At 51.9% G+C, this 128801-nt stretch overlaps 8 protein-coding genes across 18 annotated transcripts; 4 read left to right on the plus strand and 4 right to left on the minus strand.

Annotated features, from left to right (window-relative positions):
* Nucleotides 1-1844: 1844 nt before the first annotated feature.
* Nucleotides 1845-20116, plus strand: LOC132359223 (cytochrome c oxidase subunit 5A, mitochondrial). The gene is made up of 5 exons (XM_059912750.1): nucleotides 1845-2039; nucleotides 6271-6387; nucleotides 8156-8277; nucleotides 10564-10686; nucleotides 19951-20116. Exons 1-4 carry the CDS (start codon nucleotides 1934-1936, stop codon nucleotides 10675-10677), a joined length of 459 nt encoding a protein of 152 aa, XP_059768733.1. The 5' UTR covers nucleotides 1845-1933; the 3' UTR covers nucleotides 10678-10686; nucleotides 19951-20116.
* A 7466-nt stretch (nucleotides 20117-27582) lies between these two features.
* FAM219B (family with sequence similarity 219 member B) lies at nucleotides 27583-33114 on the plus strand. 2 transcript variants are annotated; one of them, XM_059912759.1, is made up of 5 exons: nucleotides 27583-27812; nucleotides 28016-28103; nucleotides 28814-28891; nucleotides 29332-29380; nucleotides 30865-33114. In XM_059912759.1, the coding sequence occupies exons 1-5, from the start codon at nucleotides 27614-27616 to the stop codon at nucleotides 31027-31029; spliced, it is 579 nt and encodes a 192-aa protein (XP_059768742.1). In that variant the 5' UTR covers nucleotides 27583-27613; the 3' UTR covers nucleotides 31030-33114. The 2 variants fall into 2 exon arrangements, with proteins under 2 accessions (XP_059768742.1, XP_059768741.1); XM_059912758.1 differs by having other exon boundaries at nucleotides 27584-27812; nucleotides 30862-33114.
* Nucleotides 33115-34270: 1156 nt separating this feature from the next.
* On the minus strand, nucleotides 34271-41607 carry MPI (mannose phosphate isomerase). 6 transcript variants are annotated; one of them, XM_059912751.1, is made up of 8 exons: nucleotides 41546-41607; nucleotides 40934-41061; nucleotides 39790-39990; nucleotides 38593-38734; nucleotides 38075-38257; nucleotides 36193-36366; nucleotides 35295-35503; nucleotides 34271-34986 (listed from the first exon to the last, which is right to left on the minus strand). In XM_059912751.1, exons 1-8 carry the CDS (start codon nucleotides 41559-41561, stop codon nucleotides 34768-34770), a joined length of 1272 nt encoding a protein of 423 aa, XP_059768734.1. In that variant the 5' UTR covers nucleotides 41562-41607; the 3' UTR covers nucleotides 34271-34767. The 6 variants fall into 6 exon arrangements, with proteins under 6 accessions (XP_059768734.1, XP_059768735.1, XP_059768736.1 ...); XM_059912752.1 differs by having other exon boundaries at nucleotides 41470-41554; XM_059912753.1 differs by having other exon boundaries at nucleotides 39790-40006; nucleotides 41470-41554.
* Nucleotides 41608-46115: 4508 nt separating this feature from the next.
* On the plus strand, nucleotides 46116-68188 carry SCAMP2 (secretory carrier membrane protein 2). 2 transcript variants are annotated; one of them, XM_059912761.1, is made up of 10 exons: nucleotides 46116-46277; nucleotides 57949-58017; nucleotides 58456-58554; nucleotides 59098-59226; nucleotides 60515-60632; nucleotides 61159-61287; nucleotides 61984-62143; nucleotides 63267-63368; nucleotides 66281-66398; nucleotides 66655-68188. In XM_059912761.1, exons 1-10 carry the CDS (start codon nucleotides 46221-46223, stop codon nucleotides 66787-66789), a joined length of 1116 nt encoding a protein of 371 aa, XP_059768744.1. In that variant the 5' UTR covers nucleotides 46116-46220; the 3' UTR covers nucleotides 66790-68188. The 2 variants fall into 2 exon arrangements, with proteins under 2 accessions (XP_059768744.1, XP_059768743.1); XM_059912760.1 differs by lacking the exon at nucleotides 59098-59226.
* Nucleotides 68189-69116: 928 nt separating this feature from the next.
* ULK3 (unc-51 like kinase 3) lies at nucleotides 69117-76130 on the plus strand. Of its 4 annotated transcripts, none has more exons than XM_059912763.1 (16): nucleotides 69117-69302; nucleotides 69987-70127; nucleotides 70212-70332; nucleotides 70896-71002; nucleotides 71801-71944; nucleotides 72099-72206; nucleotides 72749-72904; nucleotides 73076-73181; nucleotides 73367-73407; nucleotides 73625-73727; nucleotides 73864-73928; nucleotides 74015-74093; nucleotides 74169-74209; nucleotides 74576-74623; nucleotides 74800-74866; nucleotides 74987-76130. In XM_059912763.1, the coding sequence occupies exons 1-16, from the start codon at nucleotides 69201-69203 to the stop codon at nucleotides 75001-75003; spliced, it is 1446 nt and encodes a 481-aa protein (XP_059768746.1). In that variant the 5' UTR covers nucleotides 69117-69200; the 3' UTR covers nucleotides 75004-76130. The 4 variants fall into 4 exon arrangements, with proteins under 4 accessions (XP_059768746.1, XP_059768748.1, XP_059768745.1 ...); XM_059912765.1 differs by having other exon boundaries at nucleotides 72141-72206; XM_059912764.1 differs by having other exon boundaries at nucleotides 69118-69302; nucleotides 70896-71000; nucleotides 72124-72206.
* A 4142-nt stretch (nucleotides 76131-80272) lies between these two features.
* On the minus strand, nucleotides 80273-83637 carry CPLX3 (complexin 3). The gene is made up of 3 exons (XM_059915444.1): nucleotides 83474-83637; nucleotides 82216-82303; nucleotides 80273-80497 (listed from the first exon to the last, which is right to left on the minus strand). The coding sequence occupies exons 1-3, from the start codon at nucleotides 83635-83637 to the stop codon at nucleotides 80273-80275; spliced, it is 477 nt and encodes a 158-aa protein (XP_059771427.1).
* Nucleotides 83638-84684: 1047 nt separating this feature from the next.
* Nucleotides 84685-93366, minus strand: LMAN1L (lectin, mannose binding 1 like). The gene is made up of 13 exons (XM_059915447.1): nucleotides 93229-93366; nucleotides 93008-93115; nucleotides 92858-92916; nucleotides 91306-91405; nucleotides 90817-90937; nucleotides 90189-90244; nucleotides 89428-89560; nucleotides 88971-89122; nucleotides 88225-88290; nucleotides 87796-87863; nucleotides 86713-86836; nucleotides 85927-86054; nucleotides 84685-84860 (listed from the first exon to the last, which is right to left on the minus strand). Exons 1-13 carry the CDS (start codon nucleotides 93340-93342, stop codon nucleotides 84713-84715), a joined length of 1377 nt encoding a protein of 458 aa, XP_059771430.1. The 5' UTR covers nucleotides 93343-93366; the 3' UTR covers nucleotides 84685-84712.
* A 7617-nt stretch (nucleotides 93367-100983) lies between these two features.
* CSK (C-terminal Src kinase) lies at nucleotides 100984-118928 on the minus strand. Its single transcript, XM_059912766.1, has 13 exons — nucleotides 118282-118928; nucleotides 105904-105983; nucleotides 105438-105551; nucleotides 105222-105334; nucleotides 104653-104872; nucleotides 103749-103842; nucleotides 103489-103554; nucleotides 103306-103405; nucleotides 103126-103216; nucleotides 102561-102634; nucleotides 102280-102475; nucleotides 102085-102171; nucleotides 100984-101836 (listed from the first exon to the last, which is right to left on the minus strand). Exons 2-13 carry the CDS (start codon nucleotides 105916-105918, stop codon nucleotides 101654-101656), a joined length of 1353 nt encoding a protein of 450 aa, XP_059768749.1. The 5' UTR covers nucleotides 105919-105983; nucleotides 118282-118928; the 3' UTR covers nucleotides 100984-101653.
* Nucleotides 118929-128801: the final 9873 nt, after the last annotated feature.

Here is a 128801-nt window from a genome sequence, read left to right on the forward strand (position 1 = left end):
GAAACTGGGAAATAATAAATGGATATTGTTTTAAGCTGCTTAGTTTGTGGTAAATTGGTATGCAGCAATAAAAAAAAACCTAAAACAGGTGATGAGAGCTTAGAAATGCCCTCAAAGTAGCAGGGGATTCAGAATTTGCTGGGAAGCCAGCAAAGCCTACCTTTATGGGTGGTGGGGAAAGAAAATTTCTGGAGTCAGACAAAACTGGCCTCAAATCTAAGCACTACTATTTATCAGCTGTGTGATTCTTGGGCAATGTCCTTTGAGTCTATTTCTTCATCCATAAAATAGGGATAAATACTTATCTCACAACAATGTTATAAGGCTTAGATGGGATAATAAATAGTTTGTAGCATGCAGTGGCACATAATAAATTATGGTCATAATTGTTTCTGAAAACAACAACAACAAAAACACGCAACACTCCTGTAGCCAATCTAAGGTCCTGTAGGCCAAGTGGAGAGACTGACAGCAAAGACCAGTTGGGATTCAGTTGCCATATACCCCAGTGGGTTTTTTGTTTTGTTTTGTTTTTTTGGCTGCGCAAGGCTTCAGGGATCTTAGTTCCCCCACCAGGGACTGAACCCAGGCCATGGCAGTGAAAGCGCCGAGTCCTAACCACTGGACTGCTATGGAACTCCCAGCCCAGTGCTTTCTTTCTTTCTTTTTCAAGTTTTTATAGTTTTTTGTTTTTTTAAATCCTTATTGGAGTACAGTTGATTTACAGTGTTGTGTTAGCTTCTGCTGCACAGCAAAGTGAATCAGTAACACATATACATATACCCACTTCTTTCTAGATTATTTTCCCAGTGATTTCTTAATTATGGGAGCCCTGATCTCATCCTGAGCTTCCAGCTCTTGGAGATTTGATGAATATTAATTTAAATCAAAGAGGTGAAACCTTCCCCAGGTGTCCTTTCGTTAGGTTGGTGGGAGAAGTTGAGGACAGGTGCTTTGAAAAAAAGTTTTTTTATAATTTTCCCAGCCAGGTTCATACCCCCTAAAGCACTGCTAGGTAGGAAACAGAGAAGGGCCAATACTGACACCCTGGAGACAGGGCCTAGAGTCCGGAAGTGGAGACTGAATGTCCATCTTTTCTTTCCTCAGATCCAGCGATAGAGAATGAGGGATAACAAGAGAAGATGAGACTTGTCTCATTAACTCCTTGTGGCACCGAGATAATTCAGGCCTGGGGAATGTGGTCTCACTGCCCAGGAGCTCAAGGTCAGAATGCAGTTAGTGAAGCCAGATTAGACGTTTAAGAGTCTTGGAACTTAATCAACCCCCTCCTGTAGGGAATGGGGGAGGGCCTTTCACCAGAAATATCCAGGTGAGTCCTGGAACTGGGGATTAGGTGAAAAGAGCCTCGATTGCCGGCAAGGAATCTAATTTCTGAGCCCGTTTCCTTCTCTGTAACGTCAAGTGGTTGGACTCATTTTTTGAATGCTTGCGGGTTTGTGGTACAAGAATAGTTACTAATTGGGTCCCTTATAGGTAAGCAGTCGTTCTGTCCCACTCGTTCTCTTATTTTAGGCTCAAACAGGGGGGTAAAGCAAAGAAGGTATTTTTATAATAATTTGTCGTTGTTATTGTTCCCATGTTGAGGTGCTAGAGTCGCCTCCCGAGCCAGACTTGAACCACGCTACGGTCCACTGACGGCTCTTCGCCTTCTTCCTTCCATCCTCGCTCCACGATCGCCGCTGCAGTCCACGGGACCAGCGAGCCGGCGGAGAGCGGCGCCGAAATAAATTGTCCTGAGCGCGCCGCCGTAGCCCGCCCGAGGCCGCGTGGTGCCCCCTTCCGCAGTGGGCGGGCCCTCACGCTCCGCCCGCCGTGCGTCGGTGCGTGAGTCCGGCCCCCACGAGCTCGCGAGCGGTCTTGAGCTCACACCCGGCTTCTCCTCAGCCTTATCCTGCGCGCCGCCATCACCGTCATGCTAGGCGCCGCTGTCCGCCGCTGCTCGGTAGCAGCAGCCGCAGTCGCCCGGACCAGCCCTCGAGGCCTCCTGCACCCCACTCCGGCCCCCGGCCCCGCCGCCGGTAAGGCCCCCGCCTGCCACTGTCCGCGCCCGCGTGTCCTTGCGGTGACCTGGGCCCCCGCCGCCACGCGAGGGCAGGCTCGCCCAGAGGCCTAGCTCCTGCCCTGCGGGCCGGCGGCCGAACCTGGTGACCGCTGGCCGTTCTCTCCGCCGCCTCGAGTTGTGGAGGACTCGAGGGCGCGCCCCCGGGGCCTCCCTCGGCGTGACTTCCTGGTGCGGGCACCGCGGACGGGTCAAGTGTGGACCTGCTGTGGGCGCAACGGAGGGGGCGCAGCGCACCTCCAGCGCCCACCGAACCCCTTCGGTCCCCGGGCCGTGACCTTGCCCCGGCGCTGACCCCGCGGCCACATGACTGGGAGTGGCCACCGCCGGCCTGCAGCGCTTCGGCGAAGGTGACATTGAGCTCAGGGTAGGGGCGGGGGGGGATGGTCCCTCCGGGGACCCCGGCACCGCCGCCCCCAGCTTCTTCCGAGAATGCGTTATAGTTCCGTGTGGAACGCAGTACAGTCGTTTCATCCGACATTTCTCGGTTAGCGTTTTGTCACTTTCTCAGACCATTCTATTTTTAGAGACTGCTGTACCACGTTCTAATTCTTCCATTTTCACGATAGATCGACGTGTGTGGTTGTTTCCTGAGGTCTGGAAGAAAGCCTGACTGTTGATAGGTCTTATGATAAGAATATTACTCTTTCGAAAATTGGGTACCACAGACCTAGGAATAGTGGCTTCTACAAACATGGGGAAGCATTATTTTTGGCTTCCGGTTAGAAGCCTGATTGTTGGAGTATGAGATGGTCTGCTGATTGCTGTCTCTTATTTTGCCTTCCCCTTATATGTGTTCCGGGAAACTTTGTGTCCAGCACGGAACTTTTAATTATTGTAACTGCACTTTGATTTTGGTCCATGGTGGTAGTATATGCGACATTATGAAATTTGGCCCCTAAGCATGCGTATTTAAACACGTGAACTCAAACTGTTAGTAAGTTTGGACATAGTGATTTATCTTCTAGGCACTCTAGTCACCCTCTTCAGTATAATTCATAAAAAGCTTTATTTTAGGTGTTGTCCTATAAACCTAAATATTTGCCACAAGGAGGCAGTCTTGGCTACATTTGTGTCAGCTACTTTCTAGCTGTGTGACCATGGACTTATTAACTAAACCTTAAGACTCAGTTGCCTCATCTGTAAAATTGGGATAATATTTAGTAGTTGTGAGGTTTAACTGAGATAATGTAACTCTTAGCACCTTTCCTGGCACAAATGCTTAATACATATTTGCTTTTTTATAGTGCATTTCATTTTTGCATATTATAGGTCAGGTTTGTTATCAATATGAGATGAAGAGGTTTTATGCAATTAAAAGTCAGAAAGGACTAAGATTCTTGGATGAGGCTATCCAAGGTCAAGTGAAAGAGCTCTGGAGGGGTTACCTGAGGGGCCTCAAGTTTGCTGTAGGTAAGTAGCAACCCAAATTCCATATTTGGTCCCAGGAGAAGTCTCCAACTTGTAACAGAATTGTTTTCCAATAACTGCTGAATTAGATAATTAAATGTTTTGAATAATGGTTAGATTCTCTAGTGAACCGTTAAAAGTTACACAATCCTGGCACCTGTCCTTACCCTGATAGCTCTGAAAAGGTGGGAGGAGTTTCCGCTTTTCCTTTCTTGGTGCAGGGCTACATTTAAGTAGCACTTTTTATTACCTTCCAACCTTTTCTGCACCACTCCCACATTTATAGATTTCCAGCCTTAGGATCCCAAGGTTCATGACTGCTCTTAAGCCTTACACCTCTGTAACCCTGCCTTTGAGCTTGTTCATGTACCCTCTACATTGTTCACTTCTTTCCATTACTCCTAGAATCACCACCACCAAAATGTCCATTCTCTGAGCCTTGTCTGAGCTGATTAGTTATTGAAGGGGATTAATGTGCCTCTTAATTTTTCTAAATATATTGTTAGCCTTTTTTTAAAAAAAGATTGCTTAACTGAATGCCAGAAAGCAGTGTTAGAAATAGATTTTTAGATTATAGCCCTAGAAATGTCCCAATTTTTTACAGCTGCTTCCCTTTTCCTAGTCTGGAATCTTTAGTTTATATAAAAGCACTGAGTAATTGTTTTCCAAAATAATTTACCATACAAGCCTCAAAACTAGGTGGAAATGCTGTACTTAAGTAGGGGTGGTGTGGGGGAGGGAAAAGATGCCTGTATAGTTTACCTAAACAAAATTTTAAGCATGTCCATAATAACTACAAGAATAGATCCTGCTCTACCCATTACTGGAATTAGGAATATAATTTAAACCATGTGGGAGGTATGTTTTTCCCAACCTGGAAGCTATGTGTGTTCCCAGTGCTTGCTTGGTATTCTAAATACTTGTCTCATACAGGGTTTTTGTTTTTTGTTTTTGAATACAACCAGTTTGTAATTTGGGACTCTCAGAAGGAAAGTGAACAAATTGTCGAAGGTGATCCATTAATCTCCCTGTCTAGGATTTGTAGTTGCTAGCCATCTTTTTCATAGTTAGAAAACAAAACAAAGCCACAGTCATCCAGTGAAATCCATGCCCATGCCCAGCAGTGAGCAAAAGAAATTTGTTATCATGAAATGCTTTTCTGGGTGGTTGGAGAGAATTATATACTTCATTTTTCTTGGGTAAATACTAAGAAGTGAGATTACTGGGTATGGTAGGTGTGTATTTAACTTGATAAGGAACTGGTAAGCAGTTTATACTTCGATTATATACTTGCACTTTATTCTGCTAGGGATAACTTTAGTTTTTAAAAACAGTAGTTTACAAATTTTTGGTAACAGTGGGCTAAAGTGTTATTTTTGGTATGTTAAGCCTTTAAAAATAACTAGAAATTATACCAAGCTTGTCTAATTCATATAACAAGAAATGCAACTTGAAGAATGTTTTATTTCTATAAGTTAGGATTTCCATAAACAGAAGATCAATTAAGACATTTCTAGATAAGGATTAATTTAAAACTACCATTCATTGAGTACCTACGTACAAGGTACTAAACCCTGGGCAAAGTGTTACCTTGCTTTCATTTTTAATCATCATACTCTGCTAAGGTAGTGGTATCCTCATTTTATACATAAGGAATATAAAACTTTAGTTAATTTTACCAGGGCCAAACAGTGGGAGAGTGAAGAGCCTAGAAGCATCTGACCACTAGGCTCCGCTGCCTCCTAAAACCCAAAGGTAAAAATGCCTTCTCCCACCTCCTGCTCCATTCAGAGGCTGTTTAGATAGAATTCAGATTTCTTAACTCCCAATTCACTGTCCATTTGATAGGCAGAAACTAAAAATGGGAAGGCTTTTCATATGGTACTAGAAAGGGTATATTGATTGAGAGCAGAATACTGTTTCCTATTTTCTTGATAGTGTTATATTAATAAATCTCACTTCTTAGAAATCTAGTAAAACTTTTTTCCATTAGGTGTAAGTCACTTTTTTAATTAGAATTTTCAAGGAGGGGGCTGTAGTTTGATAAAACAATTTTTAAATTACCATTGCTTTGTCAGGATGTATAATTTATTTTGGGATATAATTTAATGGAGAGCATAAGTTTTTTTTTTAATTTATCAAGAAAGTGTATCTTATAAATTTGGTTAAGAACTAGAATGGACATTGTTTTATTTTATTTTTGGCCACACTGAGTGGCTTGTGGGATCTTCGTTCCCCGACCAGGGATTGAACCCGGGCCCTCGACAGTGAAAGCGCAGAGTCCTAAGCACTGGACCGCCAGGGAATTCCCAAGAATGGACATTATTTTAAATTAAGAATTAATAATTGCTTATCATAAAAATAAATGTATAAAGAAATAAAGTTTTTCCTTCCAAAGATAACTGCTCTTAACAATTACATGCCAACATTCCACATTAGTGGGATAAAAGCATAAACGTACATACATAGTACTTTTTGTTCTACTTGCTTTTCTGTGCTTAATTTTTAAGATTTTTTTCAAATCAGTACATAAGATTTGTTTCATTTGACCTGCTGAATAATTTTCCTACCATGACATACATAGCTGATTCAAAACTTCATGCACTGAGTGTATTTAATACCACTGAACTGTACATTTAGAAATGGTTAAGATGGTAAATTTTATGTTATGTGTATTTTAAGACACCAAAAAAAGAAAAAAACAAAAAACTTTATGTATTGGCAAGATATGTCAAGTACTACTTCTATACATTGAAGTTTTTGCTCTCTCTCCCCTATAGCTATCCAGTCAATTCGCTGCTACTCCCATGGGTCACATGAGACAGATGAGGAGTTTGATGCTCGCTGGGTGACATACTTCAATAAGCCAGATATTGATGCTTGGGAATTGCGTAAAGGTAATTGGAACATAGGCATATGTGTCTGTTTTAGTATAGAGTTATGAACTGCTGTGTAGTCTTCCACTACTTTGTTGAAAGTAACTACAGTTAATCCTTGAAAAATTTGGGGGGTTAGGGACACCGACACACACCCCCACATAGAAAATCCACATATAACTTTACAGTTGGTCCTCTTTATCTGCAGTTCTGTGTCCAAGGTTCTCCATCTACGGATTCAACCAACTTCGGATCGTGTAGCACTGTAGTATTTATTGAAAAAAATCCACGTGTAAGTGGGCCTGTACAGTTCAAACCCATGTTGTTCAAGGGTCAACTGTATTTTGAAAACATGTATCATGCAAACTGAGTATTGTCATGCATCTTGCAATTAGGAAAGTTTATAGTTTCCAGAGTATTTCCTGTAAAGCAGGGTTTTAAAGGAGGCACAGTTGACATTTTGGGCCAGACAGTTCTTTGTTGCAAGGGCTGTCTTTTGCATTGTAGGATATTTAACAGCATCCTTGGTTTCTACACGCTAGATGCCAACACCCTCACACACCCCCAGTTGTGACAACTAAAAATGTCTCCTGGGGGACAAAATCATCACTGCTATAATGATAGGCCAGGGTGAGCAAGATTTAACAGTTGTGTAATTTTTAGATAATTTACGCAAGTAGTCATTTGGTTCTCTTCCCCTCTTGGTAATAGTTTGGGATTTTTGCTATTTTTATTCTCAGTTATGATTTGTCTTGCCCTGAATAAGTGTCCGATCTGAATAAGCTAGAACTTGTTTATCCTAAATTTGTAAGTACACATTTAACATAAGTAAGTAGCATTAATAATAACCAGGCTAGTAGACTGGTAGATAACTAATTTTAAGTGTAAGAAGTTTATCTCAGACCAAGAGTTCATTCTCTATGACTATATTCTAGCATTGCAGTCACTGGTGTCCTTTCTTTTAAATATTTTAAAATAAATAAAAGCAAGAAATCTAAGTGCTTCATACTTCTCTGCAGGAATGTAATGACACCATTTTGCTGCAGCTGGGGAAATTCTTATTGGATAATCTTAAGCAGAAGTATTGAAAAGAACAGCAGTTTTGCATTCCCATTAAGAGAATCTTAAATTTTATGATGTATCATTTTGTGCCAAGCCAAAAGTAATCATGCCCAGTCATTTTCTGGTTGAATGTTTGTGACTGTGTGCTAATGGCTCTCTGTATCTCCTTAATGTCCTCATTTGGGCTTCATTACCTCTTCTTAAGCATTTCTCTGGTTGTTTTTAGATTATTTTCCAATCAGATCTATTTTAAAGCAATCAAAGTACATACATTGTACTAAGAGTTAAAGATATAAGTTGAAAATGGCACTCTTGTTTGAAAAGAAACCAGCTACTTTTGAAAATAGGGTTTGCATTTAAGAAAACTCTTGAGGTTTTTTTCCTTCCGTCTGCATGCTACTGCATAGTTCTTTTCACTGACTCACTGTGGAAGATCCACTATGATCTCATTATCTAGAATATTTTATTTTTGGCTGCGCCATGCAGCTTACAGGATCTTAGTTCCCCGACCAGGGATCGAACCCAGGACCCTGGCAGTGGACCCGCTGAGTCCTAACCAGTCCTCCCTAGCCAGGAAATTCCCAATTATCTCATTTTAGAGATAAGAGAATAGAGGCTCAAACAGACAAGATCACATGTCTATGGTTCAATAAAAATACAAATAACTAAATCATAGTTTAAGTGAGGATATTCCAGGTTGATATGACCCCTCTTTTTAATTTGACAGGGATGAACACCCTTGTTGGCTATGACCTGGTTCCAGAACCCAAAATCATTGATGCTGCTTTGAGGGCATGCAGACGCTTAAATGATTTTGCTAGTGCAGTTCGCATCCTAGAGGTTGTTAAGGTCAGTAAAATAACAATGCTAAAGTTGTTTTGGAAATAGGTGGACTATTGATTAGGTATTAGCATAGTCTGTGTTTCTGAATTTGTTAAAATACCTAAAATTAGTTCTTACATAGCTAGAGGGAATATACATTGCAATTACAGTCTTTTTGGAGGGTGGTTTGGTAGAATTTATTCAGAGACTTAAAAATTATGCTTGGGGCTTCCCTGGTGGCGCAGTGGTTGAGAATCTGCCTGCCAATGCAGGGGACACGGGTTCGAGCCCTGGTCTGGGAAGATCCCACATGCCGCGGAGCAACTGGGCCCGTGAGCCACAATTACTGAGCCTGCGCGTCTGGAGCCTGTGCTCCGCAACAAGAGGGGCCGCGATAGTGAGAGGCCCGCGCACCGCGATGAAGAGTGGCCCCCGCTTGCCACAACTAGAGAAAGCCCTCACACAGAAACAAAGACCCAACACAGTCATAAATAAATAAAAATAAATTTTTTTTTAAAAAGTACCAATTTTTAAAAAAAAGTTATGCTTGATACCCATTTGTTCAGCAATCCCATTTGAGAATTTACCTTAAGGAATAATTAAGAATGTACGCTTTATCTTTGTGCTGTTTGTGATATGAAATTAAATGTTGCTAGTGGTTTCTTAAGGTGGGACTTCCCAGAAGAGGTTATTATTAATGTTGTAGAAATGTGTTTAACATTAAAGATATTCATAGTATATTAACTGAAGGAAATTATGAAATACTTTTGCGGTGTATGACCCCATTTTATTAAAAAGTATAGAGAGAATGATCAAAATGTAAGAGGATATATACTTATTCTCCTCCCTCTTATTTGATTATAGTTTCTAATTTTTCTGTAATGAACAAATTAGTGCATGGAATTTTAAATAAGAATTTTATTTAGCAAATACAGCTAAGGAGACCTAGAATTTGTTAAAGACAGAAGAGTAATATTTTGGCACTGTCTTAGTCCATTTGACTTTTTTAATATTTGTCCCTGAGGAACAAATATTATGACAATATGGGTGTGATTGTATGTTATGGTGAGTATTCATCAAAACTCTCTTGCCTTGGAAATAAGTATTCTCTCTAAGTGTGGCTCTCCGTGAAAAGACATTGTGTTCTATAAGAAAGAAATTCAAGGTCTGTAAGAGGGTAAGTATGATATTACTTTATCTAAAATGGGTAAGATAATTAAGGGTTCTGTAGGCTATCAATCCATTCAGCACCAGTAGTTAATTCAGTTAGGGTCTCAAATTGAGGCAAATCAAAAAACTTTTTTCTGTGATAATTTAATTATTACTGTTGCCTGCTAGGCATGTTTAATTGCCTTCACAAAATTCTGTCATCACCACCTTCTTTTCCAGTAACTCAAGGCTTTAAAATGTTTTTTCCCTTGGGTTTAGTCCAGTTGTCTTAGTTAGTCTCCAGGTGTCTTAAAAACCTACCTTGAGGGCTTCCCTGGTGGCGCAGTGGTTGAGAGTCTGCCTGCCAATGCAGGGGACACGGGTTCGAGCCCTCGTCTGGGAAGATCCCACGTGCCGTGGAGCAACTGGGCCCGTGAGCCACAATTACTGAGCCTGCGCATCTGGAGCCTGTGCTCCGCAACAAGAGAGGCCGCGATAGTGAGAGGCCCGCGCACCGCGATGAAGAGTGGCCCCCGCTTGCCACAGCTGGAGAAAACCCTGGCACAGAAACGAAGACCCAACACAGCCATAAATAAAATAAATAAATAAAATTAAAAAAAAAAAACCTACCTTGAATAGTGCCTATATAAGTTGCTGTCTTGTTTTGTTTTGTTTTTTATTTTTGGCTGCGTCAGGTCTTTGTTGCTGCGCGCGGGCTTTCTCTAGTTGCGGCAAGTGGGGACTACTCTTCGTCGAGATGCACGGGCTTCTCATTGCAGTGGCTTCTATCGTTACGGAGCACAGGCTCTAGGCGCGCGGGCTTCAGTAGTTGTGACACTCAGGCTCATTAGTTGTGGCTCGCGGGCTCTAGGGCGCAGCCTCAGTTGTTGTGGCGTACGGGCTTAGTTGCTCCATGGCATGTGGAATCTTCCTGGACCAGGGCTCAAACCCGTGTCCCCTGCATTAGCAGGCAGATTCTTAACCACTGCACCACCAGGGAAGTCCCAAGTTGCTCTTTTTTGAACAAATATGTTAACTTAAAAGTAGGTGACTTGTATTCTCTGCTACTAGCCTCTGCATATGTGATGAAAAGCATTTTCAAGTTCATTTTGTTAATAGAGACAGCTTTTGAGAGCTAAATGTGACTATTTTCTTTGCCATCAGGACAAAGCAGGACCTCATAAGGAAATCTACCCCTATGTCATCCAGGAACTTAGACCAACTTTAAATGAACTGGGAATCTCCACTCCAGAGGAACTGGGCCTTGACAAAGTGTAAACCCCATGGGTAAGCTACATACCTGAAAAAGGCAGGAAAGAATCCAGGGAGGGGTGAGTGAGTGGCATTGCAGTATTCTCAGAGTAAGACCTTTTTGTGGCCTTGTTAGAGGCTATGAGCTTAGAGATTGAGAGAGTACCTATGATGATTAATTTAAGGAGCTAGAATTGTTGTTTCTAGTTGTCATAATTATTCTTTTACTGGCATAAAGGCAAGTAAAAGCCTTATTTTAAAATCTATATAAAATATTTCAAGCATAAAGAATAGCATAGGGAATAAGTGTAACCACACCCAGATTTTGAGATATTATTATTTTTGCCATGTGTGCTTTAGTTTCCCCCCTCCCCCAAGAAATGACAGGTTTCACATTAGAGTTGAAGCCCTCTCTGTACCTCTTCCCTAATTCCAGGCCTTTAACCTCCCCCAACTAAAGGTAATCTACTACATACAAGGTGTTCATCATGCATGCTTTTTTTTTTTTTTTTTTTTTTTTAGAAATTTCATGTAATGTCTGAAACATTTATATTAACATATTTCCATACATATTTCCATACAAATACAAATATGATTTTTAGAAATTTCATGTAATGTCTGAAACATTTATATTAACATATTTCCATACATATTTCCATACAAATACAAATATGATTTTTAGAAATTTCATGTAATGTCTGAAACATTTATATTAACATATTTCCATACATATTTCCATACAAATACAAATATAAGATTTTTAGAAATTTCATGTAATGTCTGAAACATTTATATTAACATGTTTCCATACAAATAACCCAATGAAAGTTTAGTATTAGTTGTTTTGTTTGTTTTTTTATACTGCAGGTTCTTATTAGGCATCAGTTTTATACACATCAGTGTATACATGTCAATCCCAATCGCCCAATTCAGCACACCACCATCCCCACCCCACCGCAGTTTTCCCCCCTTGGTGTCCATATGTCCATTCTCTACATCTGTGTCTCAACTTCTGCCCTGCAAACTGGCTCATCTGTACCATTTTTCTAGGTTCCGCATACATGCATTAATATACGATATTTGTTTTTCTCTTTCTGACTTACTTCACTCTGTATGACAGTCTCTAGATCCATCCACGTCTCAACAAATGACTCAATTTCGTTCCTTTTTATGGCTGAGTAATATTCCATTGTATATATGTACCACATCTTCTTTATCCATTCGTCTGTTGATGGGCATTTAGGTTGCTTCCATGACCTGGCTATTGTAAATAGTGCTGCAATGAATATTCGGGTGCATGTGTCTTTTTGAATTACGGTTTTCTCTGGGTATATGCCCAGTAGTGGGATTGCTGGGTCATATGGTAATTCTATTTTTAGTTTTTTAAGGAACCTCCATATTGTTCTCCATAGTGGCTGTATCAATTTACATTCCCACCAACAGTGCAAGAGGGTTCCCTTTTCACCACACCCTCTCCAGCATTTGTTGTTTGTAGATTTTCTGATGATGCCCATTCTAACAGGAGTGAGGTGATACCTCATTGTAGTTTTGATTTGCATTTCTCTAATAATTAGTGATGTTGAGCATCTTTTCATGTGCTTCGTGGCCATCTGTATGTCTTCTTTGGAGAAATGTCTATTTAGGTCTTCTGCCCATTTTTGGATTGGGGTGTTTGTTTCTTTGATATTGAGCTGAATGAGCTGTTTATATATTTTGGAGATTAATCCTTTGTCCGTTGATTCATTTGCAAATATTTTCTCCCATTCTGAGGGTTGTCTTTTCGTCTTGTTTATGGTTTCCTTTGCTGTGCAAAAGCTTTGAAGTTTCATTAGGTCCCATTTGTTTATTTTTGTTTTTATTTCCATTACTCTAGGAGGTGGATCAAAAAAGATCTTGCTGTGATTTATGTCAAAGAGTGTTCTTCCTATGTTTTCCTCTAAGAGTTTTATAGTGTCCAGTCTTATATTTAGGTCTCTAATCCATTTTGAGTTTATTTTTGTGTATGGTGTTAGGGAGTATTCTAATTTCATTCTTTTACATGTAGCTGTCCAGTTTTCCCAGCACCACTTATTGAAGAGACTGTCTTTTCTCCATTGTATATCTTTGCCTCCTTTGTCATAGATTAGTTGACCATAGGTGCGTGGGTTAATCTCTGGGCTTTCTATCTTGTTCCATTGATCTATGTTTCTGTTTTTGTGCCAGTACCATATTGTCTTGATTACTGTAGCTTTGTAGTATAGTCTGAAGTCAGGGAGTCTGATTCCTCCAGCTCCATTTTTTTGCCTCAAGACTGCTTTGCCTATTCGGGGTCTTTTGTGTCTCCATACAAATTTTAAGATGATTTGTTCTAGCTCCGTAAAAAATGCCATTGGTAATTTGATAGGGATTGCATTGAATCTGTAGATTGCTTTGGGTAGTATACTCATTTTCACAATGTTGATTCTTCCAATCCAAGAACATGGTATATCTCTCCATCTGTTGGTATCATCTTTAATTTCTTTCATCAGTGTCTTATAGTTTTCTGCATACAGGTCTTTTGTCTCCCTAGGTAGGTTTATTCCTAGGTATTTTATTCTTTTTGTTGCAATGGTAAATGGGAGTGTTTCCATAATTTCTCTTTCAGATTTTTCATCATTAGTGTATAAGAATGCAAGAGATTTCTGTGCATTAATTTTGTATCCTGCAACTTTACCATATTCATTAATTAGCTCTAGCAGTTTTCTGGTGGCAGTTTTAGGATTCTCTATGTATAGTATCATGTCATCCGCAAACAGTGACAGTTTTACTTCTTCTTTTCCAATTTGTATTCCTTTTATTTCTTTTTCTTCTCTGATTGCCGTGGCTAGGACTTCCAAAACTATGTTGAATAATAGTGGTGAGAGTGGACATCCTTGTCTCGTTCCTGATCTTAGAGGAAATGCTTTCAGTTTTTCACCATTGAGAATGATGTTTGCTGTGGGTTTGTCATATATGGCCTTTATTATGTTGAGGTAGGTTCCCTCTATGCCCACTTTCTGGAGAGTTTTTATCAGAAATGGGTGTTGAATTTTGTCAAAAGCTTTTTCTGCATCTATTGAGATGATCATATGGTTTTTATTCTTCAATTTGTTAATATGGTGTATCACATTGATTGATTTGCGTATATTGAAGAATCCTTGCATCCCTGGGATAAATCCCACTTGATCGTGGTGTATGATCTTTTTAAGGTGTTGTTGGATTCTGTTTGCTAGTATTTTGTTGAGGATTTTTGCATCTATATTCATCAGTGATATTGGTCTGTAATTTTCTTTTTTTGTAGTGTCTTTGTCTGGTTTTGGTATCAGGGTGATGGTGGCCTCATAGAATGAGTTTGGGAGTGTTCCTTCCTCTGCAATTTTTTGGAAGAGTTTGAGAAGGATGGGTGTTAGCTCTTCTCTAAATGTTTGATAGAATTCACCTGTGAAGCCATCTGGTCCTGGACTTTTGTTTGTTGGAAGATTTTTAATCACAGTTTCCATTTCATTACTTGTGATTGGTCTGTTCATATTTTCTATTTCTTCCTGGTTCAGTCTTGGAAGGTTATACCTTTCTAAGAATTTGTCCATTTCTTCCAGGTTGTCCATTTTATTGGCATAAAGTTGCTTGTAGTAGTCTCTTAGGATGCTTTGTATTTCTGCAGTGTCTGTTGTAACTTCTCCTTTTTCATTTCTGATTTTATTGATTTGAGTCCTCTCCCTCTTTTTCTTGATGAGTCTGGCTAATGGTTTATCAATTTTGTTTATCTTCTCAAAGAACCAACTTTTAGTTTTATTGATCTTTGCTATTGTTTTCTTTGTTTCTATTTCATTTATTTCTGCTCTGATCTTTATGATTTCTTTCCTTCTGCTAACTTTGGGTTTTGTTTGTTCTTCTTTCTCTAGTTTCTTTAAGTGTAAGGTTAGATTGTTTACTTGAGCTTTTTCTTGTTTCTTTAGGTAGGCTTGTATAGCTATAAACTTCCCTCTTAGAACTGCTTTTGCTGCATCCCATAGGTTTTGGGTCGTCGTGTTTTCATTGTCATTTGTCTCTAGGTATTTTTTGATTTCCTCTTTGATTTCTTCAGTGATCTCTTGGTTATTTAGTAACGTATTGTTTAGCCTCCATGTGTTTGTCCTTTTTACGTTTTTTTCCCTGTAATTCATTTCTAATCTCATAGCGTTGTGGTCAGAAAAGATGCTTGATATGATTTCAATTTTCTTAAATTTACTGAGGCTTGATTTGTGACCCAAGATGTGATCTATCTTGGAGAATGTTCCGTGCGCACTTGAGAAGAACGTGTAATCTGCTGTTTTTGGATGGAATGTCCGATATATATCAATTAAATCTATCTGGTCTATTGTGTCATTTAAAGCTTCTGTTTCCTTATTTATTTTCATTTTGGATGATCTGTCCATTGGTGTAAGTGAGGTGTTAAAGTCCCCCACTATTATTGTGTTACTGTCGATTTCCTCTTTTATAGCTGTTAGCAGTTGCCTTATGTATTGAGGTGCTCCTATGTTGGGTGCATATATATTTATAATTGTTATATCTTCTTCTTGGATTGATCCCTGGATCATTATGTAGTGTCCTTCCTTGTCTCTTGTAACATTCTTTAATTTAAAGTCTATTTTATCTGATATGAGTATAGCTACTCCAGCTTTCTTTTGATTTCCATTTGCATGGAATATCTTTTTCCATCCCATCACTTTCAGTCTGTATGTGTCCCTAGGTCTAAAGTGGGTCTCTTGTAGACAGCATATATATGGGTCTTGTTTTTGTATCCATTCAGCCAGTCTATGTCTTTTGGTTGGGGCATTTAATCCATTCACGTTTAAGGTAATTATCGATATGTATGTTCCTATGACCATTTTCTTAATTATTTTGTGTTTGTTTTTGTAGGTCCTTTTCTTCTCTTGTGTTTCCCACTTAGAGAAGTTCCTTTAGCATTTGTTGTAGAGCTGGTTTGGTGGTGCTGAATTCTCTTAGCTTTTGCTTGTCTGTAAAGCTTTTGATTTCTCCATCAAATCTAAATGAGAGGGCTTCCCTGGTGGCGCAGTGGTTGAGAACCTGCCTGCCGATGCAGGGGACAAGGGTTCGAGCCCTGGTCTGGGAAGATCCCACATGCCACGGAGCAACTAGGCCCGTGAGCCACAGCTACTGAGCCTGCGCGTCTGGAGCCTGTGCTCCGCAACAAGAGAGGCCACGACAGTGAGAGGCCCGCGCACCGCGATGAAGAGTGGCCCCTCTTGCCACAACTGGAGAAAGCCCTCGCACAGAAACGAAGACCCAACACAGCCAAGAATGAATAAATAAATAAATAATAATTTAAAAAAAAAAAAAAAAAAATCTAAATGAGATCCTTGCCGGGTAGAGTAATCTTGGTTGTAGGTTCTTCCCTTTCATCACTTTAAGTATATCATGCCACTCCCTTCTGGCTTGCAGAGTTTCTGCTGAGAAATCAGCTGTTAACCTTATGGGAGTTCCCTTGTATGTTATTTGTCGTTTTTCCCTTGCTGCTTTCAATAATTTTTCTTTGTCTTTAATTTTTGCCACTTTGATTACTATGTGTCTCGGCGTGTTTCTCCTTGGGTTTATCCTGTATGGGACTCTCTGCGCTTCCTGGACTTGGGTGGCTATTTCCTTTCCCATGTTAGGGAAGTTTTCGACTATAATCTCTTCAAATATTTTCTCTGGTCCTTTCTCTCTCTCTTCTCCTTCTGGGACCCCTATAATGCGAATGTTGTTGCGTTTAATGTTATCCCAGAGGTCTCTTAGGCTGTCTTCATTTCTTTTCATTCTTTTTTCTTTAGTCTGTTCCGCAGCAGTGAATTCCATCATTCTGTCTTCCAGGTCACTTATCCGTTCTTCTGCCTCAGTTATTCTGCTATTGATTCCTTCTAGTGTAGTTTTCATTTCAGTTATTGTATTGGTCATCTCTGTTTGTTTGTTCTTTAATTCTTCTAGGTCTTTGTTAATCATTTCTTGCATCTTCTCAATCTTTGCCTCCATTCTTATTCCGAGGTCCTGGATCATCTTCACTATCATTATTCTGAATTCTTTTTCTGGAAGGTTGCCTATCTCCACTTCATTTAGTTGTTTTTCTGGGGTTTTTTCTTGTTCCTTCATCTGGTACATAGCCCTCTGCCTTTTCATCTTCTCTATCTTTCTGTAACTGTGGTTTTTGGTCCACAGGCTGCAGGATTATAGTTTTTCTTGCTTCTGTTGTCTGCCCTCTGGTGGTTGAGGCTATCTAAGAGGCTTGATGGGAGGCTCTGGTGGTGGGTAGAGCTGACTGTTGCTGTGGCGGTCAGAGCTCAGTAAAACCTTAATCCACTTGACTGTTGATGGGTGGGGCTGGGTTCCCTCCCTGTTGCTGTGGCGGTCAGAGCTCAGTAAAACCTTAATCCACTTGACTGTTGATGGGTGGGGCTGGGTTCCCTCCCTGTTGGCTGTTTTGCCTGAGGCAACCCAACACTGGAGCCTACCCGTGCTCTTTGGTGGGGTTAATGGCAGACTCTGGGAGGGCTCACGCCAAGGAGAACTTCCCAGAACCTCTGCTGCCAGTGTCCTTATCCCCACGGTGAAACAGAGCCACCACTCGCCTCTGCAGGAGACCCCCCAACACCAGCAGGTAGGTCTGGTTCAGTCTCCCCCAGGCTCACTGCTCCTTCCCCTGGGTCCTGATGCACACATTACTTTGTGTGTGCCCTCCAAGAGTGGGGTCTCTGTTTCCCCCAGTCCCGTCAAAGTCCTGCAATCCAATTCCCACTAGGCTTCAAAGTCTGATTCTCTAGGAATTCCTCCTCCCGTTGCCTGACCCCCAGGTTGGGAAGCCTGACGTGGGGCTCAGAACCTTTACTCCAGTGGGTGGACTTCTGTGGTATAAGTGTTCGCCAGTCTGTGAGTCACCCACCCAGCAGTTACGGGGTTTGATTTTACTCTGCTTGCGCCCCTCCTACCGTCTCACTGTGGCTTCTCCTCTGTCCTTGGACGTGGGGTATCCTCCTTGGTGAAGTCCAGGGTCTTCCTGTCAATGATGGTCCAGCAGTCAGTTGTGATTCTGGTGCTCTCGCAAGAGGGAGTGACAGCACGTCCTTCTACTCCGCCATCTTGGTTAATCTCTTCTCCATGCATGCTTTTATACATCTGTTTATTTTTAATAGCAGGGTTTTTGTTTTTTTGTTTTTTTAATTTATTTATTTTTGACTGTGTTGGGTCTTCGTTTCTGTGCGAGGGCTTTCTCTAGTTGCGGCAAGCGGGGGCCACTCTTCATCGCGGTGCACGGGCCTCTCACTGCCGCGGCCTCTCTTGTTGCGGAGCACAGGCTCCAGACGCGCAGGCTCAGTAGTTGTGGCTCACGGGCCCAGTTGCTCCGCGGCATGTGGGATCCTCCCAGACCAGGGCCCGAACCCGTGTGCCCTGCATTGGCAGGCGGACTCTCAACCACTGCGCCACCAGGGAAGCCCTAATAGCAGGGTTTTATTGATTTGATGCTTCTGTTGTGTGCCCAAGTTGGAATATGATAGTTAAGTAATATTCATTGATAATAAAAGCTTATTTGATACCTTGTCCTGTATGACAGATTAGGTAATAAAACGAGCCACAGATTTGCCTGGGTAGTGAGCAGTATGCAGAAAATCCTTTGTAAAACAGAAAATATATAAGTAAAAAGTCATATATTTATTTTATTTAACAAACACACATAGTGTATATAACTCTTACTATGTGTCAGGTACTGTTTTATGAGCTTTATAAGTATTAATTCATTTAATCCTCAAACAGTCCTGTGAGGTACTTACTATTATTATAATTATTCCCATTTTACTATTTTACTGATGGGGAACTGAGGCACATTGTCCAAGGTCATACAACTAGTAGAGGAACCCACATTTAAACCCAGGCAGTCTGGCTCCAGAGTCCATTGCTTTTACTATGCCACACATCCTTTGCACTGCAGTACTGAGGCATTTACTAAGGCCATACTCTTACTTCACAGAGGTAAATGATGAGGTTTAAATAGAGGATTTGCTTCCTAAGAGTAAGAAGTTTATTTTTAAAAGATGGAACTAAACTATCTTATAAAAGTTTCAATAAAAGTGGACCCCAAATTATTTAAAGAGCTAATATCAGACTCCTCACAAGATAAAGAGCCGGGTTAGGATACCATTAGTGAACATCTAATTTCACACCTAATAAGCACTTGTTTAAAAATCAGGGCTTCCCTGGTGGCGCAGTGGTTAAGAATCCACCTGCCAATGCAGGGGACATGGGTTCGAGCCCTGGTTCGGGAAGATCCCGCATGCCACGGAGCAACTAAGCCCGTGCGCCACAACTACTGAGCCTGCGCTCTAGAGCCCGCGAGCCACAACTACTGAAGCCCGCGCACCTAGAGCCCATGCTCTGCAACAAGGGAAGCCACCGCAGAGAGAAGTCTGCACCATAATGAAGAGTGGCCCCTGCTCGCTGCAGCTAGAGAAAGCCCATGCACAGCAACAAAGACCCAACGCAAATGGATGAAGAAGATGTGGCACCTATATACAATGGAGTATTACTCAGTGATAAAAAGAAACGAAATTGAGTTATTTGTAGTGAGGTGGATGGACCTAGAGCTGTCATACAGAGTGAAGTAAATCAGAAAGAGAAAAACAAATACCATATGCTAACACATATATATGGAATCTAAAAAAAACAAAAAAAAACAAAGACCCAATGCAGCCAATAAATAATTAAATTAAGTTTTAAAAAAATCTTAGAAGTCAGAGAATCCCTACATTCAGTCTTCCTGCTGACAGAGTGAGCAGAAAATGCCTGAGGTTTTGTAATCCAATTTTGAGGTCTCTCTTCACAGGTTGCTTTGGAGCAGGAGTCTTAATTTTATCTTTGTCTACCCCTATACCACTACCACCTCCTCCTCCTCCCTGAAGCCAGAGAGCACATCTTTGTAAAACGTGGAAGGGCTTTCATTTATCAAGTATTATTCCAAGGAGTCCAGAAGATCTTTGTTATGTAGGATATTTTGTAGCTGCAGTAACACTGTATTCTTTTACTTAAAATTTGTTTAAGAGGGCAACTCCCCAACACTTTTCTGATTGGAAAAGACTACCCCAATAATTACCGGGTGTATGACAACAAAAAACTAGGCAGTTAGTACCTGGTGTGTTGATTGCAGGCAGGATTAAGTAAGAGCAGAAGAGACTACACAGAAGCAGTGATTTTCTTGGGCTGTTGCTCTAAAGGTTATTTTTAGTAAGATTTCTACCTTTTCTTTATTTCCTAGCTAATTTTTCATGTTTTCTCTTACAGATGGGCTTCCTAAGGATTTATTGATAATGCTACTTGATTGTAAACAATCACCTGGAAATACTGATGAAAACATATTACCTTATTTGAACAAGTTTCCCTTTGTTGAGTACCAAACCATGTAATGTAACTTGGACTTTAATAAAAGGGAAATGAGTTTGAACTGAAATTAGGTATTGTTTCATCTGTTTGCATTGAAAAGCAAAAAAAAAGAACTATTATAGGGTCGTTGGTTTCACTGGTTGCCGCGTTATATGCTGAGAGAACTGCTTCAATTCTCTGGAAACCACCCAACATGAAAGTCAGCTACATAAAGATATTTGGGTGCACTGGCTGGTAAATTAGCTAAAAATTAGAAGTCATTCATGTAGAATTTTCTTGTTGACAGGCCAGCAAGTACCATGGACTTAGTACCATGGTCCTTGGGGATAGATCAAATTGTGTACCTTCCCAAAAATGGGTGAAATAGGGCTTCCCTGGTGGCGCGGTGGTTGAGAATCTGCCTGCCGATGCAGGGGACACGGATTCGAGCCCTGGTCTGGGAAGATCCCACGTGCCACGGAGCAACTAGGCCCGTGAGCCACAGCTACTGAGCCTGCGCGTCTGGAGCCTGTGCTCCGCAACAAGAGAGGCCGCGATGGTGAGAGGCCCGCACACCGCGACGAAGAGTGGCCCCTGCTTGCCGCAACTGGAGAAAGCCCTCGCACAGAAAAACGAAGACCCAACACAGCCATAAAATAAATAAATAAATAAATTTTTAAAAAATGGGTAAAATAAAGTTTTAAAGTGGTCATTAAGATAGTCTTGAGGATGTGCTGATAATAGCCAGCCCCTTAGTGCCTCTTTTTTTCCCTACCTGTTCTTCCCTCGCAGTACAGTATTAGCCTTGGACATCGAAGACTTTGCTGGGGTAGATTTGGAGGCTTTCTGCTTAAAGAACTGAGTAAATGAGTTTCGGTTTTTTTTAAGTAATTTTATTTATTTTTTATTTTTATTTTTTTTGGCTGCATTGGGTCTTTGTTGCTGCGTGCAGGCTTTCTGTCTAGTTGCAGCCAGCGGGGGCTACTCTTCATTGCGGTGCACAGGCTTCTTATTGCTGTGGAGCGCAGGCTCTAGGCGCACTGGCTTCAGTAGTTGGAGCACGTGGGCTCAGTAGTTGTGGCTAGAGGGCTCTGGCGCACGGGCTTAGTTGCTCTGCAGCATGTGGGATCTTCCTGGATCAGGGCTCGAACCCGTGACCCCCGCGTTGGCAGGCGGATTCTTAACCACTGCGCCACCAGGGAAGTCCAAGTTTACCTGAGAGAATAAAATACACAAATCCTGTCTTACTTTAGAAGCCCCATAATAGTAGAAACCAGCTGCTGGATAAAGAGGTTTTAGGTTTGAGTGACTTATAATACAGCCAGTTCAGACTGCAGCATCAGGCGAATTGGATTAATACTAGGTTGAAATTTAGATGTCTTCTCTCCTAAAGCCATGTAAGGAAATGTTAGTAAAATCAGTTTTCGGGGACTTCCCTGGCGGTCCAGTGGTTTAGACTCCGCGCTTCCACTGCAGGGGGCATGGGTTCGATTCCTGGTCGGGAAAATAAGATCCTGCATGCCACACAGTGTGGCCAAAAAAAGAAAAGAAAAATCAGTTTTGGTAAGATTTAACACAAATGACCTTTTATAGAAGGCTGATTCCCTACCAAAACGTCCCACTTTCCCCCTTTTTAAGAAGTAGAGATGTGAAACTAACAATATGGTCTACTTTTAGGTAGAGCTAGAACACAGTCACAGCTTGATGATGGGTAGGGCTTCTACCCTAACAGGATGGGGTCTCTAGCTTTTTCTTTCCCTACTCTTTGTTTTGAAAAATTTCAAACCGATTAATGGTTTGCTACATTTGTTTCGTTCTAGTATATATACACACTTTTTTCCTCAATCAGTTGAAAGTGAGTTCAAGATGTGACACTTTACCCCTAGATACTTTTTTTAAAATAAATTTATTAATTTTATTTATTTATTTTTGGCTGCGTTGGGTCTTCGTTGCTGCACTTGGGCTTTTCTGTAGTTGCGGCGAGCGGGGGCTACTCTTCGTTGGGGTGCGCGGGCTTCTCATTGTGGTGGCTTCTTTTGTTGCAGAGCACGGGCTCTAGGCATGTGGGCTTCAGTAGTTGTGGCACGTGGGCTCAGTAGTTGTGGCTCATGGGCCCTAGAGCACAGGCTCAGTAGTTGTGGCACACGAGCTTAGTTGCTCCACAGCACATGGGATCTTCCCGGACCAGGGCTCGAACCCGTGTCCCCTGCATTGGCAGGCGGATTCTTAACCATTGCGCCACCAGGGAAGCCCCTACCCCTAAATACTTAAGCAACGTCTAAGAGAGAGGCCTTTTCCTCCTAAATAACCACAGTACCATTAACATGCTTCAAGAAGTTTGGCATAAAATATATATGATTGATTTTTCTGAAGAGGCCAGGCCAGTGGTGTAGAATGTCCTGCATCTGCATCTTCCTGACTGTTTCCTCATGTTAAAATCCAGTTAAACGTTTCTGGCAAAGATATAGTAGTCCCCTCCCTTATCTGCAGTTTTGCTTTCCGCAATTTGTTACCCATAGTAAACTGAGGTACAAAAATATTAAATGGAAAATTCCAGAAATAAACATGTTTTAAATTGAGCACTGTTCTGAGTAGCATAATGAAATCTTTTGCCTTCCCTCTCCATCCCATCCATCCCATTAGTCACTTAGTAGCTGTCTTAGTTATCAGGTTGACTATCGTGATATTACAGTGCTTGTGTTCAAATAACTTAATAATATCCCCAAAGTGCAAGACTAGTAATGCTGGCAATTTGCATATGCTAAAGAGAACCTGAAAAGTGCTTCCTTTAAGTGAAAAGGTGAAAGTTCTTGACTTAATAAGGAAAGAAAAAAAAAAGTCCTATGCTGAGGGTGCTAAGGTCTAAGAACAACTCCAGTCTGTTTTATTGTGAAGAAGGAAAAAAAAATTTGTGCTAGTTTTACTGTTGAACCTTGAACTGCAAAAGTTAACAGCCACAGTGAGATAAGCCCTTAGTTAAGATGGAAAGACATTAAATTTGTACAATAAGATATTCTGAGGGAGAGAGAGAGACCACGTTCACATAACTTTTATTACACTACATTGTTATTATTATTAATCTCTTACTGTGCCTAATTTATAAATTAAACTTTATCATAGGTATGTATAGGAAAAAACATAGTCTTTACAGGGTTCGGTACTATCCCCAGTTTCAGGCATCCACTGGGGGTCCTGGAATGTATCCCGCGTGGGTAAGGGGGTGCTCCAGTACTACACAGATGATGTGAAATTCCAATTATATTGCCTCAAGGGGACATGATGTTAGTATGTCCAGCATTTTTTTTTTTTTTACATCTACCCATCAGCCGACGGAAGGCAACACAATGTAGAAATAGGGTGAGATAATGGTTTGTATTCAGACCTATGTTCAAATCCCATTCTATATAGCAGTTATATGACTACGGATAAGTTAGCTAACCTTCCTGTGCTTCTGTTTTATGATCTGAAAATGGGAGCTACTTTGCAGGCTTATAATGAGAATGAAAGATTAATAAGATTAGGTCTTATTCATTATAATCATTTTTATAATCATGGTGCTTAGGAAAATGGTTTAAGCCTAGCCATTCTTTCCTAAGCTTTGCTAGCTGCCAATGCAGTTTCTCCTGTTTGTTCAGATGCCAGGGCGCTTGTCCTTAGCAGCACATGGAGTCCATCTTCCATGTTTTGCAAAGGCAAGTTCATTTGGCCCAATTTTGCATAATTTTCCTACGTTGGGGAAGTTTGTTCAAAACAAAGAAAAGTGGGAGGGGGAAGGGTAAGCTGGGACGAAGTGAGAGAGTGGCATGGACTTATCTATACTAACAAATGTAAAATAGATAGCAGCCACGTAGCACAGGGAGATCAGCTTGGTGCTTTGTGACCACCTAGAGGGGTGGGGTAGGGAGGGTGGGAGGGAGACGCAAGAGGGAGGAGATATGGGGATATATGTATATGTATAGCTGATTCACTTTGTTATAAAGCAGAAACTAACACACCATTGTAAAGCAATTATACTCCAATAAAGATGTTAAAAAAAAAAGTGTGGGGCTTCCCTGGTGGCGCAGTGGTTGAGAATCTGCCTGCCAATGCAGGGGACACGGGTTCGAGCCCTGGTCTGGGAAGATCCCACATGCCACGGAGCAACTAGGCCCGTGAGCCACAATTACTGAGCCTGCGCGTCTGGAGCCTGTGCCCCGCAACGGGAGGGGCCGCGATGGTGAGAGGCCCGCGCACCGCGATGAAGAGTGGCCCCCGCTTGCCACAACTAGAGAAAGCCCTCGCACAGAAACGAAGACCCAACACAGCCAAAAATAAATAAATAAAGTAAACAATGCCTTAAAAAAAAAAATTCTTTAATAAAAAAGTGTTGTCATTCTGTGGTAGCCTTGGCTCACCACAGCTGCGGTCATGCTTTTATTTATGATTAGCTTTCTGCCCAGCATTTTAATTCTAGAAGTATCATGTTAGAGCAAGTATTAAGCTCTGGAAGTAAATTCTGAAAATTTGGAGAATGTCATTTGTATTAGTGTGCTAAGGCTGCCATAACAATACCACAGGCTTAAAGAACAGAAATTTAGGAGTTCCCTGGTGGTCTAGTGGTTAGGATTCGGCACTTTCACTGCCGTGGCCCAGGTTCCATCCCTGGTTGGGAAACTGAGATCCCGAAAGCTGTGTGGCCAAAAAAAAAGAAAAAAAAAAACCACACACAAAAAACCAAATTTATTTCTCACAATTCTGGAGGCTGGAAGTCCAAGATCAAGGTGCCAGCAGGGTTGGTTTCTGATGAGACTGTCTGCCTTGCTTGCAGAGAGCTGCCTTCTCTCAGTGTCCTCACAAGGGCTTTTTCTCTGTGTGCACACATCTTTGGTGTCTTTTTTTTTTGGCCACACTGCATGGCATGCAGGATCTTAGTTCCCTGACCAGGGATTGAACCGTGTCCCCTTCAGTGGAAGTGCAGAGTCCTAACCACTGGACTGCCAGGGAATTCCCTGGTGTCTCTTTTCTTATAAGGACACCAGTCCTGTTGGATTACAGCTCCACCCTTATGACCTCATTTAACCTTAATCACCCCCTTAAAGGCTTTAGCTCTGAATAAAGGCACATTGGGGATTAGGGCTTCAACATATGAATTTGGGTGAGTGGGGGCACAATTCAGTCCATAACATTAAAGACGTACACCTGACGTATAAAAATAGGTCAGGCCTTTGAGGCAGATAAGGATTCAACTCTTACCTATACAACTTTGTGGCCTTCAGCAAATCAGTTAATCCCTGTGACTGTCACTTTCCTTATATATATGTGAAGTAGGTATGACAGTACCATATGAGGATGCTATGAGGATCAGGAAATATCTCTTCCCTAGAGGGAGATGACATGAATTAATGTGGGGATTAAGGTGGGGCTGGTGACCTGGAAACCCAGAAACACCCACAGATTCATAGGCTCCATTTGTCAGTTATCTGTGCTCTACCAATAATAGGAAAAGTCAAAAGGTAGAATCTGAAACCTGGTGAGATGGGGAAAGAGAACCTCAGAAAGAAGTAGCAGGATAAAAAATTCACCCCTGATGAACACAGATGCAAAGATCCTCAACAAAATAGTAGGAAACAGAACTCAACAATATATTTAAAGTATCATACAATATTATCAAGTGGAATTTATTCCAGGAATTCAAGGATGGTTCGATATCCACAAATCAATCAACATGATACAGTAAGTCCCCTACATACGAACCTGCAAGTTGTGAACTTTCAAAGATGCAAACGTGCGTTCGTATGTCCAATCACTTGAGTTAGTTCACGTGTCTGGCATACTTTTCAAGGTACTTACTTTTAAGATTTAAAATGTTTTCTTTATATTTGTGTTTGTTTTTTATGTATTATTTGTGTGAAAAATACTATAAACCTATTATAGTACAGTACTATATAGCCAATTGTGTTAGTTGGCTACCTAGGCTAGCTTTGTTGGACTTATGAACAAATTGGACTTACAAACACGTTCTCAAAACAGAACTTGGTTGTATGTAGGGGACTTAATGAACATCACATTAACAAAATAAAAGGATGAAAATTGTATTATCATCTCAATAGATGCAGATGTGATGAATTGGGAGATTGGGATTGACATGTATACACTAATATGTATAAAATGGATAACTAATAAGAACCTGCTGTATAAAAAAATAAATAAAATTCAAAAAAATATAAAAACATAATAAATAACAAATTCCAGGCTTACCACTTAACTGGTGAGTTTGACCAAATCTAAGCCTCATTTGCTTAATGGGAGTAACAGTGCTTCATTGGGAGGTCAGGAGGATTAAATATTAAGTTGAGCCACATGAAATTGCTGTTTCTGGAGGTCAAAAACAGCGGTGGAATCTACCAAAATAGCATTCCTTTGCGCTTCTGATTTTTCAAAAAATTTAGTCCTTTCCTCTTATGCTGTCTGCGGCATACTCCCGCTCAACTCTCTGGGTGGCCCTGGGGGTTCATAAGTTGCACACTGTTGACCTACCCTGTGGAAGCTAATAAATTCACCTTAGGACAGCCTCGTGAGATTTGGCAATTACTACAAGGATCTGGAGCTACTTTCCAGCCAGCCACAAGCACATCCTTGGGGTCCAGAAACGTCAAGAGCCATAACAGCTCCATGCCCCGACGCACACAAACGCAGCGCACTTTCTTTCTTTCTGAATAGTTATTATTTATTTGGCTGCGCCGGATCGTCGTTGCTGCCTGTGGGATCTTAAGTTGCCTGGCACGCATCGGGGATCTAGTTCCCTGACCAGGGATGGAACCCGGTCCCTTGCATTGGGAGCGTGGAGTCTTAACCACTGGACCACTAGGGAAGTCCCAAACACAACGCACTTTTGCTCTTCTATCCAAGTCCTATTTTGTCCTTGTTTATCACTGTAAGACAGGTAGAGACGTTGGTTCCATTTTAAAATGTGGAAACTGAGGCCTAGAGAAGGTCAGGTCTCATCCAAGGTCTCGGGCACAGCGTGGTGTTGGAAATAACGAAGGTTTGGCGTTACCAAGGCACTGCCTCTAGTTTGTGTGACCTCCACAAGGTCCTTGAACCTTTCTCTCTAGCCTGTTTCCTTTTGTAGAGACGGGAGCTAATACCTCCCTTTGTCATACCGCTCTTTTCGGTTCAATACAGCCTCTCCCCGCTCCGCCCTTGGGGAGCTCCGGCTGTGGCGAGAGGACCTGTGCGGAAACACTGCGGGGAGCGCGTGCGCGCCAGGGCCTAACGGGCTCTGAGTCTGAAGGCGCGCACCCGCAGCCCCTCGGAAATATCGATATTTAATTTCGACTAGAGACATAATTTGGCTTGACATCCCCAGGCTCAGGCCGACTACGAGCACCGCAGGGTGCTAGAAAGGAGGGACTGAAACAATCCAGCCCCCAGAAGGGCGGAACAATTGAGCCAACCCTGAAGCAGGCGCGACCAGAAAACTCGGGCGCTTACAGTCCACACCTGCGCGCCGCCATCTTGCTCGAGGAGGGACCGCCTCTCTCCCGGCTGACGGCTGGTTAGCCAGGAGGCGGGGCTCCGCGACTCGGCGGGGCGTGGCCAGGCGATGGCGACCGCGGAGCCCAGCGGGCCTGCGCTGAGGGCGTCTCACCCGGCACCCCGGCCCAGCGGAACCGGAGCTGCGGGGCCGCCCACCGAGCGAAGCGGCATTGGAGTCCCCTGGCTGGGGGAGCGGACCCCGGCGGCTGTGGAGAAGCGGGGGCCGTACATGGTGGCGCGCGCGCCTTCCAGTCAGGCCAAGCTGCGTGAGTGCGGCCCGATGAGGGGTCTCTGCTTGGGCGGGCTGCCGCGTCCCGGGCGGGCTCCGGAGCGCCGCTGGGGCGACCCCGGAGGGGCTCCTACAGCCCGCTCCCGCACCCGGAAGTCTGTTCGGAGAGCGGGCTCCTGGCGTTTGGGAGGCACGGCGGAGTGGGGAACAGCCCGCTGACCCGGTCCCTTTGACTTCCAGAGAAGCACCGGGACCTGGCTAAGGCAGTTCTGCGGAGAAAACGCATGCTGGGGGCCGCGCCGAACCGCCCCGACTCTTCAGGGAAAAGGTCTCAGCAGGCGCCACCTCCTCTGTGCAAGCGTTTCCAGAGAAGCCCTTAGTGTAGTCTGGGAGACAGAGTACCCACGCTTAAGGCCCAGCTAGTGATGCCCCTGAGGCCAACCTGTCCGGTTCACTGTTTTAAAAGGGGAAGAGGAACGACCTTGTCTTTCCCTTCCAGGATGTGATGGCGTCAGGGAAGGAGCTTTGGAATAAGAGTTTTCGTCAGTGCCTGGGATCATTCACTGTCTAAATTAGGGGGGAGCATAGTGGCTGGGGTCCCCAGGAGTGAGGATGGAGAGCAGTGTGGAAACAGCCAGGGCTGTATTTTTTTAACAGAACGGTAAACTCTGAGGGCTGGATGGGACCTTATCCAGGGCCTCTTTTACAAAGAGCTAAAGCAGGTGAAGGAATTTGTCTAAGGACTTTGGTTTTTCTGTTCTCTGGTTAAATAAGGTGGGGAGATGGGGCTTTTCCTGCTTCATGAAAGAGGAGGTGTGCTTTTGCTCGGGAGCAGCAGGGGGAGTGGTGTGGGGACATGCACATTCTGAGGAGCTGTGGCCAGATACATGGCAGGCAGTGGTGGCTGTCCAGACAGAAGGCAAGTCAGGAGTAGTGCAGTTTGTTTTTTTTTTTCCCATAAGGGCGAGGACTCTGGCTTTCCCTGTGAAATGCTGGCGTTTCATCTATGCTTGGTCTGTCCCCCCCATCTCCCCTCAGGTCAGTGAAGTTTAACAAGGGCTATACTGCTCTTAGTCAGAGTCCAGATGAAAACCTGGTGTCCCTCGACTCTGACAGGTGAGTGCCCTCCTTGAAAATACCCCTTGGGGAGTGACTTGGGTAAAATTTCAGATCACTTGCTTCGCTTATTCCCTGTCTCTTCCAAGACCTTTTGTGCATGTTCCAGGGCTGCTGCTTCAGAGCACTATCTCTTCCCAGGATGGCTTGCTTAGAGGACTCATAGGTGATCTTGCTGCTCTTGGATTTGAAGCACCAACCTTGTCTGGGGGAGTCATCCTGCCCTATTATGTCTGCACTGTTAGTGACAGTGACCCTGTCCATGCTGGAGCCAATGGAAGGAGCCATTTATACTCATGGCAGATTATGGGTTTGAGTTCTATGGTGTGTGGTCTTTGCTTCACAAGTCCTCCAGACCCCTTTGCATGCTGTGCACCTTGCCATTTGTAGCTGTGCTCCACGGGCATCTCCCCGAACTGACTGTCTTCCTTTTCTCCTAGTGATGGGGAGCTGGAATCCAGATACTCCTCCGGGTATTCCTCTGCAGAGGCAAGTCCAGAGCACCTTTCTGTGGTGGGGCCAGGCTGCAGGCAGTGTCACTGCCACTGCCAAATGCTTGTCTGGTTCCTGCTGTATGCATGGCACTGTGCTAGACTTCCAGTCTGTTCTCCAATCTTCTACTCTGCCCTCTTCCCCCAGCAGAAGTTTAGGTGTCTGAGGAGCGCTGTTGAAAGTCCAGGAGACCATAGACCCTTAGGGATGGAAATGACCTCACTAGTCTTCTAATCCAGGCCACCACTTAGAAAAGGAATCCTCTTGATAAATCCCAGCTAAGTGTTTACCATCCTCTGCTTGTTTGAATGCTTCTTGTAATTGGGTAGTGAGTAGTGAGTACTACCTTCAAGAAACCTTGCTGCCTATCTTCCCCCACCGGCACACACAATTCAGGTAGATCGTAGAGAAGTCTTCCTTGTTAATTGGAAGTGTCTCCTGCAGCTTGGACTTAGTGGTCCTAGTCCTGCCTCCAGTGTCACACAGTAATTCTAGTCTCCCTTCTTTTGATTGTCTTTTATCTGAGATTAGCATTCCTGTCCCTGCCCTGGCCATCCTCCTCCAAGCTTGCTTTCTTCCAGGCCAACTTCTGTTCCTTCAGTTGTTCCATCTATGGGAACTGAGACAGAGATAGATACTCCTGGGCTGGACTTCTGGACAGTTTCCAGAGTGACTGGCCCAGACAGAAACATGGGGACGTAAAGTTCTGGCATGTGCGGCTTACTGCCTTTGACAGAGATGAAGTGCTGGGGACCTGACTGTATACCACTGGTATTTCTTCCTTATTCTCCTGGAAACCCTTGGCCGCCCCCTGAGTTTCTGCCAGAGAATACAGGCAGTTTGAAAATTGTATCCTCCTTGAACATCTGGGTGCCTAAGATTGTTAAAAAAAAAAGAAAAAAAAATTAGCCAAGAACCAGAGAAAGTCCTACGCTCTGCAGTCTCATTTTCCTTCTGCTCAGTGGAATTGGTGAAGCCGGGCTGACAGGTTCCACTTTGCAAGGAATGAGCTCTGTTGGCATCAAAGGATGACATGTCTAACTGGCAGTGCAGAAAAAGCTGTTCCCCACCCCATTCAACTCTAACCCATATTCCTCTACCCTTCTACCCGATTGTTCTGGTATCATTGTTCCATATTCTTCAGCCTTCATAGGGACCAACCTGGGTTCCCAGTGGGAATGGTCAGGGCTTGACTTTCAAACATAATCTGTAATCTGATATTTATATCAGCTTTCTCAGGATTCTTTAGTAAGGGCAGCTTCCCTGGGGGCTAGTGACAATGCAGCCTGGATAGTACTGGCTCAGGCCCCTGGATGTCCCTCCCTGCTGGGTGAGGCACTTCTTCCTGTAATCCAGGGTTGTGTGGCCTTGGCCTGAGGGTGGAGCATGCATAGTAAGGAAATGTGGGTCTGCCTTTTGGGCAGCAGTTATTTCTGCCTTGTAGCCTGGCTTATAGTTCTCTCCTCTCCTGCTCTTAGCAGGTGAACCAGGATGTGAGCCGGCAGCTGCTCCAGGATGGGTACCACCTGGATGAGATTCCAGATGATGAGGACTTGGACCTCATTCCCCCCAAGCCTATGACCTCCTCAACATGCTCCTGCTGCTGGTGCTGTCTTAGGGATGCTTCCTTCTGTACCCTCCAGTAGACATAACCCCCTAAGATGGGCCCTGCTCACCATGGCTGCAGAGTCCTGTTGGCCCTTCATTGGTCACAGTGCAGTGGGAACTGCTGTCAACCCCAGAATCACTGGAGACACTGACCCTCTGGGAAAGTCAGTGACCGCAGTTACCCCACACCTGGTGCTTCTCAGGCCAGAGGCCCCCACCTGGGCCATAGGGGATAGGTGGAATTCTGCAGTTTTCCTCTGCTGTTGGAGTAGAGTTTGGAGAAACCACTTTAGTAAGGGAAGGAACAGAGGAATTCTGGTTCTTATGGTGAGTGACAAAGTTGGCTAAGAGAAAAACTTGCAGATATCTTGAGTGGTATTTGTCACCATGCCCTACAGAGGGGAAAGGAGAGCTTCTGCGCCCAGGCTATGCTGGATGGTGTTGTGTGGAGGCAGAGAACATCACTTTATGGCTTGCAGCTGGGAGTCTTTGAAAAAGAATTTAACTATTTGGGACCAATCCAGTTCAAGAAATTCCATATGCTCTTCTCCTCTTCCTAGCTCCAAGATGGGTTACCTGTTTGACCTTCAAAGGAACACAAAGCAGGGCCCTTTGGCCCTCTTCCAGTTGTTCCTGTTTGACTGTACAGCAGGTTGCTTAATGGCACAGCTTGATCAAGGCTTCCAGAATCCCTGGAAGCAGAGCATTCCCATCTGGTCCAACTGTCTGGGTGAGCTTAGTAACTTGGTCCGTCCATCCTTAGAGAAAAACTGCTCTACTGTGTAGACAAAATTTATCTGTCTTCCCTTGGTTGCCATTCTTCACCTTGGTCTTAGCTAGTATCTTCACCCAGTCCTTGAGCTAAGGTTGGGTGAAGGTTCTGGAGCTCGCTCCGGAAGCCTGCACTTTTTGCTTACCAGCAGAGGGAGCTGCAGGAGTAGTTAGGTGCCTTCCCAATTTGTTTAACTTTTTTTTTCCCCCACCCCGGCCGCACCGCGGCTTGTGGCAATGTTGGTTCCCCCACCAGGGAGGGATGAACCCCAGGCCCCTGCAGTGGAAGCGTGGAGTCCTAACCACCGGACCGCCAGGGAATTCCCCTATTTGTTTAACTTTTTACACTTGAGGAGCAGCAATGGGTGAGAAGTATACTGGTGCAGATATGTGGGCTTTGACAGAGACAGAGGCTCACAGACGGGATGAGGAGGAGGGACCTGTGAAAGCTCCCACGGCCCCCACCTGAGGAAATAATCTTGCCATTGCAGAGGGCCTCCCTTCACCTTAGGGAAAGCCATTCTGTTGCATCCAGATTCCTCTGACCACAGCATGGGCCTCACAGTGGATACTCAGGATTGGGCTTTACAGTAAACCTCTGGGTGCAATACAGCCTTTTTCAGTCCCCAGTTTGAACACACCAAAAGGCTGGCATAATCTCCCCTGTGACCCCCAGTAGATAGCATCTCTTGCTATACCAGACCTCTCTATGGAATTTAATTTTTTAGTGGTTCTCTTTTTTTTTTGGCCTTACCTAAAACCAAATGGGACTGAATGGGAGTGGACAGGGTTCCCAGCCTAAGGGGTAGGGTAGTCAGGATTGAGGTGTGGCCCCAACTTGGGAACTTGCCCAGTCTGTTGCTTCATTTGGTTAGGACAGAGTAGCCTGAGTGTTTGACAGCTGCTGGGGGTGAGGATGGCAGCAGGACCCCAAGAACAAGGCCCTCCGGTGGTTGCTGTTATAAAGCCACACTGGTGTATTTGGCTGCACCTCTCCCCGGAATGTTTCAGAGCTGGTTGACCCTGTGTGGAAGGCATTACCTTCGCAGAAAAAGTTGCAGGAACATTGTACAGCAAGGAAGGGTAGAAATGGTCGATTGCTTGGAGCTAGAAGCCACGAATGTCACGAATAAAGCCTAATGTCACGAATAAAGGCACCAAGGTGTCTAGAACCAGACTGCCTTAATTAAAAGTGCTGGGTGTTTTGCAGGTGACAGCACTCCGAGGAGACAGGGAGGTATTCAGGCTTACCTCACAGATGGGAGTAGTACTGTATGGTGTTTACAGAACTCTTGGCTTAGGCTTCTATAGCTCTGTAAGTTTGTAAGAATAAATACAATCATGCTAGTTGAGCCTGAGTCTCTGTGTTGCAATAGGATTTTTAACAAAGGCCTAGACTACGGTCATTGCCCCTTCTGAATTCTGAAATGAAGAAATAGCCTAATAGCCCCAACTGTTCTGAGGACTGCCTCTCCTTTCTCTTGTTCCCAATAGGCGTCGTTTTCAGGCCTGCTCATTGGGGACCATGGATGGAATAGGCCTTTGCATATCACTTCTCTTTAGAATGAATTCCCTTTGGCAGACCCTTTCTTCCCAGGTTTTGTTTTGCTTTTCAGGGTTTTTTTTTTTTTTCAGCTGAAGAAAATTTACTGGAAGCCAAAAAAAGCCGAACAGATTGGCTACAACTTTTTTGAAGGTAGTTTCCTGGAATTCCATTGTACAGGTCTAGTGTGGGCAGCAGCCCAGAAAGATTCTTTTGTGTGAGATTAATCCCTTACCTACAGGAAGGAGCCACTAGCCTGGGTCTCTGCTTAGTCTGGGGTGATAGCATCTAAGACTGCTAGTCAGAAACTTCAGTGGCAAAACACACAGCTGTGCAACCTCCTGGGTGTGTCCCACCTCTAGAGGGTAGGCACAGGGAGAGTAGATGCCCTCATAGATACTTCCTGCCAATGTAGAAAAAAAGTAGCTTGATTTCTCTTCACAACATTAATTAGATTGTCCTGTCCTTTAGTCCCTGTATCTACAGTGACTGAATGTGCTCTAGAGAAGTGGTTGACAACCTTTGTGAAGGGCCAGTCAGTACATTTGGCTTTGCAGGCCATACAGTTCGGTGCACCTACTCAACTTTGCCATTGTAGCCTGAATGGAGCTGGACAGTATGTACATGAAAGGGTGTGGCCAGATCCAGCCTGCTGGCCTTAGCCTGATGATCCCTGCCCTAAAGCCAACTAAAGCACTGAAGAGAAGAACCTCTGCACTGACAATGCCTTTCTTTAGACCCATCTTCCACTGTCTGCAGGGCTGGAGGGCCCAAGGTTTGCCTGCAAGCTCTGCAGCTGAGGCTACTGCAGGCTATCTCTCCCACACCTTCCTTTAAAAGGTCTCTGGAGTCTAGCCTGCCTACCTCAGGAAGCTGTCTGAAACAGGAATAAAGCAAAAACTGGACAACATCCAGGGAGGGCTCTTTCAGCCCGCTTCAGGGACTGGAATGGAAAAGGCTGAGTGCTCTTTAGCCCAAAGGCCTCAACACAGGTGATCTTTAATTGCTTTGACAGAGCAGCATTAGTCCACAGGCCTACCCTTTTCCCTCCTTCTCTGCACTGAGGAAAATGGGCAGTCCCAGGGCCAGAACGCTGTTCTTCCAAATTAATTACCTATCTTGCTGTGACTGATGCTGAGCTAATCATAGATTTCACCAGCCTGCCTAATGCTATAGGCTGGAACAGAGCTGCCGCTTCGTGCAGGAGAGCCTGGCTCAAGGGTGGCAAGAATACAAGGGGAGTATCAGCCCTCAGTTCTCACGTGGGCCCCTCCTACCAGGAAGAAGACGGTTCAGCCTAGGCCTGCTCAGGAGTCACTGACTTCAAGCTCTTCTACCCGAGCTCTTTCAGGGTGTACCCAAAGAGCCCGGAACAGGGAAGCGATTTGGGCTGGGCCTGAGGAGGTGAGGCTGGCCAGGACGTAGGGTGACTGGCAGAGAAGAGCCAGGAAGGCTGTGGCCTCTACAGCAGGCAGCAGGCACGGAACATCAGCAGGTCCTCAGGCAGCATGAGCTTCAGTGAGACACTCTCATTGGCCCCAATGAAGAGCACCCCGCCACGCTTCAGGGAGATTGTGGCCTGGGCTGTGCGGGTGCTGGCTGTCACTGTCCCCTGCACCATCAGGAGGATACTGGCAGAGTCCAGCGCCAAGACCCTGTATTCAGTGACGGAGCCAGGCACCTGGGCAGAAAGAAACAGCAAGATGGAGCAGGGTCTGAGCCGCTGTTAGCTCACAGGGGTCCCGGGACAGCCCCAAGGACAGTGAGAGGGAGAGCTCTGCCGCCTTCTCCCCCACGGCTCAGGCTTTTGTCAGCACGGAGGCCCTTGTCTGGTCCCTGGTGCAGAGAGCCACAGACAGGCCCTGTGGCCATTCTCCCACCACGTGAGCTTGGCGGAAAGGAAACCCAGCCCCAGGTATACTCCACATTGTGGCCCTTACCAGCGTTCTTCATGCCACACAAAAAACACCCACGATAGCCGTCACTCACCTCCATCTTCATAACGGTGAAGTCTGGCACGGGGGGATCATAGATAGAGAGGTAGGGGTCTTCCTGACTCCATGCTGGAGGAAAGAGCCTGTCCTGGCTGGGGCTGGGGATGTAGCTGAGCATTTCACACAGAGTTGGCACGTCGATGAACTTGGGTGTCAGGCCAGCACGCACCGTGTTGTCTGAACATGCCATGCACTCCACGCAGTCTGGGGACAGACAGTTGTCACGTGGTAAGCTAATGAAGGATGCCTTGGAATTTGGCTCTCCAGGGCGGGGCCTTCTAACTTGAGTGCCATGAGCTCCCTGTAGAATTAGGTAAAAATGTGTGAATTGCGTCTTCTGTGAGAATGGGCTAAGATAACAGATACCAAAACAGGTGACACGTCACCCACCATTGTCAAGGGGAGTCATGTTATCCCCTGGAGGAGCCCCAACCCTCTGGAGACTTTGTATTCTCCCCTTCTACCACAGAATCCTGTCCACGAGTGGATAAACGGCCAACAGTCAAAATGTGACACCATTCTGCGGCAATGTGTTTTTTAACATAAAATCTCTGCGAAGACAGGACAGACATGTGAAGGCAGGGAAGAGAACAATGGCCTTGATCCAATATAGCCTGGACTCAAACTGTGGTTCCCACACATATTGACAGGTCTTAACATGAGAGCATCATGACCTCACAGGGGTGGTGTGAGGATCCAAGCAGTGTCCAACTCAAGCTGGCATTCATCATCCCTATTGGTCACTTCCCTGCTGACCCCAGGAACCCTGGGAGGTCAGAGCTGGATGGGACTTTAAAAGTGGTCTCCTCGACCACCCCCTCCTATTTTGTCCAGGTGGGGAAACAAGGCCTGAGGCGGATGGCAGTGGGGCTCACTGCTGAAATGCGGCTCACCTCCTTTCAGGTAGGCATGGGGCACGTTGGCCTCCAGAAACATGGCCTCCCCCGGCTTCAGGGTAAGCAGGTTCAGGAAGTAGATGGCAAAGCATCCGATATCACCTGGGTACTGCTGGTGCAGCTGCAGCAAGAGTTCCCCATAGATGTCCTCCATGTTGTTTCCAGCAGCCACTGAGGGTCACAGAGCACCCCAAGGCCACTTAGGAACCCTCAGTGGTGTTCACAGCCCCACCTTGGCCAAGGAGAGTCCTGGAGAAGATCCTACCCAAGGAATCCAGAAACTGGTGGGCATATTCTCCTAGTCACATCCCCCACCCTTTGGGGACCAGCATTCCTTGATATTCCAGCCTACACAGATGGCCGTTTTCCCCATTTTGACTATCTATATGCCCACCACCCTACTAGGCACTAAAAGGGCTAGAGTGTAGTCCTTTTAGACAGTGTTTCTCAACCTCAGCATTATTGACATTTGGGGACAGGTAATTCTTTGTTGTGGGGACTGTCCTGTGCATTGCAGAATGTTCAGTAGCATCCCTGGCCTCCACCCACGAGATACCACTGGCACCCCAAACCTGGGTTTGACAACCAAAAATGTCTCCAGATTGCCAGTGTCCCCTGGTTGACAACCTCTGCTCTAGGAGTTTAAAATCTAGTTAGGAGATAACCCAAGGGTTCGATGTGGGGTGACGAACTGTCCCAGTTAGCCCAGGCCTTTCCCTTAACACTGAAAATCACTCAGTCCCAGGCAAACTGAGATGGTTGGTCACCCCAGATAGCATGAGGCAGGATGCAACCAAGGGCCAAAATGTGTCCTGGAGGCTGAGCAGGGGAGATGAGCTCAGCCTGAGCTAGAGTGGTGGAGGAAGGCTTCTTGGGAACTGGGGGGAGGAGGGGAGGGTGGTGAGCTGGGCTTCCTTGACTGTGGAGAGAAGGGGGAGGGTGTCTCTAAGTAAAAGCAGAGTGTGTCAGTGCCACAATGAAGAGACCAGTTGGTCTGGATTGGAGGGTTGTTTCGAGTCTTCATACAGAGACATGCTGAATGCCTACTCTGTGCTAAGCACTGTGGGGACACACGAAGGTCAAGGAGACGGGTCCCTGGCCTAGAGAAAACTCCAGTTTTAACAGGTGTGCATGTGATGATATCTACTCACAGGTGTTAAGGGCTATACGTGACGTATGAACGGGGTGTTATGGGAGCTCTGAGCAGAAGTAATCAGCTCTGCTGTGAGTGCAAGAAGCCCTAAAGGGAGAGGCATGCAAGCAGAGAAGACAGTAAAAAACAAAACAAAACATAGGATATGCTTGGGTAAAATAAATAGTTCCCTGTGGGTCAAAGGTAGTAGGGGAAATGGGTAGAAACAGAACCAGAAGAGCTCTGGGCTTGCCTGGAAAAGGAGCTGGGGCCTCATCACATGTGCCATATAAGCTCCTAGCAGAGAGTCCATTCTGCCTTGTTTTTCACTGCTTGTATTGACTCTCCAACCCAAAGGTGACACAACCATACCCATCACAGTCATTTCCTGAACTCTCCTTAGTTAGCACAAGGTTGGGCACAGAGCAGGTATTTAAGGAAAGATCTACTGATTGAGAGCTCTGGACTTCAGGCCTTTGGAGGAGAGAGAGGATCCCTTCATCTCCTTCCTGCTCTCTAGCCCCGAAGTATAAAACCCTCCATGGAGAGCAGCTAGAAGCAGCATTCAACCTAGGGCCTTGTTCCACAAAGACTGGGAAAGAAATGCTAAGTCACTAACAGGCCATCTAAGTCAGGCCCGTTTTGGTGTTCTACTTGAACAAAGGGGTTGAGAACCCTATCCCCACAGCCTAGTGTCTGTGCCAGGGGTCCAGGACGGGGCATTGCACCCAGGCCTGAGACACCTACCTTGCTGGGAGATCCGCTTCACCAACAGGTTGAGCTGCTCCACCACTACCTTCTTCTCACTCTTCATCAGGTGGGAGAAACAGCTCCGCAGAGCAAAGGCCACAGCCTGGGAGTCACGGCTCAGGCTCTGCTTCAGCTGTGTTGCTGCATTATCTCCAATTAGAAACTGGAACTCGGGCACCTCTGCAGGAAGGTCAGGCCAGGGCCCATATCAGGAATGGTTAAGATGGAACCGGCAAAAGTGGGAAGCTGGAGGAGGCCTCCCCATCTCATCCCTAACCAAGGAGCCAGGCAAGCTTTGCAGTGAAAAGCGACTGCTCACCACCAACCCTCAGCAATCACACCCGAGCCTGGTCTCATGGGCCTGCCCTCGGAGTGTCAAGAATTCATGAGGTCAACCAGCCCCTCAGTTCCTGTGACACTCAGCCTCTGTTCTCTGCCACTGTTCCAGCTCTGCCCTGGGCTGCCCATGCATCCTAGGCCAATATGCATGCTCTCAGCATTTTGCCCAAACTTACTTGTCAGAAAGGTCACAATCTCCTCAACTGGCCGGAAGCCACATAAGCCCTGGAAGGGGGTGAGGGCAATCGCCATCTCTGGCTTATGGTTGGCATCGGGGTAGTGCTGTGGAGCCTGGAGGTGCAGCGTCTCTGCCAGCTCCTGTGGCATAGCCAGGGAAGAGGAGAATGGTTAACGTGCAGCCATCATCTAGGAAGACACCAATCTCACCCAGACCTTGCTCTCGACACTCCCCAGTCAGCTTCCTACCTCTGGCACTGAGCCCAGTCAAGGCATAATTCAGAAACTCAGGGCTCAGCCAACCCAAGGCAGGCACGTGGACCAACTCTGGGGGAGAGGTAGGGCAGGCTTTAAGAGGACTGCGAGGGCTTCCCTGGTGGCGCAGTGGTTGAGAATCTGCCTGCCAATGCAGGGGACACGGGTTCAAGCCCTGGTCTGGGAAGATCCCACATGCCGCGGAGCAACTGGGCCCGTGAGCCACAACTACTGAGCCTGCGCATCTGGAGCCTGTGCTCCGCAACAAGAGAGGCCGTGATAGTGAGAGGCCCGCGCACCGCGATGAAGAGTGGCCCCCGCTTCCCACAACTAGAGAAAGCCCTCACACAGAAACGAAGACCCAACACAGCCATAAATAAATAAAGAAAAATTAAAAAAAAAAAAAAAAAGAGGACTGCGAATCAGGAAACCCAAACACCAAGCCAAGCTCTGACACTAACAAGCTGTGTGACTTTGGGTAAATCCCTCTCTTCTCTGGGTCTTACTTTGCTCATCTAGAAATGAGGAGTTTGGACAGACAAATGCTTAGGCTGCGACTCACGGGCTTGTGCAGAAAGACATGGGAGTGGAGCTGAGGCAATGACTAGGGTACTTGACCTGCCTTGGAAGGTAAACTCTTTGAGAGAGCCAGGTGGAAAAATGGCAGATATGAATAGTCCTGGGTTGGCTGAGGGGAGCCCAGGAACAAGCATGGAGAAGCTCCCCTGGCACAGGCTGGTCAGCTGTCCACTTAAACTTAGCTGCCACATGTGTCACCAGCAATCAGCTTGGCAGAGCTAAATTGGGAGTTGACAGGCTTGGATTTAATTTGGGGCTGGAGCCTGGCATGGGCAGGGTAAAAGCAGCAGTAAAAGTTGTGGGAGGGCCTTGACATAAGTTCTTCTCTACCCTGACCTCTGTGCCCTACCCTGATCCTGTACCTTGTTAGGGTGTGCCTGGATAGACAGGGCCGTTTCAACTGATAGCACTTTGAAGAGAAAGGGCAGCTTGCCATTAAAGGTGTCCTTGACTTTCGAACCCAAGCAGTCCTGGTTCTCAGCAATCCACTGGCCTAGGGTCTTCTGCAAGATGCTGTTGTCAAGGATCTTGGCATCTCCCCGGGGGTGGGTCCCCATCCACAGCTGTAAAAACAGGAAACTTGGGAGGGAAAAAGGAAGAAGCTGGCACCACCCACTGGCCTGCCCCAATCCGTTACTCTGTGCTCCCCACAGGGCAGCTAAGTTCTGAAATGGGACTCCCAAGACCGGGTATAAATGCTCATACCATCAGAGACATACATGAGGGCAGCAGAGCTCTGACTCTGAGGTGGCTCTGTGAGGGGTTAACATTCATTTATTCTAGTCTCAGAAGTAGAGGCTAAGCCTTCCTGTGCTTTGGCTTTTTCTCTACTAAATGGGCAGGAAAAATATATATTTTAGGTTATTAAAAATGTCAAACTTAGTCAAAGTAAAAATTTTAATTGTCAAGGAGGGCTGAATTAAAATTCAGTAAGTGCTGGGACTTCCCTGGTGGTGCAGTGGTTAAGAATCCGTCTCCAAAGCAGGGGATGTGGATTCGATCCCTGGTCTGGGAAGATCCCACATGCCACGGAGCAACTAAGCCCGTGCGCCACAACTACTGAGCCTGCGCTCTAGAGCCCGTGAGCTACAACTACTGAAGCCCGCGCGCCTAGAGCCCGTGCTCCGCAACAAGAGAAGCCACCGAAATGAGAAACCTGTGCACCGCAACGAAGAGTAGCCCCCGCTCGCCGCAACTAGAGAAAGCCCACGCAGCAACGAAGACCCAATGTAGCCATAAATAAATAAAATAAAATAAAATAAAAGTCAGTAAGTGCTGACAGTTCTTGGGAAATTCCAGTCTATGATGACAAAACCTTACTTCTTCTGGTGCTACCAAGTGGGTTCATCAACCTGCACAGATCTGAAAAGGCAAGGAGGCCTCCTCTCTCTTTTCCTGTCTTCCCTTCCCAGCTGATTCACATGACTTGCCTGGGGCCCCTTTAGTGGAGGAGTACCTTGATCCCACCTGCTGGTAAAGTAGGCTAAAATACAGCCCGGGTCTCACCTCTGCATATGGTTTGTCCTCTGAGATCTGGGCCAGTGGGTCACTGCTAGCCAGCAGCCGAGCCACTTCACTGTTGGAACCCATCTTCCCCCAGGCATACTGCTGCACCACACAGGAAAGTGGGAATACTGGGGGTACAGATAGAGCGTCAGTTTCCACTCCACTCCTGAGGCCTGACCCTCCTGTCCCAGGGAAACTACACCCTAGCTGAGGGATCTGTCTGGGGGATAGAGTCAAATAAGGAGTTTGTAGGTTGTTAGTTGAGACCCTTCTGCAGGCCTCGATGTTCCCATCTCTAAGACGGGCAGTAAAGATCTTCTGCTGACGTGAGGCAGATAGTTGCGTTAAGGTGACGGGGAGGGGGTGGGAGGAATCTATTTCCACCGCACCGGGTCTCGAAGTAACCCACGCGCAGCCCCCTCCCCTCAAGACCCTTCTTCGAGGGCTGCAATAACGGCTCAATTCCCATCGCAGGTGCCCCCTCCTCTGCCCGGCGCCCACCCATCCTTCCGCAGAGCTCCGCGGGTGGGTTCTACCTGGCATATCAGGTCGGGAAGGGTCCGAGGACGCGACCCACCCCCACGCTCGCTGGCACCCCAGCCAACAGCCCACCTCTCTGAGCGGCCATCTTCACAGCACCAGACCTGGCTTCGCCCACGTATACTTTTCCCGGCAGCACCCTCGGCCCCTCTGCCCCCAGAGCTTCATGGGAAGTGTAGTTTCTCGAGGGCCTTTTCGGAGACCCGTGCGCCCGTTGTGGCCACTCCCCGCACTCCGAATCCCTCTCCCACCCTCCAGCTCTCAGAACGAATACCCTCCAGTCCAGAGGCTTCCAGCCCACAATCTTAGGTCTCAGTATTCATTTATTTGTTCATTCACCAGGCACACATTTATTGAGAACCTGCTAAATGCCACGGACTGTTCTGAGGGCTGGAGATACATCCGAGAACGAGATGATGATTACTTTGCCTTTGTAGAGCTTACATTCTTGTGAAGGAAAAACAAAGGCCCTAAGGTGGGAACGTGGAAATGTGCCTGGCATTTTACGGAGTAAATAGCAAACAGGCCAGAGTGGCTGGAGCAGAGTGAGCAGGAAGGGTGGAAGTGAGGTGGTTAGAGAGGAAAGGCAATGGGCAGAACTCCGTAGGCTATTGTCACGACTTCAGGTTTTCATTAGCCGGTTTGAGCAAAGAATTGTTAGGATCTAATCAGGAACTCACTGATGCTTGATGATGATGGCAAATGTCACACGCAAGGCCCTTAATCTGAATTTCAGTTTCTTCCTCTGTAAAATGGGGATAATAATGCTGGACTGACAGGCTTGTTGGAGGGTGAGATGGGATGATGTGGGACTCAGGCAGGCAGGCAGTGCTTGGTGCTCCTCTGATTCTCCCTGCCCTAAGTACTGCAGGACTCAGAACCCTAGCTTCTCCTCCAGGCTGAGCTGTTCACAAGTCACACACACAGAAGTCAAGGGAAGTCACCAGGAGTCCTGCATTGTGAAGGCTGGGCTTGGCTTTGGCTGTGGAGTAATCTTGCTATATCCTGGAGAGAAAGGCTCTGACATATGGCTCTCCTCACTCAACAACCCAGGAAGAGGGCGGCCAGCTGGAGGGGCCCAGGAGCATAGCAGTCGAAGCTCCAGGGAACCTGGAGTAAGGGCCTATAATCCTGACTCTGCCTCCTCTTTCCTCCCGCACTGATTCCCATGGCGTCTACCACACATGTCCAGGGGAAAGAGGGGTACTGTTTTCTCTGCAATGTTCTGCCCAGCTATGGACATCGACCTCCCTAAGGGTCCCCTGGCTCAGATAAATCAGCCTGCATTTCAAAGGAAGCTTCACCATACACTAAGGAATAAGAAAATGAACGATACAAACAGCACATCTCACATACCTCCTAACTTTGAATACCTCTCCTTCCTCTCATCCCCACTCCTCCAGCAATATGAACCTTCTGGGAGAAGAATGAGGGATTAGTCTAGGCATAGGGAGTTCTTAGAGCACCTCCCACTATCACCATCACTAAAGTCAAGTTAGAGTCCCTTCCTCACAGCACCTCTGCATAGGGAAGGAAGAACTTAGATTGTTGGGACAGAGCCCCCACCCCTTACCACCCTCCCTACACACAGAAAAATATATCTAGAAGGGAACTAGGGTGTTTGGAGAACCTAGAACCTTTCGCCCTTAACTCTTGCTTGTCTACCTCTAATAGAACTGATCACACTTTGTTATCTAGTGATGATCTACTTTCCTCTCTCTCCATCTAGACCATACGTCTAATTCAGCTTCACATTTCTGCCAGTGCCCAGCTGATGCTCAAGCGATAATAGCAGCTAACATTTATTTGTTATGTACTAACGATTATGCTAGCCCTTTTCAAGAATTCTCAGGACAACCCTATGAGATAGGTACTGTCATTAGCCCCATTTTCGAGATGAGAAAAATGGGTCTTGGAGAGGTAACAGGTCCAAGAGCATAGAGTTCCAATTTACTATACCTCCTCTCTTGTTGAACAAGTTAATGAGTGAATAAATGTATGATGTCTCTCTCAGAGGGAAGTAGACAGATCCCAGGGGTCTTCAGAGATAGATGGGTGGAAAAGCTTCACGTTGGCGATATCAAATTCCATTCTTTCTTCAACAGTTCAGCAATGTACGAGGCTAGGCAGACAAGGAGGAGGCAGGACAGCCTCATGTTGTGTGGACTGCTCTCCTCTCAGGCTGCAGACAGCAAAGATCTCTGTGTGTTGCCTGTGATACTGTGATAGAATAACTGGCTCCTGGCGAGAGCTCCTAAAACCTTTGTAATTTCCTAAGCAGTAAGAGTACTAGGGGCATCTTTTGTTCTAATACTTGGTCTTTGACCCTGGTTCCTGACACGGAGCTCCTAAATCCCTTGGAATTTCCTGGGTGATCGGAGCATCTTTTGTCCTAATGAGGCAACTGTTGGTGGGCTCCTGGATAGCATCAGGATGGGGGCTGGTCACCAGAAAGACTAAGCCACAATTAGAAGCTTGGAACCTTCAGCCACACCTCCCATCTTACGGGGAAGGGAGAGATCGCATTAATAGTTGATCACGCCTACATGATGATGCCTCCATAAAAATACCTGAACTACTGGTTTAGAGAGCTTCTGCGTTGAACACATCTCCTTACCAGAAGGGTGGCAAACCCCAGCTCTACAAGGACAGAAGCTCCTGCGCTCAGAACCCAGACCTCACCCTATGTATCTCTTCAACTGTCCATTCATCTGAATCCTTTATCATCTCCTTTATTATATAATAAGCCAGTAAATGTGTTTCTCTGAGTTCTGGAAGCCATTCTAGCAAATTATTGAACCTAAGGAGGGGGTAGTGGGAACCCCGATTTATAGAGGTACAGGTGATGACATGACACCCGGACTTGTAATTGGCCTCTGAAGTGGAGGCAATCTTGTGGGACTGAGTGCTTACTTAACCTGTGGGATCTGACCCTAACTCCAGGTAGATAGTGTCAGAACTAAATTGAATGACACCCAGCTGGTATCAGAAAATTGATTAGTGTGGGGAAGAAAACTCCACGTCTGGTAACAGAAATGTCCTGTGTGACTAGTAAAGGGGAAACACGAGAGGTTTTCCTTATACTGCCCTAAAAGGGGTAGCCATGGGGGGGGCGGGGGGGAGGGTTACGGGTAAGTAGTTTCTAAGGCGACACAAACATAGATCCCTACCATTCCCCCACTTCAGGACATTTCCTGAAAAAATGTTGAGCTGGACCCTAAGAAAAGTGGATGAGGGAAATAGTAAAATATTTCCTAAATGCTTATCACCTGCTTGGTACTATGTTAGTGCCAGAAATACAACAGTGAGCAAAACAGATGCTACTTCTGCCCTCGTGGAGATTACAATCTGGTGGGAGGGACAGACATAAATAACCACCTTTACAAGTGTGTAATTACAACCTGCAATAGGTATTATGAGGGAAAAGCACGGGGTAATAAAAGAGCTTACGTTGTGGGGGAAGAGTGCTCTAATCTATGGTGAAGAGACCACTCCTGAGCAAGGGGCCTGTAGGCCTAGATTTGAAAGATAAGCAGGTGTTAACTAGGGGTTGAGGAGGGCATGGGCTAAGAGCATACCAGGAAGAGGGAAAGGCCAGTACAAAGGCCCTGAGGCAGGGAGGAACAAGGGAAGTTTGAGGAACTGAAAAGCCACTAGGAGGGCTAGAATGCACAGTGGTGTGGGACGTGGTGGTGGGGTAGGCACAAGAAGGAATGGGAAGGATTGATAGGTGGGGCACAGATCTTGCAGGTCCTAGAGGCCAAACGAAGAATTTGGGCCTTCATGGAAAATAACTGAAGGATTTTAAACAGAAAGTTCCGTAGTAATTTTGCCCCCTTTGAATGGATCTCTAGTTACAACATGAACAACAATAGACCAATTAGCAGCTCTGTACTTGTCCAGGGTAAGGGATGACAGTGGCTGGATTCAGGGGCCGCAGAAATATACAAAGATATGAATAAATAACGTGGGTTTGCGAAGAGTGAATCAGCCATCTCCCCCATGCTTGATGGCTCTACTGCGGAACTCCCTCATTCACTTAATAAATGCTTGATGCGCAGGTTAATCCCAGCTCAGGCCCTAAACCTGTCTGGGCTCAGGGATCCTCATCCCTAAAACGATAAAACTTGACATCCGGGAGCAAGGCCTAAGAGAGGCAGGGCTCAGCTAGTGTGGGGGACAGGTGCACGGTCGGTTCTTCCGAAAAGAACCTCTCTGCTCGGTTCCTACCACCAGAACCCTTTCCTAGCTTGGCGAAGTCCTCTCGAGTCAGGAACTCCATTCCCCGCTCCCGCCGTTGGCTCGAACTTCTGTCCCCTGCCTGAACCAGTGCGTACTTCCCAAACTTGCCCTCCAAGAAAGCAAAGGGGTTAAGTTTCCAGCTCCACTTTGGGGAGTTCCCAATACCATGTTGGAACCTATCTGACCGAGAGGTAGTTGGCAACGGCTCCAGCCCCTCCTCTGTCTCCCAAATCCCTCGGGGCCTCCCCAACCCCTGAAGCACAGGCACAGCGAAAAAGCCAATGGAAGCGGAACGCCCTCCAGCAGCTCCACAGTGGGTTGGGCAGGAGGGCGGAGCGGACTTCTGTGATGTCACATGACCACGCCCCTCTGAGAGGACGCTGCGCCTGCGCCAGAACGGCTGCCTCGCTCCCGGAAGTGGAGGGTCTACACGCAGAGTGCTGCTGGGTCTGGGTGCCCGGAGGCAGAAGCGCTCTCGGAGCTTCCCCGTCGGTCCCCGACCGCCATGTCGTCTTTCGACACCAACCCCTTCGCGGACCCAGTGGACGTAAACCCCTTCCAGGTAGAGCCCTCATCTTACAGCGCTGTCTAGTGCCAAAGGCCGCCGCCCGGGCCTCTTCGCCAGAGCCGGGAGACGTGGCGTAGGAGGGACGGGCCGTCTGCCCAATGGGAGAGCGGGCTTTGAGGGCTGGCCTATCGTAGCGTCTGGGGGGCGGGACTAGCAGCAGGTGGAATAGCGGACGGGGCGGGGTGCTGTACTCCGGGAAGAGGTGGGACTGTCGAGCTCCCGGGACGTAGCCCCTCTAACTGGACACTGCTGGGGAAGGGGACTGGCGCATACACGATCAGGGAGACCCCCAGCTTCGGGGAGAGAAGCGACTTTACCTGAAGGGGAAGTGTGGCTACCACATCCCGCAGTCTTGGAGAGACACCAGCCTTGAGTCACTTTAGGAGAGGGGGTGACAGCAACATAATGAGGAGGTGGAACCCTCTAGTGGGACGGAGAAATGTGAGAAAATCCCAAGAACACCACCCCCCCGCAACATACACACAGCCAACTAGTCTATAAGGTATAGGAGAGCCCCTGAAATTTGTCAGGAAAGGAAGGCTGGTAACCCAAGCTGAAATACGGCCTTGATAACAATTTCACACCTTGGCCATGGATCTAGTTTGGACTGGGCTTTGGCTAGATGAGAGAGCCCAGGTTAGGGAGGGAGGATAAGTGAGGAGCCTCCGAGGGTCTTGAAGTGCAAGGAATGTTGGTCTGATGGTCCTGTGCATGGTGGCAGGGTAGTTGAGATGCACTGACCTATGAGCTGGCCTGACCTTTTGAACAATCGACCGGAGGAAGAAAGAGACTTCCTATTTAAAGCCAAAACTCTTCTGCCTTTGAGCTAAGAGCACAAGGGTATTCTTTTCCATGATGAAGGATTGGAACTCCTGTTAGCTCCAAAGTTCCTATGCCTCTTGTTTCATGTCTGCTCAAAACCAGTTCTAGGGAAGCTTGCTTGTGCTGACTGGTGATTTATGAGCCCTGAGCTTTCTGCTTTGTCAGGATGTCACCAGGCACATGAACTCATCCTGCTTGTACTTTATTTTGGTCATTGGCAACTTTAAGTTTCCTGCAGGTGTAGGGGAAGTTCTTGGAGGGGTCCTTCCTGCAACTCACAGCATGAACTTTCCCACCTTGAATCCCTTCAGGGGTTAGACAAACACGAAGGAGACTAGAATGAATGTCTGAGAGTAAAAATTTTGTCTCTTTCTTGGTCTCAAGGTGACTTAGCCACTGGGAGCCCTCAAGGCAAATTTTGATAGCTTTGTAACCTCAGGAAATTCCTGACATTCCTCATGTAGCTTAATGCTTCTTGAACTGTTTGGAGGACTATATCTCTTATGTAATGCAGTCATCTCTATTTGAGTAAAGAAAGAACATTTGCATTTTTTTCTTCTGCCAGTGTCTTCAGGTAACTGTTTTGCTTTAGTTATAAAACTTCTGTTTGATACTGGAGTTTGAGTTTTAGTAAGGATCTAGTAGCCTTTTGGTATGTGTGCTGTGTAATGATGTGCCTTTTTCTTTCTTCCTTTTTTTTTTTTTTTTTTGTCCTGTCAGAATCAGAAATAAAATGTCTGCTGCCATCTGACAGAGGCAGTCAGCTGTCCAAAGATGCAGAGAGCTTGTCCTTAGTGCTAGCAGTGGGACAAATAGTTGGCCTAAACTCTGCCCTGTATAAATAGCAGCTTGAAAGTCTTAAACCATATCTCCAACCCCAGAAATGATTGTGCAAACTGTGGTAGAAGTAACTTCTGCATTCAAGCAAGACAGTCTGTCCATCAGGCAGCCCCAGGATATGGCAGGACAGGAAGCAGCTGTGGTCCTGTAAAGAGCAATAGCTGGAGGGGAAGCCTGTGTGGGAAGAAGAGAGCTGGCTGGCTGCGATTCTGCTCCTCCTGACCCTGGGCTGGGTTTTTCCTCTTGGCGCACAGCTGTGTGGGGAGAAAGAGCTTTGGGTGTGAGGCCCCAGATCTCCTTCTTCTGGAGAGCTGCTCTCCCTCTCCTTGTGATGGTAGTGTCTGCTTCCCTGACTGCCAGAGCTGGGACATTGGGAGAGTGCAGCCCTTGGGTGACTGGGTGTGAACCCAGCTTCATTTACCTAGGGTGTTGGCACAGAGCTCAGGAGAGAGCAGGTGGAGAGGAGATAGGCTCAGAAACTGTCACACCTAGCCGGCCTTCAGAGCAGAGTCTTTTTTTTTTCCTCCATGGTGGTTTACAAAAATATACTTAGTGTTCGGAGTCCATGGTTGACTTTTAGAGCTGGAACATCCTCAGAAATCTCTTCTAACCCCTTCAGTTTAGAGATGAGGAAACCAAGAACCCAGGGAGGATGGGACATACCAGAGTCACCAGCTAATTTGAAGCAGGAAGGGACTCAGATCCAGGTCTCATTCTCAGGACAGTGCTGTTTTAAAGGTTTTAAACTGCCTTGGCGTTATTGAGGCCAACAAATTAATATTAGGTAAGCTTTTTTGTTGTTGTTCAGTGGATGGCGCTGGAATAATATGGATTGTATTGTGCTTTTTTTTTTTTTTTTTTTTTTTTGTGCTTTTTAAGATGGTACTGTAATGCAGCATGTGTTCTGAGTAATACCAGTCCTGAAAGGTGCTCAGGGTTCTGTGGTCCAATAAGTTTAGGAATCATTTTTCTTGAAAGTTGACCAGGCTTTTTAGTTTGTTAAAGGCTCCGAGAAATGCTACAATAAAGATGTTTGCTCAACTTTGTTTGACCCAGCCTTTCTCAAAGTTATTCAACCACAGAATCCTTTTTCTGCTAACTCTTGTAATATCCCCTGAAGCTCCTGGTGTGCCTTTAAGTTGACTTCCTTATAAATGTTCTTTAGGTATACCCTACTCTCATCCCCATCCCGAACTGTGGGCATGGGTTTTTATGATCCCCTCCTTGTGTATAGTTATAGTGGGATTATTAGAAAACTTCCTGCACAGTAACACTGTGAGTGGAAAGTTGTCACAAGAGTGCAGAAGAGGTTTTACCAAACTCCTAGGAGGAAGCAGGAAACTGCAAGCCAAGTGTGGCTGATTTCCCAACCTCCACTGGCACTCCCTAATCCCTCTGTGAATTATGGCACATCTGCTTTGTACCATCTGGGTATGCAGGTCCTTCTTTCCAGCATGTCTGTTGCCAAAATTTTCTCAGGAAGTCTTGGGTGATGAAGAGGTTGAGGGCTACAGGTAGGCATTGTACTCCCCGTTTTCTTTTTCAGCAGTCCACTAACAAGCAGCTCACCCAGGCAAATGCCTGGGCTGCTTTCCTACTTGGCGTATCTGCCAGGTTACCCCAGGCAGTCGGCGTTGATCTCAAGGAGGGGGAGTGGACTAGCTGGTGGTGCTGAACAGAGAAAGCCTTTCAGCGTTCATGAGTTGCCAAATCACACCATATCACTTTCACACGTTGCCTCCTTGCAGTTAAAAGATAATCTCAGTGGTGTGGCTGCTTCCAAGGATTTAAAACGTTTCTCTCCTGTGGGAGGAGAAAGTGGTGGCAGAAACGTGATTTGGGTGTGAACAGAGTTACATGAAGTTCCCTGCACAGACACTGAGGGCTTTGTCACTTCCCAGAGAGGGTGGGCTCCAGCTTGACTGTACCTTTGGGAATTCTCAAAACCACCAGTTGGACCTGGTAGAACTTTGCTGTGGAACAGGAGCATTGTCTCGAGAAATTTGAAAATGGCAAGGTTCATATAGTTGAACTGATCCCAGACAGCTGCCCAGATGGGGGCAGGGGGTGAGAGAGGTGTCCTTGACTTTATGGTTGGCGCCTGGAGCCAGGCTGGGTGTTCGAAAGCACTAGGCCAGAGACACAGCTGAACTCTGACCCTACACTATTAAGTTTTCTTTGGAGCCACTTGGTGTAGGATGATCCTGGGTTCAGAGAAATGGTAATATTTAACCAGGGCAAACAAGGGGTACCTGCTGCTGCTTCAAGAAAAGAGTGCCGTGCACATTAATTAGCAAGGTGTGACCCGTCCAGCAGTGCTCCTTTGAGATGCTGACATGTTTTTGCACATAACTGAGCCACTGCTGCTCCAAGATCCTGTGCAGGTGACCAAGATAAATGGGCACATGGCCTGTCAGAGCTTGTAATCTGGCAGGAGAGCTAAGAAATGCTCACTGATCATGACAGCATGCCGTGGTGCGTAAAGGGCAGTCAAAACTTGCCAAAAGGATCTGTGAGGGATCTGAGGAGGAACGAGGCAGAGTCTCGTGGTAGGAAGGGCTTGAGCTGAGAGCAGAAAGCCTGGCATATGGTAAGAGAAGGTATCTCAGGTGAAGGAGCGCCAAGAACTTAAAGTCGCTTCCACGCACTGTCACCCCCGCAGCCCCAGGCGCCTCCTCACTCTTGGATCCTGTGGTCTCTCTGGGAGCCATGGGCCCACGATATGTCTGCTGCTTGTGATGCACAAACTCGTTTGGCCAGTCTCTCTTGAAATTATCTCTGTCCTTGGCCTCTTTACACTGGTAACTCTCACCTCCTTCCGTCTGTTTTGTCTTCCTGTCTCATACCTTTAAGGGTGTCCTGGAGTTCTGTCCTTGACTTTGTTCTCACTGTATACCTTTCCAAGTAAGTCCTCCCACTTTTATGGCTTCAGAATAGCATCTGCATACCAGTGGTCCCAGATCTATAACTCTAGCCCTCACCCTTCTCCTGAGCTTCAAACCAGTACTTCCAACTCTCACCTGGACATTTCTACCCATTCCACCCAGATGCATTTTTTTTAATTAATTAATTTTATTTATTTTTTGGCTGTGTTGGGTCTTTGTTGCTGCGTGCTGGCTTTCTCTAGTTGCGGTGAGCAGGGACTACTCTTCATTGCAGTGTGTGGGCTTCTCCTTGTGGTGGCTTCTAGGTACGTGGGCTTCAGTATTTGTGGCATGTGGGCTCAATAGTTGTGGCGCATGGGCTCAGTTGCTCCACAGCATGTGGGATCTTCCCGGACCAGGGCTCAAACCTGTGTCCCCTGCATTGGCAGGTGGATTCTTAACCACTGCGCCACCAGGGAAGTCCCGAGATACATTTTATACGTCTCTCCAGTGCGACTCAGTACTTTCTCAGATCCTCTCCCCACTCCCACACACCTGCTCCTGAAAATCCTTTTCCTCTTCTCCCATGACCGCCTTGCTCAGTGCCACCCTCCCCTCCCCTCCCCTCCCCGTTTTGTCCTGCAGTAACTCCATACTTCGACCATCCCGGGGAGTGGCTGAGCCTGTGCCATCTACCTGAGAAGGGTCTCTGGAGCCCGTACCCTCTTCTCCATCTCCAGAGTCATCCCTTAGTTCAGGCCTTATTATCACCCACATGGATTCTTGTGTCCCAGCCAGTCTTCCCACCACCCTCCTTCCCCACGCATCACACTCTCCTCACTGCTGGCAGAGGTGATCACTGCTCACAATCTCTAGTTGTCCACGTTGCCCACAGGGTGAAGTCTGAACCCCTGCAGTCCGGCCTAACCTCTTCTTCTAGGCTGGGTCCCTGGTGCTCCTCTCTCTATATACGCACTTCGCCCCACTGCCTCCAGAAACTTCTCCCTGAACACACGCAAGCTCTTTTTAAAGATGCTGTGTCTTTGCAAATGCTGTTCTTCTCTCCCTCTTTAGTGCTTGCTAAATTTCTTTCCTCTCTCAAGATCCAGCTCAGATGCCACCTCAGTGAAGCCTTCCCTGAGTCTCCAGACAGCTTCCTCACTCCCTCCTCTGCGAGCCTATTGCACTTGCCCGCACCTTGTTCAGCATTGATCACGTGCTGTCACTTCTTACCCTGGCTTCTGTTGTGTTCTCTGTGCTATTTGCTTCTTGGGGGCAGGAACCAAGGCCTTTTCTTGGTGCCCTTGCCCTGTGCTGGTGTGGAATGGTTTGTGTAGGGAGTAAACAGACTGAGGTGGAAGGAGATGGCGGGGGCTCCGTTTGATTGAGGACAGGCTGTGCCGAGAGAAGAGCTGGTGCCAGGTCAGGGAGGGCCTCGACGCCAGGCCGGGGACTTAGACTCACTTTTTTGGGTGCTTCTGTACATCACTGCTGTGGCAGGGAGGGAGGCCCCAAGGTGCGTGTTGCTTATTTGGTGGGTTCTCAGGCTCTCTCTTTTTTTTTTTTTTTAAATTAATTAATTAATTAATTTATGGCTGTGTTGGGTCTTCGTTTCTGTGCGAGGACTTTCTCTAGTTGTGGCAAGCAGGGGCCACTCTTCATAGTGGTGCGCGGGCCTCTCACTATCGCGGCCTCTCTTGTTGCGGAGCACAGGCTCCAGACGCGCAGGCTCAGTAATTGTGGCTCACGGGCCCAGTTGCTCCGCGGCATGTGGGATCTTCCCAGACCAGGGCTCGAACCCGTGTCCCCTGCATTGGCAGGCAGATTCTCAACCACTGCGCCACCAGGGAAGCCCCCCCTCAGGCTTTCTTTTTAAAAATAAGTGTGTACGTGGTGTACGTGTGTGTTTAACATAAACATAACATAATCCCATTATAGAAAATTTGTAAAACAAAGTAAATCATCCATATTTCTACCAGTCTTTTGCAACCATTGTTATTTTGATGTGTTTTCTATATGAGTACTTCTGACAGAATCGTCATTTGATATTCATATAACCAAGCCTTTTCTCTATTGCTGCCCTGTGTTCATAGCTGTGATTTTTAGTGGCTGTTTAGGCCATTGAGGGGATGTGCACCAAAATGTACTTGTGCTCGCTGTCACTGGATATTTAAGTCATTCCCTGCTTTTTTCCCCCTGTTGTAAATACTGGTGCAATGAATACATTTGCAGATACAGATTTTTACATATTTTCATCATGTTTCCTTTGGATGGCTTCTCAGGCTCTGGCTCACAGAGTGCCAAGGTTAACTGTGGCTCTTTGTACGCCTGGGACCCAGCCAGCCGATCTGGGGATGACTGCCCCTTCTTGTTCTATGACACACAGCCTTGTCGCTGAAGCAAATAGGACTTCACAGAGGTTCCAAAGTATTGGTGACTCTCTGCATCCCGGAGAAAATGGCCGAGTTTCTTTTAGTCCACGAGGTATTTATTTAATGTGTTTATTCGGAGCCTGAAATAAATCTTACATTGGGAGCCTGGGTGGAGTGTAGGGTGGGAAAGCAAGGAAGAGTCACAGTAAACTCGAGCACAGCCAGGACCTGGGAGATGCATGGAAAGGGGTTGCCAAACTAGTGAAAGCAAGTGTGTTTTTCAAGCCCCTTCCCCGGCAGAGTTGCAGCCTAGCTGTGCTGCCTCTTTTTCTCAGTCCCTCACACCCCAGCTCCACGGAGTGTTCCTTTGCCCTGCAGCTGTGGTGGCCTGAGCTTACCGACTGGGCCTTTGCTCCCCTTCCTCCCCTCCTCTTGGAACCGTGCCTTTCTCCAAGCCCGCCTGGGCCTACTTTCCCCTCCCCTCCCCTCCCCTCCTGTTTTTACTCTCGTGCTGTGTGCACGTGTCTCAGCTACCAGATTTTGGTCTCCAGAAGGGCAAGAGCTGCGTCCTTTTCCTCTTGGTGTGTCCCTCACAATGTTTGTAACTGCTTGCTGAATGAAAAGAACTGAGATCAGGAGCGTTCTGTTTGTTATAAATTCAGTAAAGGGCATTAAACAGTTTGAGTCCTTTGGGCACTGAGGGAGTGTCAGGTTACTTCTTTGTAGTTGAAACTTAGCTTTTACCATGCTTTTAAATAACTACTTGACCCACTTATGAGCCAGCTGATGCTGGGTGAGTGGGAAGGAAGGTTGCTGCTGTTGACTTCTTACTTGTGACTTGCAGTAAAATCTGAGGGTCCTCATTCAGGCCAGTTAGTGTGGTCCTTACTTGTAAGATTCTCTGCCTGCGTCCTACCAGGGGTGTTCACCAGGAAAGACTGCTCTGAAGTCCGGGAATAAAGAGCCGAGCAGAAGCAGTCGTCCCAGTCACTTACGGTGCCCTTGTCAGCATCCCTCGACCCCTCAACCCCACGTTGACTGAACACCTTCTGTTGGTCAGCCCCCAAGCCAGGCTTTGGGGACGCACTGCCCACTCAGGTTTACCACTCGTGTCTTTGGAGACAGACAGACTTGGATTCAAAATTGGGCTCAGGGACTTCCCTGGTGGCGCAGTGGTTAAGAATCCGCCTGCCAATGCAGGGGGCACGGGTTCGAGCACTGGTCCGGGAAGATCCCACATGCTGTGGAACAACTAAGCCCGTGCGCCACAACTACTGAGTCTGCGCTCTAGAGCCCTCGAGCCACAACTACTGAGCCCACGGGCCGCAACTACTGAATCCCGCGCACCCTAGAGCCCGTGCTCCACAACAAGAGAAGCCACTGCAATGAGAAGCCCGCGCACCGCAACAAAGAGTAGCCCCCGCTTGCCGCAACTAGAGAAAGCCCCAATGCGACCATAACTAACTAACTAACTAACTAACTAACTAACTAACTAACTAACTGACTAACTAACTAACAAAAACAAAATCTGGCTCAGCCACTACAGTCCCTGAGGTCTTGGATGAGCTACTTCCCCTCTCTGAGCTGGGGCTTTCTTCATCTGCATACTCCTCCCTCACAGGATGGTTGTGAGGTTGAATGAGGAGGTGCGTTGTAGCTTTTCTCAGCCAGTGCTGCTCAGCTGAGCTGTGGAACACAGAAGCTGAGTGGAGCTAGTGTTTTCTCCATTCTCCCAAGGATGGAACATAACCAGGACTGTTCTAGATGCGCAGGAGAGAAGTCAAGTCATTGCAGACAGTGGATTCCTTGGGGCAGTGGGGCTTAATTCTGTCGAGGAACCAGGTTGAAAAAGAACCTGGTAGAACCTTCTTTTCTGGTGGCTTGACACAGTGGCCAGTTCTGGGATGACTAGAATTCCACAGTAGCATCGCTGTGTGATGAGCCTGGCACATGGTAGACACTCAGTAAACGTCTGCTCCCTTGTCTGTCCCTCTTCTTCCCTCCCTTTCTCACCAGGCCTCAGCCTCTCTTGAAGCCATATACATCTTTCAGAAAGAGCCTAGGTCTCCTCAGGTGGAAAGTACCCGTGTCTCCCAGAGTGTTCCAGGCTCCTTTTCCCAGGCAAGGTGCTTCTGGGCCCCAGGGCTGCTGCTGTGATGCAAGTGGCCCTCCCCTTCTGTGTGCCCTAGCATTTGGGCAGTACCTCCCGGAGAAAGCAGAGGAGGGCCTACAGCATCTAGCACTTACTCTCAGACATTACCTGAGCTTCTGCTTGCATCAGGCTCTCTTCACCAAGCACTAGGAAGCCAGAAATATGAACTAGATCCAGAAACACCTGGCTGCAGAGTTTATAGCCTGCTAGAGGAGACAGGATTTGTTTGTGGTGAGCCTGGTGAGGGTCCAGGGCCAATTTTTTTAAGATTTTAGAGAAAGGAGGAGGGATCACTATGGATAGGGTAGTCAGTCCCCCTGCCTCCCAGAATCCTCTTCTGGCTGACCTTGGTAAAGGAAATGACATCTCTTCATGGCTCTGGAGGCTGCCTGTTAAACATGCGTACCACAGCCAGGCATGTACGCTGGCTCCTGAAACTGCTGCCAGAGCTGCCCTGCTGTCCTTGTCCTGTAGTGACAGACTCAAGTTCCTTGGACAGTGGATCTGATTTCAGTGACTTCAGCTCACTTTCTCTGCTGTGGCTTGATGTCTGCAGAGTCTGAAAGGGGAACAGATACTGAGCCCCAGTTCTTTCATGCAGGAAGGCAGCTCAGTAATTCTGGGAGAAATCTGCTAGATGTTCAGCCAACAAATAACCTCAAGGCCAGTTCCTCCAACTTCAGGTGGCCTCTCAAGCCTCACCTTGTCACTTTGTCCAAGTTGCAGGAGCCACCAGGCAGGGATGGTGTCCAGCAGAAAGGACACAGCCACACTGCCTCTTTGCAGAGGAGACTGGGTGAGGTGCAGAGGACAAGGACCATCCAGAGACGGGAAGTGAGTTGGGGCTGGGCTAGGCCCTGGGGCCCTGCAGACACAGGCTCACCTTCTAGGAGCTGATGGCCTTGGTAGGAAGTTAGTGTGTGTGAAAAAGGCACGTTTGGTGCTGACCCCTGGCTCTGTAAATGTTCAGAATAGCGAGCCAGCTCCCATTTTGAGACCTAGGACAAGTACTGCACTGTGGCGAATATCCGTTTCCACATCTAAAAATTGAGGGGTGGTTCTCTGAGGATCTGTCTATTGTTAACATTGTGTTTAAGAATCCAATCTATGGAGGCTTCCTGCTGGAGGGGAAGCTGGGCATGAAGGACAGGAGCATCCGGACCAGTAGTGAGGGACTAGGGGTGAGGTGTACAGACAGGGGAGCCTAGGTGAGGCCTTATAACGGGGACCTTGGCAGAGTCTGGTGGCAGCTGTTTCCCCCAGAGGCATCTCTGTCCAGCTGGACCTGACTCCCATACTATTTTGTATGGGGAAGGGGAGGGAGTGTACAGGAGCTCTGTTGGGTGAGGGGCAGGATGAAGACAGCCCAGCCTCAGGCCAGCACGGAAGCTGCTCTGGTGGAGAGGGTGGTGGAGATCCCTGCGTGAGGCCCTCAGCATGAAGGGTTGGCCTCGGCAGAGATCAGATGGGAAAGGGAAGATTGAAAACTCGGGAAAAGGCTGTGTTCTGAGGACATTTTTGCATTTTCTGAAAAGAATCTGGGAAAAAAAACCCCAAAACAATTTCTTGGCTTTTCATCTGAGTCCTTCATATCTGTATTCCTAGCAAATGTGCATGATTTAATAAAATTAGCACTGGCAGCCAGCAGCATGTTTTTGTTCCAGAATCTTAAACTGTCCTTTAAAAAATAAGAGGAATAAATGTTTTCTGTAAAATAATAAATAAAACAGTACAGAGAGGTTAGAAAGTGAAAAGTACGTATCCATCCCCGCCACCTCATTTACCCGCCTTGCCCACCTGCTTCCCCTCCAAAAAACAAAACAAACCCTCCCTGGAGGTGAATACTATAAACCATTTTAAATTTCTTTCTTTTCTCTTTTTTTTTTTTTTTTTTTGGATCTTCGTTTCTGTGCGAGGGCTTTCTCTAGTTGCGGCAAGCGGGGGCCACTCTTCATCGCGGTGCGTGGGCTTCTCACTATCGAAGCCTCTCTTGTTGCGGAGCACAGGCTCCAGACGCGCAGGCTCAGTAATTGTGGCTCACGGGCCCATTTGCTCCGCAGCATGTGGGAACTTCCTGCACCAAGGCTCGAACCCATGTCCCCTGCATTGGCAGGCACATTCTCAACCACTGCTCCACCAGGGAAGCCCTCTCTTTTTTTTTTTTGGCTGTGCTGCGTGGCTTGTGGGATCTTAGTTCCCCGATCTTAGTTCACTGGCTTGAACCCGGGCCCCAGCAGTGAAAGCGCCAACTCCCAACCACTGGAGCTCCAGGGAATTCTCTAACCATTTTGAATTTCTAAAGGGCACTAATAGGAACATGTGTGGTGTCTATTCGCATGCCTCAGAGTGTAGACCTTGCTCTGGGTCTCTTCCGGGAAGTCATCTGGGCTGAACTGCTCCGTTTCCAGAAAGGGAGAAGCGATTGCAGCTGTGGTGTGGCAGGGGCTGGGCACAGGAGCCTTCGGGAGAGGCTTTCCAGGGCACTAGGAAGGGCCATCAGCAACCTCACTTCAGCCAGGTGTCCCTGGGAGGGGCCGAGAGATGGTGATCTCCCCCTTCCTCACCAAGGTTCTCCCTTTTCCCTAGCGTCTAATGGCTCTTTTTCACCTTCTCAGGATCCCTCTGTGACCCAGCTGACCAGTGCGCCACAAGGAGGCCTGGCTGAATTCAACCCCTTCTCCGAGGTTGGTGAGCATGCCCTCTTTCTGAGTCCCTGGGTCCTCTGGGTGGTGCTGGCATCTCTGGGGTAAGGAGACTTGGCAGAGACAGAAACAGAAAAGCTGCAGTCCTCAAAGGGACAGTCCTAACGTGAACTCAGCGGGGTGGGGTAAGGATGAGGAACTCATCCATTCTCCCCTTGGGATCCATGATCTGGGCGCCTCCCGGAACAGGGCCAGGCAATGCTGGGGAGCTCTGGATCCAGCAAGGGTCTGGGTTAAGCATCACATCACCCAGAGCCTGAGGCTCGTTGGCCAAGAAGCTGCAGAAGGAGGCCCAGGGCAGGCCCAGAGGGAGTGCCCGTCACAGGCAGGGGCATATCACTCACCCTGCTGTGGGTTTGTCCCCACATGGCCAACTAGTGGAGGCCCACTCACCTCCCTCCTCTGATCTGCCCCATGCAGACAAATGCAGCGACAACGGTTCCTGTCACACAGCTCCCTGGGCCCTCGCAGCCGGCAGTTCTCCAGCCCTCAGTGGAGCCAACACAGCCAACCCCCCAGGTACTGTTGACAAGATCCCTCTGACCACTCCTTTCTAGAAAGGGACCAGTAGCTGAGCCCTGAGATTGAGGGGTGGGCAGAGGGCTTTCATCCCTGGCTCCCCTTTCAGGGCCCTCTGGATCATCTCTTGGAAGTTGGTCACTTGCAGATGGAGAGTCTGCTCTGCTAACCTATATCCTCTCCCCCCACCCTACTTCCACCACCCAAAATAAGCTCTACTCACCAGGCCAGGGTCCTTGGTGTCAGAGAGAGCATTTGCCTCTTTTGTGCCATTCCACATCCTCCTTGGGCCTTTGGTTTGTTCTCTCTTACGCAGGGCCCAGAATCTCTCTTCTCTCCCTCTCTCCCTCTCTCTCTCTCCTCCTTCTTTTTTTTTTAACCTCATTTATTCCTGCCCACCTTCCTGTTTTCCTTTGTCCATTCACCAAATACTGTGAATCTGTCTGCTTTGTGCCCGACACTCCCCTCCATGCCTCACTGCCCTACCCCACGCTCCTCACTGCCCCCGGTGAGCATGGCCCACAGTGGAGTTGTATGTTGCAGCTCCTGCTTAGACAGGCCAGCAAGTTCCTGCCTACCAGATTCCCGGCAGTGAGCGAGCTCTCAGAGAGGCAGATGCTACTAGGAGGAGATAGTATTCTCAGAGACAGCTACATGCGAAACCTTCCGAAGGTAGGCAAAGTATAGATGAGCAAGAGTGAGGGCAAGGCCCCTGGAGCCTGCCCAAGCTGGGCTGTGGACTCTAGTGGGCCCCAGGCTGCTCCTACCGTCTGACTGGACTTGCTCTGAACGTTCTGCCCTGCCTGGGCTCCTGAGCCCCACCCATGGCCCTAGAACCCTGTGGAGGTGAGGCAAGGCTTAGAGGCAGGGGTGACTTTCCTGTTCGGCTGGGTGGTGGGCCGTAGGGACCTGGTCCTACTCAGCTGATGTTGCAGACTTGGGAGAGGAGGCTAAGCCCCTCCACGTGGTCTCGGGTGGTCAATTCTTCCGCCCCCACTGCCTGAAGTTTACCTCCTGAAGGCAGCCTTAGCTCTTTGGAGAACGCCTTTTGGAGAGAGAGAGAGCGCGCACGGGCGCAGCTACGTATGTACAGGTATGCCTGCCTTGTTATCCTGTGAGATGACCTGTTTGATACCTACTCCCTAAAGAGGACTGTAGACTTCAGGAGGAACCAGGTTCCAACAGGAGGAGCAGGGCCCTGGGCTGGAACACCGGACCCAAGCCCAGCTGTATTCAGCCTCACGTGTAGTCTCCTAGCTGCCTCACTCAGATGCCCGGCTCTGCCTGGAGAGGGATAAAGCTTGGACTCTTCATGCCATGAAAGCCAGGCGAAGCAGGGCCAAGCCTAAAGGGCTGTCCTGGGTTATACTGGGTAACAGTTCAGGTGGACCTCTGGGCAGCTCCTGGGGGTGGGGCGGGGGGGGTGCTTAAACATAGATCCCCGAGGCTCTGGGTACCCAAGGCTGCGCTCAGGTATCTCCCTTCCCCTCGCACTGCTGGCAGGTTTGCACTGTTTCCCCTTCACATACACACACATACACACCCCCGCCTCACCCACCCACCCACCTACACTCTTCAAGTGAGGTTGGGTCTCTGGGTTTCTGGCTGTAGGTTAGTTTCTAGTGAGGTCTTTTTCCCTTTGCCATTACTCCAGAAATCACTTTAACTGAACTTTGCCTGGACTCCAATATGGGAAATAACCCTAACCCTAACTCAAGCTCAGGGATGAAGGGGAGAGAAGAGCCCTGGTAATGGCTAAGGAGCCAGAGGTGGTATAGAGGCGGTAGGGGGCAGGTCACCTTGGCCTCGCTACAGTGGTCTCAGGTACCCAAGACACCCTGGGGCTAGGACTGTGGGCTCTCCCTGCATGGGGGCAAGGCCCCTCTGACTTCTGCTCATGCTGACACTGTCTCACTGTCTCTTGTGTCTGGCCACCCGCCACCTCCTCTGTTCCCTCCAGGCTGTGGCCTCTGCAGCCCAGGCGAGCCTCCTCCGGCAGCAGGAAGAACTGGACAGGAAAGCAGCTGAGCTGGAACGCAAGGAGCGGGAGCTGCAGAACACTGTGGCCAGCTTACACAGTAAGGGAGGCTGCCGTGCTTGGCTTAGGGAGTTCCCCGAGCCCTCTTGTTCTGGGGCAGCCTCGGAGCTTTGCTGAGCTCTTGTTCATCTTAGAATGGCGTTGGCCCTGGGGAATACCAAGTAAGGTGGAGGTCAGGAGACTTGCCATGTAGTCCTAATGGATATAGATTATTTCTGCACTCCTTCCCAGCTCTAGAATTCTTAGATAGAGTGGGGGCACTGGTCCCAGGACTCCTTACTCATGATGATGACCCTTTGCGCTTATGGTCTGGTTGTTACTGAAAATAATCACTTAGGCTGTTGAGCTCTGTGTTTCCCAGTACATTTGGGGTCCATTATCTTTGAGCTCATGGGTGTTTGTGTCCCATCACCCTTTTCCCATCCCACTCCGTATCCGTAGACCCCGAGCCCCGCCTGCTGGCGCCGCTCTGGGAGCCCTGGTTTGGCCCATGAACGAGGCCAGTGTGTGCGTTCCGCCAAGCTGCTGCTGAGGCTGGGCTCACCTCCTCACCTCTTTCCACACAGTGAGAGAGAACAACTGGCCGCCCCTGCCCATGTGGTGCCCTGTCAAGCCCTGCTTCTATCAGGATTTCTCCACAGAGATCCCTGCCGACTACCAGCGGATATGCAAGATGCTCTACTATCTCTGGATGTGTGAGTCCCGCTCCTGCCCCTTTGAGCTCCAGGGTGAAATGGGCTGTGACTCGAGAGCCCTATCTCTGCTCTGGCTGCTCCTCCCTGGCGGGCTCCAGCCTTTCTCAGTGCTGGGCTGGGCTGGGGGGTGCCTTCTGCCCACATAATTGGCCTTCTACAGTCTGCTGCCTGTCCTAGGAACCTCCCCTCAAGGGCCAGTCCAGACCATGGATCAGGTAGGGTGGGACTAGCTGGAGGCTTCTGAGTTCCTGCAGAGCTCACTGCGCTAAAGGACCCTCCTTAGGTGAAGGCCTCCCCTCCCCACAGTCCCCTCAGCTCCTAAGAGTGAGGATAAAAGACTTCCTGTAGCTCCATTGTGGGCTGTGCAGGACCAGGGGAAAGAGTTGCTGAGAGAAAGACTTCATTCCCCAAGGGTCAGCCCTTGGGTCTGCATCTGCCCCTCCACTGCCACTCCTCAGATACCTAGGCTGTCCCTTCGTCTCTTAGGAACTTGGTTTGGTCCTTGGTTTTAAGGTCGCAGAAAACCAGGATTTGGGAGCTAACCCTGCCAGTGTACAGACCGAGGTCCTCTAGTATTTCTTCAGCTGCCCTCATAGCCTGGACTTCATTTCCTCTGCAGGGGGTGGTTTGCCTTGTTGGGGAAGCCTTCAGTCACCTTGGTACAAGCCTCTCTCTCTCTCCCCTCTCCTTCCCCAGTGCATTCAGTGACTCTGTTTCTGAACCTGCTTGCCTGCCTGGCCTGGTTCTTAGTCGACACCTCCAGGGGAGTAGACTTTGGCCTCTCGATCTTGTGGTTTGTGATCTTCACCCCCTGTGCCTTCCTTTGTTGGTACCGACCCATCTACAAGGCTTTTAGGTGAGTGGGGCCGGGGCAAGGGGTGAGTGTATGGCTGGCATCCCCGGTTGCAGGCCACGGGCCATAAGCCCTGGGGCCCCATCCCGGTCTTAGAGCAGAATGGATTGGTGGGGAAATTCACTTTCCCATTTCCACCCATAGTGAGAGCAGACAGGAAAGCTGTTTTCCTCAGTTGTACCTGAAGTCTGCTCTGGGCCCTGTCCTTGGACTAGACACAGGAGACCTAGAGAGGAAATCAGGAGCCTTACTTGCCATCCCCCTGCTCCCAGTTTGTCTGGTTCGGTGGGATTTTAGTCACTGGGAAGAGGGTGTGCTTCTCTGATAGAAGTGGGACTTTTCTGATAGTCAGACAGAGTCTGACAGAGTCGGATAAGCTCTCAGTGGCTTACCCCTCCATGCTCGTTTCTGCTCCTCCCCCATCTCCCCAGTGAGTCTTGAGCATCGCTGAGTGCCAGTATTTGACCGGTTGACCTAGAGTCGATTCTGTGGACATGAATGAATCCACCTCACACCCCGCTAGGGCTTTTAGAATTGTGCCTCAGAGTTGATGCTTTCAGGACACAGAGCCCAGCAGGCCCCTGGAAGAGGGGGCGGGGCAAGTGGCTGAACCCTCCCATGCACTCAGCAGGTAAAACCTGCACTCTCACTGTATTCTAGCCCTCCAGGACACCGAGATGGAAGTACTCAAAACACCAGTTTTGTCTGATATTCCCTACTCCCCAAATACCTTTTCTTCCGCCCAGGACTACAGTTTTATTATAAAAGATTTATCATTTTTATAACAGGCTTAGATTTTCTTCCCTGTTATAATGCAAATAAGTACTCCAGGAAATGGACTGTTAGGCTGTTTACATTGTCTTTGGGGTGAGCAACTTTATTAGTTCTTTGAGGAAGGAGTCAAGCACTGACCCCTTAAATTGGAAGGCAGTGGAAGGCAAGCCCTTTTTGATTACGGTGGTGAGTGCCTGTGTCCTTATGGACAGTGTGGCTGGCCCACTGGAGCTCTTTCTACTAGCATCCTACCTCGTGGCTCCTAGTGAGGAAGGTGTCATAGCAAGTGAGGAAGGCTGAGGAATGAGCCCCAAACCCTCTTGTGACTTCTCATTTCCCCCTCTCTCCACAGGTCCGACAACTCTTTCAGCTTCTTCGTGTTCTTCTTTGTATTTTTTTGTCAAATAGGGATCTACATCATCCAGTTGGTCGGCATTCCTAGCTTGGGGGACAGGTGAGAGCTGGGGCAGCACAGAGGGAGTTGTGCCCTGTTTCTCTGCTCCTAGAAAGCCCCTGCAGATGACCCATCTTCCACCATGGCAGGGAGAGGGGACGGTGGGTCAGCTGGGGTCTGCCTTCGTGCCCCCGTCCACTTCTTCACTGGTAACCTACACTCACTGTCTTGCCTTGCTCACCACTTTCTGGGGCATTGTGAGTGGATTTGGCCTGAATCCTAGGCTACCAGGGCTGTGTCCTGCCCTGGGTGGCCGCCTCTTCCTTTTCTCCTGCCACGCCCTCCTAGAAGCTGGTGCTACTCTCACAGGCCCCAGACAAGCCCTGAGGTTTGGGCAGCTGCTGATGGGTGTCCTGGCCTTTGCAACCTGTGAACTGTGACTTTTTCCAGAGGCCCTGTCATCTCAGGAGATGGAGCCCTTGCCCCTCGTGGATCGGCTCCTTCTGGCTGCTCTCCTTGAGCACAGCTGGCTTGAGTGCCCTGGCTACTGCAGTCTTCAGCTCAGAATTAGTCTCAGAAAGAAAAGCCGATGGCTGTTGTTTTCCTTTCTGCTCCAGTGCACAGGGAACATTACAGAAAGGTCAGGCTGGCACTTGGCTGAAAGCCTGAGCCTGGAAGGGCTGTACTGTTTTGGTCCCCTCCCTCCAGTGTGGAGCTGGCAAGTCCAGAGTGGTGGGGAGGGGTGACTCAGCTCGCACTAGGAGCAAGTGCACGCTGCCCTCCTCCCACCCCTCTTCCTTCTCACCTTGCTGTTTCTAATCTGGCCCCTTTTCTCTTTGACTGGTGACCCAGTTTCATTACTCATTACCCTAAGTGAGGTCCTGGTAAAAGGCTGTGATTAATAACTGCTGTTTATACCCCGGACTGGGAGCCAGAAGGCTTGAGTTCTGGTCCTGGCTCAGCCCCTCACTGCCCTGCCTGGATGAGCTCTGCAGCCTCCAGCCTCCCAGTGCCTTTCTCATCTCACCTCAGAATCCCCCCGATTGGGTGGATATAATCCCCCCTCCCTTTTCTGTTATTGATTGTAAAATACACATAACATAAAATTTATCATTTTATTTACCACTTAAACCATTTTAAAATGTACAATTCAGTGGCATTTAGTACATTCACAGTGTTGTGCAAACATCACCACTGTCTAGTTTCAGAACATTTGTTTCACCCCATAAGGAAACTCCATGCCCATTAAGCAGTCATTCCTCATTCCCTCGTTCCCTTGTTCCCTGAGCCCCTGGCAACCATTGAACTGCTTTCTGTCTCTCTGGATTTGCCTATTCTGAACATCTCATATAAACGGAATCATACAACATGTGGCTTTTTTGTGCCTGGCTTCTTTCACTTAGCATAATGTTTTCAAGGTTCATGTTATTACTTCATTCCATTTTATGGCTAAATAATGTTCCACTGTTTTTGGAGATACTGCATTTTGTTTATCCACTCATCGCTTGATAAACATTTGGGTTTCCACCTTTTTGCTGTTGTGAATAGTGCTGCTGTGAACATTTGTGTACAGGTTTTTGAGTACCTGTTTTCAGTTCTTTTGGGTATGTATCCGGGGGTGGAATTGCTGGGTCATATGGTAATTCTGTGTGTAATTTATTGAGGAACTGCCAAACTGTTTCCCGCAGAGGCTGAACCATTTCACGTTCCCAGTAGCAATGTATGAGAGTTCTGGCCCCTCCATATCCTCACCAGCACTTGTTATTTTCCTCTTTTTTTTCCTTTTTTCTATTATAGCCAATCGAGAAGTGTGGTAATTCATTGTGGTTTTGATTGCTGTTTCCTGAATGATTGTGATGTTGGCCATCTTTTATATGCTTGTTTGGCCATTTGTATATTTTCTTTGGAGAAATGTCTATTCATATCGTTTGCTAATTTAGTAATTGGGTTGTCTATTGTTGAGTTCTTTATATATTCAGCATTGTAGCTGCTTATCAGATATAAATTTTTTCCTTTCTGTGTGTTTTTCACTCTTGATAGTATCCTTTGATGTACAAAGGTTTTAAATTTTGATGAAATCCAATAGTTTAGTTATTATTAGGTTTGAGTTAATTTTTGTATGTGGTCGAAGTAGGGTCCCCCTTCATTGTTTTGCATGTGGATATCCAGTTGTCCCTGCACCATTTGTTGAAGAGGCCATTTTTTCCCCATTCAGTGGTCTTGGCACACTTGTCAAAAATCAGTTGACGATTGGGATTTCCCTGGCAGTCCAGTGGTTGGGACTCCACGCTTCCGGGGAACTAAGATCTCACATGCCACGCAGCCAAAAAAAAAAAAAAATCAGTTGACAATAATACATAGGTTTGTTTCTGGACTCTCAATTCTATTCCATTGATCTATACATCTGTCCTGATGCCAGTACCGTACTGTCTTGATAGCTATAGCTTTGTAGTAAGTTTTTAAATCAGAAAATGTGAGGACATCCCCTTTATAGATGAGGACACTGGGGCTCAGGAAGGAGACATGACTGGCTGGAGGCAGAGGGGCTGTCCCTGAGCTGCAGTGGGAGGAGCTGAGGTGAGGGGATGAATGTAGTGGGTTGGCCAGTGGTCCTCCTTCCCAGAGGGAGGGCCCTCAGGAGTGAGCAGCCAGGCTTTCCATGTCCCCCTAACCCCCAGAGCAGCAGGAAAAGGCTCTACCAGGGCTATTCCTGACTGTGAAGGCAGCAGCCACATCCTCCCTTCCAGACCTCACATGGCCCAAAGATTCCCAATGGGCAGTGTGGGGCCTGATGGCCTTCACAGAGGCCTGGCCTCTCACAGGCCAAGGGTTTCTGGCCCACAGGGCTCTGTGCTGCAGGGAGATGCCTGGGCAGTGTTCAGCACACAGTGGCCATTTGGAGAAGAGCCCCTCACGGTGAGCTCTGGGGCCCAATCCCACTACACCCCCTCTGGCCTCTTCCTCTGTTGCAGTGGTTGGATCGCAGCCCTGTCTATACTGAAGCAAGACTTGGCTGTGTCGATCATCATGATGGTGGTGGCTGGCTTCTTCACCCTCTGTGCCGTGCTCTCACTCTTCCTCCTGAAGCGGGTGAGTGGTGGGTGCTGGGCCAGCTGCAAACCCAAGGAAGCAGGCACCTCTCTCCTGCCTTCTCCATGGGGGTGTTCATCACTACAGCAGTTGGGCCTCCTGGGTCCTCAAAGGTCCAGCAGCTTCCTCCAGGGTTCTGGGTGGGAGGTCAGGCAGGCTGGGGTTTGTGGTGGCTCCCTTGGGAATATAACCTGGATGACTTGGTTCCTGGTGGCCCACAAGGCGGGGCTTTTCTCACCACAGCCTCTTTCCGCAGGTGCACTCCCTGTACCGCCGGACGGGGGCCAGCTTCCAGCAGGCCCAAGAGGAGTTTTCCCAGGGCATCTTCAGTAACAGGACCTTCCGCAGTGCCGCCTCATCTGCTGCCCGAGGAGCCTTCCAGGGAAATTAGTCCTCCTGACTCTCTTCCTCTGCCCTGACCTTTTCTCTCACCTGCCTTCTGAGCTGCACTTCCCGTGGGTGCCTTAAGCAGTGGTTATGCCCAGCACAGACCTGGGGAGGGTCTTGCCCGTGGCTCTTCCTCCTTCCTCAGCAACCAGCTCTCCCTTCCACCTGAGGAAAGTGGAGGGAGGGACGGGGACTGTTTTTTACACAAGAGGAAAAAAAACAGCTGTCTTTCCTTCTCTGGTGGTGGTTTGGTAGGATTTTTTTGTCTCTCTGGAAGCAGCGGGACTGAAGTTCTCTTCTCCCTGCACACATACACACACATGTACTCACACACATACAGACACACATATAAACAATTGGGGTCACTGGCTGCCCTGGGCCCACCCCAGCTGGAGTTTTATTTCTGCTGGAGTCCTGAGATTCCACTCTTTCCCCAGCAGGCCTGGCCTGAATCTGGTGTCACAGACCCAGCCTGTGGCTCCCACAGTCCTGCCCTTCTTTCCTGCCCAGGCTTGGGTAGCCTCCTAAGGGCTCCCCTTTAGATGAGCTGCAGTCTGAGCTCTGTTGCTCAGATCACTGGGGTGGTCTCCGGGCTTCCAGAGCCTCTGGCCTGGTTACCCCAGCCTCTTTCCTGCCTCATGTTTCTCACAAACAGTTGCATAGCCCTTTAGGCCCCCTGCACCCTCCCAGTGTGCCCTCTGGGGCCCTTCCCTCTTTAGACTTACTGAATGTGCAATGGGGTTGGCAGGGATTTGCGAATTGAGAGGGATAGAGGACGCCGACCCAAAGTTGTCTTGGCCAGCCTTTGGCTGTCTTCTAGGAAGGTGGGTTTGACTGTTTGGTTGTTGTTTATTTGGTCCTGTCTGTTTTGATTTCTTCTCTTCCGGAGAGATAGCTGCCTTTTCCCTTGGCCTCAGACTCTACCCCACCCCTGCCCCTCACCATCAGCAATATCTAGCTTGTATGACTCATAGGGAGGGCAGGGGGAATCATTTCAGAACTGCATCCTTCAGGCCACCTTTCTGAGGGTTCCAGACTAATCCTCTAGGGTTCTCCCATACTCCCAAGTAGAGTCTAGGTCACCTTCCACGAGTCCTGGGGATTCCCAAGGAGGTGTGTCACTGTGATGGGTGCTTAGGAGTTCACGGTTAAAACCTGTACCCTGTCCTCCAGAGGCAGTAGGAGTTGGTGGGTGGACTGAGGGGACTTCTCAAAAAGCTGGCCAACCTGCTACCCAGAGACAGCCCTCAGGCTGCCAGCTTACACAGCCCCAGAGCCACTGAATGATAATGGTAGTGACCAAGGTTTTGTAAACTCCTTTCTGGTATGTTTTTCTCTGTGTACAAATGTATATGTTATGTCTCAATTTTGTCCTTAAATAAAAACAAGACATTTTCAGACAATACTGGTCCTCGGGCTTCCCTGGTGGCGCAGTGGTTGGGAGTGCGCCTGCCAATGCTGGGGACACGGGTTTGAGCCCTGGTCCGGGAGGATCCCACATGCGGAGCAACTGGGCCCGTGAGCCACAACTGCTGAGCCTGCGCGTCTGGAGCCTGTGCTCCGTGACGGGAGAGGCCGCGACGTGAGAGGCCCGCGCACCGTGATGAAGAGTGGCCCCTGCTCACCGCAACTGGAGAAAGCCCTCGCACAGAAACGAAGACCCAACACAGCCAAAAATAAATAAATAAATAAATTTATTAAAAAAAAAAAAAATACTGGTCCTCGTGTCTGTTGGACTTGGGAGGATGGGAGTGGCCCATAGGGTAGGGGCTGAGGCACACCAGCCATAGGCGAGAGGAGACAGTGAAGACGCTGCGTCTGGCTGCTCTACTCCCTGGCTGGTTTGTGACAGGCCAAGCCCCTCATCCCTGGGGGTGAGCCCCGTACTGAGATTGCTTGTTGTCTTCCATGGTACTTTCTTGTCCCAGTACTTCCACTTTCAGAGCTGCTGGTCTTGGGGGCGGGGGACATCTTTGAACCCTCCCTGCCCATCTTACACACCTGCTCAGCCGGGCTTCTCTCATCGCCCCTTCACGTGGGCGATCTCTAGGTTGCTGTCTGAGCCTGGATGGGATTCCCCAGGTGACCTCGTCTGCTGGCCTCCACTAACTCCCGTTAGGCCCGCGAGCTCCTCAGTATCCCCAAACGGATCTTGAGGGTACTGGCGGGTCATGTGATTTCCAGTGCGGGTGGAGGCGCCCAGGAGCAGCCCCTGGAGCACCTGGAGGGGGCGGGGCTCGGGGGCGGTGGGGAGCCGGCGCCCCGCCCCACCCGCCGCGCTGCACTTTCGGCGGGCTCCGCTGGGGGCAGCGTGGAGTTCTGTCCTACAGCCGCGCGCTGTCTGTTCTGGGCTCCTGGCCGGAACCTGGCGCCGGGAACCAGGAAGCTCCCGGCAGCGGGCGCGGGGCGGTCGGGATGGCGGGCCCTGGCTGGGGCCCCCCGCGGCTGGACGGTTTCATTCTCACCGAGCGCCTGGGCAGTGGCACGTACGCCACGGTGTACAAGGCCTACGCCAAGGTGGGTGCGGGGCGCCCCGGGGCTTCTGTGCGAGGCAGGAATCGGGGGCACGAGAACTTCTGAGGGCCTGGCCCCGGTGCCCGCCAGACCCTGAGCAAGCCCAGGCGGGTGCCGGGCCGGGAAACTAGAAAGGGTTAGAGAGGGTGTGAGAGCCGTTAGGGGCCCACGGCCTGCCCTGTCCCAGGCCGACCTTCCGTGGAGGTGGGTGGTGACCGCCACCAATAGGTCTTCAAAACAAACACACATACACACACCCCTGTTGTGTGAAGAGACAGGTGGAGACCTCGATGGAGCCTCGGTGTCCGTGGCTGAAGAACAGGCTCAAAACAGGGGGGATACCTGTGGGCTAGGAGGAGTCTGGGGCAGGGTTCTAGAAAGCTGGACCCACTTAGGAAGGAGAGTGGGCAGTTTAGAACAGTGAATAACATGCTTTAGTTTAGCAGGGGCACTCTAGAATACAATGAAAGGGATTGTGGAGCAGAGAACACCAGGCTGGTGGGGAAGCCGGGATTCCGGAATCCGGCTGCCTCATTGGCCTGAGAAGGGGCAGCTGGGAAGCCTGGATGCTAGTGTGAGTGGGTAGGCCCTGTGAGGGGGAGAGGGCAGAGGGAACCAGAGCCCTTCTGGCCACACATAGTCCCTGGTACCCTCAAGGCAGAGCCCTCAAATCTCCTTTCCCCACAGAAGGATACTCGTGAGGTGGTAGCCATAAAGTGCGTGGCCAAGAAGAGTCTGAACAAGGCATCTGTGGAAAACCTCCTGACAGAGATTGAGATCCTCAAGGGCATTCGACACCGCCACATCGTACAGCTGAAAGACTTCCAGGTGTGGACCTGGGATGGGGCCACCCCTAAAGGGGGCTGGAGAAGAGATACTCTCTTCAAGCCTCCTCTCTGCCTTTAACCACAGTGGGACAGTGACAACATCTACCTCATCATGGAGTTCTGTGCAGGAGGTGACCTGTCTCGCTTCATCCATACCCGCAGGATTCTGCCTGAGAAGGTGGCTCGGGTCTTCATGCAGCAGTTGGGTAAAAGCCTCTGACCCCAGCCTGACACCCCTTCCCATGATCTCTGTCCTCTCACACTACCCCTGCCCCAGACTTAGAGCTCTGACACTCTTAGCAGTCGTCTCCCATCCCAGTTTGGATTTTTAGGGCCCATCCTTCCTATGTGCCCATCCCTGGCTTAAGGATGCTGTGAGAGAGATGGGGAGGAGCCCCATCTGTGGGGACTACAGGCTTCCACATGTGGAATGTAATGCAAAGACCTCATAGAACATACCAAAGACCCAAGTGCTTTGCTAAGGAAGAGAGCAAGGACCTAAAGGGCTGGGACATCTAGGGAAGCTTCTAGGAGGAGGGGAGACTTGTGAAGGGGTACAAGGGAGGAAGGAGGTCACTTGAGGTGGGGGTGGGGAAAATTCTTAGCAGAAGGGGGAGCGTGGTGCTTGTATGTAAAGCATTTGGTAGACTAGCCAGGTCAAAACTGGGGTTGTGCAGGCTTGAAGGGGCAGATATAAGGCTGGGGAGGTGAGAGGGTGTGGGAGATGGGCTTCTCTGACCTGTCTGTCTGCATGGGTCCTACTCCCCAGCTAGTGCCCTGCAGTTCCTGCATGAACGGAACGTCTCTCACCTGGACCTGAAGCCACAGAACATTTTGCTGAGCTCCTTGGAGAAGCCCCACCTTAAACTGGCAGGTGTGAGTCTGGAACAAAAGGCATGGAGGTTTGGAGGGTGGCTCTCATGGAGCCCTCTACTGAGTCATCAAACAGTGACAGACTGGGAGGTCCAGGGATGGGCCCCGTCACCAAAAGGTAGGGCCTTTCTCAGGCTACCCATGCTCTGACTCCAGCAGTGTCATGGATGGGGTCAGGGCTCAGTGTGTGACCACAGTCAGGTTTCAGAGTGTGACCAGGGTTAGTACTTTATCTGCCACCAAGATTGGGGCTCAAAATATGACTCAATCTGTGGTGGCAGTGTTGGAGAGCATGAGGTGGGAAAGCAGTGGTTGTGGCCCCTGATAAAATTTGGAGGAGAACTGACTTGAAACTGGAGGCCAGAGAGGCCCCTTAATCTGAAACTGGAGGCCAGAGAGGCCCATTAACCTGAAACTGGAGGCCAGAGAGGCCCATTAACCTGAAACTGGAAGCCAGAGAGGCCCACTGAGCTCGGTGGGACAGTGACGGAGAGTTCTAACCCCTTAGTGGACCCTTATCCACATCGCTGGTGTGATCAGGGTGGGCTTCCTGGGAAAAAGGTGCTGAGGAGACTGTGCAGGATGGGTAGGATATATGCCCCCACAGAGGTAGGAGTGTGTTCCAGGTTTATAATGAGAGAAACGGCGTGAGCAAAGTAGGAAAGTGAGCAAAGTAGGGATGAATCGTGGTGAGTCTAGGGGGTGGGAGGAGCCCTGCACTGGAGCCCAGGGTGAGGCTGTGAAGGCCAGGGGCAGAAGCAGCTGGAATCTGAGCCCTGCTGCCTGGCCTCTTGCCTCCAGACTTTGGCTTTGCACAGCACATGTCCCCCTGGGATGAGAAACACGTGCTCCGTGGCTCTCCCCTCTACATGGCTCCCGAGATGGTGTGTCAGCGGCAGTACGACGCCCGTGTGGACCTCTGGTCCGTGGGGGTCATCCTGTATGGTGAGAGCGCTGTCCCCTGCCCCCACCTGGAGGCCTGCACTGCAAGGCCTCTCTGGGCCACTCCTGAAGGGTTTTAATGAGAACGCTGACTCTCCTGGTCTGGGGCCGCTCCCCAGGAGTGGGCCAGGCCAGACTTGACCCTATCCCCTCCCAGCCTCCCCTCTGCCTCCCTTCCACAGAAGCCCTCTTCGGGCAGCCCCCCTTTGCCTCCAGGTCGTTCTCGGAGCTGGAAGAGAAGATCCGGAGCAACCGGGTTATTGAGGTAGGTCTAGCAGGGCCTCGGCACCTGCTGCGGGGCGGAGAGAGTCAGGGCCCTGAGGTAGGAGACCTCACTTCCACCTGCACAGACTGGGGTGTGGGCTCCAGGCCACCTTCGTGGAGCTGGGGCACACTCTAGCCTGGAAGTCGGCTCCATTCAGTTACAGGGACCCAGGTCAGCCACAACGGGGAGCAAAGGGACTGCCCCACAGCCCGCTACAGGCCCCCCATGGGGAGAAGGCCAAAGCAGATCTAGGCCCAGCCTTCCCAGAAACATATTCCAGAGAGAGGAAAAGGATCTGGAAACAGGGTTCCATGACGGCTACGGGTTCCAGTGAGGGCGTGGACAGGACCCTGGGGGAGGAGGCTTGGCTCTCACTGACTGCGACATTTTGACCCATCACTGTTCCTCCTGGTCTCACTTTCTCTATCTGTCAAATGTGTATCTCTGGGGCGTCTCAGGATAGGGTGGTCCTGACCGGCACGTGGGGCTGGGGGCCGAGGTGCCGGAGCCCAGTGTGATCTGTACCTCCCCCACCCCCGCAGCTCCCCCTGCGTCCCGCCCTCTCCCAGGAATGCCGGGACCTGCTGCAGCGGCTCCTGGAGCGGGACCCCAGCCGCCGCATCTCCTTCCAGGACTTCTTTGCCCACCCTTGGGTGGACCTGGAGCACATGCCCAGTGGGGAGAGCCTGGCACGAGCAGTGAGCAACCAATGGAAATGGGTGGGCTGAGGGCAGATTGGGGGTTTCATCTACCCCTTTCAGTGGTGACCAGGTGACTTGCCCAGCAGGAGGCAGAGGGTGGGCTCAGGGCATCGCCCCTTGCGGTGAGTATGGGGGGTGGGCATGACTTCTCATCTGTCCGTCCCCCAGACCACCCTGGTGGTGCAGGCTGTGAAGAAGGACCAGGAGGGGGACGCCGCGGCCGCCTTATCTCTCTACTGCAAGGCTCTGGACTTCTTCGTGCCTGCCCTGCACTGTGAGTGCCAGGCCGGGTGCAGCAGGGGTGGGGTCTTCCAGAAGCAGCTCCTCTTCCAGAATTTTGTGGGAGACAAGGCAGAGGGTAAATCTGGAACTTAGTGCTTTGGGGGATTCCAGAGGGTTTGGTGTGGGGCAGGCGTCTCCTCGCTCTAGACTCCTCATATAAACCCGCACTTTCTGCAGATGAAGTGGACACCCACCGGAAGGAGGCAATTAAGGCAAAGGTGAATGAGAGTCCCCTGAGGAAATGGGTGAGGGATCCCAGGGCCTCTGGGGATTGGCTCTTAGAGGAACTTCTCTCCCTGGGAAGGGGGTCAGGCCACCCTCAGTTGACCTCTGACGTTACAGTTTGGGGCGGTCCCTGAGGGAGAACCTGGAGGTGGGTGCTGGCGAGGCAGGCAAGGTGCGAGAGCCCTTCCTCGGCCCCTTGCCCTCCTGCAGGTAGGACAGTACGTGTCCCGGGCTGAGGAGCTCAAGGCCATCGTCTCCTCCTCCAATCGGGCCCTGTTGAGGCAGGGGACCTCTGCCCGAGACCTGCTCAGAGGTAGGCCCCAATCCTGGCTGACCACCAGTTCCCAGCAAGTCCCCTCTAGCCTGAGGGGGAGGCAGGTTGGGGTAGGCATCCTGAGATGAGAAAGCAGGCTGCTCCCCTCACCCTGAGCCTTTGCGCCTCATCCCAGAGATGGCCCGGGACAAGCCGCGCCTCCTAGCTGCCCTGGAAGTGGCTTCAGCTGCCATGGCTAAGGTTTGTAGCCAGTGGGAGGGGTCCGGGCAGGGCAGGGAGGAATCCAAGTCATGCCCCTAAATGACCTGGTGTCCCTGTGGCTGCAGGAGGACGAGGCTGGCAGGGAGCAGGATGCTCTGGCCCTGTACCAGCACGGCCTGGGGGAGCTGCTTCTACTGCTGGCAGGTGAGGCCCCATCACCATACTCCCCTCAGCCCCTGGCTGCCCTGCCCTCACCACGTGCCCTCCCTCTCTCTGCAGCGGAGCCCCCAGGCCGGAGGCGGGAGCTGCTTCACACTGAGGTGCCCACTGGGGTCGGGAGGCTTGGGGGGCTTCCTCTTCCCCGTTTGCCCTGCTCCCATTTGTGGGGACCTCCTTGGGTTCCCTCAGGGTGCTCCAAGTCTGGGAGTTAGACCACACAGACTTGCTAAGTTGGTGGCCCCTCGCACTCCATCAGGGCTTGGGTGCTCAGGTCAGGGCAAGGGGACAGGCAGGATCTGGGAACTCAGCAGCAATCGGGAGGCTTCCTGGAAGAAGGAGCAGATAAGGACTCAGAGGCAGGTTGTTCTAATGAGGCAGAGGGCTCTGGAGAGCATCGGGAGTGAGGAGGAGCTCAATTTGAAGGCCTCTCCTTGCCCCACGTCCATGGGCATGTCTTCCCTTGGCAGGTTCAGAATCTCATGGCTCGAGCTGAATACCTGAAGGAGCAGGTCAAGGTGGGCACATGGGTGCCCACACTGGGGTGAAGCTATATGTGTTCTGTTCCTCTCTGCCTGTGGCTGTCTGTCCCCTGCTCCCCATTGTGTGTCCCCCACTCCCCGCTGTGTATGTCTCCCTCTCGTCTCTGTCTGAAGGCCTCTCCATCACTGTCTCTGCCCTTTATGTTCCGCAGATGAGGGAGTCTCATTGGGAAGCTGAGACCCTGGACAAAGAGGGGCTGTCGGAGTCTGTTCGTAGCTGTGAGTCCTGCCCTGGGGTCTGACCTTCCCCGCAAGGAGGGGTGAGAGCTGGGGCAGCCCTGGATTCTGCCTCTTTTGCCAGAGACCTGAGACTGACGCTCCCCACTTTCCCCTCCACAGCTTGTACTCTGCAGTGACCCTGCAGGATGATTGGACAGGTCACTGGGAATTGGGGACACGCTCGCCCCAGCTGACGCTCCGAATTCTGTGGCCCTCTGCCACCCTGCGGAGCAGGCTTCCTGGATGGGCAACTCTGGGACGCCCCACATCCCAGCATCCCCAGCACCACTTGAAAGATTCTTAACCCCCTACCCACTGTGTGTACTGGGAGCACTGGGGTGGGGAGGACTCTGGGAGAAGAGTGTTTCTTTCACGTGACTTTTGTTATTTGGTGGTTGCTGAGCCCTGAGCCTGTTGATTTCTGTTTTTGCTCTGAGACGAGCAGGGAGCCCTCTGCAGGACACTTGTTCTCTTTCCCCTCCTTGCCAGGAGGCAGCTGTGCCCTGTGCCCACCCCTTTCCTTCCTGGGAGCCTTTATTGCAACTCACCTCCCTCCTTGCACTGGAGCAGGGCACTCCAAGACCCCTCAGGGAGCACCCATCCCACCATACGCACTCAGCCCCGCAGAACTCACCAGTCTTCCTGGGAGCTGACCCCTGCCCACCCTCTCAATATTTTAAGATAATCCTTCATGCATGAAAATAATATCTTTTGTAGAGGTGGGGCAAATTTGAGAAACCCATGCCTTGTTCTTGCCCTGGCCTGGGGGGTACAAGGGGAGGGGTCCTCAGTCATCCCTCCCACCTTCATCCGTCTGTGGGGAATGCCCTTACTGGCCTCAGAGCTGGTCCTGGCCTAGGAGGGGGAGGCATGGGGATTGCCTGGACTGTCGGTCTCCAGGGGATCCAGTGATCCAGGAGACCTGATTCTAGGTCTGACACTGCTGCTACTCCAGTGTGTGACCCCGGGCAAGCTCCTTCCCCTTTCTGGGCCTGGGTCTCCCCATCTCTCCAATGGGACTGCTATTATCTCCTCAACCCCCTACATGGGCTTTCAGGAGAACAAAGTGACTTTAATCTGGAAAGGATATATACGCCTAGAGTTATTTAGGGGTTTCTTTTCTAAAAAGTCAGAGAGGGTGTTAGTGATTTCTAACCCTTCTGCCCTTAAATGCCTCCTTGGGGCAAGAGTTGTCTGCCTTCCCTGTAGGAGGCTGGGTGTAAAGAACGTAACTCATTGTTTTTCTATTAAATTATTTTCTAAACTTGTTCTTCTCTTCTTGACCTGGGAAAAACTGGAGGTAGCCCCTGTTCACAGGCTGGGACTAGAGGAGCCCCAGGAAAAGCTGGGTGACATGAGGGAGGCTGGGGGAGGCCCCAGGGTGGGGGAGTGAGAGCCACATCTGCCTCCTGCCCTTAGCCCCTGGGAGATCCGGGAAAGTCAGGTGGACCAGCCACCAGTCCTCCCACCACCCAGGAGACCAGCACAGGCTTGGGAGCCCAGGCAAGGCCCTTCCTCTCTGCACGTGGAGGAGGGCTCAATGGCAAGAGTGCAGTCCTGTTAACCCTCTGTGCTCTGCACTGTACACTCCCTCACTCCAGCCGCTACCCCCTCTTACCCTGGGCCAGTGAGTGGGCAGTGAGCTAGATCGGGGAAAGGGCATCCTCTAGGGTGTCCTGTGTTCATGCTCAGCTCCCCAGGCCCCCCAAGTTGGGGTGGTTTCCAGCAGCCCTCACCCCAGCCACTGACGGGGTCTTGGCCCGAATGGCACTCAGGAGCATCTCTGGGGACTTAGGGGAAGGGGCGCTCACCCCCTGAACAGCCACCGAGGCTGCTCAGCCTTCCATGCAGACCTTAAAGGGCTGCTGTACAGGGAAGGAAACGTGAGGAGGGACCTACCTGAAGCCTGACTGTTGGGAGGCAGTGTAGAGCAGTGGCCCAGAGGGCAGGAGGCATAGCTAAAATTCTGGCCTTGCTATTTGGCCCTGAAGCTTGGGACCCATTGATTAGCCTGTTTCTCAGTAAAACGAGGATGAAGATAAATGCCCCGTGGGAATGTTAAGGATTAAATGAGTCACCGTACATGAGCCTGGCACACAGAATTCAATAAATGTTATTTTCAGATGGGGAATGGGCTGGACGAAAAAGCCTCAGTGAGTAAAATGAGGGGAAGGAAGGAGGAGAATGAATGGCCCAGCTGGGTGGGTGAATGGAGAAGAATGGGTGGGAGGGAGAGTGGGAATGAGGAGGACAGGGTTTGTGAAAGACTAATTGAATAGAAGGATGATGGGATGAAAGGTTGGCCCCTCAGACCCCAGTTGTTTGTTTGTGATGTCTGCATTGGCTGGCTGGGAACAGGGGCCTGGTATTATGACACATGTGGATGTGGAGAGGAGTGGGCCCCCATGGGGGCACTGGGTACGGGAAAGGCCTGGGAGGCTGAGGCCGGTGGAGGAGGCCCTGGGGAAGGGCCCTTCCCGGGCAAGACATTTAGATGTGTCTAAGCCACCTGCCAAGGAGGGAGGCAGCCCAGCCAGAGGAGGTGGGGCTCCCTAGGGCTTTCTTTGAATGACAGAGGCCTATGGGAAATATGCTAATCTGCTTTTTTAATAATATGTTTTTTCTCCTAGGAGCCAGAGTTGTTTCTGTCTCTCACCTTTAAAACTTTGAAAGTGCCCAAGTAATGTTTGTGATGTATCTATGGTTCTCGACTACCAGTTAGAACTAGGTCTGTAAAAAAAAAAAAAGAAAGAAAGTGCCTAAGGCAGGGGGGCAGGCCCCCTCCACCCGCTGCTGCCCACCACCCCCCCAGCATCTGGGCGCTCACTCTGCCCTGTCCTCCTACCTCCACTAAGTCCCCCAAGCCCAGCCAGCATTGGGCCCTTCTCCCAAGGGACCAACCGTGGGAGAAGAGCAGGGGAAGGAAGCGGGAGGCAGGGAGGCCAGCAGAGCCTGGGGACCCCTCAGCCTGCCCTCCGTGCCCATCTCTGCCTGAGCCCCAGAGCCAGCTCCTGCCCCAGAGCCTCCGCTACCCACCCCCACCCACCCCGATTCCAGGGACGTGCAGACAGGCCAGAGCTGCTTAGGGTTCTCAGGCTGTGAGGAAGGAACCTCCTGCTCCCTAACCCCAGGCCCCAACCAGCCCATTTTGTGAGGGTTCAATGAGTGCTCACCCCCCAGCCTCCCCACGGCCCACATTCCTGCCTCTTTTGCTCTTGGTCCTGCAAACCACTGAGGGGAAAGGGGTCTGTCCAATCCCATTAGGCAGAAGGCCCCGGAGGGTGGAGTGCTGATGTGAGCCTTGCTGCTGACGCTGCCAAGGAGGCCCATGCCCGCCCCCCACACACAGCCTGGGGCCGGGACTTGGTCTCCTCCAGCTCCAGGAAGATCAGGAGGGGTTTTCGTCCAGTGACTACCCCGGGGGGCAGCCTAGGAGCAGCTCAGAGGACCAGACCCCTTCCCCTGGGATGCTCAAGAGAGAAGGCCCAGCGTGACAGCCTGAGCAGCACTGCCCAGCTCCTGGGCCTGCGTCCTTCCCTGCCTCCACCCTCCTAACTCCTCGTCCTCTCTCCTCCACCTGTCCCTCCCCACGTTACCTATCGCACAGGTTTTATGTTCCTTGTTCTTATTTCACAAAGGAGCCCTAACAGAAGCTTTGCCCTTGAAACCAAACCCTCGGATGGCTCTTCCACCTGTAAATCTTGGCTGGCTTCTCCACAGGCTGGTGTCAAGTGGGGGCACCAGGGTCAGCCTGTAGCACCTTGTTCCTCTCCGGCCCCTGGGATGGCCTGCTTGTGGACCCTCCTGGTTGGTCTCCTGGACACCCCCCTACACACACACACACACCAGTGAGCAGGATGAGAGGATGAGATTTGGACTCTTCACTTTTTTTTTAAAGAATGGGTTACCATTTATTGATATGGTCCATCATGTGCCAAGGGCTTTACAAATGGTCACCTTTTGAAACAGGTATTATTATTGCGCAGGGGTGGGGGCTCATAATTTCACAGGGGGGAAAACAGGTTCAAAGAGGGAAAGGGACCTGCTCAAAGTCACACAGCAGTGTCTGGGCTGGAACACAGTTGCCCTGCCTTCTTTTTGTTACACCTTCCATTTCCAAGGTGTGGAGGGGGATATAGGCACAGGTGCCAGAGACAGCTGTGGTTGAGCCTCAGCCCCTCCTACAGTCTCAGGTAGTGACCCAGAGGCCCTGCCTTCCTGAGGTGCCGCCCATCCAGATGGCTGCCACAGCCTCCTCAAAGCCCAGATCTATTTCATCTGGCCACAGGCTGAACCTGGTGCTCCGTCAGTGCGGGGACACCGCCCCAGCCCAGGGCCCTGAGAGGGCAGAGCTTGAATATCTTATCTTATAGGAGCTGGCACTCCTGTGAAGCTGTGGGTGAGGAGGCAGAGGACACCCCTCCAAGGGCAGGGTTAGGGGCCTGTGAAACCCAAGATTCCTGGAGGGCAGTGAGAAGTGGGAGAATAGGCAGGTCATCTGGAATTTTTATTTTTCACTGAGCTGAGAGAGGAAATCCAGCTATGGAATCCAGAGAGAGTTCTACAGGAACAGAACAGAAATTGGCTGGGCCCTGGGCCCAGAGAAGGCCCGGAGCCACCTGGGCTGCTGTTCAGTGCCAGCTTCATCCTTGGCACTCGGCCCCTCACACAGCGTCACTCAGCTTCCAAGAGCCAGAGCCCACAGTGGCAGCCGCTTGAGACTATGGCTGCAGCTGCTGCCCTACCCAACGAGGGGTGTGGGGTTGACTCTCAGGGGCCAGGGAGGCCAAGCTAGAAAGTCTTAGAAATCACCCAGTCCATTCCCATTTTATAGATGATGAAATAAGGCCCAGAAAGGACACTGGGTTTTAAGGAGAGTAAATGTGGAGACTTGAACTCAGGCCTCCTGACTGCTGAGGGTGTCTGCCTCAAGCCCCTCTCTAAGCGCATCTGAATGTCGGTGTCTAGAGGAGCTAGGCACCCAGGGGAGCTGGCCTGTGTTTGTGTTTGCGTGTGCCAGGATGCATCTGCGGCATATCCCTCTGCACATGCCAGGGTCTCTGTGTCCCTCTGTGTGTCCCTCTATGTGTGCTTCTATGTTCAGGAACTTGGGGCCATGGCCAGAGAGGGTCGGGCCTATTCTTACAATCTTGGGAGGCCTTCCCAGGCTGAGTAGGGAGGGTGGGTCCTGAGGGGTAGGGTGAGGAATGGGGACTTTGCTCCCAGTGGAGAGGGAGAAAGCAGAAGGCAGATTGGAGCCATGGATGAGAAGGGTCCTGGGGCTGGCCTGGGGCAGGGAAACAAAGCCAAGATGGGATATGGGTCCCTGGAATTTGAGGCATGCTGTTAGCACTTATGTGGGGCCAGCCCTCTGGTCACCCCAGTGGGCAACCCCAGAGGAAGTAGTCACATGATGTGGCACTTCTCAGCTGATTGCTTGAGGTCCCCCAATGTGGTCTGGGCCTTGTCCTTAAGTGAGCCAAGGTCCAAGCCAGGGAGACTGGCCAGCTGCCCAAGGACCGAGGCCCTTTCCTCCTCCTCCTCTGTGTCCTCCTCAATCATTTTGGCCAGCTCCCGGGGCAGCTCCACGTCTCCACCTGCCATCTGGATCTGGCTCTCATCTGTCTCGTTCTGAAGGGAAGAGGAGAAGGGGTGGGGTGGGGTTGGAGGTCTGTGAGAACCCAGAGTTGAGTGGCAGGGAGGAGGCCTGGACTGGGTTCCAGGCCCCAAGATTCTGGAGCCTCATGTTCCAGTGAGCTCAGTCCCCCTTCCCCATCCCAGGATCAAGCTTTTGACGCTTGGATGTGGAGACCTTGCACTTTTACACCACCTTACTTCACTCTGAGATGCTGAAGGTAAGACACTAGCATAGTGAGTAATGACAACATGAAAATCCTTCAGAGTCAGACTGAGTCAGCTAAGTCATGTGTTGACTATCATTAACTACACTGAAGGATGTTACCAATCACAGTGATGGGTTCCATTCACCAAACACCTATCCTGTGGCTGACACTGAGCTGAGTGCTTTTAATTCTCACAACAACCTTGTGAGGTAGGTATTGTTTGCTCCATTTTACAAAAAAGGAAATTGAGGCTCAGATAACTTAAGTAACTTGCCCAAGGTCACACCACTAGGAAGTGAGGGAGCTAGATTTAAACCTATGTCCCTGATTCCAACATCTGTGCTCTCCTTGCACAGCACCTGCCTACTGATTGTCATTGCACTTCGCTGTCCCTTTGGGGGCCCTGGGGCTTTCCACTTTATGTCCTACTCAGTTACAGCCAAGTCTTCTCTCTCCTACTTGACTCAGTGTTCCCCGATGGCAGAGTTGTGTCTCTTATATGCTTAGTGCGAGCATTGGAGGAATGACTCCATTCCTAGCTGAGTTTAACTCTCCCTTAGAGAGATGTTCGAAAGACTAGTGTGCTGTGGGGAGTCAGAGGCAGCCAGGGGCTCAGTAAACATTTGTTGAGTGAGTGAATGTGACATTCACATATCTGATCTTCCAATTCAAGTGCAAGATCAAGGTCAGGTGTACCGTAGCCTGTGCTTCTGTTTCTCTTCAGAGTCTAGCACAATTCTGGGCACTGGGAGTGGCTTGTGCCTCAGTTCCCTCCTTAGGCAACAGGAGTAGAACACTTATATGGTCATCTGATGCTGCAGTACCTAGGGGAGACATCCTCCTGGCCGCTTGGCCAACCAAAGGGGTTCCTTTGCTCTCTGCAGACAGACTTCATACTCCGGAAGGCAGCCAGGGGTCCGGGAGCAAGTGCAGGCTCAGCAGGCAGAGGCTTGATCTCTGATCCTAGTTACATCGCTCGCTGGCTGTACAGCCTTAGCCAAGTCCCTTAATCTCTCTGAGCCTCAGTTTCCTTATTTGTAGATGTGGGTAGTAGCTAACTGGCAGAGTTACTGAGGGGTTAGGTAAGGGTGTGAAGGTCAAGTGCCTGGCCCACAGAAGGTGCTGCCTTCTTTCCACCCACCTCCCTCCCTGGGTTTTCAGAAGCCCCAAGAGATTTTACCTGTGGTAAAATCTACTGCCTTCCAACTCTCCATCTGCCTAGGCCTGACTCTGGGTTGGGTGAGTGGGCGTTAGAGGAGAGAAGGGGCCTGGACTGGCTCCAGAAACACAAACCTATCAGTCTCCCGAGGACTGGACTACCCCTCAGCGCCAAGCCCTGGCCCTTGGTGGGCTCCAGTTAACGGTGAATGAATGAACGAGTGAGAGAACCCATGATTTAATCAAACACTCCCTGAGAGCTGCGGCGCCGGGAGCGGGGCAAAGGAGTCCGGAGCCCAGAGCTCAGGGGTCCCGGTGGTGCCTTACAGCCCGGGCTCCTAAGCTTACCTTGGGCAGCCGGTATTTGTCTCGGAAGTGGCTCCGCAGCGTGGCCCGCTCTGCCTTCCTCTGCGTGAACTGCGCGTCCCGCTCCATCCTGTGGGGGCACCGGGGGCGGAATCACTGCCCGGGCTGAGAAAATGGGCGGGGTCTGCGAGGAAGGGGTGGGAAGGGTCTCTGGGTCCTGGGCGCAGTTTGCATCCCTCCTGCCCGTGGGCCTGTATGTAGGGTGCTCAGCGCTCTGACCAGCCGGGATTAATCTTTACTGCCTCTGCCAGCTATCACAGAGCCCTTTATCGCCTCCGTACCCGTCGCTGGACGGGAGCTAGCGGGGCGGGGGTGTCTGGCTGTCTGTCTCTGCGGACCCTAACATATGTCCCTCGCAGTCTCCGACTTGCTCTTTTCCTTTCCTGACAGGTTGTGTCGTGTGGGGCAAAGTATTCGGGACAGACATGGGTTCGCGTCCTGGATCCACTACCACTTTATGTCTTTAAGTCACTTACCTTCCTCTTTTGTAAAATGGGGATAAGACTTTGCAACTCACAAAACTGTTATCACGATTAAGTGAAATAATAGCTAACATTTAATGATTTGCCATGTTCCAGGCGCTCCGCTAAGCAGTTTATGTGCATTAAGTAATTTAACCCTCATAAGTATATAAGGCATGTTTTATTACCATTGCCATTTTACAGAAGAAGAGACCGAGGCACAGAAAGGTTAAGTAACTTGCCTAGGGTCACCCAGATAAAAAGAAGCGAAGCCAGGATCTGACCCAAACAGCCTAGCTGTGGAGTTCAGCCCCTAACGCCACTCCAGCTCCCTCTCTGTCCCAGCGTCGTCCTCACACAAGTAGCCTCAATTACCTATGAGTGACCCCATCTCAGGATCTGTCTCCATGACTGATTCCGCCTCAGCTGCACCGCTTTTCTCAGAGCCTCAGGCTCAGAAGAGCTCCAGTTGGAAGACACAGACGGCTGGGACCAGATCGGATTAAGGGATTACTTGTTTCGTCAGAAATGCACGTGCCCTCACCTTGTCCCAGGCCCCTATCTCCCCTTCCCCCACTCCCTCTGGGCCCGAATGTGGAGCGGGGTTCTGGGTTTGAGATGGGATGGCTCTGGGGGCAGCCTAGAGGGCGCATCCCTGCCTCTCACCTCGTCTAGAAAAGTAGGGGAGGGGCTCGGGGTCTGAGACTGCCCTAAGGGTGGGCCGGGCGGCCCTTGGGGGGTGGGGAGGGCTGCTGGAGCCAGGAAGGGATCCCACTCACTTCTCTTCCACCAGTTGCTTCTGGTACTCCTCATACTCCTCTCGGCTCATGCCCTGCGCTTCGGCGGCCGACTTGTCCCCGTCCCCCTTGTCCTCGCCGCCCCCCAGGCTCCCAGTGAGGTTCTTCAGCTGGCCGCCCACCATGGTCTTCACCATGAACGCCATGGTCTTCGCTGGCCCGGGCACCGGGCGCCGGGTACCACGCGGCGGGCACCCAGGCACGTCCGCGCCTACTTCAGCACTAGGTCTTACGGACAGCTCCTGCCTGCGGCAGGAGCCCCGCGCTCTGCACCGCCCACCGCCCGCCCCTGTCCGGGCCCGCCTCCACCTCCCCAAACCCCTCCTCACAGGGGGCGGGGGGCATGCACGGGGCTGAGGAGGCTGGACCACGTGCCCGCTTCTCACTCCCGCCTCCCCCACGTGCCTCCTTCAATGCCAAGCTCATCTGGGCACTGCTGCCAACGGATTGGGGCCGGCCGCGAGGGGTTCGGGGAGGGGGGGTCGCTCCCCAGGGGAACGAGCTGTGCTGTTATGCGCCCAGTACACTGCTCCCTATTCTCCCCCCCACTTCCTCCTCCCCCGGGTAGCCAGGATTTCAGCTGGGAATGCGAGTAGCCCTGGGCCCTCCCCAACCTTCTTTCCAACCCGCTGCCCCAGCAGCTGCCCAGAGAGCTTGACACTGGGAAAGGGAGGGAGATCAGAGAGCAGGGAATCCCAATTATGGCTCCATGGGTTGCCTCTCAGAGTTCTGGGTCACGCGCCTGCCCTGCTGACCCCTGGAGCTACAGGGAGCAGCGAGAGAGAGTTGTTCATGGTGATGCTGCCTGGGCTGGACCAGGAAGGGCACCTGGAGGCACCACTCCTTGTTCTGGCTGAATTTGGGGACAGAATTATACACAGCTGTGACTCCATCTCCCACCATAGCCCAGGGTTCAAGGCCTGTGGGGTATCTGTATCTGGTCTTTTGTCAGTCAAGCCAGTCCTTGGCCTCCTTGCCTGCTTGGAGCCCACTCTCAGCTACCATCTAGAAGAGGTTGCCTTCAGAGAGGTTAAGGTGAAGCTGGACGGTAAATGAACATATCAAAGCATGAGGAGAGGGAAATCACCTTTAATAAGGTTGGAGCTCCCCAAAAGCTAAGGTGTGGGTAAAAGCTGGGTACCCAGAGGCAGAGGACACTGGCCAAGCTCTCCACCTCCCAGACATAGAGTGACTTCCTAGTGATGAGAAGTGGACATTTCTTCAGGGCGTTGAGGTAGGTCGCCCATGTATGCTGGGGGAGAGGGGCTGCCTCCTCAGAGCCCCCAGGGTCCTAGGGACTTGTGGTGCAGGACTCAAAGGAAGGCTGCCTGTGGACAAATCGTCCTGAAGGTTCTTGTCCAGCTCCTGCCTGTTGCCAGGGAGAGAAGAAGTCTACTTGGTCTTCTCCCTTCTGGGCTCTTGAGACCAGGCTCCTTATATTTACTACACCCACCTCCCTACACTCACTGTACCATAGCACCCCCTGCTCTGGGGCCTTCTATGGCTCCCTTGGGCCTGCTCCATCAGTACCACACTTTCCTCCTGGCATTCAAGGTCTGTCCAGGTGGTTCCAGCCTTATGGCCACCATTGCAATCATATATAACACATAAGCCCGTCATCATTTCCACCTCATACCTTTGCTGTTCTCCACATCTGCAGGCCATCCCCTCTCCCACTGTGTTTTTAAAACTCAGCACACTTCACTCCTCCTCCAGGACCATCCCAGCGCACACTGATTCTTCTTGCCTTGAAATACCACCAACAAGGACTGTCTCGTTTCTAAGCTCCATAGCACACCTTACATCTCTAAGTGTTTCATTCATTTACAAACACTCCTTAAGCAGAAACAGTGACCTCCCCCCAACCTTTTAAATTCTCTTTGCCCAGTTTCACAAACTGGTCCCACCCTTTGCTCTACAGTATTGAACTTGCCACTTTTTCTCCAAAATATATATTTTTTCATGCTTCCATGCCTTTTCTCATGCTGTTTCCTCTATATCAATGCCTTTACTTATCTTGTCAGGCTGGAAAACTCCTGGTGGCCTTGATGACCCATATCAAATGTCCCTTCCAGGTGATTCCCTGATCTCCCCAAGCTGGCTCAAGTACTTTTTCCTGCGCTCTTAACGCCCCTGAGCTTCCTGCCATCATGGCATTGACCACAAAGGATGTGACTGTCAGTTACTTGTCAATTTCTCACATTAGAGAGTGAGTTCTGTGAGGGTAGGACCTAGATGGGACCAGCAGATGAGCAGATAGTCAGTAGTCTCTATTGAAAAAATGGGTCCTAACTTGGGCGCTGCTCCTTGCCAGCTGGTGGACCATGCAGGTCCCCCGCTGGGCCTCAGTATCCCCTCTCTCAAATTGAATGGCTATGGCCCAGACCCAAGAGATGCTAGGTAGGTGTGGGGAGTCCTGCCATGGGAAGGCCCACCTGAAGTGTACATAGCAGAAGAAGCCTGCAGTCTGGATGAGGAGGAAGAACAGGAAGATGCCAGGCTGCAGGCACGAGGAAACCCCTGGGGGCCGACCAGGTGGGCAGGAGTCCTTGGCTGCCGCTTTCTGAAAGGAGATGTTCTAAGATCCTGGATCAGCTTCTTACCCAGAAGGAGGGAGGGGACCTAGAATCTGGGCCACTGTTGGCTTTGTTCCCCTCTCCCAGTGTTGGGGTACCCTGACTCTCATCCAGGGAACTTGGAGAGAGGGCAGAGTACAAAGCTGCCTCCCCACCCCAGGTCCCATGGCTCCATCTGTGGGAACAGCTGGGAGGGCCTGGGGCCTGGGATCTCCAGGGGGCCGAAGTCTCTAGAGATAAGCAAGAGAGAGAAGTAGAGAGCAAAAGACAGCGTGATGGAGAGGGCAAGGAAAAGAGCAAGATGGGGCGGGGCACAAGGAAGAGTGGACTTCACCACGAAGCTTTGAATGATCTTGGGCACAGCCCATTCCCATTTATCTTCTGGTCATTGTGGGAGTTGGGCCAAGTGGTCTCCAGGGCTCTGCTGGTTCTGAGGTCTGTGGGACTCTCCAGAGAGCAGAGAAGGCAGAGAGAAGATGAGATCCATGTGCCTGCATGCCTGTGTGCATGCACACACAGACACAGACACAGGTGTGCCTGACAGGAGTCCCAGGAGGGGAGGGCAAAGGCAGGAGGGGCCTGGGGCTGCAGAAGTGCTGGAAGAAGGGGGCTGAGCCCCACGGTCCCCCCTTCCTTGCCCCTCACCACTGGACCCCGCAGGTCCTTCTGCAGAAGGCTCAGGATCTGGGCCAGCTCTAAGAAATGATGCTTGGTGCCCACAGGCAGATAGAAGACCTGGGCTCTTGAGGCCATGTGAGCAGCTGCATCCCTGGAGGGTGGAAACCAAGGGAAAGAGCTCATTATCCCCTCTGATTGCACCCAAACTGCCTAACCATTTCTCATAATCCCCAAAGGCAGCACCTGGGTGAGGAACAGGCACCATTCATACGGCTCCTTTTGGGGACTGGTCTTTTTACCCCAGAGCTTCTCCTCAAGACAGCTTTAGCTCAGAGAAGCATCTCCCTAAAGCTGTCTGTCTCAACCCCAGGCTCCCTGGGCTCTGCCATCAGTCTCTGGCCCCCAGGGATTTAGATCCTCTTCCTCATCCCATCTTCCCTCCTCCAGGCATCTAGATGTAGGGAGGAGGGCTGGGGTTGGGTGCAGCCACAGCATACAACCTGAAGCCATCCTTCTCCCATGGCATCAAGGTGACCCCCCGCACCCAGGGCTCCATGGGTAACTCCAGAGGCCTGGCCTAGAGAGGGATGCTGGGAGGCCAGAGGAGGGTAAAATGAAGTCATGGACTGCCCACCCCAAAACTGGGCCTGATTTTGCTTGGGCTCCCTCCAAGAACCCCATCAAAATGTTCCCTGCTGGGACTTCCCTGGCAGTCCAGCGGTTAAGACTCCGCGCTGCCAATGCAAGGGGTGCAGGTTCGATCCCGCATGCCCCGTGGAGGAGCCAAAAAAAAAGTTCCCTCCTTCCAGAAGCTATCACTGAAGGAAGGCTCAAATTTACTAACGATCCCTGGGGTGAGAATGTCTCAGGGAGTTGTGCTTAAACTAGGAGTTTCAAAATTTTAACTTGATTCAGTTAATTTCAGGTCAGTTCAACAAACCTAACTCGGCCCCTAGCCCCTTGCTATGCTCCAGACTTTGTGCTGGGTGCTCAGGAAATGATGAAAGGAATAGAGGACTAATGGGGGGGTCTTCAGGCAGAGAAGCCAAGTTGGTGGATGGGGACTTCTCCTCCTTCTCCCCCAGGATCCTCATCTCCCTGTGCCCTTACCTCATCTCTTGCAGGCCTTGGAGCAGAGTCCACTGTCCACGGAGTAGGGCACTGACCTTAGCTGAGTCCTGCAGGAGTGCCAGCCTCTTCTCTATGGCCCAGGGCACAGCCCCTCTCTTCTCAGAGTTCACCTTCCCCAGGGGTTTGCAGCCCTCTTCCTTCTACATGCCTTACCCCATTACCTGGACCCTCCTCATTTGGGATACGTTAGGTTTATCTGACCCTCTCCACCTGGGCTTCTGACTCCCCCCTCCTCTCAAAGCCTCTCCTTGAGGATGGTGGTTTCCCCCTTGACAGTGGCCAATTGGGAGCTTTCTCAAAGTCCCTCCCCTTTCCAGAAGTGGTGCTGCCCCCAAAGGAGGCCAGTCCTCTCCTCCCCACTTCCCCCAGGGCACAGTCAACTCCCGGTGCTTGGGCCGTTGTCTTGACGAGTGACCTGGAGAGTTGGCCACCTCTCCCAGGGGTGGGTAGAACCTGGCAGGGGGAGTCCTGGGTCTGGCAGTAGGATCAGGGAGACCTGGCCTTGGAGTGTGGCCTCCCTCCCCTCTGCCCCACTCCAGCAGCCCAGCCTCAGCTGCTCTGTCCTGAGGACATGATTCAAACCTCGAGCTGCCAGAGCCCAGCAAAGCTCACAGGAGCCGCTGGCCTCTTCTGCCCAGCATCTAACATCTTGACTGAGCTCAGCTGTCAGGCCCCAGGCTGGGTCTGCCATGGGACATGACTCCCCAGGGGAGAAGCCAGGATGGCAGTGGAGGGGAAACGAGGATTCTGGTGCCTCTGAGCATTAAGCAAGCGTATGTGAATCAAATCACACGTGGAGCTACATGCAGATAAACACCCGGTCTATTTCTGTCACTTGTCTGGAGACCCACATCTAAATACGTGGCAACTCATTTCCCCAGCCCCAGCCGTGGGGCTCTGTGAGCCTTCTCTTGTGCAGAGCCGCCCTCCTGCCCATTCCCCTGCCTGGCAGGTCCACCCCATCCTGCGACCTGCAGCATTTCACCCCTGCCCTCCTTTCCCTCCAGACCTTGGGGGAGACTAGTTCCCAAGTACGGTGCTTGCTCCTCTTTCTGGACAGAGGGAGCCCACTGGTGCCATCAGACCCAGTGCCTATGGGGCTCGGCTTCTCCAGGCCTGCAGGCAGACCCTTGGATGCCTGAGGGGCCACTCACCCAGGCTCCCTCCGGCCTGGCCTGGCCTGGGGACACCAGCTGCTTCTTCCATTGCCTCTCAGCCTGTGCCAAGTGCTTGGAGAGACCCTGGAGAGCCTGCAGAATCTGGCTGTGTCTGTGCAGTGTCTCCTCCAGGTCAAAGCTTCTTTCCCCTGGGGATTGGGGCAGAGCTGGGACAGTCAGCCGGCAGCTGGGGTGGGGCAACAGATCCTATCTTTCGAAGGCTTCTTGGAGGGCCAGAAAGGTGTGGCTTCTGCCTCCAAGACTCCCTGGAAAGAGGTGTCTGGGTGGTGGGGCAGGGACAGGACACATCACCTGGGCCCCAGAGCCTGCTTACATATGGCATCCTCAGGCCTCCATGTCCTCACTGGTTAAAGGACTCCTGGTTCGAAGGGAAGAGGATCCTGTGACCCTCAATCGGGGCCATGCCCCACCTGCCCGTTCCCTGGGTCCCTACCCTCTTCCTGGACTTCACAGTTCGGCTTTGGAATCATGTCCTCCTTGGTGCCCAGGGCCAGCCTTGCCCGCAGCCCTTCCAGCTGCCTCGCCAGGCGAAGCTGCTCTGTCTCCAGGAAGGGCTGCGGGGGAGGCTGGAGGAAGAAGATGAAAACTTAGGCCCCAAACCCATGGGAGATCTGGGGGCCAGGGAGTCTCCTCACAGGGCCTCCCACAAGCCCAGTCCCCCCTGCCTGACCAAACATTCACCCCAGCATGGGAAGACACCCCTGCCCCGCTGGTTCTCCTCCCCATACAGCTGGTTCTCCTTCCGCCACCAGGCCCAGAACTTTCCAGTCCTCCCAGCCCCACTGCACTGCCGACCCTCACACCCTTCCCTCCTGCTGCAGCCCAGACCCCAGCAGCTCTCTCAGGCCTCAGGCCTTTGTTCATGCCACTCCCTGTGTTCTTTCAAGCTCATCTTTGCCATGCGGTCTTCCCTGCTCTCCTGGCTGGTTAGGACCCCTCTGTGCTCCCATAGCTCCTATAGTCAGGCTGGGAGGTCCTTGAGGACAGACTTGGCCTGGCTCTGGGTCACCTCTGGTCCCCAGCACTGCCTAGCACAAGGCTTGGCCTGAGCAGAGCTCCATGAGCAGGTAGAGATAAGGGTTGGAATGACAGGTCTGGTAGCTGGACATGAGCAGAGCATCCGGAGAGGGGAGGGAACACTGGGCTGCCTCTCCCCCAGCCCTACCCCCAGGGAAGGCCCAGGGCCAGCGCTACCTCTGCACCCGGCTCACGCAGACTGAAGGTCAGGAAGGACAGGACATCATGGTCATCTGGAAAAGGGGCTAGAGAGGGAAGGTAGCTTCCACCCGGCAACTCACTCACTCAGCCCTCTCTCCCCAGCCTCCATTACGTTCCTGGCAGGCAAGAGATCTGTGACTTTGGGCAGCTCTGACCCTTGTCTTGTTCACTGCATGGGAGAGGCGTGAGGATCAGACTAGCAGATGGGTGGCCTGTGAGGGTTGACCCACACACAGAGCCAGAGGGGGACCCCCAGTGAGTGAGAAAACTGGACGGTCCTGACCTAGAGCCGTGACCACAGGCCGAGCAGCACCCTCAGGCCCAGGCCCTGCCGGCAGGAGCCACCACAGGGAGGCCGCCTCCTGCGCATGGCTCTGACCATGTCACTGTCCTCCTCAGAAACCTTCCATGGCTCCCCAGCACCCAGTCTAAAGACCAAAGCCCTGGCATTCCAGGACTCCCACCTCTGGTTGCTCCCTGCTTTCCAGCTGAGTTCCTCCATGGGTTCTCTGTTATATCACATCCCTTTGCTCCATTTCTCTAAACGTCCCTTGCGGCTGTCCCTCTTCCTCTTGCCATGCAGCTCCCAGCTAGGGGCCCTCACCTGCCAGGGTGCTGGTGGCTGCCGAGACCCCAAAGAAACCTCCGGGGGCCAAAAGCAGGGGCCCCACATCGACACAGACCTCATCCGGGTCGCTGGGAGTGAGGTCACTGTTCAAAGACACCTGAGGGGCACAGAGGGCGTGAGCCCCTTGCAGAGGGAGCCCCCTCCTCTCCCCTGACCCCGGCAAGGGGATCGTCCCCGCCTTACTCACTGGCTCCCCTGGCCCGGAAGGCAGGCAGCAGTTTGGTGTCGGAGTGGTGCGCAGGGGCTGGCACACCCGGTCTCACGCCAGCCCTCCCAAGCATGTGCTCAGGGCCAGTTAGGAGTCCGTGTAGGGAGGAGGATCCCTGGGGTGTTGCTCGCATGTGCCAGGGACCCTGTGTGGTGTCACAGGTGTGTCTGCGGGGTCATGGGCCTTCATAAAGCTCCGAGCCCTGTCATCTGCACTCCCTGCCCGGTGGGCCCACAAAAGCAGGAGGGGCGACTCACACGCAGCCTCTGCCCCCAGTAGGTGATCCGTGCTCTGAAGGGGTAAGGTTGGTTCCGGAAGTCCTGGTGGCAGGAGCCCAGCACCCGGCGGGCTCCATCCCTGTGGGCACTTGGAATCCAGCCAGGCCGCACAGGACCCAAGGCCTAACCAGCAGGGGTGGTCCCAGAGGCCGTTCTGCCCAGGCCTGCAGTGCCACCCACCCCCACTGGTGCAGGACCTGTCCTTGCTGCCTAGCTCGAGCCACCCTTGCTGTCTTCTGCTCCCGTAGCAGAAGAGAGGGGAGCGGGAAAGCAGGCCTTGCCTGGCGGAATGCTGGGACTTGACCCTCCCTGGGACTCCTCCCTAGGGGGCAGAGCCTGGACCAACAGTGGGGTTTCCACCCCCAGTCCCCCGGGCCTCGTCCCACGGGCTTCCCTCTGGGTACGGCTTCTCTTGCCTCTCCCTCTGCCAAGCTTGGCCTGCAGCAGGACAGACAACACGAGACTCACCCTAGCAGCCAAGGACAGTGTGACCAGCCTGCCTCCCCCCAGGGGCGGTGCCGCTTGCTCTGGGCGTTAGGAGTGTTGAGCCCGAGCCGTCCTGAGTCTCTCTGGGCTCATGGACACGCAGAAGCTCTCACACCAGAGAGCCTGTCACCACTGCCTTCAGCCAAGAGGGAGGCGGCGCGGGGCAGGGGAAGAGCCAGCTCCAGAGCTGCCGCCGTATCTGCATTCTGAGCCGTGTGACCTGGGGCAAGTTACCTCACCTTTCCAAACGCGAGTTTCCCCACCTTTAAAATGAAGATAATAATTGAGATTCCCTCATAACATTGTTATGAGGGTCAACCAAGTAATGAATGTGAAGCACTTGGCGCTGTGCCTGGCGTACAGTAAGCTCAGGTCATAAACGTTAGCAATTATTCTAATTGTTACGAGCTAAGGGATGTCTGCCGAGAGACACTGACGAACTGGCCCAGCTACTGAGGAGGCAGCCTGGCTGAGGAGGGACGGGCAGCTGCGTCATCTGAGAGAAAAAGACGGTGCAGGCAGGCAGGCAGCTGGTGCGGGAAAGGCGTGGACACTCATGGGCAAGTCTGCCCTCATATCTCAGCTCTGTGCACAGCTGTGTGACCTGGGGCAAATCACTTCCCCTCTCTGGGCCTCAGTGTCCTCACCTGTAACTGGGCACTAATAATCCCCACTTCTCAAGAGTGTCAATGTGAGATGATGTGAGTGAAAACACTGAGCATGGGCCCCACCCCGCATCATTTCTCTGCTCCCACTGCCTGGGGCTGTTGGGTTGAAGGAGTTGAGGACTCAGTGGGCGGTTCCCAGGAACAGCAAGCAAACTCTGGTCCCAGGCCCCGGAGGAGGAGGCACCGCTGGGACCGAGTGGGAGGGAGTCCCAGGGCAGTGCCATCAGCTTAGATGAGAGACCAGAAAGGAGGGCACCGCCCTAGGAGCGGGGCTCCCCGCCAGAGGCCAGGGCAGGGGCATGGTGGGCAGAGCGGGTAACCGCCAAGCCCCTCGCAGCGCAGGAATGGGGTGCAGGGCAGGCCAGGCGGGGCCTTACCCAAGCACCTCGTAGGGGGTGTGCCCATCACTGGCCAGCACACGGATGGCAGGGCTGTTCTGTGTGGGAGGTGACAAGCAGCCTGAGCCACGGGCACAGGGAGGAGGGTGAGGGTGTGGGCGGGACGGCGGGCAGGAGACCATGACTCACCTGGGTATCCTCAGCCGAGGAGTCGAAGAGGATCCCAATGCTGTCCCCCGAGTCCAGCGACCCCAGGACAGAGCCTACTTGGCCCCTGCCCTGGGTGTACCACACGGTCTGCGGGTCCCCAGCTCCTCAGCTCAAGGGTCCCTGCAGGACACTGGAACCCTGGGCTCACCACCAGCCCCCCTGACTCACCCCCTCTGTTGGACCTTGGTGGGGCCACTCACCATGCCCTGGGCTCCCTGGCGCCCCGGCCCCATCACCCTCATCTGCATTTCCACCTCCCAGGCAGAGAAGAGGACAGGGGTCCTGCTCCACACGGCGCCATTCCGGTTCTGCATGGCTGGGGCCAGCCGTACCTCCTCCAGGCCTGGGATGGCATCTGCGGACCAGGGCAGCTCAGGGTCTGGGCCCCACCAGCCCCTGCTCCCCCATCATTCTCTCTCATTGGTCAAGGCTGGGCTCCAGGAGGAGGAAGGAGGTAACATCACAGCCATTAGATAACAGGCTGGCTAGTCCGACACAGGAATCCACCGAAGAAGTGGGACCCCAGCACGGCTGGATGGGCCTTTGCCAAGGGAGGGCAACGGAGGCCAAACCCACACAGAGCACTTTCCCTGCATTCTCATGTAAGCCTCACCACAGGTCTGTGTGGCCTGCTTTTATAAGACCCCCTTTTATAGATGAGAAAGCTAAGGCTCAGAAAAGTTAAGGAACTGAGTGAATTGGAACTCAGCTCCGTCTGACTCCAAAGTACAAGCTTTTTCCGCCATGAGAGAGATTTGTGTCCAACCCTTTGTGTTTCTCAGATGAGGAAACAGAGGCCCTATGAGGGAAAGGACATGCCTGAGACCACAGAACACTGGGGATCACCTGGAGAGAATAACCACGTGGAGGGCCAGGACTCTAGACCCTGAACAGACACCTGGGTGTGTCCATGCGCGGCTGGGCCTTCCTGATGGGGGCACCTAGGGGACATCTCAGGGTGGGGAAAGTATGAAAGCGAAGGTGGGAACTGGTCTGCAGGACTGCGGAAAGGGTGAGGGATGGAGCGAGTGTGAGAATTACCACTGGTGTGGGTGGGGTGGGGGAGGAGGGAAGAAAGGGGTGAGAAAGGGCTTGGCAGGAAAAGGAGAAGGGCGATCAGAGGCCCCGCCCCTGCTGGCTCCCCTCCTCTGCGGCCTGCCAGCCTGGAACCTGGCCCAGGGCCCAGTCCCTGCCGGCCGTTCTAGAGACTGATAATCCAGCCTGTTTGCTTGGCAAAGGCCAGAGCTGGGGGCAGGGAGGCTCAGAGGCTGCAAGGCCAGGAGTGCTGGAGCCCTTGGGAGCCACCACTGCCTCTGGAGTGGCAGGCAGGAGGCAGAGATTGCCCACACCTGCCACCCTTCTGTGCTCTGCCTCATGGGGATTGTTCATGGGACCTCCCCCTAGACTGTGGGCTCCTTGAACCAGACTCAGCCCTGTGTCTCTGGGCTGGGCACACAGGGCATGGGGTGAGTCTGACAAAAGGAGGAATGAATGAATGGACAATGAGCATATCACTGGGTGACCTTGAGGAATATACCTCTGCTCCCCTATATGGCCTGGAACACCCCAGACTTGGCATGGCCCAGAGCAGCCAGTGTGGTACGGGCCTGGCCATCCTGGCCCTCAGGCATCCTGGCCCTGAGGCAGGGCCTGGCTCAGGGCTATGAGGGACAGCCCCCTCCTTTGCTTACCTCCTGTGTCTCTGTGAGGGAGGACTGGGCCTAAAACCCTGCTGAGAGGGCCCGTCTTCTTAAAGGGATATTTGTTCTGGTCTCAGTTAGGAATCATGCTGTTTTTCAGAAATTTCATCTCACAGACACGGAAATACACAGTGGATCTGCTTTCTCTCTTTGGTTTGTCTGCTAGGAGGCTCTGAACCAGATCCATGGCCCAACTCTGAAGGGTGGGCAGACTTCACAGCATATGTTTTGGCAACAAGCCACATTCTTGAACTCATTTCAGGCCTCAACCTTAAGTCTTATTCTTATTGCTCACTCCTAATTTAAACTTCTCTCTATTGCATAGGTCCCTATAAGTCCTCCAGAATCTTTTTAGAACAAGACCAAGCAGAAGACAGATTCTTCGTAGGTCTGGATTTGGAAGGCCCTGGATACAAAGTATGGACTAAGATGCTCTCATGCTTGCTTCCACCCAACAAACATACAGGGCAGGGCTGGGGCCCTCTCTGGCAAAACAGCTGGCCATGGGGATGCCTCCCTCCAGGCAGCCCCCTAGTTCTCTTGGACAGCCACAGACCCAACAGCGTGGAGCCGAAGTGTAGGTTGGTGCTGGTCCAAGTTGCCTGGTGTCTGTGTGTCTGGGACTCAGCATATGAACGTGTGTGTGTGTGTGTGTGTGTGTGTGTGTGTGTGTGTTCACAGGTCCAAGAGGCAGGGTGAGGGGTCCTCCAAGGAGGGGTAAAAAAAGGAGAAGAGAGAAGTCCCAGGGCAAAGAAGAGGAGAAGCAGAGAGGAGAAACTGAGGCTGCTGGGTGGGGGTGGGGTTGTTGTGGAGCAGGAGACAGGTCTGGGAGGGGTCCTGGGCCCCTGGCACTGGCTGCCCAGGCCTGGCCCCATCTTGGGCAGTGGCTGGTACTGGCAGGCCTGCTCCCCACCAAGTCACAGCCACCCAGAGCTGGTCAGCCCCTCCAGTGTTCCACCCTGGGCATGGCTGGTCCCCTTACCTCCGTGATGGCTCCAGAAGGGTATTCCAGCCCCAGGCAATGCCAGCCTTGGTCCTTTGAAGCTGAGCTTGTACTCAAACCTTTGCTGAGGAGGGTGGCCCCACTCAGGGCTGTGAGGGTCCAGGAGTAAGAGGAGGAGGAGAAAGCTGAGCAAGGGATCCAGGCCACGGACCACCAGCATTGTGAAAGGATCTGGTATCCGGGCCCAAGGGTGGATTTGCAGCTGGGAGGCTAGGGAGGGCCTCCTGGGATGGGGCCAGGTGGGGAGGAGCTGGGATGGGCCAGGAGCTGGGTTTTGGCACTGTCCTCTCCCCACCTGCCCAGCACAGACATCCTGTTCCTTCCAGGCCTGACCTCAGGCCCCGCCCGTCACTTCACCTCCAGCCTGACGGGCAGCCCGACCTCTTGCCAACCTGTGCTCTGCCCCTGCTCCTTGGCTCAGGCCATCCTTGTACCTCCCTTCTGCCCCAGCGGCTGCAGGGCCTCAGGGGTCACTGGGATGGGCCACCCTCCGCAGCTCTGACTTTCCTCCCTGCCTGGGATGGGCCCCTACATCCTGCCTCCTTCCCACAGATGGATGTCCCCACTGTCTGGTCATTACCTACTCACCCCATCCTTCCCTATCCTGCTCTCCCTGCTGCGATACTCGGCTCTCTGCCATATTCCCAAACGCTCATGCCTCCAAGCAACCTGGTTTCCTCAACAAATAACGTATATGAAAATAGAAAGGGAGTCTTAAGAGACAGAGTAAATAAATGCAATGCATAGACCTTGTTTGGAGCCTAATTTTAACCAACTAAATGGGGGAAAAAATGAGACAATTGGGGAAATTTGAACAATGGATATTTGATTAAATTAAGGAATTCTTGTTAGAATTTTTAGGAGTAATAATGGTATTGTGGTAGTGTTGTTTTTTTTTTTTTTATGTCTTCCGGAGAAACATACTAAAGCTTTACGGATGAACTGATGTAACATCTAGGATTTGCTTCCAAATATCCCAGAGCTTGAGGGGAACAGGGTGTGGATGGCACAGGATTGGCCTTGAGCTGATAAGTGATAAAGTTGGGTAGTGGGGCTTCCTTATATTCTTCTCTCTACTTTTATCTGTTTGATAATTTCCATAATCAAAAAAGTTTTTAAAAAGTAAGAAATCCTATATTTCAAATATTTTCATCCAAATACATTTTGGTTTTCCAGAGTAGCTCGCTTGCCAAGATTTCTGGGTAGCTGAAGTTTTACTGTACTTTGTAAACCCCCAGTAGGATTAAGATTCTGAAGCTCCACAAGGTAATTAAAACCAAGGCTGTAAATGGAAAATTTTAGGACACACTAAAAGAAGAACTTCATTTCTCTACACTAAGCCCTCAGCTACCTCCACCTGCTCTCCTCCTTCACCTTCACAGCCAAGCTGTGGAAAGGTGGGCTCCCCTCCACCCCTGCTTCCTCGCCTCCCCCTAAGTCCTTCCAGCTCCTGCCCTCCCCACCTCCGCCTCCCAGGAAAACTGCTCCAGCAAGCCCTGACAATGCCCGTTCTCTCTGCCTAGTGGACAATTCTCAACACGGTCTCTGCAACGTGAAATGCTGTGGACACCCCCTCTCTTCCCCCTGCTCTGAGAACCCCTGCCCCAGGGCTCACCTGCCTCTCTGCTGCCCTGGGCCATCCCAGGACCTGCTTCTTGGTCACTGTTCTCCCTCCCTGGCCCCTTACGGGTCACGTCTCTCCTCAGGCTCCACGTGCTACCTGGCCAAGCTCGTCCACGTCCATGGCTTCAACCACCATTGCTGTGCCCATGATCCCCAAATCTCTACTTTCAGCCTGGCTTCTCCTGGAGCCACAGCCCCGAATGAATGTCTAACCCTGGAGTAGACCTCTCTGCTTGGATGTCTCAAAGGCCCCCAGACAACATGTCCAAACCAGACAACATGTCCAAACCAAACTCCTCTTCTCCAACCCCCAGCACATCCTCCTCCAGGGCTGGGGGGAAATGGGTGGCACCACCCACCTTATCAAGCTGGAGACTGGAATCCCCCCAGATCCCTTCCTCTGCCTCATCCTCGCATCAGCCATCAGCAAGCTCTTCAATTTGCTCTTGCCACTCTCATACTGTTACCTGATGCTTTAATCTCTCCAAGCCTTACTTTCCTTATCTGTAAAATGGAGATAATAATAGCATATATCTCCAAGAGTTGTTTGGAGGGTTACGTGAGGTAATACATCCATTAGAACAAGGCGTGACAGAACTCAGCTCAGTAAAACACCAACTGTGTTCATCTTCCTCTCCACCTCCTACCAGCTTCCCCTGTCCAGGCCACCATCAGTCACCTCCTGTCTGGCCTCTCAGCCTCCCCACCATCTCCCTGTCTCCACTCCGGACACCACCACCCTGTTGCCAAAATCTTGGCTCTCTGTGCACTGCTGCCGAACAGAAATACGGAGACAGAGTTATGGAGGAGAAAGAAAGAGTGGCTCAGAGTCCTTGAGGCGCTAGACTACTGTGTTCCCTCTTTGCCTGGCAAAGAAATAAAGCCACTTTTTCTTTCTCCTCTATAACTCTGTCTCCGTATTTCCGTTCGGCAGCGGTGCACAGAGAGCCAAGATCTTGGCAACAACCTCCTTTAGCCAGACTGCAGCCAGAATGATCTTTCTAAAATGCAGATCTATGTCACTCTGCCCTAAATCCTTCAATTGCTCTTGGTCATCTTTGCATAAAGTTAAACTCCTTCAGGGGCCTGCAAAGCCAGGTGGGGTCTGGGCCCTGCTTTCTCTTCAGCCTCACTTGCTCCCAAACTACACCCCTTGGCATCTTAGCCCGGCCACACTTAAGCACCTCACCGCCTTTGCCCAGTCAGTGCCCTTCCCTTGCCAGGATCACCGCACCCTGTCCCTGACTGTTCTCCACACGTCTGAGAAGCCGCCCCATGCCTCCGTCCTCTGCCTCACTGGCTCGGTGCTGGCAGTGGGCAACACCCACCAGATGTCTGGGCACCGAGCTGAGTCCTGAGCGGATTCCCCCAGGTCTGTAAGCTCCTTGGGTGAGAACTCTGTCTCGCTCATCTATGACATGCCAGTTGCCAGTAGTTGCCAGTAGAGCACAAGGGGAGGATGAGAGAGAAGAAAGAGGGGGAAAATAAAAAACCATAAACCAAGGGAGAGAGGGGAGAAGTAATGAAGGAATGGGGGCAGGAGGGGGGCTCACATGCCACCAGGTAGAAGGAACATCCCGTTACCTGCGCCTGCATTCCCGCAGCGCCCCATCAGCCGGACTTTGCCCCTTTATTCTTGCTTGTCACACTTGGTGCAATTCTCCATTATGACGCCTACCTGGCCCCTCTTGTGACCTCATGGCCACAGGCATCTTTGCATGTTTCTGAACCTGAACTGGCTTCCGGACCAGCTAGTGAGAGCCAATTGTCAAAATCCACCCTGATCCCTGCTTTCAATGAAGTCAGGTTGGTAGCATGAAATCTACCCTGGCAGAGGGTACACCATGGACATCGGCACACTATACATCAGAGCTCCCTTCCCCAACACCTGCCCTAGACCTGAGTGTCAGACATTTACCAGTGTGCCACTGCGTGATTCCCTCTCCTCGGCTGTCTCACCAGGACAGTCCCTCTCCCATCGCAGACCCACTGCCCCTCACGGTCTGGATTCCAGCTGCCCGACATTGCTCTAGGGAAGGTTCCACCTTCAATCACTACCATGACCTCCCCTCTATATTTTCCGCCTCCCTCTCAGTATGTGGACACTATCCCAAGGTAAATGTCCTTCCCTTTGGCAGTCAGATTTGCTCAAGCCTCTGCTGCCTTAAATATCCTCTCACCCCCTCTCCTCTTCATTACAGCTAGGTTCCTCCAAAGATTGTCTACCTTCCCGCATTCCTCGCACCTCCTCTAGCCATTGTGATCTGGAATCCACCCCCAGCAAACTCAGGTCTTGCTAAAGTCACCAGCAACCTCCTTGTGGCTAACACCTATGGCAGGCTCAGTTCCCCTCTCCCGTGATTTCTGGGAAGCAGGGACCAGCTGGCTCCTCCCTCTTGGTATGATGCTACCCACTCCCTTACCCTCCCGTTCATCCTTCTGACCTCAGCTTACATGCTGCCTCTTCTGGGAAGTCCTCCCTGATCTACAGTCAAGGCCCGATTCCCATGATATACGTTTCTTTCACAGCACTTATCAGTTTGTAATTGTCTATGTGATTGTCTTCCCAACTGTGAACTCCATGGGGTCTGTTTTGCTCACTGCTGAATCCCAGTCCTACACACAGCAGGTATCCAAATATTTGTTGTTGAATGAACAGTCTAGTTTTAGAAAAATGAGTCTGGCTGTGTGCAGAGAGAACGGATTCGGGGAGGTGAGGGGTGGCAGCACTGGGCTGTGGGAGGTGATGGTGCTGGACCACAGCGGGCCGAGGAGCTGCAGATGTGAGGCCTACTGCCAAGTCAGAACTGCCTGGATTTCAGGGCTTGCTGGCTAGGAAAGGGGGGCGCAGAGTGCCAACAACAAGGGGAACCCCACCCCTGCCGCCTGTCTCAGTGAATGCGGTGAGCCCCCCCACAGCCCTCAGAGGTGCTGCACTGACCACTGGCCCTGGGGAACCCGAGAGGAGAAAATCCCATGGTTGGTCCACATTCTCCATCTGTGCCCCACAAGGTGGGGTGGGGAAGACCCCCCCCCCCCCGACCTTTGCGTCCTCAGGCACGGGGCTGGGCACACATAGGGCTGGGGACGGGGCGGCAGTGCTACATCTTAGGCGGACTGTGAGAACCACCGGCGTATCAGAGTCTCCCCTTCCCCATCCCGCTCCAGGTCACCATCTCCTCTGAAGCACGAGACATTTATCCTGCCTCCTACCAAGGGGAGCCCATCTCCAGCTGGTCAGGCCTGCCTTTCTCCCCCGTCCGTGGCTCCAGCCCCCCTCGTGCTGAGGGCCTGAACAACACGGCAGGAGAGGCGGCCGGGATGCCCAGGCATCACCCTGTGGACGGGACCCAAGCCCGGGACGGCCTCAGGGCCAAGACTGCCGGCAGCAGGACACCGGGAGAGGCGGGGAGTGCGAGCTCTCCCACGGCAGACACAGGACACTCGCTCGTGCAGCTGACATAAGGCGGCGGCTACATCTCCCCGCGGTGCTCCCCACCCCGCCCCACTCACAGGGCAAGCACAGCCTCACTCACAGAGACAGGGGGATGGACAAGATGGCACGGGGATGGGAGGCCGGGTGGGACGGGCAGGCTCGGCGGAGGAAGCGCCGAGACCGGGCAGCGGGGTCCTCATGGAGTGGTTTATTACGATTCCATCTCACAGGGCAGGTGGGTGGGCGGGCGGCAGCGGCACACGGACTCCAAGCCCCTGACAGACGTCTGCCTCGGGCGCATGCAAACAGTGCAACATGGTCAAGCGCAGACACGGGGCGACCGAGGCAACACGGACAAGGAACACGGGGTGGGGAACGAGCCTGGGGCGATGGGTCCCTAGAGAGGGGCCTGGTCTCCCCAACCCTTGTGGGCAGGACAGGAAAAATAAGATTCGTACTTCTTGTAAAATGCCCATTTGCTGGGTACTTTCTTTCTCCTTATCTTGAAAAATAATAAAAAATAAACACACGGAAAAAAATCTCAAAAAAGGAAAGGGATAAAACTCTAAGAAGGCGAGATACGGGAGGCCAGGGGGAGCCTGGCCCCAGTAGGGCTCCTCAGCCTCCTCCCTTCCTGGCCCTTGGGCGGGGTTCCCAAAGCCCCACAGGTGGGTCCATGAGAGAAGGTGCCAGGCCTAGGCGGGGTCTCCGGGGGCCAGAAGGGGCGCAGGCTGCGACAGAGAAAAGAGGCCCACGGTCCTGCTGGGCTCAGTTCGGGTTTGGGCCCAGCGAGTGGGGCGCCAGGTCCGCACCCTCTCCGGGTTCAGTCCCCACAGGCCCACGACCTGGGCGGAGGCCGGCAGTCACAGGTGCAGCTCGTGGGTTTTGATGTGCTCCAGCTGCTCACGGAGCTGCAGGAAGGAGGGCCGCAGGGCGGCGTCCAGGTGCCAGCAGTTCTTCATGACCTCGTAGACCGCAGGTGGGCAGCCATCGGGGGCGTCCATCTTGTAGCCCTTCTCCACCCGCGGGACAACGTCCTTCAGGGGCTGTGGGCAGGTGGGTGGTGGTACGAATCGGTGTAAGGCCTGACCCCGAGGGGACCCCCACTCAGCGTTGCTCTCCAAGGACCCCCTAGTTCCGCCTCAGCCCCGGCCCGGGGAGCGGCCTGGAAGGTCCCGAGGGCAGGTCTGCAGCTTCTAGGGCTCAGGCCGGGGAGGCGGGGCCCAGCCGGTACCCCTCCCCGTCACCCCCTCTCTTGCTCCAAGCCCCACCCAGCCCCAGTGCCCACACTCACAATTCTCGGATAAGGCACTCGCCCGAAAGAGTAGATTTCCCAGAGGAGGATCCCGAAACTCCACACGTCAGACTTGGTGGAGAATTTCTGCCACGTGGATGGGAGAGGCAGTGTCAGGTCCTGGGAACTGGGGGGTGCGGGTGACCCGGGAACCCCATCCACCACTGCTCAGGCCCTGAGGAGAGGCGCGCCCACCTTCTCTCTCAGGGCCTCGGGGGCTGTCCACTTGACTGGCAGCTTGCCCGTGTCCTGGGTGCTGGAAGCCTCCTTGGTGAGGCCGAAGTCGCTGACCTTGGCCACGTTGTCCTCGGACACCAGCACGTTGCGGGCAGCCAGGTCCCGGTGCACGAAGTTGTTGCCCTCCAGGTATTCCATGGCCTCGCAGACATCTCTGGGGGCGAGCCAGCCACATGTCCCCTCAGACAGGGATCCCATAGCCGCCCCCCCCGCCCCAAATCAGGCATTGCTTCACTCACAGTGAGAACTTGAGGAGACAGTCTCCGCCCAGCACCGACCGGCCCCGAGACCGCAGGTAGTCCACCAGACTCCCCTGGGGGCAGGACAGACAGACCAACAGGCCCTATAGGTCAGACTTGCCCTCTAGACCCTGGGAACAGTGGGTCTGGGGCTGGGTAAATGGCGACACTCAAGGGAGGTGTGAGGAGAGGGGAGGGGCAGGGGGAGAGGTCAGGACGTCGCTACTGAAGGAATATCAGAGTCTAGACGCCAGACGCTGTGCTCAGCAATTTTCATGCATTATCTCTTAATCTTCATAAATCTCTGAGGTAAACTTTGTTACTATCTCCATTCACAGATGAGGACCTGAGGTTTGGAGGGGTGACACAACTTTTCCAAGGTCGTAGTGAATAAATGGTGAGCCAAGACAAAAGCCAAGCCCTGGTGACTTCAAAGACCAGTTGGAGAGAAGGGACTGAGGGAGCAGGGGCCCAAGGGTATGGTGGGGGGCTTGGGGCGGCTGGAAGGCTCGAGCCCCAGTGTTCAGCTCCAGGATGGCAGTTGGATCGCGGGGCAGGCACACACCTTGGCCATGTACTCGGTGACGATGTAGAGCCCACCTTTCTCCTCTACGATCACGCCCAGAAGCTGTACCAGGTTGCTATGCCGAAGTTGCCTAGGGCAGGACGGGGTGGTCAGAGCCTGCCAAGCCTCCCCATCACCTCTTGGCCCCGGGTGACCTCCCCACCCCCTGCCCCAACTCACGTCATGACCGAGGCTTCAGCCAGGAAGGCCTGGGCAGTGGCGTCGTTCTTAATGCACTTGACGGCGACTTTGTTCCCTCGGTAGTCGCCCAGCATCACGTCTGGGGCAAGAGAGTTGGAGGTCGTTTCCTGGACTCCCCCCAGTCACCAGCCTCTCCTAGGGCTCCCACCCTCTCTGGCTCACCTCCAAACTCCCCCTTCCCAATGGTCTGCAGCAGCTTCAGGTCCTTCATGTTCAGCGCCCAGCCGCCTGCGGGGGGAGTGGGTGGTGAGTGAGGGGTGCTGAAGTCAGAGCAGGGGTCACAGCAGAGGCAGACTGGACTGTGACTTATGTGGGGTTCCCTGGGCGTCTCCAGAGCCTCCAGGATGGCGTGGTGCCAGGAAGCCCGGGTGGGAGGAGGCGAGTGGGCAAGTGAGGAGTGGGCGTGGGGGGGTGGCACTCACTGCGGAAGAACTCATCCTGGGCCGCCACGGTGCCCTCCATGACCTTTGGCTTGATGAGGCGAGTACAGAGTCCATCTGCGTCTGAGGTGTAGTGCTGTAGTGGGCAGGGCAGGCGATCAGGGCCAGCCCCCTGTGCACCACCCGCGGCTCCCATGCACTGCCCCGGTCTGACCACCAGACGGCAGCAGAGGCTTGTCCCACCCAGCCCAGAGTTGGTTTGGGTCAGGAGGGCTCTCCATTTCTAGCAGGGGTTAGGGAGGCCCCAGACACATGGCCCATCTCCCATGCCACCCCACACCCAGGTGCTGGACGGATACCGGGATGTTGTGATCACTCTGGGCCTCACCAGCATCCCAAAGCAGAGGACAAGTCCTGGCTCAGTCTAATACCAGCCTCTAGCCAGGTGTGCACAGGACCCTCCCCTGCCATAGGCCAAGCCAGGCCAACAGGCGGAATGTGCTGAGAGTGAGTACAGGAGGCATCTGGAGGCTGCCTGGGGCAGAGATGGCCTTGGGAGCTGCAGGGACATGTGGGCCATCAAGGTAAAGCTCATGAGGACATGTTTACGTACACACAGCTGGACATACAGTTCTATGAGCGGCTGGAAGGAAGCTAGTTCTGGGATCAGAATACTCAGATTCTAGTCCTGGCACCTCCAATTCACAGCTGTGTGACCAGAGGCAGGTCCCTTAACTGCTCTGAACCTCTGTTTCCTGGCCTATGAACTGGGGGACCACCTCCCTGTGCAGGCATTGTGGGGTCAGAGATCAACCCTGGCACACAGCATGGGCTCTATCGAGGCGTGAGGAAATGTGGGCTTGCAGAGGCTGCAGGACATGCCCAAGGTCACCCAGCTAGAGCGGTGGGACTGTAGCCAGAATCAGGGCCGGCACGCTCCGCTCACCTCCACCAGCTGCATGAGGTTCTCGAAGTACACCTCCTCGTCGATGCTGAGCTTGCTGGCGTGGTATATGATGCGGTAATGCTCCACCTTGCCGTCGCAGCTCACGCACAGCGTGTAGTCCCCGGGGTAGTTGGTGCTTTCCCGCACCAGGAACAGGCCTGTCTCTGGTGGGCACAGGAGCCGCTCTGCCTGCTCCCGCGTGATCTTGCCATGGAACCAGCTGCGGGGAGGCCGGGCCTCGGGTCATGGTGGCCCAAGGGCACTGCCAGGCTCCACTTCCCGAAGGCCCTCCCTCTGGCTGGCACCTCTCCACAGTTCAGGGCTCAGACAGGCTCTGGAGGCCCTCATCCTCTGCCTCCTGCCCTTCTTTCTTCAGCCCTCCTAGCTCCGTCCTCCCCTTTGAGGTCCAGCACCCAGGCCCTTCCCCTCGTCTCGAAAGGCCCTCACGGACATCCCAGCCCCTTACTCTCGCCTCCCTGCTTTCCTGACTCTCTTCTAGGGGTAACAGGGCTCCCCGTCCTCCTTCCTCCCAGACTGGGAATTCCCAACCGCTCCTCAGAGGTACTCACGGCATGAGGCTGAGCTTGGTGCCTGCCTTCACGCCCTCCCGCTTCTGGACGTAGTTGGCTGGGATGATGCCCTCACGGCCCACCTTGTTCTTGGCTTTGTACCAGTTGGGGTCCTGGGGAGAGGGGAGCCCAGACAGCTCTCAGGCTCACCCTCACGTGCAGGGGAGACAAAACCCAGAGGTAGGAAGCGGGTAGGGGTGTGAAGTCCCTAGTTACCTTGGTGACAGCCACAATGGTGAGCACGTCTCCTTTGCAGAAGGGAAGGTCCTGCTCAGCAGTGCCGTGAAAGTTGTACTTGGCAATACATTCTGTACCGGATGGCCAGGCAGCCTGCAGGGCAGGCGACACGTGGGCGGGTGCAGCCTGGGGCAGCCCCCACCCACCTGCCTGCAAGCCCTCAAGGTCACAGCCTCTTGGCTGGCCTCCCTGAGTCTGGGTGAGGTGCCCTTCCGCCGGAGAGCTCTGGGTGTCTTCTAGCTGAGACTTCCCCACTGCCCCCAGACCTGTGCTCCCATCTTGAGGGCCCCCCATCTGACAGTGGGCCCTGGAATTCCATTTTGTTGAAAGCCAGGACTGGGGAAAAGGGGAGTGAATCGACCTGAATCCTCATTCTCTCTCTTCTCAGCACCCCGTGGTGGTGGTGGGGATACTCCACTGCCCTAGACCCCTGCCCCTGCAGTACCTGAATTGCCGACATCTTCTCAGAAGATCTGGTGTCCCCGTGTCACAGGAAGGCCAACCTGTCACTTGGTACCATGAGAGCTGTGGGGAGAGGGGAAGATTGAGGGAAGGCTGTGAGAGGAGATAGTTCCCTCCGTCACTGAGACCCTGCTCCTTCCCCATAGCAATGCGAACAGATGCCAGAGGCTTCCAGGGCTGGGACTTGGGGCAAGGGCTGTCCTTTCCAGTTTCAGCAGGCTGAGGGCACTGGGCAGGGGAGGAGGCAGGGGATGAGGGCTGAGGACCCCCAAGGACAGAGGGCTGTCAACCCTGAGCCCATTGTGGCCTTACAGCCCTTGGAATGACCAACAGAGGCTACAAAGCGTAGGGGGTGAGTAGTGCCTGCCCCACCAGCCCCATGGCTGGATATCAGCTAAGTGGTCTGTGGGGGACCACAGGGCAGCTGTGAACCTGGGGAAGGTGCTTGGGACCTTGGGAAAGTCCCTTGTCCTCTGTGGGCCTCTTAGTTCTGTCACCTATAAAAACTCGCCCAGGCAGTATCTCTGAAGCCAAATGTATGCCAACCCCATGGCCTGGACGCCCCACTTCCCAGCACACGCCCAAGAGAAAACAGGGCAGGCACTGCTGAGACAGGCACAGGAGCACACACAGTAGCACGATCTGTAACAAACCTCACACTGGGAACTGCCCAGATGCCCTACAGGAGTGATGGATAAACTGTGTACATTCACAGAGTACTGGACAGCAGTAAACATGAATAAACTACAGCTATGAAACAACACTGATGCATCTAAACATGCTAACCAAGACGCCAGATAGAAAGCACACGTGCCGTGTGATTCCATTTGTATAAGCTTCACAATCGGGATTTTCCAGTGCACGATGGCGACTCCCCTTGGAGGAGGCAGTGACTGGAAGGGGGCAAGTTCAACTCTGTAGCACTTCACTGAGCTGTACCCTTGTGGCTGGTATACGTTTTGGTGTATGTGTTTTCGTCAATAAAGTTGACTACTCCAAGAAAGTTACCCCAGCCAACCCCACGCCCCAAGAGCAGCAAGTCAACCCCGTCTTGCACACACACTCTTTGTGGCCCCAGCTCAGCACTCGCTCTATGACCAGCATCTTCCCAAACACAGCCCAGAGCCCTCGTGTACCTGTCCCAGGAAGCAGAGGGATGGGGCTACTGTTCTCTTCTGACAGATGGGGAAACTGAGGCTTAGACAGGGCCAGTGACTACTCCGTGCTCACAGTATGTTAGAAGAAAAACTCCTCCATGTGCCTTGTTCCCAGGCTCATTTGCAGGACACACAAGGCCTGGGGCCTGGTTGACACTCACAAACTTTACCACCTACCCCAGGCCAGGCGGTGGAAGAAGACATTTGAGTGCAAGTGCCTAGGGGTGTGAGGTGAGTGAGGACTGCAGAGCTTAGGTGGGCTTCCTGGAGGAGGGAGCGCTGGAGCTGAGCCCTGAAGGCTGGAGGGCTAAAAAAGGCAGGGGCACCCCAGGCTGGAAGCCCAAGGTGAGGAGGGCGGGAAACAGACCCTGACGGTCTGAGCACCCCGTCAGTCTGCTGCAGGGGACCGTGGGTACTGGGTCCGCCTGGCACAAAACTTGCAGGGATGCGGGGGCTTCACATGCTGATGTGAAGAAACAGGGTTTGCTTCTGAGGGCCATGGGGTCTGGGGGCCTCAGCAGGGGAGTGTGTGGTCTTGGAGACCAGAAGGAGCCGGGGAGAACAGAGCTGGGGAGAAGCACCACGGCGTCCAGGCCCCACTTCCAGGCTTCCCTTCCTCCCGGAATACATAGTGCTTCCTGTCCCAAAGCCAGCCCGTCAACCTCTGCCATCTGGGCAGGGAGCCTGGGGCACAAGAAGGATGAGCCTGGACTCCCTTACACACACATACATTGACATGACTGAGCCACCATGAGTATAGGAAGCACCTCCAGGCTCCCAAGAACCACATGTGGGAGCCGTGAGCTCCGCTTGCCCCCATTTTATAGAAATGGAAACTGAGGCTCGTGAGGTTTGAACAACTTGCCCTACGTCACACAGCTGGTTAGGGGTGATGGTCCGGAACTTGAACTGGGGTCCCTCTGTGGCTGGCTGGGTCCCCAGCCTTCAAGACATTCTGAATAGGGGCTCTGCCAGCTCTCCACATCCCCATGCCTCCCCCTCCCTCGCAAGATTCACCACCACCGAGGGCGAGAGGGCGAGGAGGCTGAGGCACCATTAGTCACCCTCCCAGCTGTCAGTTTGCAAACACTCCCTCCCCTGCAGGCCTGCAGCTGCTGCTGCCGCCTCCCCACTGACTAGATGATAATAACAAAAATAATAATAGGTCCTGTTTGCTGAGCACTTATTCTGTGCCGGGCCCTGTCCTTGGCACATTATGGCTCATCAAATCCTCTAACAACTGAGAGAGAGAGGCCATTATTATCCCCATTTTACAGATGAGCATGCTGAGCCAGGCCGAGAGGCAAGAGGCCTTACCTGAGGCTACACCTCCAGTGAGCATCCTGCCCCACGCAGGTGTCATATGCCTGAGCATTGACCCCCACCCCTGGTGCCTCCCTGCCTTATATGCACGCACCACGCGGGGGCTGCCAGCAGGCTGGGACCACACTGGCCTAGAAAAGAGAGTGCAAGGGAAGAGGGAGAAGCAAGCGGTGCTCAGAGGATGGGGCAAGGCCAGGAGGGTCAGGGTGGCCTTCCTTGAGGGTCTGGGTTTTGACGATGACAGATATGGAAACGAGAGGAAGGAGCTAGCCTTTCCCCTTTGCTCTACTGGCTATGACTTCAGGACTCAGTTTCCCCATCTGTACAATGGGCTGGTGACAACCCTACAGCTCCCAGGGCTGTTCTGAAGCCTGCTTTCTTCCCGCAGAAATCCTGCCAGCAGGAGCTGCAGACCCTCTCTGACGGCTCCTCCCTGGTGAAGTCATGAGGCCAGGACAGTCCCGTCCTTAGGGCTCTGAGGGTCCAGCTGGGCTATCCCCCTCCAGGTCAGAGGCCAAGAGTCAGAGTGGCTGGGAGGGGCTACTGCAAACCTAGGCCTCTAGTCAGGCCTTGATCAGGCACAGAGGGGCCCTTCCAGGGTTATGTGAACCTTGTTTCAGGCCACTTTGTGGAAGAAGTGCAGGAACATCATCCTGGGAGTCAAGGGCTCTGAGTCCTGTTCCTGGCTCTGCCACCAACTTGTTGTGTGACCTTGGGAAAGTCCCTTGACCCTTCTGGGACTCACTGGCTCTCCAGCACCTGAACCAGATCCCTTTCTCACCTGCTGCTCCTAGGACCCCGGTGCCCCACCCACCTCCCCGCCTTCGCATTCCCTCTCCACTCCCTCCCCACTTCTCTACCCAAGGAACTTCCACTCAACCTTCAGGGTTGCACATGTGCCTAAAAAAATGTAGTAGGACAGTCCCTGCAGTACTGTTTGTTGTAGCAAGAGATTGGGAGACAACCTTTATGTCCGTTAATAAAGAACCAAGTAAATAAATGACCAGATAGCCCTAAAAGGCAACAACACAACTCCAGCTGTTATGGGGCCAGGACGGATCTCTAGGTGCTGATACAGAAACCTCCCCATGACAGAGTAAGTAGAAATGGCAAAAAGCCAGCTCAAGTCATGAAGGAAACATTGCTGGGGGAATAGGACAGTGACATGGCATCTAAGTACCACCCTCCAGATTAATCACAGAGAGGAAAAAGCACCTCCACCACAGGGAGATGTGGCAGATGCCTCGTTAACCGAGTGATCAAATTAAGCATCTCCAATAATGAGAGGAGCACACTGAGTGCCTCCTGCACTAAGGAGGGCACAGCATCCTCTGTGCGATGGGCCCTCAGAGCTGCTTAACCTGACTCCAGTCAGGAAGACGTAGGCAGACAGAGACCAAATAACTGGCCTGGACTCTTAGAGTCAATGTCATAAAAGACAAAACAAACAAAGAAAGGCTGGGGAATGTTCTGGATTAAACAAGACACAAAAGAAACATGACAGAACAACAAAATGGTAATTACGTGAGATGAATGATGTGTTAAGTAACCTTATCGTGGTAATCGTTTCACAATATGCACATATATCAAATCATCACACTGTATACCTTAAACTTACACAACATTAAATCGCAATTATATCTCAACAAAGCTGGAAAAGAAAAAAAGAAAAGACACATGATAGCAAGATTCAATGAGTGATTCTGAATCAGATTCTGGATCAGAGGGAAAAAATAGCTATAAAGATCATTTGGGGACAACTGGGAAAATGAAATGTTAGATAATGTTATGGAATTAATGTTAATTTTCTTAGCTGTGATCATGGTACTGTGATTATGTAAGAGATACATGATAAAGTACTTAGGAGAGAAAGGTACGATGCCTGCAACTAACACTCAAATAAATCAGCAAAAAAAAATACATATACACATATGTCCATGTATATAAAAGAAGAGGTAAAGCGAATGTGGCAAAATGCTAAGAACTGGTGAATCTGGGTAAAGTATACATGGGTATTCATTATACCATTATTTCAGCTTCTTGGTAGGTCTGAAATACTCAAAGACCAAAAAAAAAAGCAGGGTGCAGGACATCCCCCATGGTATATTACAAATTATTGTTTTTTAAAAGGACATACCATTCACCCCTAACCTTAGATATGCACGGATTATCTCTGAAAGATAGAAGAAACTGATAACAGAGGTTGTCTCTGGAAATGGGAAGGAGTAGTGAGTATCAAGTTCAAGGGAAACTTACTGTTCGTTGTATATTTGCTATTTTGTTCTTTTAACTTTTGTTTTTTTAACCACATGCATCTATTACCTTCCCCCTAAAAATAAGATTAGTAAGAAACTCAATAACTTTTTGAAAACCACTTGTGCCAGGAGCCTTCCGTGGCTCCCCAGCTGTGGCGGCTGCTCCGGGCCTCCAGAGCCTCTCACGCCCGACGCTCCAGTGAGAAGCTCACTGACCCTGGCCTGGGAGCCCCTGCAGGAGGAGAGCCGGGCCCAGGGCGGCTGCTCAGCGCGTGAGTGCTGAATGAATGAATGAACCAACAAACAACAGGGGGAAGCTAGGCTGGCTGCACCACACTGTGGTCCCATAACTGACAGGACTATATTTAACCCCAAAGGGACAGCAGTTGCCACCCCACCCCCACAGGGCTGGGGGACAGGGGGCTTTCACTCCGACTTCCTGCCCCAAACCCTGCTCCCAGGAGTTCTTGTGCTGGGGTCCCGGGAACAGGCTGGGTATTGTGCCCAAGCGCTGAGGTCAGTGGCCACAGCCTCAGGCAGGCCTTTCTTGGGAGCCCAGGCTGGCAGGGAGGGGGAAAGCCCAGCAACTGCCCTTTCCCTGCCTTGGGGAAGCTGTAGACCCTCACAGCCTAGCACGTGCTGAGGGCCAGGGTAGGTTAAGGGGCTCCTGCCCTGCCCCCCTCACCAAAACTCCACTGCCTAATGGGGCGTGGGAGCCTTCTGTAACTGTTTACACCCAGCTAAAAATAGCCACTGAAAAGGGAAGTGCACAAGAGACCTGGGGGAACTCTAGGGGCCACAGCCCCCAGAGACTCTGGTCCTGCCACAGGACCCAGCTGGAGCCTCTGCGGGGCAGGGCAGCCCCCAGAGGCAACAAGCAGGTCCACCTTGCCCTCTCATTCTTTGAGCCACTGTTTCAAGAGGCTCCCTGTGAGCCCAGCTCCATGTGTGGTGGCCAGGAGGGACAGGAGGGGGGAAGGGCCCAGGAGGTCCTGCCCTTGGGACCCCAAGAATGCTACCCAGCATCTCTCCTCTGTCCCTAGCCCTGCTCCAGCCCTCCTGGCTACCAGGTGATCAATCACGGCCAGGTGTGCTTGGTGCCTCAGCAGAGGAGAGAGACAAAGGCCACTGGGGAAGGCTTCCAGGAAGAGGGGGAGGGGAGGGGAGGATCTCAGGTAGAAGCGACTGTGCTAGATCGGGCCAGGATTAGGATTTCAAACAGTGGTACAGAGAGAGTTAATTAAGGCTGGAGGAGGCTCAGGGTGAGGGGGGTGAGGGTCCACAGAGGCTCTGAACCCAGGCAGTCTGGCACACAGCTCTGCGTTTCTGATTGGGCACGCCCCTCCGAAAGACACCTGAGGAGGGCGGGGCACCAACAGCAGCTGGGCTGGTTTGGCAGCAGTAAAATCAGCCCCACCTCTGGTTCTGCACAGGGCACCCAGGCTGATGGCACTGTGATGCCCCTGGCCACACACCAGGCCATGGGCTGGAGGCTGGTTCCCACTGAGCCAGATGGGTGGTCCCAGAGCCCTCAGCTGGGCAGCTGCAGAATTGGGCACAAGACCCTTGGAGAGACCCGAACCTCCCTGGGGGTCAGGAGAGGGCTGGAAGGATGGACGGTCCCACTTTGTCTCCAGTGTGAGCTGCCCCACCCTCACCCCCAGCGTTCCCTCAGCATCCAGCACCCCTGCCCTAAGGGGAGGGGTGAGTTTAATGGCTGCAAAGTGTTAAAAACCAAATTACAGCAACTCACTGGCTTTTTTCCTGCCCTCCAATGGCTCAGTGGGGGCTGGAGCTAGAGGAGGCTAATAAGGAAGGGGAGCCTCCTTCCCCAGGCACCGCTGCAGCTTGAGGCCGACACTCCTGGCCCAGAAAGGTTTCTAATTACCGCTCAGGAGCCTAATTACCTACATGCACTGGGCAGTGGGGACTCCAGGCCTCTGTTCCGCCACCCCCCTCAGCACAGGCTGTGGTCTTTGCATCTTCATTTGCCTACATTTACATACAGCCTCTCAGCACTGACCTCCAATGAACCCTTAAAAACCACCTCCAACGAACCCTTAAAAACCAGAGTGTCCTTGTCCCTCAACCCAAAGTCCCCTAGCCACGTTACAGGTGGGGAGACTGCGGCCCAGAGGCCGGTGAGCTGGCCCCCAGATTCCTGGTCTCCCCATCTCAGAACTGGGACCCCGAGAACACACGGCTCAGAAGGTAAAGCTGAGTGGCCCCAACTCAAAGGACGTGCAGTCTTGCTACCCAGTGTAGGGAGAAGGGTTACCAACACCCTCGCCCCACAGGATGGACTGTAAAAATGAAAGCACGAAGAGGGAGAGCCTACTGACCCAATCCTGCCTTAGTTACTTAATCCTCCAAAAAACCCCATGAGGTTTTCCTGCTGATTTGTTTGACAGAGGAGGAACCAGGCTGAGGAGGATCACCCAGCTTCCAAGGGGTAGAGCAAGGATTTCAGCTCAGATTTGTCTGAACTTGGTCGGGAGAAAACCCCTCCCTTTCCTTAGGCAGGACAGATGACACCCTGGACAGAGAGGTGAGAGTGGGCGGCTGAGGGGAGGTCCACCCAGAGATCGGCCCTCCTGCTCTGGGAAGGATGGGTTACATCTGTGCCATACCGTGCCTCGCACAGCAACTAGAGAAGCCAGCAGCCCTAGAGAGTGTAGCAGCTCTAAGCAAGGACCTCTGCCCCTACCCTGTCTCTTTCTCAAATGCTTCTTGATTTTCATGGCCCTTCCTCTCCAGGAAGCCCTCCTGGCTGCTCCAGCCTACACAGATCCTCAGCTTCTGAGCTCCCCCCAGCCCCGCCAGGAAGTTGGAACCACAGGCCTCTCCCCACTGACTGACTCCTCTCTGACTCTGGCCTCCTCTGTTGGTCGGCAGGGGGGCTTCACGGGTCCTTCTCTCCTCTCCCCTCCAGTCTCCCTGACAGCATGGGCCACAGATGTCCGGCCCGGGTGAGGAGCAGGGGCTGGGCTGGGCAGGGCTGAGAAGCAGCAGCCAGGGTGTGCAGGCGTCAGATGACACCCAGGTTTTCACCCACTCACAAGGCTTCCGACTGTGCAGAGAGCAGGACCCGCGGGGAGGAGGCGGGCACCAGGCAGCCTCTCCTGCTTCTAGGGGCCTAGACCACGGAAGGGGAGGGGGAGGCGGAGGGAAGCTGCGGTTGGAGGCCCAGCCCCACTGAGGCGTACATAGCTGGTGTGTGATGAGAAGCTACCCTCATCACAGTACCTCAAAACCAGGAAGAGAAACCGAGCTGGCAGAAGGGCGAGCTGGGCTGCATGGGGCCCTCAGGTCCCTGGGGGCCTGCCAAGGGGAGCTCCTGGACAGTCGCTGGACAAACACTTGTCCCTCCCAGGCCTCAGTTTCCCCATGGGAAAAATGGGATTCTCTCCCTGGTCCTGCCAGTGTGACCCTGATTGGTATGGGCTGCATCATGCCTGATACAAGAGACCCTCCCCCCCCGCCAGTTAGTGGAGTACTCCTGGTCCCCCAGCAGGCTCTGGCCTCTCCCGGGTAGCAGGGCTTGGCCCCCCGAAACCAGCCTCGCCCTGCTTGCTTCTCCCCTCAGCCACGCAGGGAGCACACTAGCTCTTCCTCACCAGCTCTTTATTTTTAGGTCTGAATTTGACTTTAATCATTACTTAGCGGATTCTATTTCCAGCCCTTGGATGAAGGGACCCAGAGGAGAGGAGGAGGGGAGGCAGTGCTCCCTGCCTGGTGTGGAGGGTGGCCTGCCTCCTCCACCCATCCTGTCCCCAACCAAGGAGGGGGGGCACTGAGAAACTCCCAAAGTGCTCACCCCAGCCAGGCCAGCATCTTGGAGAGGACCGCACCCTGTGACCTCATCCCAGCCCGAGCTGTGGGACAGGAGGGCAGTTGTAATGCCCGCCTCCCCTGCGCCAAGACCAGGGAGGAGGGGGACACTCCAAAGGCAAAAGTCTGGCGGCCAGAGTCCGAGGTCATGCGCCTGGGAGCCCTCTGCAATGAATGGGCCACCTTGGGGAGAACCCTCTACCTAGGTTAGTCCTGAGCCATACCAGGGTCATCTGGGGCTATGGTCTCCTAGGCCCTGGGAGTGCCAAGCTGAGACTGGTCTCCTCTTACTGTCCATGGGCTGACCCTAGCAGGGCATTCCCAGTTCTCTGATCTCCACAGAAGTGGAACAAGAGGAAGCAAGAGATGTCACAGCAGTACACGCTCAGATTAGACCTGGGGAGCACCTGCTGAAGAGAAGGACACTAACACACAAGACTTCCCTAGTGATTTGTGGACCATCTATGTTCCCCTTCAACTCCCAGCTGGGAGGCTCTAGAATCTCTGCCTTCTGACCCCAACTGTCTTCCCTTCCCCAGCCGCTGGGCGGGAGGATGAGGCAGGCATGGCTGTCCCTGGCTTGGGGCTCATGATGCCTGGGTTCCTTGCTAAGACTCAGTTTTCCCAGGGAAAGTAGGCCTCTGTCTCCACTGGGGAAATGTGGGGCTGGCCTAGGAAGTAGCTGAAGCTGGGGGACAGGAGGTAGCCAGGCTCTCAGAGAAAAGGCCTCGTCCATTCAGCCCTGATGCTGGAAGAACAGAGGGAGAATGGGTAGGGCCAGGCCCCAGAAACCAACCAGTAGCCCACCTTCCACATGGTGATGGGGATGGGGGAAGGCAGAGGTGGGGACAGGATACTGGCCAGAGCAGTCTCTGAACACAGGGTTTCTGAAGGGCTCCCTGGGCAGAGACCACCCTTGGCTAGGTGAGCCATCAGCCAGCCCTGGCCCGGGTGTCTTCTGCACACGCTGAGGCAGCCTGCAGTGGGCACTCCTTCAACAAAGCCTACCCCTTCTTACAGAGCGCCTAGTGGATGCCAGGGGGTGTGCCAGGCACCTTCTAGTACCTTGGTTAGTTAGTTCCGTGTCCGCACACTCCCCTCTGAAGTAGGTATCACCGTCCCTGTTGTGTATATAAAGGAACTCTGGCTCAAAGGATGACCTGTCCAAGGTCCCTCTTCCCTGGCCTAAATGGCACAGCTGGGCCTGGAATCACGTTGGTTGGGTGCCAAGCTGCCCACTCTCTCCTACACCCTCAGCTGCTTTGGGGGCCTGCAGTAACAACAATTACAACAGCAACAGATGGGAAACAACAATGCACAAGCTTGGTAAGAGGGTTGGGGTGAGGTTGCTGTGGCAGAGCTTTCGGGAATATTTTACAGCTTTTTAGGGGCAAAGTTGCACAGATTGTGTAGCAACATGACAAAATGCCCAGATATGGTATTAAATGAAAAAAGGTGTTATGGCACGCACACCCAAATGAAAACAGCGACAAAGGAAAAAAAGATCAGGAAAAGACTGGCTGGGAGCGCCAAGATACTAACAGTCACTGTGCCGGTGAAGAAACAGTGGGTGAATTTTCCGTGTTCTAAATTTTCTGTAGCGCTGTTTTGTTACTTTCTTAATTAAGAACCCTAATACTATTTACCTACATACATAGTTTTCTCGTAATGAGCTCAGATTTGCTTCCTGGGGACCCACCTGCCACCCAGCTCTGGTCCTGGTGTCTGGGACATCAAGGGATGGCCTTTCTGATTTGGGACAGCCCATCAGACACATGAGGGTCCTTCCCTACCTTCTCTTTCCCAGATCAAACACCTTTGGGGACAATGAGATTCAAAACCTCCCAAAGAACAAGCTCAGAACTGGACCCAAGCCGTCCTGCCAGATCAGGCTTGTTGGGGCGGCCACGTCACACTGTGAGCCCTGGGCCTCTGTCTCTGCCTGTACTCTGGTCTGTTCTGTGATGGCTCAACCCCTTGGGGCCTGGTGCCCTCTGCAGTGGTGCTGGGGACCGTCTTCTGGTCCTTCTCTGTCTCAGACCCAAGGCAGAGAGAAGAGCAGGGAGGAAGGCACCAAGCTCGCCACACAAAAAGTGAAGCCCTGCACACGTGCTTGCTTGAGGCCAGACCCCTTTCTACTAGGGTCTTGGGACCCCGGCCTGCACCCAACAGCTCACAGGCATCCAACCACGTCAGGCTTCAGCCCCAGGCCCTCAGGCTGGCAAGGAAGTTAGGGCTGGGTGAGGGGAGCCTCACAGGCCCAACACATCTGTGTCCCTTCCACTGTGCATGTCAGGGCAACCGGAAACAACTCTAAATCAAGGGCAGAGGCCTGAGCGGGACAAAACTGCCAGCAGCCCCAAGGGGCCCCAGACATGGCTAAGTATCCTCCAGGGAACCTCCCACACTTCCAGCAGCAAAAGGATCCTGCCACAGTCCCAATCTCCTTCCTGCTGCCTTCACCCTGTTCCTGCTGGGGCCCCACCAAGAAAGACACTGGGAACACCAGGGTGTAGGGAACTTGGAAGACACCCCCTGGGTGTCCCCACTCTGACAATGCTCCCATGCCAAGGCTGTAGGGTGCTCCCTGTGGAAACGGGGCTCTCGCCTTCCCCATCCAGATCCCATTCACCAGCTGAGCCAAAGGTGTATAGGAGGGAGGGGTCAGGAATGACCACCAGGCTGTTTCAGTTCAGCACCAGGGCTGCACCCCGTGGGTGCCCCACACACTCACCGCATCCCTCAGTGGGGCCCAGCCTCAGGCACCAGGGGGAAATCCCACGGGCAGTGCCGATGCTGCCCGAGCCCAGACCCAGGCAGAGCCGGGGCCGGAAGCCCTCTCCCTTCTCTCTAGCTCTCTGTAGGGGAGCACGTGCTCACCCCGCAAGGACCCATGGGCCAGGCTGGGGGCTTATGTCCCTGGTGGGTAAAGGCACCTGCCTGGTTTCTCGCTACCCACATCAGTCCAGCCCTGCAGAGCAGGGGCGATGAAAGGACAGACAGCCTAACTCTGCCAGAGGCCTGGGATAGCAACTTCCCCCTTTAAGCCTCAGTCCCCTGGTCTACAAAATAGGAGGGAAAATAAACCCCTAGTTAAGCTCCAAGAATCTAGTGGCTGGACACGCCCCTTCCTGACACCTGGCTGGGCCCTGAGGAGCCTGGGAGAACGGGCTGACAAGGCTGCCAGGAGGTGGGGGCATGGTCCTAATGCCCAGTGTCACCTCCACCCAGGACAGAGGCCCTGCCCAGTTTCCCCACCCTAGGGTCAGAGGTCCCTTGGCTTAGGCCTGGTCTTCTGGGAGGCCGAGGGTGACAGGCTCAACCTCTGGCAGGCTCAAGGGAGGTGGCTGGGCCCTGGGCTTCCTGGAGACGGCAGGGCCTCCGCAGGGGAATGCGGGAGGGGTCAGAACCAGGCAGGCCAAGGAACCTGCAGGGAGGCCCTGGGCCGGGAATGGCAAACCGCCCATTTTCCTGGGCCCTGGCCCATGCCGACCCCCTCCCTCCAGGCTCCAGCCAGCCCCCACAAGAGGGGGAGGACAGACTCGGGGTGGCCTAAGACAAGTCTGTGGCGCTCGAAAGGCAGTACCTCCCTCGTGCGCTCCCCTCCCAGTCGGGCTGACAGTGACTCCCGGGAGATTTCGAACCCGGGAAGGAGGGGGTAAGGGAGGTGGGGGATGGGTGTGGACGCCACGGCAGCTGCAACAGAAGCAACAGAAGCGGGACGAGCGACCTCCACCCGCCTCCCGCCGGGAAGCACTCGGACGCCCACCTCCTCCAGGTCTGCCAGGCACTCACCTCTGTCGGGGCACTGCGGTCCGGTCCACCTCGCTGCGGGCAGCATCAGCGGCCTGCGGGGCAGTCCATGCGGCCAGGGGGGAGGGGAGGGGCGCAGGGGTCCCCGGGTTGTGCGGTACAAAGAGGTCTGGGTGCGAAAGGAGGGGGAGGAGGGACGGCCAGACAGAGGCAGGGGGATGGCCTCGCGGCCCGGGTCGGGGAGGGAAGAAAGGCGGGGGAAGGGGGGCGGGAGGGAGTCGGGGGGAGGAAACAATGTAGCCGGCGCGGCCCCGGTAGAGTTCCGCTTCCGAACACCGCCACAGAGGTTCGATTTGGGGACGTCGCGCCGGCTGCCCGGGGCTGCCCCGGACCCTGGATCGGGGCCGCAGGGGGGTCTCCGCGTTCCACGTCCCGGAGGCTCCGGCGGCCACAGGCTGGCTGGAGCGGGAGAGACCGCTGGCCGGGGGATGGCCCCGACGGCGGCGCGGGCGGGCGATCGCCCCGCTCGGACCCCACCCCGGCAAGACCTCCGGGCAGGGTGCGGGGTGGGGCGAGAGCGGGAGGGCGACGGCGGTCTCAGTGGCGGCGGCCAAGCTCGGCTCGCCCTGGGCTCCGCTGGGAGGAAGCTAGCAGGCCTGGCGAGAGGAAGCGCGGCCCGGATCCTCCGCCCGCGGCAGCGCGCCTGCGCGAGGGAGCCGGCCCGGCGCGCCGCGGGGCGTGGGCCGGCGGGGCGGCGCCCCCTGCCGGGCGCCGGGGGCACTGCGGGGGGGTGTGTCCGCGCCCACGCCCTGCCCCCACCTTCCCACTGGCGCTGAAGGATCCTGAAGGTCCCTCACCGAGGGCCGACCAGCCCACCTTGGAGCAACGTGCAAGCCTTCCCCGGGCGCAGCTCCCTCGATGTAGAAGCGATTGAGGCCAGGCCTGGTCCCCTCTCCTCTGATCTGTTTGTGGAGAGTGGGCCTCACTCACAGCAGCATTCATAGATTCACAAGCATTTCCTGGCGCTGACAATGTGACAATTCAGGAGTCTACTAGTAGGACCACTTCGTTACCGTCAAGGAGTTCCCAGTACTGACAGGCCAACAGACAAGCGCTAAGAAATAACTGATAAAAGTGAAGAAGTGGTGTACAAAGTCCACAGGAAGCAGAAAAGAGGGAAGGCCTAATGAGACTTCACAGAGCTGGGACCTTAGGCAGAAGGAACAGCATGGACAAAGGTAGGGAGAGGTGAGAGCACTTGATGGCTCTGGGAACTGTAAATAGCTCAGTACGGCTGCAGTTTGCAGTGTGGGTCCAGGAAAGTAGTGGGAGATGGGGTTCCTGCAAGCCCCAGAGACAAGAGAGATCCGAAGGCCCTTATGGAACTTTCCTGGACTTTGTTTTCAGCCTGGTAGCAGTGAGGAAGTTGTCAATAGCTATGTGATTTTGGGAAAGTTACTTAACCTCTCTGTGCTCTAGTTTACCAAATGGGGAAAGTAATAGCACCAACTTCTTAAGGTTTTGTGGGGAGGAAATGAGTTAATACCCTTAAAGTGCTTAGCGTGCAGCGGCTGGCACATGGTCAGCCCTTAGCTAAGTATCACCTGTTATTATATATTACTGTTAACGAGGAGCAGGGCGTGATCTGCTCTGAGCTCAGGAGCAGACAGTGTGTGTGTGTGTGTGTGTGAGGGGGGAGCATAGAGTTGGGGGCAGGGGCAATGATGGAGGAGAGACCAGAGACTCCAGTGTGGGTACAAGGAGGCAGGGCACTTCCTAGGGACTGGGCCCTGAAGGAAGGGTCAGGGTTGGCGGGGCAGAGGGGAGGGGCATTCTGTGGTGGGGAAAATGAGGTGTACAGGCAAAGTCTTTTTTTTTTTTTTTTTTAAAGAAGGGGGCCTTTCTCTATATGTTATCTTTTTATTTTCATTTGGCAGTTAACAAGGATCCCCATTTGGGACATTATTGTGGGTAGGTCCCAGCCAGTCTCAAGACCCTGCCTGCCTCACTTTATTTATTTTTAAAATAAATTTATTTATTTTATTTATTTATTTTTGGCTGCGTTGGGTCTTCGTTGCGGTGCGCGGGCTTTCTCTAGTTGCAGTGAGCGGGGGCTACTCTTCATTGCGGTGCACAGGCTTCTCACTGCAGTGGCTTCTCTTGTTGTGGAGCACGGGCTCTAGGCGCATGGGCTTCAGTAGTTGTGGCACGTGGGCTCGGTAGTTGTGGCTCGCGAGCTCTGGAGCACAGGCTCGGTAGTTGTGGCGCACGGACTTAGTTGCTCCGCGGCATGTGGGATCCTCCCAGACCAGGGCTTGAACCTGTGTCCCCTGCATTGGCAGGTGGACTGTCAACCACTGCGCCACCAGGGAAGCCCCTGGCAAAGTCTTGAAATTCAAAATAAGTGAGGGACTAGGGTCCTGGAGGAGAGTGAGTTGAGAAGACAGTGTAGCTGTACATTGCAAAGAACAGGAGTTGGGTGTGCCTCCCCAGACAAACGGCAGGATGGCCCTCTGACCCAATGCACCCCTTGGCCGTTTTCCAGAAAGGAGCCAGCCCTTCAAGGAGGGAAGTGGTAGTCACACCACTGCCCTTTGAGGAGACATCCAGTAAGTCTCAGAGGTAGCTATGGTGTAACAGGAAAAAGCATGGATTTGGGGTTCGAACTGTAAAGTTAAATTTCAGCTGGGCCACTTCCTAGTTGTGTGATCTTGGGCTAGTTACTTAACGTCTCTGAGCTCAGTTTCCTCCTCTGTAAGATCAAGCTCAAAATGCAACTGTCTCACAAGAGATGGTGCAGATTCAGCAAGATAATGGCCTAGGGGTGGGGGAGGTGGGGAGGGTGCTCAGCTTAGCTGGTTTCCCTTTCTTTCCTCTGAGGTCAAGATGGAATGATAAAGTGGGACCGGATGGGGCCACCTCTCAGCCTAAAGGAAAGCACTTCAGCAGCTCTGCGAAGGCTTCTGGAAGTGCCAAGTTGATATCTCCCCTCCCCTGACTGAATCAGCTGGCAAAATGGGAAAGGGCTGTGGGGATATGTGGAAAATGCTCTAATCCCTGCCCCAGTTTTTCACCAATCTGTTTTCCTTTACCCCCAAACGCGTTTGACATTTTCCCCTGGGTTTGCTGTGGCCTAAGTGTGAACTTTGGAGTCAAATAGACTTGTATTTGCATCCTGGTTCCACCTCTTCACGGTAGAATGAAATAAATTTGTTAACTTCCCTGAACCCCAGGCACAGGGGACAAATCAATAAAGGGTCCTGCCCCACAGAGCTATCCTCGAGTGGAAGAGCCAATGAATTTCCAACCTCACCACCGTTCATTTATTCATTCATTCCCTCACTCAAATACTTACTGAGCACCTACTAAGTGCCTGGCACTATCCTGGATGCAGGAGTTGAAGGGGCGAGAAAGACCACCATGGTTGTTGCCTCATGGGATAAATAAATAAGCAGGGCAATCAGACACTGTGGCATGAGGGCAATGAATGCTTGTTGGAGGAGAGCACGGGGCGGGGAAACAGACACAGAGGGCCCAGCAGCTTAAGGGACAGCCAGAAGGCCAAGGTGACAAGACCAGCAAGCGAGGGGGAGTAGTATGAGAGGAAGGGGCTGGAGCTGGTAGGGTGTTATGGGGCGGGGGTTTTATTACATGAGTTTGGATTTTATTACATGAGCGATGGGGAGCCGCTGAAGGATTTTTAAGCAGGGGAGTGACACAATTGAGCAGAGGTCAAGAGACCAGTGAGGAGACTTTGCATATTATGGCCAGTGATGATGGGCATGGACCCCAGTGGACAAAAGAGAGCCACGTGGCAGCTCTGGGTGATGGGCTGTTTGGGGGAGTGAGGCCCCAGGAGAAAGTGGGCCTGATCCTCCGGTACAGCTGGAACATGGGGAAATGCTGGTGCTTTTTGCTGAGGTAGGGAGGACCTGGGAGAGGGGCAGGCTGGGGGTAGCGCTCAGGAGCTGTACTTTGGACAAGCTGAAGTTAAGACACCTGTGAGACAAGGAGATGTCAAGTCGGCTTTTGGAGCCACGTTTTACAGACAAGGCCACTGAGGCTCGAAGAACTCAGAACTTTCCCAGAGTCCCCCTCCCAGAATTGGGGTTCCAGTCTGAGGACCTCCAAAGCCTGGGACACCAAACAGCCTCCCCTCTCAGCAGACCCTAGGAAAGGAACTCATCAGAGAAGGGTCTTCGGGTTTTAGGACAGGGGAGGAAATTTAAGAGGAGCCCCTCCCTGCCAGGTAGGCTCAAGTGCTAGCTTTCCCAGGCTGAGCTATTGTCCCCACCTTGGGGGAATGGAGAAAAGAGGGGAGGCTTGAGACCCCTGGATGTGGGAACAGGGCTTAGGACTTCTGTCTGCCTTTGATGACACAACGCCACCGCAGTAGCTCGATGCAAAGTTGGGTTGGTCGCCAGAAGTCCAGAGCTTAAGCACCTTTATGGGTGGACTGAGCTCTGATCCCAGGGTCCCCTGGGAAGGGAAGGACCTCTCGCCAAGCAGCCTCCTCCTCTCCCCGAGCCTCTTTGCTCTGAAATGACAGTTTAGAGAAACTGGTGTGAAATAGTTTGAAACTCAGATGTCTGGGCAGTCCCTCAGGGCAGAAAACAGGAAGCCAAGATTAAAGGCAGATTTCCAGCAAAGTCCCCTTCTACTTCCTGCAGAGCAGGTGCTCAGGCTGAGCTGACTGTGAGCAGCTTCCCTTGCTGACAGCACCTCTGGGCGGCTCTGCAGAGGCCGGCTCTCCTGCTTTAGGAGCTGTTCTTCAACCTCGTCATCACCATCCCCACAGGAAGCTCCTGCCAGGCCCTTGGGGGAATGAGCCTCCTCCAGAAAGAGGCTGTGGAAGGTGGAAGGAGGCCTAGTGGTGGCACCAACAGGAAACAGCACCTGAGGACACGTAGGAGGCAGTGAGACCAGGCGGAGAGGGCATGGGCTTTGGGATCGCTCAGGCCTGGTGTGAATGCCACTTCTTGCTGTAGGGTCTCACTGCCTGTGGGAGTGGGTCGAGGGGTAGAAGCAATGCAAAGGGGGGCTTCAGGGAAGGTAGCCAGGGAGACTGGACCAATGCTGGGGCCTGAGAGGCCTAGGGAAGGGCAGAACCAGGAGAAAGCAAGTGGCCACAGTGGCCATCTCAACATCAGGGACCGCTCGGCGGGTTGGCCAAGCTGATATCCACAGCTGCTAAAGGCTCAGGGAACCAGGGGCCTCCCCTGTGACCTCTTTCCCTTCCCGACCCGCAGGAGAGCTGGCTTCCGTGGGCTCCGTCAAGGCAAGAAGCTACGCCTGCCTCATGCAGAGGCAAAGCCTTGACCTTCCAGATAAGCCCTGTGCTCTCCTCAAGGGGCCTGAGACCCCACCCTCACAAAGCTGTCCTTGGGAGTAAGCATTGCCCACCTGCATCCTGAGGCATCACGCATTGAAAACCGCCCTCCTTGGGCTGGCTGAGTTTATCATGAGGACAAGGCATTGGCCTGGGAGACCCAGGTTCTAGGGACAGACTGGCTTCTGATTTTGGGCAAGTCCTCCCCATCCAGGCCTCAGTTTCCCCTCCTGTGTACCGAAGGGTTGCATCTGGTGATCTCCTGCAGCTCTGACTCCTTGTGCACAAGTGGAGGCCCTGGGCATGGGGAGGGTGGGCAGCTGCCAACGGACTCCAACTTCTGTCCCCCTGGGACCAGGGAACTACCATTTACTGAGCACCTGCTATGTGCCGATACTTTATTATTATTATTGATGATGATACTGATTTTTACTGGACACTTACTATGCACAAACATTTTTTTAAAATTAATTAATTAATTAACTTATTTATGGCTGTGTTGGGTCTTCGTTTCTGTGCGAGGGCTTTCTCTAGTTGCGGCAAGTGGGGGCCACTCTTCATCACGGTGCGCGGGCCTCTCACTATCACGGCCTCTCTTGTTGTGGAGCACAGGCTCCAGACGCGCAGGCTCAGCAATTGTGGCTCACGGGCCTAGTCGCTCCACAGCATGTGGGATCTTCCCGGACAAGGGCTCGAACCCTTGTCCCCTGCATTGGCAGGCAGATTCTCAACCACTGCACCACCAGGGAAGCCCACAAACATTTTTAATGTCAGATTAAGGTCTCTTCTCTTTACCGCAACAGTTTGCTCTAAGGGGATTTCTAAGGAAACTTGTTTGTTTGTTTCCGCCATGATGGTGGCAGAAGTCTTGGTGCTGATGGCTTGGTGGCTTTTTGGCTTTTGTGGTGTTAGCGGTGGTGGTGACCCAACCGAGAGGCCATTGGGAGCTGGAGGACCTCACTCTTGTGGCTTGAGGCAGCCGGTACATAGGGCTTCCTCGACCACACCACAGGGGTTAATTGGCTGGTCTCCTAACCTTGAAGGTCATGGGTCTGGGCTTCCCAATTCAGAATCTCTCTGGAGCAGGCAGATGCAGAGCCAAGTTCATGACATGAATTGGTCAAGGAACCTGGGATCCCTGCAAACTATCTGGTGCCTTCCTCATGGCGCATATTTCTTTCCTCCTTGGTCCTTGGTTTTGGAATGTTCTGTCTGGTGGGGCACAGATGTTAAACAGCGTGATGAGAGTTACTGGGAGGGATGTGCAGGTGTGATGCAGGTGCACAGCAGAGGAGCGCTCCTCACCTGAGCGCTCAGACCCTGCAGGAGGAGAGATGCCTGGGATAATAGGAGCAGAGGCCCTGGAGCTGGAAGGGTTTGAGCTTTGGGAGAAGCAGAAACAGGCCAGGGTGGGCTGAGGTGCAGGGCATGGGGGGCAGTCTTGGGAGCAGAGGTCAGTGGCCAGAGCCTGCAGGGCCTCCTGTGTCCACCTCAGGGCAGAGGGACCCTGCTCTTTGAGGGTTTCGCCAATGCCTCAGCTGTGTGTTTGCATTTTTAAAAAATTAATTAATTTATTTTTTGGCTGCGTTGGGTCTTTGCTGCTGCATGCAGGCCTTCTCTAGTTGCGGCGAGCAGGGGCTACTCTTCGTTGCGGTGCGCGGGCTTTGTGTTGCAGTGGCTTCTCTTGCTGTGGAGCACAGGCTCAAGGTGCACGGGCATCAGTAGTTGTGGCGCACAGGCTCAGTAGTTGTGGCTTGCGGGCTCTAGAGCGCAGGCTCAGTAGTTGTGGCGCATGGGCTTAGTTGCTCTGTGCATGTGGGATTTTCCCGGACCAGGGATCAAACCTGTGCCCCTTGCGTTGGCAGGCGGATTCTTAACCACTGCGCCACCAGGGAAGTCCCTGTGTTTGCATTTTTAAAAGATCACTTCTTCCTGTTGATGGAGAATTGACTGGCTTTTTGTCCTCCAGGAAGCTGCAATGGCCTTTCCCAAATCCCCAGGCTAGATCACTCCCCTCTGCTGTGCCCCTCAGTGGGCCCTCTTCTCAGCTTTGTAGCATTGACTACCTGCTTTGTGTGAGTTTCCTGGTCTGCCACTGGAGGCTGAAACACGGTGCTCAGATGTTGGTTGAATGACTGAGTGATGTGAATTTTAATTAATAATAATAATAATAATAATAACAATAGTTAACACTGATATAGGCTTTACCATATGCCAGACACTGTCGTAAGCACTTTACATGTCTTAAGTGTCATTTAATCCTTGTAATATATTTGCAAGGCATGTATCATTATTCTCTCCGTTTTGCAGAAAAGGAACTGAAGGGGATTCCATGAGGGAACTCAGCCACCAGACCCTGCGTAGGAGAGGAAGGATTCAGGATGCCATTGTATCATTCTCACCCGATTTATTTTAACAGCTTCTGGATTAGAGTCCTGGCCTCACTCCTGTCCAGCTGTGTGACCTTAAGTAAAAGTCATATAACCTTTCTGAGCCTCAGTTTCCTGATCTCTAAAATGAGAGGCTCACCTCACTTGTGATGCTAAACAGAGAAGAAGAAAAGTTAATCACTTAGCACAGTGCTTTGGCCCCAGGCACACTTGCACTCACTGGCAGTGAGATGAATATTTTTTCTCTGACTCCTGAAACAGGCTGTGTAGTACTGGCTCTCCCCTGCTGTCCTCTAAGTCCAGCTTCCTGAGGCTTTTGTCTGTTCCTGAGCCTACAGTTTCACAATGGCTTGTGAACAGTAACCCTCCTCCATCCATGCCCCAAATATTGAGGGCATGTGTACTACTTCCCAGGCACCAGAGCCCCTGGGGTCAGGCAGGGCCAGAGCTTCCTTGGTTCTTGGTACCTGGAGTCCTGGGCTCGGAAAGCTTCTGAAAGTTTGATGCTCAAGGCTGCCTGGAGACCTTCTCCTGCCACGTGTCATCTTTGAGCTGGACCAACCTCCACCCAGAAGTCCCCAGGCTCAACTGCACAGATTGGAAACCCAGTTGGTGTTGTTCTGCCTTTCTCTTGGGAACTGTTTGGGGGAAAGCCGAAAAGGGGTTCTGGGTTCTTCACGGTACAAAAGTTGGAAACTTGGCCTAGGATGGGGGTGGGCAAGGAGAAGGAGCAGGAAGTTTGCCTGGCTTGGGCTGCAAAGGGAGAACAGCTGGGTGCTGGTGAGCCTCAGGCCAAGCTTTTGCAAATCACATGCAAATCCTCTTGCCCAGGTGTTGTACCTGTGAATAAACTTGTGTGTCTGTGTCTGAGATCGGGGGAGCTTTTGGAAGAGTGGGGTGAAACTGCGCAGGGAGGAGATCCTCCCTGAGCGGAGGAGGTTTTAGAAGCTGCCTGAGACAGGGACGGGCACCTGGAGGGAAATGTCCCTTCCCTTTGGTTTTTAAGGCCCTCAGAGTTTAGTTCTGAAGAGTGGGTGCCTGGGTGGAGAGGAGAGGGACTGTCTCTCCATGGGGCAAACAGAGCCTGTAGCAGTAAATGTGTATTGAGTGAATAAGTGAGCAACCGAGTTCTCCTTGGGGTCTCTGGCTGCCATTCTTGCCATGGGTCTCAGGGCTCCCATCCCAAGGAAAAGGGCCTTGCCTGCCTCCCTGTTGTCCTTCCCCCCAGCCCATCTTCTTAGACCGCTGCTCTTAACCACTGGGTCTCCAGGAGTGCTCTCCTGACATAGAGGTCCAGGTCACATCTCTCTCCAGCCAAAGCCAGTTCTGGTTGTAGAGGTGGTCCTCTTATCTCCAAAGACCCGCCCCCCCCCCATCCCTGGGGCCATGCAACTCCAGTTTCAGGTACACCTAGTGCAGCCAGCCTTCCCCCACTCCCCCTGGCCCTCAACCGTGTGGCCAGTCAGCAGTGAGGGTGGCAGCCTCAGAGGAAAGGCAGGCCTGCCTGAGTCTGGGAGACTGGGTCCTAGGTGCCTGATGTTGATATGAGTGAAGGATGAAGGTTGGGGTGATAGGTCGAAAACTTGGGAGGAGCTGGTTGCTTCCCTGAGCTCGTGGTGCAAAGGGAACATGAAGCTTCAAAGTCAGCTAGGGTGAGGGTGTGTAACAGAGGAAAGCAGTGCCACGAACTCTAGGGACCCTTGATTATTTTCAGTTGCAGCTGGGAGCCAAGAGGCTGGGGGCAGCATCCTGTTCAAACCACACTGGAGGCCTGATGTTGGCTGTCTTTGAGTGACTATCTTTTCTGTTGTTTTGGTGAACAGCACATTTATTTTTTGCTTGTTAGCCAGAGGTCGGTTTCTGTTGTTTGTGACTCAGAACCCCACCCCGTGCCCCCGACCCCGCCCCCATCGTGGCGGCTGGAGGATGAGGTACGGTCCTGCGTGGGAAGTGCCAGATTCATAGCAGCGATTAGACAAAGGCCATTGTCTTCCCCTTGCAGTCTCCGCTATGACTTGCCTTTTGCTGTCTCTTAGAATTTGGTCTCATTTAACGATGAGGCCTGTGGTCTCATCGGGTCTGAGGGGGAACAGCGCCTCCTGGTGGCCAGAGTGCAGATCCCAAGGGGAAGGGAACGTGATGGGGCTGGAGGCAAGGCAGTCACAAGGTCCTGGCCAGCAGCCCCAGGGCCTCACCTGAAGAGCAGGTGTCTGCTCTGAAAAAGTTGGCTTCTAGAAGCCTGGGCAGGACCCTGTCCAGGGCTCAACGAGGGCCAGAGCCAGAGCTGACCCTCACCAACTGAGAGTGCCGCAGGGCGGGTTCTGAGCAGTACTGGCCAGGGTAGATGAGGACAGAGAACCCAGGGCAGCTAGAAGGGGAGGAGATAAGGCCAATTCTGGAAAGCATGGGTGGGTTGGTCATCCCTTTACAGAGGGGCAGAATCCAGCTGTTCCAGAAACCACCCCCAGTGGCTGTTGTCTGGTTCTGGAAGGGCTTTTCCACGCGGGAGGCTGGTGGGGGACAGCCAGATCTGTCCTGGCTGCCAGAATTCCCCAGGGTCCCCCACCTTGGACTGTTCTCTGATTCCAAGGCCATTACCACACTGGTCCCAGGTGCCTGGACTGGCCTGAGCATTGCTGATGCTCCTGGTATTCTTCCGAATAACAAGAGCAAGGCAAGGTCGAGAAGGAAGGCATGCTTTGTTGAACACCTACTGTGTGCTGGGTGTTTGTACGTTGGATTTCATTTGATCACTATCCTTCAAGGAAAACAGTAGCATCTAGATCTTATCTGTATGGCAAGGGAGACCCACAGAAGGTGATTTGCAGAACCACCTCAAAGCC

Source organism: Balaenoptera ricei, chromosome 2, assembly GCF_028023285.1.
Source record: "Balaenoptera ricei isolate mBalRic1 chromosome 2, mBalRic1.hap2, whole genome shotgun sequence".
NCBI lineage: Eukaryota > Metazoa > Chordata > Mammalia > Artiodactyla > Balaenopteridae > Balaenoptera > Balaenoptera ricei.

What these genes read in the sequence shown, in the direction of transcription:
- LOC132359223 (XM_059912750.1), top strand. Translation starts at nt 1,934, where the DNA reads ATGCTAGGCGCCGCTGTCCGCCGCTGCTCGGTAGCAGCAGCCGCAGTC. An exon ending in TGCTTGGGAATTGCGTAAAG is followed by an intron (nt 6,388 to 8,155) that starts GTAATTGGAACA and finishes TTAATTTGACAG; the next exon opens with GGATGAACACCCTTGTTGGC. An exon ending in GCATCCTAGAGGTTGTTAAG is followed by an intron (nt 8,278 to 10,563) that starts GTCAGTAAAATA and finishes CTTTGCCATCAG; the next exon opens with GACAAAGCAGGACCTCATAA.
- FAM219B (XM_059912758.1), top strand. Translation starts at nt 27,614, where the DNA reads ATGGCGACCGCGGAGCCCAGCGGGCCTGCGCTGAGGGCGTCTCACCCG. An exon ending in TTCCAGTCAGGCCAAGCTGC is followed by an intron (nt 27,813 to 28,015) that starts GTGAGTGCGGCC and finishes TTTGACTTCCAG; the next exon opens with AGAAGCACCGGGACCTGGCT. An exon ending in CCCGACTCTTCAGGGAAAAG is followed by an intron (nt 28,104 to 28,813) that starts GTCTCAGCAGGC and finishes ATCTCCCCTCAG; the next exon opens with GTCAGTGAAGTTTAACAAGG.
- MPI (XM_059912751.1), bottom strand. An exon ending in GATTGTGACCTTTCTGACAA is followed by an intron (nt 38,258 to 38,592) that starts GTAAGTTTGGGC and finishes ACCTTCCTGCAG; the next exon opens with AGGTGCCCGAGTTCCAGTTT. An exon ending in TCACCGTTATGAAGATGGAG is followed by an intron (nt 34,987 to 35,294) that starts GTGAGTGACGGC and finishes CTTTCTGCCCAG; the next exon opens with GTGCCTGGCTCCGTCACTGA.
- SCAMP2 (XM_059912761.1), top strand. Translation starts at nt 46,221, where the DNA reads ATGTCGTCTTTCGACACCAACCCCTTCGCGGACCCAGTGGACGTAAAC. An exon ending in AATTCAACCCCTTCTCCGAG is followed by an intron (nt 58,018 to 58,455) that starts GTTGGTGAGCAT and finishes TGCCCCATGCAG; the next exon opens with ACAAATGCAGCGACAACGGT. An exon ending in CAACACAGCCAACCCCCCAG is followed by an intron (nt 58,555 to 59,097) that starts GTACTGTTGACA and finishes TGTATGTTGCAG; the next exon opens with CTCCTGCTTAGACAGGCCAG.
- ULK3 (XM_059912762.1), top strand. Translation starts at nt 69,201, where the DNA reads ATGGCGGGCCCTGGCTGGGGCCCCCCGCGGCTGGACGGTTTCATTCTC. An exon ending in GGAGCAACCGGGTTATTGAG is followed by an intron (nt 72,207 to 72,748) that starts GTAGGTCTAGCA and finishes CCACCCCCGCAG; the next exon opens with CTCCCCCTGCGTCCCGCCCT. An exon ending in GGGAGAGCCTGGCACGAGCA is followed by an intron (nt 72,905 to 73,075) that starts GTGAGCAACCAA and finishes TCCGTCCCCCAG; the next exon opens with ACCACCCTGGTGGTGCAGGC.
- CPLX3 (XM_059915444.1), bottom strand. Translation starts at nt 83,637, where the DNA reads ATGGCGTTCATGGTGAAGACCATGGTGGGCGGCCAGCTGAAGAACCTC. An exon ending in AAGCAACTGGTGGAAGAGAA is followed by an intron (nt 82,304 to 83,473) that starts GTGAGTGGGATC and finishes GTGCCCCCACAG; the next exon opens with GATGGAGCGGGACGCGCAGT. An exon ending in ACAAATACCGGCTGCCCAAG is followed by an intron (nt 80,498 to 82,215) that starts GTAAGCTTAGGA and finishes TCTTCCCTTCAG; the next exon opens with AACGAGACAGATGAGAGCCA.
- LMAN1L (XM_059915447.1), bottom strand. Translation starts at nt 93,342, where the DNA reads ATGCAGAACCGGAATGGCGCCGTGTGGAGCAGGACCCCTGTCCTCTTC. An exon ending in GCCAACTCTCCAGGTCACTC is followed by an intron (nt 87,864 to 88,224) that starts GTCAAGACAACG and finishes GCACTCCTGCAG; the next exon opens with GACTCAGCTAAGGTCAGTGC. An exon ending in AGGACCTGCGGGGTCCAGTG is followed by an intron (nt 86,055 to 86,712) that starts GTGAGGGGCAAG and finishes ATCTCCTTTCAG; the next exon opens with AAAGCGGCAGCCAAGGACTC.
- CSK (XM_059912766.1), bottom strand. An exon ending in GCTGAAGCCTCGGTCATGAC is followed by an intron (nt 103,217 to 103,305) that starts GTGAGTTGGGGC and finishes GTCCTGCCCTAG; the next exon opens with GCAACTTCGGCATAGCAACC. An exon ending in TGTCTCCTCAAGTTCTCACT is followed by an intron (nt 102,476 to 102,560) that starts GTGAGTGAAGCA and finishes GCTCGCCCCCAG; the next exon opens with AGATGTCTGCGAGGCCATGG.